This window comes from Struthio camelus, chromosome 4 (assembly GCF_040807025.1).
Source record: "Struthio camelus isolate bStrCam1 chromosome 4, bStrCam1.hap1, whole genome shotgun sequence".
Taxonomy (NCBI): Eukaryota; Metazoa; Chordata; class Aves; order Struthioniformes; family Struthionidae; genus Struthio; species Struthio camelus.
This window is the reverse complement of record NC_090945.1, coordinates 87,054,268-87,185,334: the sequence shown is the minus strand read 5'-3', so window position 1 is coordinate 87,185,334 and position 131,067 is coordinate 87,054,268. Positions and strand designations below refer to the sequence as shown.

The 131,067-nt window shown below is 68.6% G+C and overlaps 10 protein-coding genes and 2 long non-coding RNA genes across 25 annotated transcripts in view; 4 read left to right on the top strand and 8 right to left on the bottom strand.

The window, feature by feature from the left end:
* Positions 1 to 4,822: 4,822 nt before the first annotated feature.
* EBF4 (EBF family member 4) lies at positions 4,823 to 27,084 on the bottom strand. Of its 2 annotated transcripts, none has more exons than XM_068943943.1 (16): positions 26,939 to 27,084; positions 22,285 to 22,441; positions 22,066 to 22,129; positions 21,932 to 21,987; positions 20,896 to 20,969; positions 20,538 to 20,606; positions 13,172 to 13,253; positions 12,133 to 12,250; positions 11,415 to 11,548; positions 11,208 to 11,334; positions 8,192 to 8,280; positions 8,041 to 8,106; positions 7,441 to 7,618; positions 7,155 to 7,337; positions 5,944 to 6,147; positions 4,823 to 5,838 (listed from the first exon to the last, which is right to left on the bottom strand). In XM_068943943.1, the coding sequence occupies exons 1-16, from the start codon at positions 27,067 to 27,069 to the stop codon at positions 5,768 to 5,770; spliced, it is 1,803 nt and encodes a 600-aa protein (XP_068800044.1). In that variant the 5' UTR covers positions 27,070 to 27,084; the 3' UTR covers positions 4,823 to 5,767. The 2 variants fall into 2 exon arrangements, with proteins under 2 accessions (XP_068800044.1, XP_068800045.1); XM_068943944.1 differs by having other exon boundaries at positions 11,415 to 11,545.
* Positions 27,085 to 35,359: 8,275 nt separating this feature from the next.
* Positions 35,360 to 44,081, bottom strand: LOC104147507 (RING finger protein 145-like). Its single transcript, XM_068943942.1, has 10 exons — positions 43,543 to 44,081; positions 42,221 to 42,329; positions 41,746 to 41,837; positions 40,698 to 40,933; positions 39,889 to 40,064; positions 39,459 to 39,599; positions 38,514 to 38,696; positions 37,693 to 37,840; positions 36,971 to 37,327; positions 35,360 to 36,224 (listed from the first exon to the last, which is right to left on the bottom strand). The coding sequence occupies exons 1-10, from the start codon at positions 43,706 to 43,708 to the stop codon at positions 35,727 to 35,729; spliced, it is 2,106 nt and encodes a 701-aa protein (XP_068800043.1). The 5' UTR covers positions 43,709 to 44,081; the 3' UTR covers positions 35,360 to 35,726.
* A 3,281-nt stretch (positions 44,082 to 47,362) lies between these two features.
* On the bottom strand, positions 47,363 to 49,383 carry LOC138067082 (uncharacterized). Its single transcript, XR_011140739.1, has 2 exons — positions 48,834 to 49,383; positions 47,363 to 47,958 (listed from the first exon to the last, which is right to left on the bottom strand). It is a non-coding gene; the product is annotated as an uncharacterized lncRNA (long non-coding RNA).
* Positions 49,384 to 49,964: 581 nt separating this feature from the next.
* Positions 49,965 to 51,005, bottom strand: GPR151 (G protein-coupled receptor 151). Its single transcript, XM_068942928.1, has one exon. The coding sequence runs from the start codon at positions 51,003 to 51,005 to the stop codon at positions 49,965 to 49,967; it is 1,041 nt and encodes a 346-aa protein (XP_068799029.1).
* Positions 51,006 to 58,309: 7,304 nt separating this feature from the next.
* LOC138067268 (C-type lectin domain family 4 member F-like) lies at positions 58,310 to 63,162 on the top strand. 4 transcript variants are annotated; one of them, XM_068943939.1, is made up of 7 exons: positions 58,310 to 58,967; positions 59,602 to 59,717; positions 60,452 to 60,559; positions 60,669 to 60,761; positions 61,770 to 61,921; positions 62,361 to 62,473; positions 62,693 to 63,162. In XM_068943939.1, exons 2-7 carry the CDS (start codon positions 59,651 to 59,653, stop codon positions 62,853 to 62,855), a joined length of 696 nt encoding a protein of 231 aa, XP_068800040.1. In that variant the 5' UTR covers positions 58,310 to 58,967; positions 59,602 to 59,650; the 3' UTR covers positions 62,856 to 63,162. The 4 variants fall into 4 exon arrangements, with proteins under 4 accessions (XP_068800040.1, XP_068800042.1, XP_068800039.1 ...); XM_068943941.1 differs by lacking the exon at positions 58,310 to 58,967 and adding an exon at positions 59,101 to 59,488 and having other exon boundaries at positions 62,740 to 63,162; XM_068943938.1 differs by lacking the exon at positions 58,310 to 58,967 and adding an exon at positions 59,120 to 59,488.
* A 768-nt stretch (positions 63,163 to 63,930) lies between these two features.
* On the top strand, positions 63,931 to 65,048 carry LOC138067267 (uncharacterized). Of its 2 annotated transcripts, XR_011141155.1 has the most exons (3): positions 63,931 to 64,171; positions 64,274 to 64,501; positions 64,637 to 65,048. It is a non-coding gene; the product is annotated as an uncharacterized lncRNA (long non-coding RNA). The 2 variants fall into 2 exon arrangements; XR_011141154.1 differs by having other exon boundaries at positions 64,274 to 65,048.
* A 1,371-nt stretch (positions 65,049 to 66,419) lies between these two features.
* LOC138067266 (collectin-12-like) lies at positions 66,420 to 71,642 on the bottom strand. Of its 2 annotated transcripts, none has more exons than XM_068943936.1 (8): positions 70,525 to 71,642; positions 70,173 to 70,285; positions 68,960 to 69,091; positions 68,758 to 68,850; positions 68,520 to 68,576; positions 67,361 to 67,512; positions 67,115 to 67,227; positions 66,420 to 66,895 (listed from the first exon to the last, which is right to left on the bottom strand). In XM_068943936.1, the coding sequence occupies exons 1-8, from the start codon at positions 70,641 to 70,643 to the stop codon at positions 66,733 to 66,735; spliced, it is 942 nt and encodes a 313-aa protein (XP_068800037.1). In that variant the 5' UTR covers positions 70,644 to 71,642; the 3' UTR covers positions 66,420 to 66,732. The 2 variants fall into 2 exon arrangements, with proteins under 2 accessions (XP_068800037.1, XP_068800038.1); XM_068943937.1 differs by having other exon boundaries at positions 68,960 to 69,067; positions 70,525 to 71,412.
* A 149-nt stretch (positions 71,643 to 71,791) lies between these two features.
* On the bottom strand, positions 71,792 to 75,051 carry AP5S1 (adaptor related protein complex 5 subunit sigma 1). The gene is made up of 2 exons (XM_068942927.1): positions 74,819 to 75,051; positions 71,792 to 72,381 (listed from the first exon to the last, which is right to left on the bottom strand). Exons 1-2 carry the CDS (start codon positions 75,049 to 75,051, stop codon positions 71,955 to 71,957), a joined length of 660 nt encoding a protein of 219 aa, XP_068799028.1. The 3' UTR covers positions 71,792 to 71,954.
* Positions 75,052 to 77,930: 2,879 nt separating this feature from the next.
* On the bottom strand, positions 77,931 to 87,952 carry CDC25B (cell division cycle 25B). Its single transcript, XM_068943935.1, has 16 exons — positions 87,795 to 87,952; positions 87,276 to 87,403; positions 86,432 to 86,483; positions 84,820 to 84,861; positions 84,546 to 84,582; positions 83,636 to 83,743; positions 83,441 to 83,560; positions 82,914 to 83,048; positions 82,426 to 82,500; positions 81,781 to 81,957; positions 81,473 to 81,568; positions 80,940 to 81,002; positions 80,759 to 80,857; positions 80,290 to 80,423; positions 79,745 to 79,856; positions 77,931 to 79,376 (listed from the first exon to the last, which is right to left on the bottom strand). The coding sequence occupies exons 1-16, from the start codon at positions 87,935 to 87,937 to the stop codon at positions 79,236 to 79,238; spliced, it is 1,662 nt and encodes a 553-aa protein (XP_068800036.1). The 5' UTR covers positions 87,938 to 87,952; the 3' UTR covers positions 77,931 to 79,235.
* Positions 87,953 to 101,406: 13,454 nt separating this feature from the next.
* On the top strand, positions 101,407 to 109,437 carry SPEF1 (sperm flagellar 1). 6 transcript variants are annotated; one of them, XM_068943930.1, is made up of 8 exons: positions 101,430 to 101,651; positions 102,066 to 102,177; positions 102,477 to 102,633; positions 103,791 to 103,839; positions 104,089 to 104,155; positions 104,427 to 104,538; positions 106,073 to 106,183; positions 107,282 to 109,437. In XM_068943930.1, exons 1-7 carry the CDS (start codon positions 101,483 to 101,485, stop codon positions 106,178 to 106,180), a joined length of 774 nt encoding a protein of 257 aa, XP_068800031.1. In that variant the 5' UTR covers positions 101,430 to 101,482; the 3' UTR covers positions 106,181 to 106,183; positions 107,282 to 109,437. The 6 variants fall into 6 exon arrangements, with proteins under 6 accessions (XP_068800033.1, XP_068800031.1, XP_068800030.1 ...); XM_068943929.1 differs by having other exon boundaries at positions 106,707 to 109,434; XM_068943932.1 differs by lacking the exon at positions 107,282 to 109,437 and having other exon boundaries at positions 101,407 to 101,651; positions 102,477 to 102,612; positions 106,073 to 106,674.
* Positions 109,438 to 109,844: 407 nt separating this feature from the next.
* Positions 109,845 to 123,019, top strand: ADISSP (adipose secreted signaling protein). 2 transcript variants are annotated; one of them, XM_068943926.1, is made up of 8 exons: positions 109,888 to 109,903; positions 111,387 to 111,412; positions 112,650 to 112,802; positions 114,346 to 114,460; positions 115,913 to 116,055; positions 118,804 to 118,942; positions 121,263 to 121,385; positions 122,898 to 123,019. In XM_068943926.1, the coding sequence occupies exons 4-8, from the start codon at positions 114,442 to 114,444 to the stop codon at positions 122,996 to 122,998; spliced, it is 525 nt and encodes a 174-aa protein (XP_068800027.1). In that variant the 5' UTR covers positions 109,888 to 109,903; positions 111,387 to 111,412; positions 112,650 to 112,802; positions 114,346 to 114,441; the 3' UTR covers positions 122,999 to 123,019. The 2 variants fall into 2 exon arrangements, with proteins under 2 accessions (XP_068800028.1, XP_068800027.1); XM_068943927.1 differs by lacking the exons at positions 111,387 to 111,412; positions 112,650 to 112,802 and having other exon boundaries at positions 109,845 to 109,903.
* A 1,621-nt stretch (positions 123,020 to 124,640) lies between these two features.
* The window catches only part of HSPA12B (heat shock protein family A (Hsp70) member 12B), a 12,226-nt gene continuing 5,799 nt past the window's right edge, over positions 124,641 to 131,067 (bottom strand). For both annotated transcript variants that reach the window (XM_068943925.1, XM_068943924.1), the window contains 6 exons: positions 130,154 to 130,325; positions 129,097 to 129,183; positions 128,762 to 128,866; positions 126,528 to 126,786; positions 126,305 to 126,408; positions 124,641 to 126,112 (listed from right to left, as the gene is read on the bottom strand). In XM_068943925.1, the coding sequence (XP_068800026.1) occupies positions 125,469 to 126,112; positions 126,305 to 126,408; positions 126,528 to 126,786; positions 128,762 to 128,866; positions 129,097 to 129,183; positions 130,154 to 130,325 (1,371 nt within the window). In that variant the 3' untranslated portion in view covers positions 124,641 to 125,468. The remainder of the gene's footprint in view (positions 126,113 to 126,304; positions 126,409 to 126,527; positions 126,787 to 128,761; positions 128,867 to 129,096; positions 129,184 to 130,153; positions 130,326 to 131,067) is intronic.

The window sequence follows — 131,067 nt, the reverse complement described above, 5'->3', positions numbered from 1 at the left end:
TATGCTGTGTGTGCATGCTGCACCGTGTGTGCTGTGCCATGTGCGTGCATGCTGCGCCATGTGTGCTGTGCCATGTGCGTGTGTCCCGCACCATGTGTGCGTGCTGTGCCATGTGTGTGCGCTGTGCTGTGTTGCACATATGTGCTGTGCCACCTGTGCATGGCCCAGTGCATGCATGGGACCCCCGCGCCCCCCTTCGCCGGTGCCCGGGGCGGGCTGCCAGGCTCCACTGGGCGATGCCTGAGCTCTTCCCTCCCCCCGTGCGTGTTGGCAAAATCCTCCCGGCAGTTGGCAAACACAGGCGGCCCCGTTGGCCCGGCTGCCGGGGGAAGCGCGGCGGCGGCGGCGGCGCGTGAAGTGCGCAGTCACGGTGCCATCTGCTCCGCCGGAGGTGTTACTCGGGCGCGCGGCGCAGCCCATGGGGGCTTTCCCCTCCGTGGCCGGCCCGTGAGCGGGGTGCCGGCGGGGTGACGCTCGCGCCGGTGCGACCCGGCCCGGAGGGTCGCGGGCTGGAGCCGCGGGGGCCCTGCAGGCGGGAACATCTGGAATCGCTCCTGCGGGTGGGCTGCTGCCGGGGCCAGGGGGGCACCGGTCCCATGGCACACCCCAAATTTGCGCTGCTCCCCCCATCCCTGGCCAACCTCTGCCTGCCCGGGGCGACCCAGCCCGGCCCCTGCTGCGCTCGGCGGCAGTGAACCGGCACGTGCTGCCATGAACACGCGTGAGCACATGCCTGTGGGTGTGCACATGGATGTGCTGTGCAAGCAGAGCAGCGTGCACGTGTGTGCACATGCACAGCCCCCTGCATGCAGCCCAGCCGCACAGCCCCCCCTCCTTTGCACACGCATGGAGAGGCACACGTGTGTCTGTCCCTGCCCAGCTGCCTACTGCCACGTGCAAACGTGTCCGTCCCTGCTGGCTGTGCACACTCTGTGCACACGTGTGTCTCCCCAGCCAGCCGCGCACCACCCTGTGCACATGTGTATCCATCCCTGCTGGCTATGCACACGTGTGTCCATCCCAGCCAGCTGTGCACCGCCCTGTGCACACCTGTGTCCATCTGTGCCGGCTGTGCACATCCTATGCACACGTGTGTCCATCCCTGCTGTCTGTGCAGGCCTTGTGCACACGTGTGTCCATCCCAGCCAGCTGCATACCACCCCATGCACACGTGTGTCCATCCCTGCCAGCTGTGCACACGCGTGTCCGCCCCCCCCCCCCAGCCCTCGGAGGCGGCTCTGGCCGGCGGCCAGCCCCGGGGCTGGCGGGGGCCGTTGGGCTTCGCCGGAGCGGCTCGCGGCGGTGTGCACCGCGGGGAGCAGACCCGGCTGGCTCAGCACCCGCTGCCGCCGCGGGGCACCTGGGGGCTGCCCGCCACCCGCTCGCCCTGCACCGGTGGTTTCCCTTGCACACAGGGCCACGGAGCGGTGGAGCGCACGGGCCGGCGAGGCACGGCTTCCCCCGGCGCCACAGGATTTGCAGGGAAATGGCATGCAGGGTCCCTTTCCTTCCGCTGCTCTTTCGTCCCGCTTGGCACCTCTGCAAGGGTGGGCTCAGGGCTGCGCCACAGCACGTCGGCACGGCTGGGAGCCCATGGCGACCACCCGGGGCTCTGTGTGCCCAGCACCCCGCGGCCGTGCGGCTCCGGGGGCTCCCGGATGGGTGCCAGGGCAGGACGCGGGCACCTTGTGCGGTGCACGGGCGCACAGGTGTGAGCACGCCTGTGCACACTGGTGCGCGTGCCTGCACACGCGCGGGCATGGGCATGTCCGAACCTCTGCGTGTGCATGTGTGTGCATGTATGTGTGCCTGTGCCTGTGAGTGTCCATGCACGACGGTGAGTTTGCCTCTGCATGCATGTGTGTGAGTGCAGGGGGAGGCCAAGCCTGAAGAGAACATTGCTGTTTTCCCAGCTGTTACACAATAAAGCGCTGGCGGTCACGGCTATGGAGTGCTTTATTTCACATGTGTGTAAAACGCAGCCTTCCTGCCCGCTGTGACCCTGTTACGCTGCAGGGGGCCAAAAAACTGAATCTCGTACACAGCCCTGGGGGTGCTGCTGCCCCGGGGCTCTGCTCGCCCACCTGCACACTCCTGCACACTCACACTCACCCGCCTGCACCTCTCCTTGTGCACACGCCGCCCCGTGTGCACACGCTCCTCCTGCACGCTCACACCCTCTTATGTGCATCCTCGCTCTCCTGTGTGCGGGGACCTCCCCTGCGCACAGCTCCTCTCCAGGTGCGGACAGCCACCCGTGTGTGCACAGCCTCCCCCTGTGCCCCCGCTAACCTGCGCAAGCGCAGCCCCATCGTGCACGCGCCCTTCTGTGTGCACGCTTCTCCCCGGGTGCACACCTGCCAGGCCCCAGGCACACCCGTCTGAGTGTGCATCCCCCTGCGTCCCCATGTGTCCCCATGTGTCCCCGTGCCCAGCTGGCCATGCACAGCTCCCCCTCTGCCCAGCCGGCGGTTCGAGGCTGCTGCTCTCCCGGCTTGCTCCTGCGCCGGCTGTACGGGTGTGATGGGGGACAGCCGGGCAGCTGCAAAAACAGCCCCGGCGCTCCGTGACCTGCCAGCATCCCTGCTGTGGCCTTCCCCAGCACACGCACAGGCGCGTGGCAGCAGCTCCCACGCTGGCACACGTGTGCACGTGCCGGCACACGCTCCGGCTGGGCTCCCCCTCCCGCTGCACATGCTTGGGGCCGCCGCGCTGCGAGCAGCCCCTCCGCAGCTGTGGGTCTGCGGGCAGCGGGGGACCCATGCGTGTGCCCACCCCCAGAGCTGCGTGCACGAGCACTGCTGCACCGGCTGCGGGCAGGGCCCCTGGCAGCCCCCGTCCCCCTGGGAGCTGGCAGAGCCGAGGGGAGCACTGGGCAGGAACAGGGCTCTGGGGAGGGTTGGGTGGCCTGGCACAGCATGGCATAACATGGCACAGCACGGCATGGCATAATGCAGCATGGCATAGCATAGCATGGCACAGCACTGTACAGCACGGCCTGGCACAATGCAGCATGCATGGCACAGCGTGGCGTGGCTCAGTGTGGCGTGGCATGGCACAGCATAGCGTGGCATAATGCATAGCGTGGCACAGCACTGTACAGCATGGCATGGCACAGTGTGGCATAACGCCGCATGGCACGGCACGGCATAACATGGCATAGCACGGCATGGCATAATGCAGCATGGTACAGCACAGCACGGCACGGCACAGCATGGCATAAAGCAGGATGGCACGGCACAGCACGACATGGCACAGCATGGCATAACGCATGGCACGGCACAGTGTGGCATGGCATGGCATGGCATGAAACGTCACGGCACAATGCAGCACAGCATGGCACGGCACGGCACAGCGTGGCAGAGCCCGGCACGGCCGAGCACGACCCAGCGGCTCCCGCGGGCCCCGGCAGCGGCCGTGCGGGGCTGGGCCCTTGGCCGGGGGCTGCAGAGCCGTGCCGGGTGCGGGCGGCCAGGTTTGGGGGGCCGGGGACCGGAGCGGTGCACGGCGCGGAGGAGGGCGCGTTCCTCTGGGGTCCCAGGCGTCCGGCGGCGGCAGGAACGACGCTCCCGCCTTTCCGGCGCGCCGGCAATGGGAACAAGATGTGGGGCCGGAGCGGGCGCCCCGGCCAGGCGGCGAGGAGCGGAGCGTTCCCAGGCGGAGCAGGGCTGCGGGCCACAGGCAGCGCCGCGCCGGGATGAGCGCGTCCCCCCCGTGGGCACGTCCCCCTCCCCGGGACGAGCGGCGCGGGGTGTCCGTGTCCTGCGGGTCCCCCCCTTCATGGGCACGTTCCCAGTCCTGGGATGAATGGCGGGGGGGTCCGTGTCCCCCCTCTCCGTGAGCATGTCCCTGTCCCCGGGACAAGGGGTGCGGGGTGTCCGTGTCCCACCTGTCCCCCTCCATGGGCATGTCCCCAACCCTGAGACGAGCGGCATGGGGTGTCTGTGTCCTGCATGTCCCCCCCTTCAGTGGGCACATCCCTGTCCCCGGGATGAGCAGCATGGGGTGTCCGTGTCCTGCATGTCCCCCCCACCCCATGGGCACGTCCCCAGCCCTGGGATGAGCAGCGGGGGTGTCCATGTCCCCCCACCCCCGTGGGCACGTCCCTGTCCCCAGGATGAGTGGCAGGGGGTGTCCGTGTCCTGCGTGTCCCCCTCCATGGGTGCATCCCCAACCCCGAGACAAGCGGCATGGGGTGTCCGTGTCCCGCGGGTCCCCCCCGTGGGCACGTTCCTGGCCCCAGGACGAGCGGCGCGGGGTGTCCGTGTCCTGCGTGTCCCCCTCCATGAGCACATCCCCAACCCCGAGACAAGCGGCACGGGGTGTCTGTGTCCCGCGGGTCCCCCCCATGGGCACGTCCCTGTCCCCAGGACGAGGGGCGCGGGGTGTCCGTGTCCCGCGTGTCCCGCGTGTCCCGCGTGGGCTCACAGACGCCGCCGAGCCGGCCGCCTTTCTGCAAGTGCTTTTATTGCCCCGGCCCCGCTCGGGCCGCTGCAGCCGGGCCCCGCGCCGCCCCCCCCCGCGCTGCCCCCCCGCCGCCGCCGCCGCCGCCCCCCGGCCCGGCCCGGCCCGGCCCGGCCCGGCTGCCGCCCGGGGGGGTCTCGGGTGGCCGCGGCTGCTGTCGCCACCCGGCTCCTAAGCGGCGGGGAACGAGGGTGCAATGCGCGTTTACATGTGCTTACACGGGGACAGGGCATGAAGGCATCACCATCGCGGCGGCCCACGCGGTGCGCGGACACGCGGGGGGGCGGGGGGACGTGGCGGGCGGCGAGCGCGCCGCGGCCCCCCCCCCCCCCGCTCTCTCTCTTTTTTTTTTTTTTTTTCCCTTTTGCTTTATTTACAAAACTCGCGGCTGCTCCTGCCCGCCCGGAAAGAAAGGTAAAAACGCCGAAACGAGAGGGGGAGGCAGCGCCGGAGCGGGGGTCTCCCTGTCCGGTCCTGCAGAGCCCCCCGCCCTCCGGCTTGCCTCTTCCTAAAAATAATAATAATATTAATAATAATAGTAATAATAATAATAATAATAATAATAATAATAATAATAATAATAAAAGAGCTGCAGTTGGGTGTCCCAGGAGTTGCTCCAAAGGGCTCCAGGGATCCCTGGTGGGTGAAGGGCTGCATCCTGCCACGGCGCTGGGGGGGCCGGCTCGGTGGCGCTGGGCAGCCCGGAGCCCGCCGTGGACCGGGGGGAGCGGAGTGGGGCCGGGGGGGCCCCGCTGCCGGCGGCCGGTGGGCTGTGCGTTCCCACCGAGCGCCGCCGGGACCCGCGGGTGGGCGGCTCCACATCTGGAGCGAACATCTGGGAACAAAGCGCTGGCTGCGCAGCTGCTGGGAAGCGATGGGAAGTGCGAGGGAGGAGGCAGGGAGCTGGGCCATCCCGGCGCATCCCGCCCGCCGGCTTCCCGGACGCGGCCACCCCGCGCCCGGATGGACGGATGGGTGGTCCCGCGCCCGGGGAGCTGGGGTGGGGGCGCAGCCTGGACGTGTGACTTTTTGAGGTTAAGCTCGGAGGTTTCGGTCCGTTTCTGGGGGCTCCCTCCGAGGCCGAGGGGGCTGGGGGACCGGCCCTCGCGCCGTCCCCGGCCGTGCCGGCTGCTCCGGGCTCCCGTCCCGGCTCAGGCGGGCGGCGTGCCGAGGCCGGACAGGGCTGCGAGGGAAGACGAGGGGTGGGAGCGCCGGGGCAGGGCAGAGCCCCTGCTCCCCGTCCCCGTCCCCGTCCCCGTCCCTGCCGGGGGACGCTCTGGGGACACCCGAGACCTTACTGCGTTTAGGAATAGGCCAGTCCTTGGAGCGACCGCGCAGGGGTGTGAAACTTGTCCGAGTCCTCGAAAGACTGGTCTGGGCGGCGGGAGGGAAGAGAAAGAGGGAGTGAGGCGAGGCGGCAGGGAGCAGCGGCCGGTGGGGGCGGGCGCGGGGCCGGGGGCACCCGGGGACCCCGCTCACCTTGCAGGCTGCCGCCGCTGGTGCTGGAGCAGGCGGGCGGCGGCGAGGTCTGCGGCCGCACCACGGGGGCGAAGGCGCTTTTCTGCTTCACCGCCGAGATCATGTTGACGGGGGAGAAGGAGAAGACGCCGGTGGGGGTGGAGGTGTTGGTGCCGGACGGCAGGGTGATGGAGGAGGCGCCGAGCGGGGGGCTGGAAGGCATGACTGGGGGAGAGACACCCGCTGAGCCGCGGCAGAGCTGCACGGGGTGAGAGCATCCCCCGGTGCGGCCTGGGGACCCTGGCGGGAGCAGCCCCGGCACTGGAGCATCGCTGCGACCCAACACACCGGTGCACCCCGGGGTCCCCGGCAGGAGCAGCCCCGGCACCGGAGCATCGCCGTGACCCAACACACCGGTGCACCCCGGAGTCCCCGGCGGGAGCAGCCCCAGCACCGGAGCATCGCCGTGACCCAACACACCGGTGCACCCCGGGGTCCCCGGCGGGAGCAGCCCCGGCACCGGAGCATCGCTGCGACCCAACACACCGGTGCACCCCGGGGTCCCCGGCGGGAGCAGCCCCGGCACTGGAGCATCGCTGCGACCCAACACACCGGTGCACCCCGGGGTCCCCGGCGGGAGCAGCCCCAGCACCGGAGCATCGCCGTGACCCAACACACCGGTGCACCCCGGGGTCCCCGGCGGGAGCAGCCCCGGTGCCGGGGCATCGCCGTGACCCAACACACCGGTGCACCCCGGGGTCCCCGGCGGGAGCAGCCCCGGTGCCGGGGCATCGCCGTGACCCAACACACTGGTGCACCCCGGGGTCCCCGGCAGGAGCAGCCCCAGCACCGGAGCATTGCCGCGACCCAACACACCGGTGCACCCCGGGGTCCCCGGCGGGAGCAGCCCCGGTGCCGGGGCATCACCACGACCCAACACACCGGTGCACCCCGGGGACCCCGGCAGGAGCAGCCCCAGCACCGGAGCATCGCCGCGACCCAACACACCGGTGCACCCCGGGGTCCCCGGCGGGAGCAGCCCCGGTGCCAGGGCATCGCCGTCACCCAACACACTGGTGCACCCCAGGGACCCCAGCGAGAGCATCCCCCGGTGCCAGGGCATCACCACGACCCAACACACCAGTGCACCCTGGGGACCCCAGCCCCTGCTCCCCCTCCTCTCTGCAGCCGCGGTGCCAGGGGCCGGCGCGCCGCCCTGGCTGCGGACTCACTGGCGTAGGGGGAGTTGGCGGTGGAGCCGTTGAGGAAGCTGGGCGAGCCGGGCACCCCCAGGCTGGCCATGGTGCTGCCCCCGTAGCCGTTGACGCCGGCGGCGCCGCCGTAGCCGCTCTGCTGCGGCGTGGAGCTGGGCACGTAGCCCCGCGGCGAGGCGCTGCTCGTGCTTCGGGAGTAGCCTGCGGGCGGGAGCAGGCGGCGGTGGCGCGGGCCGGCGGCCCTGGCTCCCGGCCCCCCGCGCCGGACGGGGGGGTCCCCCCGCGCTCCGGGGCCCCAGCCCACCTTGCTCCGCGCCCTGCGCCCCGTCGCCGATGTTGAGGGCCAGCTGGCTGCCGAAGGAGTTCACCCCCATCACGCCGGCGGGGCCGTGGTTGCCGGCGAGCGAGGAGAGCTGCCCGGGGGCGCGGGGGACGCTGTACAGCGCCTCGGCGATGTCTGCCGCTCGCTTCAGGATGAGGTCCTGGAGGGACGGGGACGGCATCACGCCGGGGCGCGTGCAGACCCGAGCTCCCCCCCCCCGGGGAGGGGGACCGGGAGGAGAGGGGCAGGGGCAGCTGAGGCTGCTCCCACTCGTGACACCTCCCGCCACATGCACAGCCCGGAGCTCCCCCCCGGGAGCCGGGCCGGGAGGAGAGGGGCAGGGGCGGCTGAGGCTGCTCCCACTCGTGCCACGAGCCAGGAAGGACGTGGGAAAAAAGGCGGCTTCAGTGGAGACAAAGGGCGGCTGAGCGGAGCCGAGGGCGGCCGAGCTGGGCGGCTGCGCCTTCCGCCCGGGCGGGGGGCGGCCGGGGGGCCGGGGGGCCCTGACTCAGCGCCCGGGGGCTCCTAACGCGAAGCAGATGTGGGGCCGGGCGCGCGGGCCACCGGCGGCGGCGGCCGTACCTGGTTGCTGTGCGGCATCCCGTAGAGCGCTTCCACCAGGTCGGCCGCCCTCTTCAGCAGCACCTCCTGCGGGCGGCGGGTCGGGGCTCAGCGGGGCACCCCCCCCCCAACCCCGCGCCCGGCCCCCCCGCCGCCGCGGCCCCCTCCCTACCTTGGGCAAGCGCTCGGGGTCGCCGGGGTGCCGGGGAATCACCTTCTGCAGCCGCTGGAAGCCGTAGTCGATGGTGGGCTCGTTCAGCGCTGGCCGGGGGGGGCACGGCGGTGAGCAGGGGCTCCCCGCGTCCCCCCCATCCTCGGGGGAAACTGAGGCACAGGCCGTGGGGCTGAGCAAGGGGCACGGTGGTGCAGGGGGGGAAGCCGGCGGTCTGGGATGCAGCCCCAGCCCCGGCCGACCTCTGCTCCCGCGTGCCCCGGGTCCTGCAGGGCCCCCCCGCTGCCCGGGGGGAGCCGGGACGGAGACAGAGCGCCGGCGCTCGTGCACGGCACGCCAGCCCCCCCCACAGCGGCCGGTTCCCCGCGGCGCCGCGCGCGCCCGCCCGGCACAAGCGCCGTCCCGTGCGCAAGGGCAAGCGTGTGCGAGGCCCCCGCTCGCGCCGCAGCTGTGTGCGCAGCCCCCCGGCGCATCGCGCCAGTATGCACGGCCCCTGCTCCCGTCACACAAGTGTCCCCAGTCCCTGCTCACGCTGCACGCGTGTGTGTGCTGCCCTGCTCACACGGCACATGTGTGCATGCTGCCCCACTCACACTGCACGCGTGTGCATGCTGCCCTGCTCACACGGCACATGTGTGCATGCTGCCTCGCTCACACTGCACGCGTGTGCATGCTGCCCTGCTCACACGGCACACGTGTGCATGCTGCCTCGCTCACACTGCACACGTGTGCATGCTGCCCTGCTCACACGGCACACGTGTGCATGCTGCCCCGCTCACACTGCACGCGTGTGCATGCTGCCCTGCTCACACGGCACACGTGTGCATGCTGCCTCGCTCACACTGCACGCGTGTGCATGCTGCCCTGCTCACACGGCACACGTGTGCATGCTGCCTCGCTCACACTGCACGCGTGTGCATGCTGCCCTGCTCACACTGCACATGTGTGCATGCTGCCCCGCTCACACTGCACGCGTGTGCATGCTGCCCTGCTCACACGGCACATGTGCGCATGCTGCCTCGCTCACACTGCACACGTGTGCATGCTGCCCTGCTCACACGGCACATGTGTGCATGCTGCCTCGCTCACACTGCACACGTGTGCATGCTGCCCTGCTCACACGGCACATGTGTGCATGCTGCCTCGCTCACACTGCACACGTGTGCATGCTGCCCTGCTTACACGGCACATGTGCGCATGCTGCCTCGCTCACACTGCACACGTGTGCATGCTGCCCTGCTCACACGGCACATGTGCGCATGCTGCCTCGCTCACACTGCACACGTGTGCATGCTGCCCTGCTCACACGGCACATGTGTGCATGCTGCCTCGCTCACACTGCACACGTGTGCATGCTGCCCTGCTCACACGGCACATGTGTGCATGCTGCCTCGCTCACACTGCACACGTGTGCATGCTGCCCTGCTTACACGGCACATGTGTGCATGCTGCCTCGCTCACACTGCACGCGTGTGCATGCTGCCCTGCTTACACGGCACATGTGTGCATGCTGCCCTGCTCATGTGGCACATGTGTGCATGCTGCCCTGCTCACACTGCATGCATGCGCATGCTGCCCTGCTCACGTGGCACATGTATACATGCTGTCCTGCTCACACTGCACGCGTGTGCATGCTGCCCTGCTCACACGGCACACGTGTGCATGCTGCCTCGCTCACACTGCACGCGTGTGCATGCTGCCATGCTCACACTGCACATGTGTGGATGCTGATCCACTCACACTGCACGCGTGTGCATGCTGCCCCGCTCACACTGCACGCGTGTGCATGCTGCCCTGCTCACACGGCACATGTGTGCATGCTGCCCTGCTCATGTGGCACATGTGTGCATGCTGCCCTGCTCACACTGCATGCATGCGCATGCTGCCCTGCTCACATGGCACATGTATACATGCTGCCTCGCTCACACTGCACGCGTGTGCATGCTGCCCTGCTCACACGGCACATGTGCGCATGCTGCCCTGCTCACGTGGCACATGTATACATGCTGTCCTGCTCACACTGCACGCATGTGCATGCTGCCCTGCTCACACGGCACATGTGTGCATGCTGCCCCGCTCACACTGCATGTGCGCATGCTGCCCCGCTCGCACTGCACACGTGTGCATGCTGCTGTGCGTATGCCCCACACATGCATGCTGCCCAGGGGCAGGCCGGATCGCCCCGAGGAGCCAGTGGAGGGAGCCGCGGGTGGGCGCTGCGGGGCCACAGCAGCAGGAGGCTGCGGGGCCACGGGTGGGCACTGTGGGGACCCCTGGGTGCTGGGGACAGGCAGAGCCCCCCGAGAACCGGGGCATGGGGACACGGCGGCCGGAAACGTGGCTTGTCCTCTGGAGCGTGCCGTGGCTCCGGTGCGCGGCCCTGCCGGACACGGCCCCAGCACACGGCCCACGACACGGCTCCTGGCGGCACAGTCCGTACACCCGGGCTGCCTCGCACACCCAGCCAGGCCACGGCGCTGCCCTCTGCCATGCACACACGTGCACACACATGCACACACGTGCACACACATGCACACATGCACACGGGCTCCCAGCTCTGCCCTGGCACAGCTGCGTCAGGCGTGCGCGCGCTGGCTCCACGCACTGCTCCTTTGCACACGTGGGGAGGATCCTGCAGTGCCCATGCACACGTGACACGTTGCACACGCGACACATTGCACGTGAACCGTCACACACTCTCACACACATTATCACACGCGCAGAGTGTCAGTCGGTGCCTCGTGCGCGGTGTCGTGCCTGCACACACAACCTCCCCCCCGGCACAGTGACCCTCTTGCACGACTGCGTGCGCCCAGCCTCGCGCGCAGCGCCTCACCCGTGCAGCCCTCCTCCATGTCACCCGGCTCCCAAGCGCCCGGTTTGTCACCCGTTTGCTCGCCGCGCCACGCGGCTCAAGCGCTGCACACCTGCGGCGTGCAACACGCGTGCAATGCCAGCGCAGCGCGCGGGCAGCACCACCGCCGGGTCCCCGTCCCCCCGCCGCCCGCGCCCTCACCAGTGTAGACGAAGCGGCCCGGGGCGCCCTTGCAGAACTGCTTCGACTTGTAGGAGAGCGTCACCTCCACCACGCCGGGGATGTGCCGCGGCGGGGTCTGCACCCGGATGGCGTGCGGCGTGATGAGCTGCGAGGGCGCGCGGGGCTGAGGCGCGGGCGGCGGGGGGCCGGGGACGCGCCGCCCGCACCACCCGCGCCGCCCCCTACCTCGCTCCACACCAGCATGGTGCCGAAGACCACCTGGAGCCCGTCGAAGAAGTTGTCACCGATGACGATGACGGTGGCACCGCCGGTGGTCCAGCCCTCGCTGGGGCTGATGGCTTTGATGCAGGGGGTGGCTGCTGCGGGCGGCCCAGGGCAGCAGTGAGGGGGGCGCCGGGCCGGCCGGATGGGCAGAGGGCACGGCTCGCCACGCTGGCTCTGAGCTCGGGGCCGCCGCGCACTGCCGCGGGGACCCGTGCTGGGACACCGGCTCCGCGGGGTGGCCGGGGCGCACGTGGCCGCCTGGGTGTGCGCGGCCCTGCAGCGCCCTCGCTTTTGGGGACGGTGCCGGCACCCAGCGTGCGTGGGCACCAGGCAGGTGTGGGCCCACGTGTGCGTGGGCATGTGTGTGTGTGTGTGTGCATGTGCATGCACGTGTGTGTGTGTGCATGTGCATGCGTGTGTGTGCATGTGCATGTGCGTGTGCCTGTGCATGCGTGTGTGCATGTGCATGCACATGTGCGTGTGTGTGTGAGTGTGCATGTGCGTGTGTGCATGTGCGTGTGCGTGTGCACGTGCATGCGTGTGTGCATCTGCGTGTGCATGTGCGTGTGTGCATGCATGTGCGTGTGTGTGCGTGTGCGTGTGTGCGTGTGCGTGTGCGTGTGCGTGTGTGCATGCATGTGCGTGTGTGTGTGCCCCGGCCCCGCTGGCCAGGACTCACCTTCGGAGGGGTCGAGGCGCCGTGCCCGGCGGCCGTGCTTGGAGTTGTTGTGGACGAACATGTTGTCGGACACGGCCAGGACGTGGCCGTCCACATTCACCGTCGTCGACACGACCACCTGCGGGAGAGGGGCGGAGGGGAGCGCAGGGTCAGGGCTGCCCCCTGCCCGCCTGCTCCCGCAGGGTCCTTCCTCCTTCCACGGACAAGGCGGCCCCACCGGAGGGTCCTCAGCCCCTCTTTGTCCCTAGTGTCCCCCCACACCTCTGGGCATCCCGGGATCGTCACGGCCCTGCATTGCCTTCTGAACTGCTCCGTCCCTGGACGGGGCAGCCTTGCTGGTGGGGTGTGTGCAAATACACACGTGTGCAGCTGTGTAATTGTGTGTGCGTGTGGATGCACGTGGGCATACATAAGCAGCTGTGTGCACACATGCATGTGTGCATGCATGCGTGTGTGTGTGTGCGTGCCCGTGTATGTGGGGGCTTGTGTGCACGCATAAACATCTGCAGACACGTGTGCATTTGTGTGCACACGACAGAGAACAACACGGTGCTGCAAGATCCCAGCATCGGCCAGGGCACTGCCTTGGTGTCACCACGCCACCAGGCTGGAGGGCACCGGGCACGGGGTGGGGGGCACCCCACCCCGTGCCCTGCAACCGCAGCCCACGCCCCCACGCCTCCCCTCGGTCGCTCCCTCCGGCGTGGAGGTGGGTGGACTTGGCTGTTCTCCCGGAGCTGCTTGGTGCTATGCAAATTGGATAGGTCGTTAATCATGTAAAAATGTCACAATTATCATATCTTTACGAGAGGCCCTAATGAAGGCACCCGTGCTGGGTGGGAGACGGGACAGACCCCCCCCACTCCACTCTGCAAAAGGAAACTCCAGCTGCCGCGAGGAAAGCTCGGCTCTGGGAAGGGGGGACACGGAGGAAGAGTTTGCAAAGGGTCTCGGGCAGTTCGGCACTCGCTTCCCCTTTGGGTCCCCTAGATCCTTTTGGGAACAAATAAGCAGGGTTGGCTCGCGGCCCGGGGCTCACCTGGAAGCGCCGCATGTCCCGGGGGTTCCCGGCGTTCTTCAGGCAGTTCTGGTTGCATTTGAGGAAGAACTTGAGGAAAAACCTAAGGGGGAAGGAGAGACCCCAGCAGTCGGTGTCGGCCGCACCGGCGGCGTGCACGCACCCTCCCTGCCACGCGCGGTCCCCGTTCGTCCCTGCGCCCCCCGTGGCACGCACTCGGGCATGCACCGCCTGCTCTACCCTGTCGTGGGCATGGCCGGGTCCTCGGCTCAGTCGCGGGGACCTCGGGGGTCATGTGCACCGCCGCACGCCCGGAGCATGGGCATGTGGGCGCACGGCCCCTGGGGTCATGGACTGCTCCTGGGACCACAGACACGCTCCTGGGACCACAGACACGCTCCTGGGACCATGGACATGCTCCTGGAGCCATGGACACACTCCTGCGGTCATGGACACACTCCTGGGACCACGGACACGCTCCTGGGACCACAGACACGCTCCTGGGACCACAGACACGCTCCTGGAGCCATGGACACACTCCTGGGGTCATGGACACACTCCTGGGGTCATGGACATGCTCCTGGGACCATGGACACACTCCTGGAGCCATGGACACACTCCTGGGGTCATGGACACACTCCTGGGACCATGGACATGCTCCTGGGACCACAGACACGCTCCTGGAGCCATGGACACACTCCTGGGGTCATGGACACACTCCTGGGGTCATGGACATGCTCCTGGGACCATGGACACACTCCTGGGACCACGGACACGCTCCTGGACCACGGACACGCTCCTGGACCACAGACATGCTCCTAGGACCAAAGACATGCTCCTGGGATCATGGACACACTCCTGGGGCCATGGACACACTCCTGAACCACAGACATGCTCCTGGAGCACAGACATGCTCCTGGACCACAGACACACTCCTGGAACCATGGACATGCTCCTTGGACAAGGGACACACTCCTGGGACCACGGACATGTGCTGGCCAGGAGCATGGACACGATCCTGGGACCACGGACACGGGCTCGCCAGGACCACGGGCACACTCCCGGGCTCGTGGCACCGCTAGCGGGAGCGCAGGCGCCCGTGTGCTCCCCGGGGCCACCCGCACAGGCGGCACATGCACACGCACACGCGGCCCCACACACGGGCATGCACACCGGGCACAAGCACCCGGGCACGCACCCTGCATGCACCCTCCATGCACACACACGCACACACACGCACACACATGCACACATGCACACACACACGCACCCAGCTGGGAGGCCGATGGTGCCGGGCCCTCTGCCCGTTTCCTGCAGCGCCCGCACGCGGGACCTCGCCGGCGCCCGACCCCGCTGTGTGCCCAGGACCTGCCCCGAAACAGGGTGAGGCCTGCCAGCCCCGGACCCCGTCACCCCCTGGGCCAGGTCTCTGCCCTGTCCGGGTCACTGCACTGTGCCAAATCACCGTGCTGTGCCAAGCCACGGCACTGCGCCAGGTCACTGTGCCAGGTCACCATGCCATGCCAGCCCAGGTCACTGCACCTTGCCAGGCCACCATGCCATGCCAGATAACTGCGCCATGCGGGGTCACTGCACTGTGCCAAATCACCGTGCCGTGCCAAGTCACAGCACTGTGACAGGTGACCGTGCCAGGTTGCTGTCCCATGCTGTGCCAGGTCTCTGCACCAGGCCAGGTCACCATGCCATGCCAGGCCACCATGCCATGCCAGGTCACTGCACCGTGCCAAATCACTGTGCTGTGCCAAGTCACTGCACCATGCCAGGTCACTGCACTGTGCCAGGTCACCGTGCCCGGTCCCTGTGCCATGCCAGCCCAGGTCACCGCAGTGTGCCAGGTCACCTCAGTGTGCCAGGTCACTGTGCCAGGTCACCGTGCCATGCCAGCCTAGGTCACTGCACCGTGACACGTCACTGCACTGTGCCAGGTCACTGTGCCAGGTCACCGTGCCATGCCAGGCCACCACGCTGTGCCAGGTGATTGCGTCCCGCCAGGCCACTGTGCTGTGCCGAGTCGTAACAACACGCCGAGTCGCTGCTCCGTGCCAGGCCACCACGCCGTGTCAGGCCACCAGGCTGTGCCAGGTCACCATGCCATGCCAGGCTACCGCGTCTCTCCCTGCCACCTCCCCTCCTTTCGCCACCTCCCTGCCCCACGCCAGCACTTCTGGCCAGTGTCCCCCTGGACACGAAGGGGGTCTCGGGCCCCACTCGGCCGTGGGGGACTGCAGCGAGGGTGCAGGAGTGCACGCCTGGTGTCCCTCCTGCTGGGGCTGGGGGCTCCCCCTCTCCCTGCCCATCCCTCGCTGCCTCCCACAAGGGAATATTCCCGGACAGCATGGCAGTGTCCCAGACAGGGTGGCAATGTCCCCAGACAGGGTGGCAGCGCCCTGCCTCTGCCCTCTGGCAGGGCTCCAGCCGTGGGACCGCACACCGGAGAGCCTCCGCCTGCGGCCGCCCCAGCGCTGCCTGCGACCCCGTCCTGCCTGCAGAGCCCGCTTGCCCGGCACGTGCCTCGCTGTCCTGCCCCAGCCTCCTGCCTGGCATCCCGGCCCTGCATCCTGGGCTGGCATCCCGGCCCAGCCTCCCCTCCCTGCATCCTGCCCCAGCATCCCAGCCCGGCAGCCTGCCTGGCCTCCTGCTTCAGCATCCAAACCCTGCATGCCACCCGACATCGCACCTCAGCATCCTGCCTGGCACCCCAGCCTGCATCCTGGCCCAGCATCTGACCTCCGCATCCCAGCCCGCATCCTGCCCTCACATCCGGCTCCCACGTCCCACCCCAGCAGCCCTCTACAGCATCCTGATCCCGCATCCCACCCCACCAGCCCTCTACAGCATCCTGGTCCCGCGTCCCACCCCACCAGCCCTCTACAGCATCCTGCTCCCACGTCCCACCCCACCAGCTCCCTATGGCCTCCTGGTCCCGCGTCCCACCCCACCAGCCCTCCACGGCCTCCTGGTCCCGCGTCCCACCCCACCAGCCCTCCACGGCCTCCTGGTCCCGCGTCCCACCCCACCAGCCCTCCACGGCCTCCTGGTCCCGCGTCCCACCCCACCAGCCCTCCACGGCCTCCTGGTCCCGCGTCCCACCCCACCAGCCCTCCACGGCCTCCTGGTCCCGCGTCCCACCCCACCAGCCCTCCACGGCCTCCTGGTCCCGCGTCCCACCCCACCAGCCCTTCACGGCCTCCTGGTCCCGCGTCCCACCCCACCAGCCCTTCACGGTCTCCTGGTCCCGCGTCCCACCCCACCAGCCCTTCACGGTCTCCTGGTCCCGCGTCCCACCCCACCAGCCCTTCACGGTCTCCTGGTCCCGCGTCCCACCCCACCAGCCCTCCACGGCCTCCTGGTCCCGCGTCCCACCCCACCAGCCCTCCACGGCCTCCTGGTCCCGCGTCCCACCCCACCAGCCCTCCACGGCCTCCTGGTCCCGCGTCCCACCCCACCAGCCCTCTACGGCCTCCTGGTCCCGCGTCCCACCCCACCAGCCCTCCACGGCCTCCTGGTCCCGCGTCCCACCCCACCAGCCCTTCACGGCCTCCTGGTCCCGCGTCCCACCCCAGCATCCTGCTCCAGGGCCCCACACTGGCGTCCTGCCCTTCATCCCATCCCAGCATCCTACCCGACATCCCACCCTCCCCCCCATCGCAGCCCCCCCGCCCCACTCCGTGACCGCTCCGGGCAGGCGGGAGGGGGGACCCGTGGCACCGCCAGCTGCAGGTCGGGCACTGGGGGTCGCGGGGAGGCTCGGCGGGGTTTCTGGCACTGCGATGCAGGCTACCAGGGTGCGGGCAGGGTCCCGCGGCCCCCGCGAGCCCCGCAGCACCGCCGGGGCCCCGGGCACCTTGCCGAGACCCCCGGGCTCTGCAGCGGCCCTGCCGCGATGTCGGCCCCTCCGAGGGCCGGTTGCACCGGCGATGGAGGAGAAGGGAGCAAATCCCCCTTGGCGCCGCCCCCCCCCCAAAAGCCGCGGGCCGCCGGGCCGGGCCGAGGGGGCCGCGCGAAGGCTCCTGCCACGGCGCCCGCCAGCCTCCCAGGTGGTAATCAGGGGAAGGAAGGAGCGTGGAAATGGAAGGGAAAACAACCCCCTCCCCGGGCGGAGATTGACAGAGGCGGCGCGGGGCTGCGGGGCGAGCCCCCCCGGCCCTCCCCAGCCCGCGCTGCCACTTCGCGCCAAGGAGAGGGGAAATAATAATAAAAACACGTCGGACTTCTTCACCTCCTTAAGCGGCAGCCGCGCATATGGGCCCGGGAGTTAAAAATACAGACAATGTGCATACATTAGCATCCATAATGCACAACGCTCCCCATTTAATATGCAAATTCCCGGCAATGCTGCCGAACACCTTCTGTTCCGAGCGCATAAATTTGAATTTGCAATTAGAATAATCTTGTATAATTAATGAAAAGCGTCAATTTTAGCTCCTAAGTAATTTGATTAACATGTTGATAGGGCACTTATCTGGCTCTCTAAACCAGTGGGGCCGGGCGTCGGGCCGGGGAGCGGGCGCCGGGGGAGGCAGGGCGCGGGGCCGGGGGGAAGGGAGCGGGCGCCGGGCCGGGGCCGCCCGTGGCAGGCAGGGCAGAGCCTGGGGAAGCCCCCGGCGAGGGCAGAAAGGGTCGGGGTGCGGGACGGGGCTGGGATCCCCCCCAGCGGGGGGACGGGGACAGCCCGGCTGCCAGCTCGCTGGGGCGCAGCGCTCGCGCTCACCCCGAAACGCGGGCGGCTGCGGCACCCGGCGGCGTCAGGAGCATCCCGGGCGCCCCGGGACAAGGTGGGAACGGGGCTGCTCGGGGCTCCCGGACGTGGCCGCAAGGTTAGTCTTGGCCGGGACGCCGGGGTCGGCATCCCGCTGGCGACGGGGCCGGCGGCTGCGGGGAGGAAGCGCCCGCACACAGCTGGCGGCGCGGGCGGCCACACAGCTGGCCGGCGGCCCCGGGGCGGGAGCCAGCACATCTGGCTGCGCTGGCCGGAGGCGGCGGGCGAGGGGAGTGCGGGGGCTCGGGGAGCTGCCGGAATGGGGCCGGGCGCGGGGCCGGCCCAGCTGGCGGTGCAGCCCGGGGGCTGCGTTGCACGCGCCCCTCCGTGTCCCCGGGCCGGCAGGACGTGGCATGCACCAGCCTGGGCTCCTGGCAGGGGGTCGCCTCGCCCCTCGTCACGGGGCGAGAGGCCAGCAGAGCCAGGGGGACCCAGGAGCCCTGCAGAGCCCTGGGCAACTCATCCCATGGGGAGGCCAGTCGCTGGGACCGTCTTTGCGGGCGACAGAGGAAAGCAACCCTGGGAGGCACCGCACGCACCGTCCTTGGGGAGCAGAGCGGAGGGTGGACCAGGGCCAAGGCCTGGGGCCGGCGCAGGGGCCAGGCTGAATGCAAGGCGGGGGACAGGGGACAGGAGATGCCCAGTGTGCCGTGGGACACCCGGGGACGCCCCGGCGAGGCTGCATGTCCCAAGGTGGCTGGGACTCCCCATGGCTGGGTGGAGCACAGCCACCGCAGCCGCCCCGGCTCAGCCTCCCCGGCCCCTTCGTCCCGGTTGGCCGGGTCCTGCATGAGGATCAGGGAGACGGGGCAGGAAGGGATGGGGATGGGGGGGGGGTGGAGAGACAGATGGGGAGAGGAAGGGATGGAGGGAGAGAGAGAGCTCTCGATGGGGGGAATGAATGGATGGATGGATAGAGGATTGGATGGTGGGAGGGATGGAGGGATGGCGGGAGGGATGGGCAGGTGGATGGATAGAGGATTGGATGGTGGGGAGGATGGAGGGATGGCGGGAGGGATGGGCGGGTGGATGGATAGAGGATTGGATGGTGGGGAGGATGGAGGGATGGCGGGAGGGATGGGCGGGTGGATGGATAGAGGATTGGATGGTGGGGAGGATGGAGGGAGGGCTGGGTGGATAGAGGACTGGATGCAGGTGAGGATGAAGGGATGGCGGGATGGATGGAAGAGTGGATTGATGGATGGTGACAGAGAGGGAGGGATGGAGAGATAAAGGACTGCAAGGGGGAAAAATGGAGAGATGGAGAGAGGGATGGGTGGAGGGCTGGAGGGAGGGACTGGATGGGGGAAGGGACTGAGGGAAGGACAGAGGCCTGGATAGGGTGAAGGATGGAGGAAGGGATGGAGGGAAGGACGGAGAGAGGGATGGATAGATAGAGGACTGAATGGGGGAAGGATGGAGAGATGGGTAGATGGATGGACAGAGGACCAGACGGGGAAAGGATGGAGGGAGGGTTGGAGGGATGGGTGGATAAAGGTAAGGATGGAGGGATGGAGGGAGGGATGGACACAGGGCTGGATGGATGGAGGACTGGATGGTGGGAGGGATGGATGGTGGGAGGGATGGAGGGAGGGATGGATGGAGGACTGGCTGGATGGAGGACCGGATGGTGGGAGGGATGGATGGTGGGAGGGATGGAGGGAGGGATGGATGGAGGACTGGCTGGATGGAGGACTGGATGGATGGAGGACTGGATGGTGGGAGGGATGGAGGGAGGGAGGGATGAGGGAGGGATGGATGGAGGACTGGATGGTGGGAGGGATGGATGGTGGGAGGGATGGAGGGAGGGATGGATGGAGGACTGGATGGTGGGAAGGATGGCGGGACGGAGGGACAGAGGGAAGGAAGGGTGGACGGAGGGAGCTGCAGGTTGCGCAGCCGGTGCAGAGGGCGGAGGCGACAGGGATGGCAAACGGACAGACTGCCAGACGGCCAGACAGCCGGGGCGCCGGGGCCTGATGGCCTGCGAGGGGCCTCATGTTCCTGCCTCTGATGTCCCCGCGGGCAGCCAGCCGCGACGGGCGCCCGGGGACCACCAGGGCGCTGCCACTGGCTCGGGTCCCTTGCGCCCCCCCGGAGGGGGCCCAGCTCGGCTCCACGCCAGCGCCGGGAGAGGGGGGCTGATTTGCATATGCAAATAGCTAACGAGCTCCCAGCACATCTGGCTCCCCGCCTCGCGCCTCGTCGTCCCAAGGGACAGCCGGGGGCCGGCGGGAGCGACCGCCGCCTGCGCCCGCGGCACGGCAGGAGAGGGGCGCGGGGGGCCGCGACCCCCCCCCCCGCTCTTTGAAGCGGTGGCATGTCGCTTGTATTATTTATTTGCCGGACGGAAGCGCTGCGCTGGCGGCAGACGTCGCTTCCCCCCTCTGCCGGCCCTGGCCGCCGCCGCCGGGGCGCCCGTAGCCCGCGGCCAGCACCCGCTCGGCGGCGGCGGCGCGGCGCAGCCGAGCCCCAGGCTGCATGGGCCCCCCCGCCGTCCAGGCGTGCAGCGAGCGCGTGGGGCCTCAGCCCATGTCCCGTCAGCCCGAGACACCCACCGCGAGCCCCTTCCCCGGGCCGCCGGCGCAGGCGATGCCGCGCTCCTACCTGTCGATGATGACGGGGTCGGAGGGCGTCTCGTTGCGGTTCCCGCAGCTCTTCTTGTCACAGCAGCGGCTGGGCAGGGCGAGAGGGGCCGGCGTGAGCGGGGCCGCCCTGCGCCCCCTCCCCAAACGGCCCCCCGGGAGCGCCGCGGCCAGCCTGGCGGCCCCCCGGCCCCGGCATCGTTAGCGCCGCTCCCGAGATCAATTAGCGGCGCTGGCACGGAGCGCTAATTTGCACAAACACGGCGCGCGAGCGTGGTAAACAAGAGATGCTCTAATGGGGCACAGGGGACCGCGCGGCGGCACGCGCGCCCCGGGGACGGGGACGGGGGACCCCGGCCCGCAGCCGGGGCTGCCCCTACCTGCACATGATCTCGTGGGTGAGCAGGACGCGGCACATCTCGGGGTTCTTGTCCTGCCCCTCGTAGATGATGGCCTGGGGGAGAGAGCGCCCAGGTGGGGACCCCGGCGTCCCCGGGGGCTGGCGCGGGCAGGCAGAGCGCCGCGGGCCTGGGGGGCGCGTGTGCAGCCCCCGCGCCCGGCGCGCCTCCGGCCCGTGCCTGTACGCTGGGTGGCCGGGCACACCTGCGCTTGTGCCCGGGCGGAGGGGCAGTGCGCGTGTGTGTGCTCTGCACACCTGTCTGCACACGCAGACGCGCGTGTCCGACACATCTGTGTGTGCATGTACAGATGTGCGTGCCCTGCACACCTACCCGGCTGTGCACGCATGCCCTGCACATCTGTTTGTGCACATGCACATGTGTGTGCCCTGCACACCTGTGTGTGCACACGCATACGTGCGCCCTGCACACCAGTGTGTGTGTGCATGTGCAGACGTGTGCTGGGCACACCTGTGTGTGCATGCATGCGTGCCCTGCACACCTGTGTGTGTGCATGCGTGCCCTGCACACCTATGCGTGCACATACAGACATATGTGCTCTGCACACCTGTGTTTGCTTGTGCAAATGTGTGCGCCGTGCACACCTGTGTGTGTGCAGATGTTCATGCCCTGCACATCTGTGTGTGCATGTGCAGATGAGCATGCCCTGCACACTTGTGTGTGTGCGTGTGTGCACGTGCAAATGTGTGTGCCCTGCACACCTTTGTGTGTGTGTGTGCATGCATGCCCTGCACACCCGTGTGTGTGCACGTGCAGACCTGTGTGCTCTGCACATGTGTGTGCACACACATGCCCTGCACACCTGTGCGTGCACATGCAGACGTGTGTGCACGTGCAGACCTGTGTGCCCTGCACACCCCGGCACCGACGCGCACACCCAGCGGGGCAGCCTGGAGCCGTCAGTGGCCGGCGTGGGCTGGGGTGGGGGGCACCTGCCTGGGCCCCCGCCGCGGTGCTGCCCGTCGCTGCCCCGGCCCGCTGCCCGCCGCGGCCTTACCTGCTTGGACATGGAGTCGATGAGCCGCACGTAGAGGTCCTGCTCCGTCCGGATCCCTGCGGGGCGAGAGGGGACGCGTGAGGCCCGGCCGGCAGCTGCTGGCCGCCGCGGCGCGCGCCGCCCCGGGCACCTACCGTTGCTGTAGAGCAGCTGGAGGCGGTAGTGGATGCCGTTGTTGGTTTTCTCGCCGGTCTGCTCCTGGGGAGGCAGGCGGGAGGTCGGACGCGGTGCCCACCAGGCTCGGAGCTGCCATGCAACCCCCCCCACCACCACCACCCCGGCAGCAGGGTGAGCATCCAGCCCTGCCACACTTGTCACGAGTTTGTGAGAGGTCTCAGCCCGGCCGTGCTCACCCTCTCCTTCTCCACGAAGTCGATGAAGGAGGTGCGCTCGATCTCCACGGGCTGGCCCTGCCGGTCGTACATGGCCAGGACGAAGTGGAAGAAGTTGGATTTCCGCAGGTTGGAGGGCGGCTGCTTCTCAAAGTGAGCCCGGGCCAGGCCCACGCCGCTGCGGGAGGAGCAGGAGGGCGCTGAGCGGGGCCACGGCCCGGGAAGGAGCGCGGCCGCCCCACAGCATCCGCAGCCGCCCGTCCAATGCAAACACCCTGCTCCTGCCCAGGTGCAGCCCCCCCCCCAGCGCCCTCGTCCTGCTCCTGCCGGGGTGCAGCCCCCCCCGCGCCCTCGTCCTGCTTCCACTGGGTGCAGCCCCCCCGACACGGCTGCCCGAGGGCAGCAGGGGACACAGTGCCCAGCTGCGGAGCGAGACCCCCTGCAGCCGCTGTCCCTGCTCCCTAGGCCCCGGGCCGCGGCTGGCGAGTGGGACCGCTGGCACCCTTGTCCCCTGTGAGCGCTCTGGGGTGGCTGGGGATGCACACACACTTGTGCCCACATGCACTGCCCACACGCGTGTCCAGGCACACGTGTGTGCAAACACGCACACACACTTGTGCCCACATGCACTGCCCACACACGTGTCCAGGCACACGTGTGTGCAAACACGCACGCACACTTGTGCCCACATGCACTGCCCACACGCGTGTCCAGGCACACACACGTGCAAACACGCACGCACACTTGTGCCCACATGCACTGCCCACACGCGTGTCCAGGCACACACACGTGCAAACACGCACGCACACTTGTGCCCACATGCACTGCCCACACGCGTGTCCAGGCACACACACGTGCAAACGCACGTGCGCATGCGCGGTGCCCTGCGACCAGCATGTCCGGGCACACCGCCGTGCATGCACACGCAGCCTGCACGGCGTCCCCCGGCCAGGGGACCCGGCCCTGGAGCCCGGCCATGGGGCTCCCAGCTACCGCGAAGGTGGCACGGTCCCAGCGGGGGACAGGGAGCCGGGCAGCGCCGCGAGCCAGCGCTGCCCCCGGCCCTCGGCCCCCGGCGCCTCCCCAAAAGTGCAGCGGGGAGGGAGGGGGGCCGAGCCAGCGAGCCGCCGGCCGGGAATAGCTGCGGCTCTGCGCTCAGCGCTGCCGAGACCCGGGTGCTCCGAGAGCCCAGCCCGCTGCCATTAATTATTAAAGGCAATCAGAGCATTTCCTAGCAAACGAGACCAGCCAACGTCTGTTACAGGAAAGCAACATCTTCCATTCACGGATCCTCCAGGAACCAGGGGCACCGCGCAATTATGCAGCCAAGGCTCACCGCGAAACGGCGCGGGGAGGGAGGCAGCGCCCATGCCAGCCTGGAAACCCGAGAGGCCGCTTTGGCTTCCCCACCGGGACCCCGGCCCCTGTGCGTTGTACTGCTGAGACACCAGACCCTGTGCATTGCACTCCTGGGACTCTGGCCGCTGTGCATTGCACCCCTGGGACCCCAGACCCTCTGCATTGCACTCCCAGGATCCCAGACCCTGTGCATTGCACCGCTGAGACCCCGGCCCATCCGCATTGCACTGCTGGGACCTCAGCCACTGTGCATTGCACCGCTGAGACCCCAGCCCATCTGCACTGCACCCCCTGCTTGCAGGGGGCTGCAGCTCCCCACGTGGTTTGCTGGTGGCTCTGGGCAGTGTGCAGGGAGCGACCCTGTGAGGCCGGACAGGCTCTCACCGATCTGTGCTGGCAGTCGCTGCGGTGCTGCTACTTGTTGCTGCCCGAGTAGAGCACTGGCGAGACGCCCTGGGAGCACCAAGGGTCTGGAAACGGGTCCGGGACGTGAGCCACAGGCTGGCTGCCTTTGGAGACCAGGAGAGGCCTCGCGTGCCCGTTTGCCGTGTCCACACGCATGTCGCTCCTGACACATGTGCGATTTGCACCCAAGCGGTGGGTCTGGACCACGCTGGCTGCCTGGCCCCTGGCTCCCGTCCCCAAAACTGCTGGTCCAGGCCGGCGCAGCCCGGGGGGGACAACTTGGTGAGCCCCACCGTCGTGTGGCGCACAGGCCCGGATGGGTGCGCACCGTGCTGCTGCATCCCGGCACGCCGCAGGGCCTGGCCGGCCCACGCGGGATGCTGCGTGCCCAGCCGGAGACACGCACGCAGCCACGTCCCTGCCGCAGGGCTCCTCAGCCCTCGCTAGCTGCACCGACACCGCACCGGGAGCTCCGCTCGGTCCCGGCCCCCCATGGGACCGCGGCTGCCAGCACTGTGCAAAGCCCCGACGGTCCCTCCGAGCCGCCGGAGCTGGGGAGCGGGGGGCCAGGGAGGTGTTTATGTGTCTCACTCACGGCCTGCTCTGGGGCGGGGGGGGGGGTTCTGCACCCGGACGGCGAGACCAGCACCTCCGGCGCGGGTGCAGGGGCTCTCCAGGGTGTCCCAGAGACCCTGGCACCCCACGGGGATTCACACTCAAAATACCCTGTTGGGGCAGACCGGCTGCTCCTCCACACGGCACCAGCCAGACACCCCCAGCTCTGACACCCGCCAGCCCCCACCCTGCCCATTCCCGGCAATGGGGGGTTCCCGTGCATGTCCCCCATCCCAGTCCCCTTCACCCCTTGGGGGAGAAGCTGTGGGGACAAGGACCATGGTGGGGCAGGTTCGTGGGTGCACGGGGACAGCTGCCACCTCCACCGGCATCGCCCCCTCCCCTGCTCTGGGGCCCCAGGCCGGGGGCACCCTGGGCAGGGCTGGACCCTCGGCCTGGCCCCGCTCCGGGCCCCTCCTGGGGGTGCAGGCTGGGTGCAAGCTGGGGAGCCGAGGGGGACTCTCACGCCCCGGGCGCAGCGGCTGCGCTGGGACGGGGCTGTGGCGGGACGGCCGGGGCTGGCAATGTGATTCCTGCAGTTTTTAGTCCCCCTGCAGTTATTTGCAAACACGGCAGCTCAGGATGGGACTCTGGGGAGCCTCCGGGGCTTCAGCCACGAGGGGCTGCCTCCGCTGCAAACGCAGCCCCCAGGCTGAGAGCTGGCAGCAGGGCTGGCAGCGGGGCTGGGGACCCCGAGCGCGGGGACAGCGCGCACAACCAGGCTGTCTCACCCGCGCTGCAAACCGGCTTGGCAGTGCAAGGGCTGGGGATGTGCCCCCACAGCGCTGGTTGCAGAGGGGAGACCCCAGCTCTGCCCCCAGTCAGACCCCTGCGTCCCACTGTCCCTGGCCAGGGAGAGGGCACGGAGCACCCGGCCGTGTGGGGCTCGGGCGCCGGGGAGGCGCTGGATGGGGTCCCAGCGGCTGTGCCCAGGCTGGCCCGCATCCCTGCGCCTCTCCGTGCCGCGGGGCGCGAGGGCTGAGCCACCACGTCTCCATGAGCCCTGGCGGGACCCAGCTGCGGTGAGCCCCACACGCGGCCACCCCTTCCTGCCCCCGAGCCCCACGGCGCACGCGGCGTGGGACAGCGGGAGCTGGGGGACTGCGGCAGGGATGCAGGATGCCCCCAGCCACAGCCCGGGACCCCCTGGGCACAGGGATGAAGAGAGCAGGGACAGGATGGGGCACGCAGAGCCCTGAGCCCCGCGGGGATGGCAGGGACGGGATAGGACACGTGGAGTCCCGAGGCCCCCGGGGACGGCAGGGATGGGATGGGGCATGCGGAGCCCTGGCCCCCCTGGGGGTGGCAGGGATAGGATGGGGCACACGACGCCCTGAGCCCCGCAGGGACAGCAGGGACGGGATGGGGCACGCGGAGCCCTGAGCCCCCCAGGGATGGCAGGGAACGCAGCCCCACAGGGCGATGGGGCTGGGAGCCCCCCGGGGAGGCCGGGGCTGGCCAGGGCGCGCAGGGACACCATGGGGCTGTGGAGCGCGGTGAGCTCGGTGGTGCAGGCTGCATGAACGGTTGCAGCGATCATTCCCTCCCAGCCCCGATGCCTCGACTCCTGTCCGGGAGGTGGGGAGAGGACTGTGGCCAGACCCCTGCCCTCACCCTCGGTGGCTTTTCCCACCCGACGTGGAGGACAGGGTGGTGCAGGTCCTGGCCCCGGTGGACACGCAGTACGGTGCAGCACAGCACGGCGCAGCACGGCACGGCGCAACACGGCGCAGCACGGCACGGTGCAGCACAGCGCGGCACGACAACCTCTCGCAGCTCCAGCAGCAGCTCCTGCCCTGCTGCCACTGCCCTCTGGCCCACCCGACTTGTGGCTACCGGTGTGGCATGTGCAGGGTGCCAGGGATGCCCAAGGTACCTGGGTGCACAGGGTACCGAGGATGCCCAAGTGTCTGGGGTGCCCAGGGTACCTGAGGGTTCCTGGGGTGCCTGGGGTAACCCAGATGACCAGAGCGCACGGGTGTCCCCAGGATGCCCGAGGTGTGCAGGGATATAGATTGCAGGAGATGCCCAAGGAGCCCAGGGCTCACGGGGTACTTGGGCTGCCTGAAGTACCTGGGCTGCGCGAGGTAGCTGGGATGCCCGAGGAGTGCAGGTTGCCCAGGGGTCCTGGGATGCCCAGGGTGCCCGGGGTGCCCAGGGCATCTGGGATGTGCAGGATGCCCACAGTGGCCAGCATGCCTGGGATGCACGGTGTGCCCGGAGTGCTCGGGATGCCCAGGATGCGCGGTGTGCCCGGGATGCCCGGGATGCCCGGCGTGCCCACGGTGCCCCTTACCTCTGCGCGGCCGTGCTGGCGTCCAGGATGCCGGTGCTCTGCAGCCACCTCACGGAGGGCAGGCCGGCCGTCAGCGGCTCTTCCTTCATGGGCAGCCCCCCCCGGGGCAGCGCCTCCTGCACGGAGAACATGGCAAGGGGGGCTCGGGGGCGGCCCGCCGCCCCGGCCCCGGCCCCGCCGCCGCCGCCCCAAACTTTGCGCCGGGCGGCGGCCGCCGCGGCCTGGGGCGGGCCGGCCCCGGCAGCGGCGCTCAGAGCCGGGCAGGTGCCGGGCGCCGCCGTCCCGGCCGCCGGGGGAGCAGCATCTGCGGCTGCCGGCCGGCCGCGAAGGGAAGGGAAGGAGGCTCGGGGGAGGCTCGGGAGGCGGAGGCAGGCGGAGGCAGGGCCGCAGAAGTTGGCGACGGAGGCGACCAGCGGCAGCCAAGTGCCGGGGACCGGGAGGGGAAGGGGCGGGGGGCGGGGGGGGGGGAGACGGGCAGTGGAGGGAGGGATGGGGAAGGGAGAGAGGAGGAGTGGAAGGAGGGCTCGGGATGGAGGGGTGGGGGAGGCGGAGAGGAGGTCTGGAGGGAGGGATGGAGGAAGGCTCGGAGGAGGAGTGGAAGGAGGGATGGGGCAGAGAGGAGGAATGGAAGGAGGGATGGAGGAAGTCTTAGAGGAGTGGAAAGAGGGATGGAGAGAGGCAGAGGAGTGGAAGGAAGGATGGAGGAAGGCAGAGAGGAGGAGTGAAGGGAGGGAGGGATGAAGGCAGAGAGGAGGAGTGGAAGGAGGAATGGAGGAAGGCTCGAAGGAGGAGTGGAGGGAGGGATGGAGGAAGGCTCAGAGGAGGAGTGGAGGGAGGGATGGAGGAAGGCTCGGAGGAGGAGTGGAGGGAGGGAAGGAGAGAGGCAGGGAGGAGGAGTGGAGGGAGGGAGGGATGGAGGAAGGCTCGGAGGAGGAGTGGAGGGAGGGATGGAGAGAGGCAGGGAGGAGGAGTGGAGGGAGGGAGGGATGGAGGAAGGCTCGGAGGAGGAGTGGAGGGAGGGAGGGAAGGAGGGATGGGGGAGGCAGGAGGCGTGCGGGCGGCGGCGGCGGCGGGCCGGGATGGGGCGGGGGCTCGTTACCGGGCGGGCGGCGGCGGCGGCGGCGGCGGCGGCGCTGGGCGGCGGCGGCGGCGGCAGCGGCGGCAGCGGCAGCAGCAGCAGCAGCGGGCGGCCGGGGGGGCCCCGGGGTGGCGGCGGCGGCGGCGGGGGGCCCGGCGGAGGCGGGGGGCTGGAGGCGGCGGCCCCGCCGCCCCGCCGCCGCCCCGCGCCGCGGCCCCGCCGCCCCGCCGCCGCCACCAGCACCATGAGCACCAGCACCCGCCGCCGCCGCCCCGCCGCCCCGCCGGCCCGGGCCATGCCGCCGCCGCCTCCCCGGGGAGGCAGGGCCGGAGCCGCCGGGGGGAGGCGGGGGCCGCGGCCGGGCAGGCTGACATCATTCCGGGGAGGAGCGGTCCCTCCCCGCGCCGGCGGAGGGGGTCCGCGGGCAGCGCCGGCACCGGCCGCCCGGGCCCGGGACCGGCACCGCCGCGGGGAGCCCGCGGGGAGCCCGCCGACGTCCCGGCCGGGCCCCGGAGTCGCCCCGGAGGGTCCGTGCTGCATCCGCTGCCACGCGCTGGAGAGACCCTGCTGCATCCCCAGAGACATGCTGGAGAGACCCCAGACGGGCCCCAGAGGCACCCTGGAGAAACCCGGCTGCATCCCCAGAGACATCCCGGAGAGACCCCAAAAGGGCTCTGGGGACACCCTGCTGCATGCCCAGAGACATGCTGGAGAGACCCCAAAAGGGCTCTGGGGACACCCTGCTGCATGCCCAGAGACACCCCGGAGAGACCCCAAAAGGGCTGTGGGGACACCCTGCTGCATCCCCATAGACACCCTGGAAAGACCCCAAAAGGGCTCTAGGGACACCCCGCTGCATCCCCAGAGACACCCTGGAGAGACCCCAAAAGGGCTCTAGGGACACCCTGCTGCATCCCCAGAGACACCCCGGAGAGACCCCAAAAGAGCTCTGGGGACACCCTGCTGCATCCCCAGAGACACCCCGGAGAGACCCCAAAAGAGCTCTGGGGACACCCTGCTGCATCCCCAGAGACACCCCGGAGAGACCCCAAAAGAGCTCTGGGGAAACACCCTGCTGCATCCCCAGAGACACCCCGGAGAGACCCCAAAAGGGCTCTGGGGAAACACCCCGCTGCATCCCCATAGACACCCCGGAGAGACCCCAAAAGGGCTCTGGGGAAACACCCCGCTGCATCCCCATAGACACCCCGGAGAGACCCCAAAAGGGCTCTGGGGAAACACCCCGCTGCATCCCCATAGACACCCCGGGGAGACCCCAAAAGGGCTCTGGGGAAACACCCCGCTGCATCCCCATAGACACCCCGGAGAGACCCCAAAAGGGCTCTGGGGAAACACCCTGCTGCATCCCCAGAGACACCCCGGGGAGACCCCAAAAGGGCTCTAGGGACACCCCACTGCCTTCCCATAGACACCCCGGGGAGACCCCAAAAGGGCTCTGGGGAAACACCCCCCTGCATCCCCAGAGACACCCCGGAAAGACCCCAGACGGCCCGAGAGGCACCCTGGAGAAACCCTGGATATCCCTGAGGAACCCCAGATGGGCCCTGGAGACACCCCAGAGAGACCCCAAAGGGGCCCTGGAGACACTCCAGAGAGGCCCTGCTGCATTTCCTGGGACATCCCAGAGAGAACCCACTGAGACACCCCGGAGAAACCCCAATCGGGCCCCAGAGATACCCTGGAGAGACTCCTCTGCATTTGCTTGCACAGCCCAAAGAGACCCCTCTGCATCTCCTGGGACACCCTGGGGAGACCCCACATGGGCTCCTATGACACTTTGGGATGTCCCCGGATGGCCCGTCACATACCCTAGGGAGACCTCCCCTACGGTCACCCCAGAGTGACCCCGCTGGGCCTCTACCTTCCCTGAGATGCTCCATGGTGACCCTGTATGTGTCCAAGATGCCCTAGATGGACCCCAAACGAGCCCCTTGGATACCCTGGGGTTACCCCAAAGGGGCCTCCAAGCCCCCCCAAAACAATGACTACCTGAGTCCCTTGAGCTACCCCTCCCCGCAGGGAGCCCTGCACTCCTGAGACACCCCACAGTGACCCCAAAACAGGCTCCATGCCTTCTACACACCCCAGAGTTGACCCCCAAAACCACCCTCAGCACCCTGCTTGAAGAACCCTGTGGCCACCTGAACCCCTCCACGTGGGGCACCACCAGTGGCCCTGGCCCACCGCTGGCCCGACCCCGGGGCCGAGCCAGGGGGCGAGGACCCCCAGCAGCTGCAGGCCCCCTACGCCATCCAACCGAGCCTGCAGCAGACCGGGGCAGAAGGGGCCGTCCCCGTCCCTCGCCCCGGCGCAGCACCAGCCGGGGCTGGGAGGGGGCTCCTGGTCCCTGCACAGAATTGGTACGGAGGGGCTGCAAGGGGTGGGAGAGAGGATCCCGAGGGAGCAGCCTGGGCGTTTGGTGAGGAAGTAAGCGGTGAGACCGAAAGGGGGGAATCCTGGCAGAACACGCACAGCCAGCGCCGGACGCATGGGACCTCCAAGGGCTTTCCCATCGCCGGCCCGGGAAGCAGAGGTGGCACCGGGCACCGGGGCCCTCTCGGAGGATGCTGGCAGGGGCTCAGCGGCTCCCGGCTGGCAGAGCGCTGGCAGGATCTCTGCAGGAGATGGTTTAAGCAGGGGGAACCGCAGCTGCCGCGTCTCCCGGGTGTCTTTTCCTGTCGCTCAGGACCGACTCTGGGCAGGTCTTTCCAGGGCCACGAGTCCCGGGTATGTCCCGCATAGCGGGGAGATGTCCTTGGCGGCTCCTTCGCCCCGGCCCTGGCAGAGACAAGGCCTTTCCCTGGGATCCCGCAGCTCCAGAGGGAAGAGCACGGTGATTTCCAAGGAGACCCAGCCCCGGGGCTGCAAACGAGACAGCCCCCGAGCTAGGACAGAGGCCAAGGAAGAAACTTGGCGGACCGGTGGCCACACGCTGCTTTTTGGCTCGGTTTGCTGAGAGCTGCTCGGGCTCCTTGCAGCAGCCGCCCGCCGGCACCGGAAGGTCGCGGCACTGCCGGCGGGCTGGCGGCTGCTGACGCTGCACCGTGGCGGCTGTCCTTCGGGAGCGTCCTCGGGCCGGAGCAGCGAGGCTGGGAGCGGGCAGCCGCGGGAGCCCGGGGCTCGGCCAGGGGAGCTGCCGAGGGCTCCCGGCAGACACGCTGGCGAGGATCGCGTTGCTTTGCTCCAGGGACGTGGGAGGAGGTGGTGAACGTCGGCCGGCAGACGAGAGCGCCTGGTCCTGGGAGCCGGGCCAGGAAAGCGATGCCCTTGCTCCGGGTACTGAGCGCACGCGAAGCCCCGGCGTCACCGCTGGGCTGTGAGCCGGACGGACGGAGAGAGCAGCCCCAGCACCAGCAGCAGCCGAAGGGGCAGAGGACCCCCTGCCCAGGGCAGCTGGCGAAACACCAGCCCCAACACCTCCTCCCGTGTCCCCCAGCACCCACGGGTGCTGGATGGGGAAGCTGATCCTGCTAGGGGATATCCCCGGGGCAGGGGGGTTTGCATCTGTGTCGTTTCAGTCTCCAGCTGCGGCTGCTGATGGCAAACAGCAAGGAAAAGCCAAGAAAAGGAGCAGGAAAGCATGGGGCAGGGAGGGAGGGATTCCCCAGGGAGCGGGGCCCAGCGCAGCGCCGGCGAGTGCGCTCCCAGGGCTGCCTCGAGGGGACGGGGGAGGCGCAGAGCCAGCCAAGCCCCGCAGACGTACGGACACCGCTTGGCCGGACCACATCTCCTGCAGCACGAGCTCCTGCCTAGCACCGCAGCGTGGCCCTCGGGCCAGCACGCTGCCCTCTCCGGCCCTGCTCGGGCTGCTGCTGGAGCATCCTGCGCCGCCGCGGGGCTGCCCTGCCCCGCTCCCTATCGCACCCCATCCTCATGCCCCATCTGAGCCGGGGGGGCTGCTCCCGGCAGCACCCGCTGCCTTCGCCCGGAGCCTCCCGACAGCTGCCAGGGCCCGGGGTGCACCCCCCTTCCAGGAGTTTGGTCGGCTAGTTAAGGAGCTGAGCCAGCTGAGTCTGGAGGCAGCTCCTTCGCCGATAAGAGCCGTGGGGAAGAAAGCGAGAAGCGAGGGCTGCCCCTCCTTCCCCTCGGGGGCTGCTTTTCTGCAGCGGCTGCGTCGCCGGCCCCCGCCTGCGCTGCACCCGGCCGTGCAGCAGCTCCGCCTGCGCCCCGTCTCCTGCCTGCAGGCCAGACCCGGACCCAGGCCCTGGCCGGGCTTCCTGGCCTGGCCTCGGACCTGCCTCGTCCCTGTGGGCTTGCTGGGTGAGCCCTGGGCTGCGTCTGACCCGGGCACTGCCTGGCTGTGCTGCTCTGCGTCCCAGCTCCTTGTTGGGAGGTCACTGCTCACGCACGCCTTGTTATCCCGCTCCGCTCCCGGCTTGCCTTCCCATGCGGAGCAGCCGGCCCTCGCTGCGCCCTCTGCTTCCCTGCAGAGACTGGGGTGTCCATCCAGCCATGCATCCATCAGCCCAGCATCCATCCAGCCATGCATCCATCAGCCCAGCATCCATCTACCCAGGTGCCCATCCAGCCCGGCATCCATCCAGCCATGCATCCATCAGCCCAGTGTCCATCCGCCCCGTCAGCCCAGTGTCCATCCGCCCCGTCAGCCCAGCATCCATCCAGCCATGCATCCATCAGCCCAGTGTCCATCCGCCCCATCAGCCCAGTGTCCATCCACCCCGTCAGCCCAGCATCCATCCAGCCATGCATCCATCAGCCCAGTGTCCATCCGCCCCATCAGCCCAGTGTCCATCCACCCCGTCAGCCCAGCATCCATCCAGCCATGCATCCATCAGCCCAGTGTCCATCCGCCCCGTCAGCCCAGTGTCCATCCACCTCATCAGCCCAGCATCCATCCAGGCATGCATCCATCAGCCCAGTGTCCATCCGCCCCATCAGCCCAGTGTCCATCCACCTCATCAGCCCAGTATCCATCCAGCCATGCATCCATCAGCCCAGTGTCCATCCGCCCCGTCAGCCCAGTGTCCATCCACCCCGTCAGCCCAGCATCCATCCAGCCATGCATCCATCAGCCCAGTGTCCATCCGCCCCGTCAGCCCAGTGTCCATCCACCTCATCAGCCCAGCATCCATCCAGGCATGCATCCATCAGCCCAGTGTCCATCCGCCCCATCAGCCCAGTGTCCATCCACCTCATCAGCCCAGTATCCATCCAGCCATGCATCCATCAGCCCAGTGTCCATCCGCCCCGTCAGCCCAGTGTCCATCCACCCCGTCAGCCCAGCATCCATCCAGCCATGCATCCATCAGCCCAGTGTCCATCCGCCCCGTCAGCCCAGTGTCCATCCACCCAAGCACCTACCCAGCCCAGCGTCCATCCAGTGGTGCACCCGTGCAGCCCAGCATCCATCCTTCCATGCACCCACCCTTCCCGGTGTCCATCCTTCCATGCAGCCATCCAGCCCAGTGTCCGGGTGTCCCTGGTGTCACCGGCTCCTCGCCTGCCACCCAGGTGGTCACCTGGTTCCTCTGTGGCTGCAACGGGGCAGCTGTGGGCAGAGGTGACCCTGCTCCCCCCAGCCACGGGGGTCACCAGGAGGGCTCAGCCTGGCATGGGACGAAGGGAGGACCCAGCACCGGGCCTGGGTTTGCTGAGCGGGGGGATGGCACAGAGCCGTGACGCAGGGAGAGGTCTCGGGGTCCCCTGCCCCCCTGCCAACCCCAGCTGCCAGGGGCGAGGGGGCACCCTGGGGCCCTGCTCCCACCCGGGAAGCAGCAGGTCCCTGCCCCTGGCAGCGGGCGCTCTCCCACTTCCAGGCAGCATTAGCCATGCCCCCGGGGACGGCGCATTTCTCCGCCTGGGCTCGGCCCTGGTGGGGGTTTGTTCTCCAGCCCGGCTCCGCCGCTCAGCTAATGGGGCCTTAATGGAAAGCAGCGCGGAGAAGAGCCGCTGGGGAGGGCTGGGGGGCTCCGCCGGCTGCACCAGCCCCTCCTGCGCCCACTGCCCCGGGGCCCCTCGCAGCCGGGGGCTCCTGAGCCAGCCCGGACCCCTGGCGTGCCAACGACGCCTCCCCGCAGGGGCACGGTGCAAGGGAGACGTTCGCATCCGTCGTGCCCTGCCTGGCTAGCAGGGCTGCTGCCCTGGCCCCGGGGGGGCAGCGGTGGCGGGGCGGGAGGGATGCAGCAGGCTAGCGGGGGTCTCCACGCTCAGCCCTGCCTCTGCAGCAGCCAGCACCGCTGCGGCCCTCGAGGCGACGGGGTGCCAGCGGGCGGCGGAGGGGGTCCAGGCTGGCCGGCAAGCGGGGAGGGGGGCGACGGAGGCCGGGAGCAGGAGGAGGGGGGGTTTTTGCTTGCGCTCGCCTCTGCCCAGCCGGGTTTTATCGACGGGCTGCTCCCTCCCTGCCGCTAATGGGTTCGTGCAGCATCCCGCTGGGACGCTGCCGTCGCCTCCGTTCGGATAAGTGCCGGGGTGGGGCAGAGCCGGAAGGGGAGGGAGTCCATTTACGGCCTCCCCAGGGCCGGCAGGGCCCCCAGGGACCCCCCCTCCTCCCCTTCCCCGCCGATACCCGGCAGCCAAGGTGTTTCCAGAAGCCCGGAGCCTGGCCGGACGCGGGCTCAGCCCTTGCGCCCCGGGGGGATGCAGGTGGGCTCGTGCCTCGAATCCCGCCGGCCGCGAAGGCGCCGGGATGGAGGCCCAGGGGTCGGGGGATACCTGGACCCTGGGCTCTGCCCTTGCCGGTTTCAGGGCAGGCACCGCACGCGGGCCGCTAGGTGCCCGCTCGTCCCTGCTGTGGGCTCGCCCCGGTCCGAGCCCCGCATGCCGCCCGCCTGGCACGGGCTCAGCAGACGCACGGGGCAACGGGGCTGCGAGAGGCTGTGGGCAACCCGGCTCGGGGTGCCGGGGTCCTGCCGTGCCGGGCCAGCGCCGTGCCAAGCCGCTCGGCGTGCGCCATCCGTGCCATCTAGCGGGGGAAGGCCAGAAGACACCCGGGTACCCCGCTTTGCAGGCACCCCGCTTTCGGGGGCCCGTCCCGGGCGCAGCCCCAGCAGCCCCCACGCAGCAGACCCCGCGGGGGCTCGGACGCCTGGGTCCCCTGCACCTGGCCGCCCCAGGGCGGCTTGGGGCGAAGGACTGGCCAGAGGCGCCCCAATTGCGCTGCTCATCCTGCAGGGTCTCCCTGGGGTGCAAGCGAGCAGCTATCGCCCCGCGGCGGCGACGAGACGGGCACCCCACGTCCCGCCTTTGCCTGCAGGCATCCAGCGGGTGCTGCCAGGAGCCGGGGAGCTGCCGCGGCGCTTCACCCAAGGGCTTCCTGCCACCTTCGCACCACCCAAACCTCCAAAGCAAAAGGGGAGGCAGCTCGGCCGCCGCCGCTGCTTGAACTCCGCGTAGGTGCAGCCAGCGGTGACTTTTATTTCCTGCTTTATTGCAAAAAAAAAAAAAAAAAAAGAGTCCGTAGCCCAGCCTGCCTGCCCGGGCTCGAAGCGCCAGCAGCGCCTCACTTGGTCCAGGCCCCGCTCGCGGCTGGGGCTTTGCAGCAGGGCGATGCTCCTGGCGGCGCTGAGCCCGCGGCCGGTGGAGCGGGACCCCTCTCGCCGCGGGGTGCCGTGTCGGCCGGCCAGGAGGGCACAGCGGCCCCCGTGGCAGGGGGAGCAGCCTCCTGGGGCCTTGCAGCAGGGGAAGCGCCCGGCAGCGCGCGACGGCAGGGCCGGGGCGAGAGCCGGTGTGCTAGGAGGGGCCATGGCTGCTGTGGGAGCCCCCGCTGTCCCCCGCGCCCAGCTGGGTGCTGTCAAAACGGTTCAGGCTGGCAGCGGCGGGCGCCGGATGCCGCGTGTCCTGGGCGGAGGTCTCTGCCCCACAGGGCTCTGGGAAGGCACCCGCTCCTCGATCCTGCCGGGCGGAGGCGTCCGGACGAGCAGCTCCGCAGCCCGGGGAAGCCCTGCTCCCCGCCTGGCCCAAGAGCGCATCCTCCCCGCCGAGCAGCGGGTCCAGCCCTTCGTCCCGGGGACGGGCCGGCACCGGCGCGCCCGGGCTGGCAGCGGCTCCTCCATCCTCCGGCACCTCGTCCGGCTCTGCTGTGCCCCCGGCACCTGGTTCTTCCTCGGCAGCCGCCGGCTGGACCTGCTGGTGACACATGGGGCAGGTGTCCTGCACGTAGAGCCACTTGCGGAGGCAGGCGCCGTGGAAGAAGTGGTTGCAGGGGGTGATCACGGCCACCTGCATGTCCTGCGGGCAGAGAGGGGACGTCACCGCGGTGCTTGCCGAGGTGCAGCGCCGGCGGGCGGCTGGAGCGCACCCACGTGGCAATGGGTGGGGGGACCCTGGGGAGCTGCCCCAGGCCTCCCACAGCCCAGCCTGGAGAGGATGACGGTGCAGCGGGTGCTCCAGGGCTGAGAGCGGGGCACATCGCCTCTCACAGAAAAGGGACATGCTCTCCCAGCCGCAGGACGAGCTCGCCGAGCAGGCACAGCTGACGCTGCAAAGCTGAGACCGAGCGTACCGAGACCAAACCTTTCCGTTCACAGGGTGCACTCTCTTACTCTCCGGGCCAATCTCCCAGCAGGGCCAGGGAATGGTTTCCTCCTTGCCCCAGTAAACCAGGGGGTGTCTGGGGTTGGGGTACCTGCATTGCTGCCTGTCTCGCTCAGGAGGGGCTTCAGCCTTCCTCCCATCCCTCGAGAGCAGCAGAGGCTGTAAGGAGATGAGCCCATCTCATGGGCTGCAGGAGAGCTGCGCTTGGAGCTGGGCACAAGGGAGATGGGGATCGGTCCAAAGCCCTCACGGCACACCCAGGACGAAAGACTTCCCAAAAGGCAAAGAGAGACCTTGCCCCGTGCTCAGAGGGGCACAACAGGGTCTTCCAGCTCTGGTAGCCCACCTGGTGCCAGCGGACAGCAGGGAAGGGGCAGCAGCCGCTTAGGGACCCGCTGGGACCCTGCGAGGAGAGCGCAGCGGGCGCCGGAGCAGCTCACCTGGAAGCAGATGGCGCACACGTCGTTGTGGTCCCGCAGCTGCCCACGCGTGGCCCTGGGCAGCGAGTTGATCTTCTTCGCCGCCTCGCGGCGGAGCAGGAAGCTCTTCCAGCCCGACTGGGCGCGCAGCCAGACGTTGAAGTAGGAGTGGATGATGATGACGGAGGCACCCATCCAGCTCCACTCGCCAAAGAGGGACTCCCAGGTGCCGTAGCCGACCACGCACACGGCCACCAGGAACTCCAGCACCCGGCTCACCGCGTTCACGTAGTAGATGATCTCGTCCATGCGCTCCAGCGGCGTGTCCTGGAACAGCTCGACCATGAAGAGCGCGTAGATGAAGAGCGTGCCCATCACCTGGGAGACAGCGGGGACAGCCCGTTGCTGCTGGTGGCCGGCTGGCTGCCGGACCACGCACCGCGACCCAGTGCTCCGTCCCGGCGGCGGCCCCCAGCGGGCTGCGCGCACCCGCGGGAACACGGCCCCTCGCGTGCAGCAGCCAGACAGTGCCCAGGGAGGCCCCAGCTCTGCCCGCTCCCTCTCGTCGGTGCAGGGGGCTCCTGGGGCCATTGGCAGGGGACCTAATCCAACACGGGAGAAGGGACAGGCAGGTGCTGCAGGGCCAGGACAGGGCAGGGTAGGGGAGCAAAACCATTCTGGCAGGCCGAGCAAGGTGTCTCTGGGACAGCGACGGACCCCCTGGGGCTGGGGCTCCCCTGTACCTGCAGAGAGGTGAGCATGCAGCTGGAGACCAGGATCAGCAGCCAGAAATCCAGGTGGAAGAAGTGCGCGATCTTGTAGGCCATGAAGCAAGGGAAAACCAGCAAGAACAGGCACATGCTGACACCGCGGAAATGCTTCCAAGGGCTCCTAGGGAAGGTGCAGGTCAGCAACGTGGTGCTGCCCCAGGCCTGCCGGCAGGACCCACACACCCCCGGCCACTGCACAGTGGAGCATGGCACCCACCGCCCCTGGCACCATGTCCTCCGGGACCCGTCCTCCAGCACCGTTTCTGCCCAAGAGCGGGCAGAGAGGATCCGAGAGGAGCTGGAAGGCCAGGGAGCAGCTGTGCAGGGCACCAGTCCTGGCCAGGCCTCTCAGAAGCAGGACTGGATGCAGAAATTGGTACTGGGCAAAAGGAAATAAAGGGAGGCTCATGGGCCCAGCCAGCTCGGACGGGCCCGGTCCACAGCCCCGGCTCCGGGGACACCTCAGCCCCACGGTGTCCAGGACGGGTCTCGGCAGGCTGGGGGAATGGGGCAGCGCTCCCAAGCGCAGAGATCCCCTGACCAGGAGACAGGGGCATCCTGGCTGCACGCTGGGATCACGGTACCCAATTTGGGTGTTCTTTGAGGAAGAGAGGATAACCCTGAGTCTGGAAAGAAACCACAGCGCTGGTCTGCAGATCCTCCTCCCAGCTCCTATGCGGCAAACCGTGCACCCTTGGGCAGGGCTGGTCCTGGGGGCCGGGCCAGGCAGTGCGGTGCAGGCTTGGGCTGGATCCTGCTGCTCTTCCCCAAGCACTGGGAGAAGAGGCAAGTACCTGTTGCGGGAGGCCCCCAGCGCCAGCACAATGGGGTCAGCTATCTCGATCATGGACTGCAGCGTGGAGGTCACCACGATGAAGAGGATGATGCTGAGGAGGAAGGTCCGCTGGAGGATCTGCAGGTCAAGCAGCCCCGTCTGCAGCGCCAGCAGCAGCAGCGTCACACCCTCCGTCACCCCCCTGTGAGAAGTGGGGCGTGAGGCCGGGGCACGAGCACACACACGGCACCACGCACAGCCTGACCGGCACAGGGGCATGCACCATGCATCAGCCTGGGGCACAGCCAGGAAAGGGGGGACCTGGACCCACATGGGCTCTCAGGCCAGCCCTGCTGCCTTTTGCAAGGCACACGGGTCCGTTTCCGCCTTCACGGTGGCTCTTTGCTTGGCCACGGCAGCTCGTCCAGCTGGGCCGGCACCACGACCCACGCGTGGAAAGAAACAGTCACTGCTTGCCTGGAGCGGGACACGCAGCTTGGCCAGGCTGGGCCAGAGCTGGCGCCACGTGGCACAGCTCTGCTTTGTCCCAGCGCCTAGGCCACACCTCATCCCCTGCAGCCCCCACGGGATGTACCCCAACCCTGGATCTGCTCCTCACAACACCCACGTGCTTCCCACGCTCCTCTGCACGGGGCTCTGGTGCGCAACTTGTCAAGAACAAGGAACATCTCCGGCTGTTCAGCATGTGCCGAGACGTGCCAGCTACCCGCAGCTCTCCGTGCACCTCTGGCAGGGCAGGAGCGATCTCCTCGCCAGCCCAAGGGAGCTCGGTGTAGCCAGCGGGCTCAGAGCCAGACCTACCACAGGGCTCGGACGAGGGATGTCCCTGCTGCCTCCCATGCGGGGCAGGCAGTGCTGGGGTTCCCGCTCTGTCGCCCGCCCTGGCGGCTCACCACGGGGATGCGGAGCCCCAGCCCGCGGCGAGCGCCCGCGCAGGGCTCACCTGTGCATGACATTGCCGTTCTGGAAGGCACCGTAGCCCAGCAGGTAAAACTTGCAGAGGTTCAGCACGCCCAGGGCAAGGTAGGAGACAGTGAAGGTGAGGCCGACGAGGGAGTAAGGCGTGCTGCAGCACTCGGCCACGCTGCAACAGAGCCCGGGGTGAGTGCAGACACCGTCCGGCAATTCCAGGCAACTCCCCAGCGGTGCCGCAGCACAAACCCAGGCCAGGAGGGAATGCTGGGGCCTCTGGCTCCCCAAACCCCCATGGCAAGCCCTCCCTTCTCTTTATTATGTCCTTCCTCTTCCTCCTCCTGCAGCCAAGGGGGAGGAAGGCAAAGCTCACACAGCTCCTGCCAGTGGCTCTGCCCTAGCCATACCTCGAGAGAGCTTCCTCAGTATGCCCTGGCTGCAGCGCGGCCCTGCACTCCTACCTGCTGAGGAGGATGAAGAGCAGGCCCTGCTGGGCGAGGGGGCTGCTGGAGGAGGCCAGGAAGAAGGAGAGGCGCAGGGAGAAGAGCACCAGCCAGAACACGAGGAAGAGGAGCGGGATGGCCAGCTGGCTCCAGAGCGACACCCCCAGCGCGACCAGTCTGTACACCTCCAGCGCCTGCGGGGAAGGGCCATGAGCTGGGCCGTCAGCAAGGAGGCCAGAGCCGCCGCCAACCATCAGCACATCTGGCTGAGAACTGCCAGCATTCAGGACATGCTACGCGGCACCCAGACCCCGACACTCAGGGCACAGGGCTGGCACAAAAGAGAACCTCCTCTCCCTCCCCGCTCCAGCTATGAGCCCTGGGGCTGCCCACAGGAGCTGGGAACTCCTCTACCCTCCCGCTGCTCCTTCCCAGCCGTGCCAGGACTGCGGAGGTGGGCTGGGAGCCCTGCAGAGTCCTCGCTGGTCCCAGCGGAGCTCCTGGCCATCTCTGGCACTGGAGAGCCCAGGAGGAAGCAACCTGGCTCCATACCTTCCCATGTGCAATGAGAGACGGGGGCACAGAGAGTCCCGTGCCTGTGCGGGGGGACAACCTGGGGCAAACTCTGCATCAGGCTGGTTTTCCCAGGGCTCATGCGGGGCACCCTCCCCTCACCCGGAGGCTGCGCCAGGACAGGAACCGCATCCCATCTCCCACCGCCGAGCTAGCAGGCCCCTCTGCCCGCAGAAGCAGACAGTTTCGGCCAGGCCGAGGTCTCGCGCTCGCTCTAGCCCTGGCCCCTCCGATCCCGGCACAGCCCTACGCACCTGCGCTAGCTCCCTGCAGGCCACAGCAGCCAGCTGGAAGGGCACGAGGATGTGGGAGCTGACGACGTAGAGCACCTCCACCGCGGTGAGGACAGTGGCAAAGGTGTTGACCACGGGCAGCATGTGGAGGGGGAAGCCGCAGAGCCGGGCCAGCAAGGGGAGCAGCGGGGCAGAGAACAGCCACACTTGCTTGGTCCTCATCAGGAGCGAGCAGAGGGCACACACGGAGACCTGGCCTGCGGAGAAGAGAGGAGACGGTCTGGGCACACAGGCAGGACACACGCTCTCCCCACACCACCCTGGCTTTCCCTCCGGAGCCTGCTTTCACCAGCCCCCAGGCCCCCGCCACCGAGAGGTTCAGCACAGGCTCCAGGGAGCTCCAGGGAGACACCAGGCTCCTGGACACATTGGCATGAACTGCTGGCCCAGAGCAAACCTCGTCTCAGCCGTTGCTCCCCTCGCAGAGGGCACCAGGCTCTGCTGAAAGCAGAATAGGGACATCCCAGAGACTGCCCGAGCCAGGGAGTGGAGAGGCTCGGACCCTTGCCCCGCAAGCCCCCGGGCAGCAGAAAGCCGGCAGGCCCCCGCGCGGGCCTGGCCAGCCGGCGGGTTTGTGTGAGCCGTCTCTGCTCACAGCTGGGACTGTCGAGCTGGTTCACACGATCGCACTTAGCAGCGGCCACCCAGCACACAATCCCCGGGGGGCTGGGGCCAGCCCGCTCGCAGCGCTGCGCCGGGCTAGCTGGGGTGGCAAAGGAGGCTGCGCCCCTGGTGAGGGCACAACCCATCTACAGGCCACCCGACTCCAGCAGGGACCAGCTGCTGCTCTAAAGCTTTGTCTGATCTCTCCTAGCTAGGGAGAGGCACCAGCTTCACAGCCCATGGAGGGAACCTCTGCCCTGTCCCCAGCCCTGCAGCCTGCCCCCACTGCCCCAGGTCCCAGCGACCAGCCTGCCGCTCCCTATCCCCCGGGGAGGGCTGGGGGCTTTCGCCGGCAGGAGGGGCAGCTCGGGAGGGCTGGACCCACCCCAGCCCCAGCCCCGCTCACCTGCGAGAGCGGTGACGAAGCGGCCGAGCGCAACGGGGTCGTCGTACACGGCGCCCTGGAACTCGTACTCCAGCTCACGGCGGATGTAGTCCCTGCCCGGAGAGAGGCTCAGCACCCTGACCCACCTTCTCAGCACCCAAGAACAACCCCACCGTCTCCCCTGGTGCCAGGGCTGGTGTCGGGGCACCGAGACCCGCTCCGGGCAGCCCGGCGCGGGCCGCGCGTTCGCGCCCCGCCGCAGCCCTCCTCCCAGATCACGAGGGAGCCAGGGGACCCGCGGGGCTCTCCAGTCCTGCCCTGACCACACGTACCAGCAGCCCAACTCCGGGGGCAGCGGGACTGGTGTGCCAGTCTCTGCCAAACGCACGTCCCTTCTCAGGGCTGCACCCTGAGCGGACACCCCCATGCAAGCCGCCAGTCCCCTGCCCGGGGCTCAGCCCCCCGGCCCCCCGCACCGCTCGCCCGCGGGGCTCACCTGGCCGTCTGGTGCCCCACGGAGAGCAGCAGCACCGTGAGGAGGTAGAGGTAGAGCTTCACCAGGGACCGAACCGGCAGCATCAGCATCACCACACACAGCACGTGGCCTGGGGCAGGAAGGACAGCAACCAGGTGAGACGGCCCTGCTGAGCCCCCAGCCCCGTCGAGCCCCGGCCCGAGACCCTCCCTCCGGGAGGAAACCCCTTGCAGGGCGGGGGGGGCAGACAAGGGGCCTCTTTTCTCCCCGTGTGCTGCAGCAGGATGAGCAGGGAACAGCCTGCCGCTGGGCAGGACGGGCTGCGGAGGAGCTACACAGGGACGCGCGCCCCGCGCCGCACAGCCCGGGGACGTCAGGCTGCACGCCAGCGCGCGTCCCAGGCCCCCGCTTGCAAACGCAGAGCCAGAGGGACCAGCCAACAGGACAACACCGGGGACGTTTGCTCAGAAAACAGCTGCAGTTTCACCCCCAAAACCAGCATCCGTCCTGAAGCAGCCCAAGACAGACGCTCAGCGGGGCAGGAAAAAAAAAAAAACCCAGCAAACCAGATAACCACGCGGTTATCTCTCGGTGCCGCACGCGCACCCCGAGACCCGTTTTCGTCCTGCAGACGGCCCAAAACAGCGCTCAACGAGGGTTTCCTCCCGCGCGGACGGCACGCCAGAGAGCTGGCTGGCTCCAGGGCTGAACCTACGGCTTGGGTTACCTGCGCCCGGCAGCACGCCCGTTCCCAATCCCGCGGCGAAGCCGGGGCTCCGACGGAGCCGGAGGGCTCCTGCCGGCTCCGTGCCGGCGCTGCTGCGCGCTGGGACGCCGCCAGCTGCCCCGAACCGAGCCGAACGGGGCGGCGAAGCCCGGCCGCAGCAGGGTCGGCTGGAGCGGGCGATCCCGGTTGGGATGTCTCCGGAGATGCACGACGGGGTGGGCGGCCCTCGCTCCGACACCCCCCCGGCCAGCCCGTCCCCGCTGCCCCCCACCAGGCCGCGGCTCTCCCCGCGGGACCCTCCCTCCCAAACCCAACCGGACCCCCTCCGCTTTTCAAAGCCGCTGCAGCTCGGCAGCTCGGGACCGGCCAACCCCCTTGGTTGACCCGGCGCGGAGCCGCTTTTCGGAGCGCGGCCCTGCGGCCGCCTCTGGCTCCCGGATAAGCGGGACGGAGCTGCCAGGAGGCCCCGGCGGGCGCGAGGGCAGCCCGGCCCGCTCCGTCATTTATTTAGCCCCCCTCGCCGAACCGGATGCGGGCAGAAGAGGCGCAGAGGGACACAGGGACGCGAAGCCGAGCCGTGCCCCGTGCCCGGTCCCCCCGCCGGCGGCCCCCTCACCCAGGCAGTAGGCGCTCCAGAGGGCGCGGGGCCGGAGGAAGGCGTCGCCGTGCTTGGGCCGCAGCAGGTCGGCCAGGGCCGCCGCGTCCCAGCGGTACAGCAGGTCCAGCAGCGCCAGCCCCGGCACCCGCAGCGCCACGTTGGCCACCGTCTCCAGCCGCGACATGGCCCCCGGGGGCCGGCCGCCGCCTGCGCCCCCCCCGGCGCGTGGGGACGGGGGATAGGGGTCCCTGTGTCGCAGGCCCTGGGGTGGTGGGGGGGGGGGGACAAGGGGGTCCCCGTGTCCTAGGTCTCCTCTTTGAGGGGCAAGGGGGGTCCCCCTGCCCTAGGCCCCCTCTCTAGGGAGGGCGAGGGGGTCCCTTGCGCCAGGCCCCCTCCTTGGGGGGGGGAAGGAGCACGGGGGGCGGGTCCCCTGCCCTGACCCCCCTCCCTCGAGGGGGGTGCCTTGTCCCAGGCCCCCTCTTTGGGGGGGGCGGTCCCCGTGCCAGGGGTCCCGTCTATAGGGGGAGGCGGGGGGGGCCTCCCCGCGGCGCCAAGCAGGGGGCGCCAGCGCCGCCCCGCGCCCAGCAGCGGGTGGTGGCGGCGCCGCTCGGCGGTGGCGGCGCGCCGGGCCCGGCCGCCCTGCCGCCTGCCTGCCCGCCGGGGCGGGCCCCGCTCCCGTCCCGTCCCGTCCCGTCCCGTCCCGTCCCGCTCCCTCCGACACTTTCGCTTTCTCCCGCCCCGCCCTTACGCCGAGCCACGTGACCGCGCCGTAGCCGACAGGCCTTGCGGCCCTGACGCCGCCGCCGCCGCCATCTTAAGGCAGGGCAGAGCGCCCCTCCCCCTCCTTCCCCGCTTCCTCCCCGCCTCCCTCGGCTTTGTGCCGCCATCTTGATTAAGGGCAGCGCTCTGGCCGCCATTTTGGAAAGGGCGCGGCTGTCTTGGCTGACGTCGAGGCCCGCTCGCCCCGCCCAGCCGGGGGCATCAGCCATCTTGAGTGAGGGCAGGCTCTGTGGCGGGGCGGGGAGAAGAGGCTGCGGCAGCCATTTTGAGTAGGGGACGGGAGGAGGCGGGGGGCGCTGCTGCAGGGCGCTGTGGGGCCGGGGGGCGGGTTGCGGCGCTGGGGACCCTCGGTGGGGCTGGGCTGCGGTGTGCCCCCGGGACGGCAGCGATGTCCCCGGGACGGCAGGCTGGGCGGCAGGGCAGCGATGTCCCCTGGACGGCAGCGATGTCCCTGGGATAGCAGGCTGGGCGGCAGGGCAGCGATGTCCCCTGGACGGCAGCGATGTCCCCAGGTCGGCAGGCTGGGCGGCAGGGCAGCGATGTCCCCCCTGGATGGCAGTGATGTCCCCTGGGGACAGCAGCGATGTCCCCAGGACAGCAGGCTGGGCAGCAGGGCAGCGATGTCCCCCCTGGACGGCAGCGATGTCCCCTGGGGATGGCAGTGATGTCCCCAGGACGGCAGGCTGGGCGGCAGGGCAGCGATGTCCCCCCTGGACGGCAGTGATGTTCCTGGGATGGCAGGCTGCGTGATAGGACAGCAATGTCCCCCCCGGGATCGCACGCCATGCAGGAGGGCAGCGATGTCCCCCCAGGACAGCAGCGATGCCCCCAGGACAGCACACCACGCGGGAGGGGAGTGATGTCCCCTGGGGACGGCAGCGATGTCCCCTGGACAGCAGTGATGCCCCCGGCCCGGCACGCTGCACGAGACGGCAGCGATGTCCACGGGATGGCACGCCGTGCGGGAGGGGAGCGATGCCCCCTGGATGGCAGCGATGCCACCGGCACGGCATGCCGCACGGGAGGGCAGCGATGTCCCCCAGGACGGCGCACCGCGTGGGAGGGGAGCGATGTCTCCCCTGGATGGCAGCGATGTCCCCAGGATGGCACACCACACAGGAGGGGAATGATGTCCCCCCAGGACGACACGCTGGCAGGAGGGCAGCAATGTCCCCGGGACGGCACACCATGCAGGAGGGCAGCGATGCCCCCCAGGACAGCATGCCACGTGGGACGGCGGCAATGCCCCCGGGATGGCACACCACGCAGGAGGGGAGCGATGTCCCCGGGATGGCACGCTGCATGGGAGGACAGCAATGTCCCCCCGGGATGGCACGCCGTGCGGGAGGGCAGCGGACGCATGGAGGATCGCGGCGCCGTCGTGGCTCCGGCGTCCAGCCGGCAGCCCCTGGCAACGGGTGACTTTCCTCGGCGCAGCCAGACGGGGCCGAGGCCGCGCTGGCTCCTGGCAGCCGCCGTGCCGGGGCGGTCGGCACACGCGGGGGCCGAGCCGGGGGCCTTCCCCGTCCCCCCGGCTGTGTTTGGGGGGCACAGGCAGCCTGTCCTCGCCCTCCAGCCGCCTCCACCTGGGCAGGCGATTCCCTGCATCCAAGTGGGACGAATCCTGCTCTCAGAGAGGTCGTAGCCGATCCGAGAGGCACGGGCGCAGTCCGAGCTCCAGCGGGGACGTTAGAGCCAAAGGGACTCGTTTAGAAAGTGGGGAACGCAAAGCTCCCGGGGCCTGGAGCGCACGGCGTGCCCCGTGTTTATGGGGAGCAGCCGCACATCTGGAGCTATGCAAGGGCACGGGTGAGCCGAGGGGCAGCTCCTTCGCCGCCCGGGGCCGGGGGTTATTTTCCTCGCTGCAGAAGCTGAGCCGAGACTCCCCAGACCTGCTAAATACGAGAGTGGAAACGCCCCAGGACGGGGTGCTGGCTCGGGGAAGCCAGATGTGGCCGGGCCGGGCTCTCCGCTCCCTGTCGCTGGTAGCTGGTCCCAGATGTGCTGGGTCCTGTCCCAGGGAGCCGGAGGAGCGGCAGAGAGGGAAAGGGAGGCCTCGGAGCTGGACACGGCTGCGTGTCACCGCTGCTTTGGGAGGAGGGGACCGCTGCGCTCTGGCCGCTGTCCCCGCCGCTCCGCAGGCAGATCGCAGCCGAGCCGGGCTCTCTGCGCGGGGGGCTCCGAGCGGGCTGTGAAGCCCAGCCCTGCCTTGGTGGGACGGCGACCGGCTCCCCTCCGGCCGGATGGCACCAGCAGCAAGGGCCACCTGCCCTTGGCACCGCTCTGGGGCCGCAGACAGCAGCAACCCAGTGCGCAGCGCCCGCCCGGAGCCCTCTGCCCTGCGTCGTTCTCCGTAGGCGGCGTGTCTGCAGCTGTTTTCACTTCTTGGCAGCAGACACCCACAGGATTCACCCTGGTGCGTTGCTGGCAGCAATACGTAAATCAATGTTCAAAAAATAAAAAGGGACGGGGGCAGAAAGGTCCCACGCTAGCCCTGGGGAGTGCTGCCAAATCGCCCGCACAGCTGCGGGGTGCATGGGCAGGGGAAGGGGAGCTGGGCACCCGTGGGCGGCTGGGGCCAGGCAGGGCTTGGCTGTCACTCGCAGGTCAGTGTTGGGCTTGGCAGGCGGCGCCTGTGGCTTCCCTCCCACCGGTGGCCGGTGCCTGCAAGCTCCCGATGCCGGTCGGCCTGCTGAGAGCTGATGGAGGCTGGCAGTGAGAGCAGCGCTGCGGGTCGGTGACGCAGCCATCCCTGGCCAGGGAGGAGGTGTGCGGGCAAAGCCCTGAGCTCACGGCTCGGCGGATGCTGCTGCAGGCTCTCGCCGAGCGCCCGGGATGCTTCTGTGTTGCAGCAAGAGCAGAGCTGACGCAGCTGCTCAGCAGTCCCTTCCGGGCAGCTGGCTTGTCCGGAGGGGTCCCCAGCCAGCACCCGACCTAGTCCTGGCTTCAGACATCCCTGCCAGCCCCCAAGGTGTCCCAAGACAGCACCGGCCACCTTTGCCACGTGACCTGCAGAGAGGCACTGTGTTGGAGAACAACGGGAGACAAGCACATCCGATGATGATGAACAAGTCTCAGTTTATTCAGAATTATCTTATTACTTATATAACAGAGTTAATTAGCTCATACATATTGGAAAAGCCAAGCTCCTTATAGGTGGATACAGTAGAAGGCTGTAGTGGATACAGTAGAAGGCTGTGCACTTTTCCCAGGACATTGTTATCTATATTGTTTTCTGGTGTCTAAGCCAAGAGCCTGTTTCTATCTCCTGCTGCACATTTTTCTATCCTAGATTGTACGGTACCGTGCCCTGCCTACGTGTCCAGCTGCACTTAAGCAGGTCTTGTGAACTTGTTCTCATGCCCCTTGTCACATAGCCAGTATTCAATAATATCTTCCACAGCACTGGCCAAATCTCTTGCTGGAGAGAGGCTGAAGCGAGTGGGCACTTGTGGCTCTCAGCTCTGGCTGCAAAGTCCTGGTCCCAAAGGCGAGGGATCCTCCTGGCCCCAAATCGCCTGCCGTTGGCATGGCTGGCTGGGCTCACTCTCCTCTGAAATTTGCTCTGAGATGCCAAGAGGAGAGGCTCGTGCCAATTTCCAGAGCATCATTGCTCCCTGTGCACTGGAGCGCATTTAATCACTCCAACAAAGCCTGCAAAAATAGAAATGTCTTTGCACTCGTGACCAAGGGCCAAAACAGCTTAAAAGACTTGCAAAGCTTTTCTATATGTTAGTTTATTATTTAAGATGGTTTCAGGCCAAGTGCCAGGCTAGGCCATGCCCTGTTTCCCATGGCCAGTCCAGGGCCGGGAGGTTGGGGCTCCCTGGGGATGTGAGCGCGGGGTGAGCCAGGGAAGGGACGCCATGCAGCAATGCCCCAGCCCCAGCGCAGCGACAGGCTGTGATGCACCATGCAAGGGACGTGCCTACGGCAGCAAGCAGCTGGTGGCCTCACTGGGACAGCAGCATCGCCACTGCCAGACCCCGTGTGCCAGGGGTCAGCCTGGGAGAGCACAAGGAGAGCACAGGGAAAGCTCTTGGGGACCGGAGAAGTGAGTGGTATTGCACTGTGATGGATGGGACCAGCCAGAGCTGCCCTCAGTCCCTGTTGTAAGCTCCCCGCGTGATCCCCACGTGCTCAGTCCGTGCCTCAGTTTCCCCATTGGTGCAGCTCCTGCCTCTCTGGGGCTGTAAGGACTGGCTCTGCTAGTGTCTGGGCACCAGGGAGGAGCCAGGGCTGGCAGTGCCCGTGGAAAGCCTGTACCATCCGCACAGACCACGCATGCCCTGGATCTGACTCTACTGGAAACTTTTTAATAGTCACAGACACACAGAGCTGCCACCGAGGCGAGCTGTGCGAGGGAGATATGGCCAGGGTGCTGCTACTGATGGAGGGTCCTGCACCGCCAGGGACGCTCAGCTTCTCCAGGGCTCATTCGTGGCCAGGCAGCAAGCGTCCCCTGGTGCTGCTGAGCATCGCCTGGTCCGCCATGCTGCGCCCACCAGGACCGAGCCCATCCAGGCCACCTTGCTCAGTCAGAGGCACCAAGTCCCGTTGCTGCTGGAGACTCTGCACCGCGCCTCAGCACCAGGCTGGCCTGCTGCTCTCGCCTTCCCGGGGAGGCTGCTCGGTGTCTGCAGGAAACCTGGGCACCGCCGCGGGTTTCACCTGGGAACTGGCAGCTGCAGCTTGGCTTAGCAGAGCTGCACCTGTGCAGCAGCGCGCTCCTGCCCGGACCCACAGGCCCACGGACGGACGGACGGGCACACGGGTGAACTGATGGGCACGTGGACGGATTGACAGATACCTGCACGGACCGATGGGCACACGGGTGGTCCGACGGCCACATGGATGGACGGCCACACAGACTGACAGACACACGGATGGACCGCCTGATGGGCACAAGGACAGGCTGACAGATACATGGACGGACCAACAGGCGCACGGACAGTCTGATGGGCGTATGGATGGACAGGCCGACGGGCAGATCGGCGGGCGCTGCCGGTGCTGCGGCTCTGGGTGACCCCGTCCTGCGGCGCACGGCAGCCTGGCCCGGCCCGGCCCGGCCCGACGCGGCCCCGCTGGGCGCCGCCCGCCCCGCCGCCCCGTCCCGCAGCACCTCGGACAGCGGCGGCGGAGGGCGGAGAGACGGGGCGGTCCCGCTGCCCCCCCCCCCCCGTGCGCCCCCCCGGGTCCGCGCCCCCCCCCCGCCCCGTCCGCTCCCCGGTGTCCCCGCTCCGTCCATCCCGGTATCTCCGTCCCGTGCGCTCCCCGGTGTCCCCGCTCCGTCCATCCCGGTATCTCCATCCCGTCCGCTCCCCAGTGTCCCCGCTCTGTCCATCCCGGTATCTCCATCCCGTCCGCTCCCCGGTGTCCCCGCTCCGTCCATCCCGGTATCTCCATCCCGTCCGCTCCCCGGTGTCCCCGCTCTGTCCATCCCGGTGTCTCCGTCCCGTGCGCTCCCCGGTGTCCCCGCTCTGTCCATCCCGGTGTCTCCGTCCCGTGCGCTCCCCGGTGTCCCCGCTCCGTCCATCCCGGTGTCTCCGTCCCGTGCGCTCCCTCCATCCCGGTGCCGGCACCCCGTGTGCTCTCCGGTATTGCCTGCCGGGGACGGGGGCGGGGGGGTCTCTCCGTGCGCTCCGTCGGCGGGCCGCCTCTCAGGGGCCGCCCTGGTGTTCCCAGGGCACCGGGTCGCTCTCCTCGCCGTCGGCCGCCTTCCTGCGGTCCTGCCAGAAGTGCTGCACGTCGGGGAGCACCTTGTCGCCGGCCGCCGCCGCCTCCCGCGGAGCCTGCGCGCCCTCGGCGGGCCCCGCGGGGCCGCCCGCCGCCCGGCCGCGGCGCAGGGCGAGCCAGGCGCGGCGCAGCCCTCCGCGACGCTCCTCGCAGGCGGCCAGCAGCACGCCGGGGCTGAGCGAGCTGTGCGCGAAGAGCAGCGCCTGCGCCAGCACGGCCAGGCCGCCGGGGGCCGTCGGGGCCCCGCCGCGCCGCTCCCAGAGCCACAGGGCCCAGAGGGGCAGGCAGAGCGCCTGGAAGAGCAGGCTGAGCCCCAGCAGCGCCCAGAGCAGCCGCCGCCCCGACGGCGCCGCGCGGCGCCGGCGCTCGGCGCGGCCGCGCAGCGCCCGCCCGTAGGCGCCCCAGCTGAAGCAGGCGGGCAGCAGGAAGGCCAGCGCCGGGTACGCCCGGCCGAAGACCTCGGCGAAACCGGCGGGCGGCTGGAAGAGGCAGCGGGGCCGGGCGGCGCCGGGCCGCAGGCGGCTGAAGAGCAGCAGCGGCAGCGGCAGCAGCAGCGCCGGCGCCCAGAGCAGCGCCGACAGGGCGGCCGGGAGCCGCCGGCAGCCGGGCCGGCCCAGGCCCGCCAGCGCCCAGCTCTTGGCCAGCAGGCAGGCGTGCAGCCCCCAGTCGCCGGTGCGGCAGAGGAAGGCGCCGGGGGGGCGGGCGGCGGCGGCCAGGCGGGCGGGCAGGCAGCCCAGCAGCAGCAGCAGCTCGGCGGCGCACAGCGCCAGCAGCAGCGGCCGCCCGGCGCCGCCCGGGCCGGTGCCCAGCACGGCGGCCGCCAGCGCCGCGTAGCCCGCCGCCCCCGCGGCGCCCAGCGCGCCCAGTCCCACCAGCAGCCCCGGCGCGGCGCCGACGGCCGCCCAGGCCGCCAGCCCCGCCGCCAGCGCCGCGGGCTCCGAGCCGTTCCCCGCCGCCGCCTGCATGGCCGCGGAGCCCCGACGGGGCGGCCCCGCCGCTGCTGCCCGCCGCCGCCGCCGCGGGGTTTTATCGGCCGCGCCGGCTTCGGCCCCGCCTCAACGCCCGCCCCCGCCGCCCGCCGGACCCCCGCTCCGCCGCTCCCGGAGCTGGGCAACGGCTCCGCACCCTGGGGCCCGAACCCCCGCACCCCGGGGAAACCTGCTCTCCGGGTCCCCCCCACCGCCAGACCCCCCGCACCCCGGGGAAACCTGCTCTCCGGGACCCCCCCACCACCTGACCCCCGCACCCTGGGGAAACCTGCTCTCCGGGTCCCCCCCCCCACCACTAGACCCCCTGCACCCTGGGGAGCCCGGGACCCCCACTCCACCGGACCTGCAGGGAAACCCACTTCCCAGCACCCCTGCTCTCCTGCACCCTTGTGCCCCTGAGCAAACTATCACCCTGAGACCCCCTCCACCCCTGTGCCCCCCTGGAAACCCATGCTCCAGAACCATCATTGCACTTCCCCTTCCCAGGATCTCCATAACCTGGAACATCCACACACTGGGACCCCTCTGCTCCTGGACCCCCATGTCCCAGGAACCCCCTGTGTCAGGACTCCCGCACCTCAAAATCCTCATGTCCCAGGATGCCCACGCTGAGGGTCCCCCACTTCCTGGAAACCCTGCATCTCTTGACCCCACATCCCCAGGCAAACACCCTCTGGGAACGCTGCACTCCAGGAACCCCACATCCAGATACCCCCATAACTCCAGGACCCTGCACCCTGGGATCCCCTTAAGCCAGGGTCCCATGCCTCAGGAGCCCTGCAACTCAATTCCCTGCACCCCAGGATCCCCATGACTGCAGGACCCCCATGCCCAGGGACACCCACACCAGGACCCCGGCCCCTGGGACCTGGGGGCTGTGTGCATGCCAAGCTCAGAGCAAGGAGGCTACCAGCAAGGCGAGAAGGAGGAGCTGGGGCTGGGTGGAGGGAGCTGGGACCAGCAAGGATGGGGGCACCATGCCCCAATAAAGGAAGGACTCAGGCTTCTCGCGTGCCGGGCTCAGGGGCAGCTCCCACAAACTCAGGGCTTTTCAAGTCTAGCCTTGAAGTTTTGAAGGCAGAAGGAGGGAGCCAGAGCAGGACAGGGGCGCCGGGTCCCTGCGCCCCGCGTCCCAGATTGCACTGGCTTAGATTAGACCACATCAGAGCTAGAAATACATCCCACAGAAGGAAGGGTGGAGGGAGGGAGGAGCGGGTAGGGAGGCAATCATGGAAAAAGCGAGGGCAGAGAGGAGGCCCAGGGGCACGGTACGAAACCGCTGCGCTGGTGCTGCACGCGTGCCCTGGACGTGGGCATCGTCACCCGGCTGCAGCCGCTGACCTGGGCAGCAGGTAGTGGCAGGGCCTTGAGTCGCTCCGGTCTTCTGCTCCCCAGCCGGCAGGCGAACACTTCTCCAAGCAGGAGCACGCTGCAGCGAGGTACTTTTGGAAAAGCCCTGCCGAGCTGCCTTGCTCCCAGGAGCCTTCTCCTCACAGCAAATCCTCCCCGTCCCGGTGGAGAGGGGACGTTTGCACCAGCTCCCGCAGGGTGTTTGGCGGGGTGCACGCGAGCCGTGTTTGCCCGCACAGCTTGCACCCTCCGTGCCCTTGCACAAGGAAGAGAGCAGGCGACTCGGAGGGAATGGAGAGCGACAACACCCACGCTGGCGGACAAACGGAGCCACAAACGCCCTGGTTGCGGCTGCCCGGCCCCGGCACTAACACAATCGTGACGCAGTGCGGGAGCCCCCGGGCCGCCGCAGCCCTCGCTGCCGGCCCCCCCCAGCGCCGCGGCCAGCAGCTGGCGGCTTGCAGGGGGCCGGGGGCGCACGCCGGGCCGGGGGCTGCGGCGGGGGCGTTGCTGCTCGGCCCCGGGCGCGCAGCTGAGCCCACAGCTGGCCTGGCCGGGCGCGTGCCGCTCTCCTCCGCCTCGTGACGGCCGAGCGCTGTGACCGTGCCGGGGACTTCGGAGGGGGTGGCTGGTCCTCCCTTGCTGGCTGCTGCCTGGGCAGAGCCGCAGAGGGGGCTTGACACACGCTCCAGGCGGTGTGCTGCTGTCACCGCCGGGTACGGGATGGGGACAGGGGTCCGTGCTTCGGTGCAAAGCCCCTTCTATCTCTGGCAGAAATCTCTCTGAGGCTGTAGGAGGGGGCAGCACCCCCGGCCCCTGCTGCAGCATCCGTGGGGCCACGTGCACAGCCCGGCTGGGGAGGGCAGGGACCTGCCAGCATCCCGCACCTCGCGCCTGGCCGGGGGAGCAGGACAGAGCCCCGTCCCTGGGGCCTGGCACCTGGCCTGGCAGGGCAGCAGCCTGGGATCTCCTGGGCCCTCCGTCCCTTGCACGCGCCCCGGGCAGGATGAGGATGCTAGGGGCAACGGATGCTCAGGCACTCCCGGCCCCCAGGAAGGAGCTGAGATGGAGACGAGACCCCCGACGAGGGCCACGCGGTGGTGGGGGCAGTGGAAATGGCGGCGTGCTACAAATAACGCCGGTGCCTGGAGCCAGCGCAGCGATGTGCCCGCCCCGGCGTGACGGGGCACCCCCGTGGGTCGGCGAGGAGTGCACGCTGCAGTGCCCCGAGCAAGTCATCGCAGACCCGGAGCCGCTAGCCAGCGTCGCGGTCCCAGAAGAAGACTTTCTTCTTCCGTTTTGGGCATCCTTTGCGCTCTGCAAATTTGCTTCCTGTTTGCAATGATCCCTTTGGGATTTATGGCATCGCTGCTCCTCCAGGCACGCTCTTCCCCCGGGACACTGACCTTTTCCCCGCGGTGCCTCCTGAAGCGCCGCTTTGAGCCATGCTGGGGCTGCACGGCTTTGCTCTCCCTTTGAGCTTAGGCACCCCGTGGCGCAGCGAGAGCCGGCGAGGCGCCTGCTGGCTTTTGAGTTTTGGACTGCTCCTTTCAGGGCTTTGAGATGCTTAAGTAATGTCAGAAATGTCAAACTGAAAACTTTCCTCTCCAGCCGTCCTCCCAAGAGGGCCTCGAGCTGGTGCTTTGGGATGTGACCTCTCCGTTACTGCCTGCCCCAAATCTGCAGCTTCTCCAACCTCACGCAATGGCTCTCGCTTGCTCCTGCCGTGTGGCTCAGGGTCGGCAGCGCAGTCCTGCCTCCTCCAGCCTCCCCCAGCTCCCCAGGGCTCCCCTTCCCTTCCCTTTCTGCAGTTACCCGCTATGGCAGAAGCCGGCGTTGCTCCGTATTGCACGCTCCGGTTTGCCTGCCTCTCTCGTAGTCCCCTTTACCGTGTCCAAGAGAGGCGCTGAACATTAGCCGCGTCCCCCTCGCAGGGGAGCTAGTGCAAACCAGGGGCTCCCCTGCACCCGCTGCCTCCCCAGCACTGCCCCACCGCCTCTGGGGTTCGGGGTTCGGAGCTGCAGCCCGGCCTGTCTGCACAGTCCCCTCCTGCCCCGGAGGTTTCGGCGAGCTCCCACCCCGGGAAAGGGCGTCCCGCAGCCTCCGGCTGCGCTGTCCCCAGCTGTGCCAGATGTTGCCTGCACAGAGGCTGCTGGCACGGGCCAAAAACGTGGGGTGCGCTAGGCTTGTCCAGTGCCCGCACCCAGCCCTGCTCACCTTCCTGGGTAGGTGCCACCCCCAGCCCCAGCGGGTCCCCAGGGACGGGGCAGGTCTCCAAAGGGGCCGTAAAAACGCGCTGCCTGCTTAAGGGCTGGTGGCTCTCCCGGTGCAGAAACCCTGTGGGCTGCTGGCTCGGTCCCCGTCCCTTCAGTCTTGTCTTGCATCCCGGGGCTAAGCTGGATGATTTATTCATCAGAAGTGGCAGATTCGTTTCATCTGGGCCCTGCAGGCGAGCTCTGCGGCAGCACCCCGCCGGCGCGGCGGGCGGCAGTGAGCTGCCGCGGGGCTGGCGCCCGACCAGCTCGGATGCCCGGGCGCTGTGCGACTGGTGATTTCGGGAAGCACAATTTACCCCAAACACACACAACTGGGAAGGCTGGCAGCGGCGGGAGGGACTTATCCTGCTGCTTCGGAGAACCGACTCCGTCCCAGAGCAGCTGGGGCTGCACCGCGGTGCACGTGCAAGCATGCACACGTGGCCCTGGGCAAACGTGCACGGGCACATGCATGGGCCCGCACACGCGTGCACGCAGACACGTGTGCACGCACCCTGGCCTGCCTGCCCGGCAGCAGGACCCTTGCACACCTCAGCTACTGGAGAAGAGGAAAGAGAGGGCAACAGCTTCACTGACACCTTTCTGGAGCTGGCCGAGCTCTGGAGACGGCCCTCCGTTGGGGTGCTGCTGCCTCCCTTCCCGGGAAGCCGGTCCTTCCTCCTGCAAAGCCAGGACTAAAGGGAAAAGGAGCACACGCTGCAAGATGCGCAGTCCTGGACAGAGCTACCGTCCCGCGAGGACGAGCGTGGGCGAGCGCAGCAAGCGATAAAAGGGATGTGCATTTTTCTGGGGTCGGAGGAGCTCCTGGCTATCAGATAAATCCCGGATGGAAACCGGGGCCGGAGAGGGGGCCTGGAGGCAGGAGGGGGGCAGCGGAGGAGCTGCTGCGATGCCCCAGCGCCGCCGAGATGGGGCTCGTGCCCGACGCCCCGGCGAGCGGACAGGGCTTCCCTGCAGCCAGGGATGCTGCAGCCCCCACCGAGAGGAGAAATCGGGACTGAGCCAGCGTTTTTCTTCGGCGCGTGCAAGAGCGAAGCCCGGCGGGCGGGCTCGCAGGGCAGGGACTCCTTCAAGCAGCCTCACCCCCGAGCGCTCCCCTGCCCGCGGAGCCGCGGCCCTTCGCGCAGCCCGGGGGGATGCTGCCGCGGGGCCGCCGGCCGCCCTGGGCTGGCCTGCGAGCGGACGAGCAGATGCGCGGAGGCAGAGCGCGAGCCAGGTCGGGGCTGGGGAGGCGGCCGGCGGCGAGGACGCGAGCATCCCTCGCGGGGCGTTCCCGGGTGCCCCCGCTGCCCACCCCGCGGCGGCCCAGCGGGAAAGGGGCTGAATCCACGGCGAGCAGGCGGAGCCGCGGAAGCTCTTCTGGAGCCAGAGAAATGCAAACTCTGCGTGTTTGAAGCTATTTCCAGAGTCAGTGTCAAACGCAACAATGGCTTGGGCTGGAAGGAAAATGACCGGAAAAAAAAAAAAACCTCAGAAATGCTGAAATAGCTCCTCTGGGTGCTTCCAGAGTGAGGGCTCCCGCGAAGGCGGCGAGGCCACATGGCTTTGCGCTCTGGGGATGGCAACAGGGTCACGCAGGCAGGTGGGCGAGGACCCAGGCGTCCTGCCGCGCTGCCGCTGCATGTCCCTTCCCCTTGGAACGCCAGCCGGACACGCGTGTTCCCAGCCGGACACGCATGTTCCCAGCCGGACACGCGTGTTCCCAGCCAGACATGCGTGTTCCCAGCCGGACACATGTGCTCCTGGGCAGACACACACACATGTTTCCAGCTGGACATATGTGTTCCCAGCTGGACACATATGTTCCCTGCCAGACACACATGTTCCCAACAAAACACATGTGCTCCCAGCCAGATACACACATTTCCAGCTGGACATGTGTGCTCCCAGCTGGACACATGTGCTCCCAGCCAGACTTGCACATTCCCAGCCAGACACACATTTCCAGCCAGACATGTGTGTTTCCAGCCAGACATGTGTGCTCCCAGCCAGACACACGTGTTCCCAGCCAGACATGTGTGCTCCCAGCCAGACATGTGTGCTCCCAGCCAGACACACATGTTCCCAGCCAGACATGTGTTCCCAGCCAGACACGTGTTCCCAGCCAGACATGTGTGTTCCCAGCCAGACACACGTGTTCCCAGCCAGACATGTGTGTTCCCAGCTGGGCACACGTGTTCTCAACTAGACACATGTGCTCGCTGCTGTGAAATGCAGAGCAATTTGTCCAGTTGGCCTTTTCTAAGGTTCCTATACAGATTTTCAAGCCTGAGGATGAAAACAAAAAAATTTGATCTGAGATATATTTTGGAACAAAAATGAAACTGGACTCAATCTTAGACAAGAGGGTTTCTTTCCAGTTGCTAATGCTGCGGTAAAATTAATCATTTCGAGCAAAAAGCGATTTTGCTATAAAATACACTCATGGTGAGCTTCTGATTTTTTCTCCCACTAGAGAAAGCCCCCCAAATCCATGCTCCGAATTGCCAGCTGCCGCTCGCAACAGCGCAATGGGGCCGCTCGGCGCAAGGATGCAACGGCAGCGCCCGTGCCTCAGTTTCCCCAGCGGTGCCAAGCGATCCGGTTTCGGCCCCGATCGTTTCCGTGGCACGGTGAACTGAGCGCAAGCACCGTGCGCAAGCGCTCCGAGGAGGGAGCAGCGCGCGGGGCTCCGCTCGGCGCCACAACCCCTCCGAGGACGTGGGGGACAAGCACCCCGGCCAGCCCCCGTCCGCCTGCAGAGCCGCGCCGAGCCGGCGCTCTGGCAGGGCTCGACGTGCGCTGAGCTTCAGTCCTTTGCAGGGAGTCATCGGGGGGAGGCAGGTGCTTTTTTCCCTCCTGTCTTTACTTTTTTAGCGTGCTCAAGTGCCGGTGACCGGGGGCCTGAGGAGCTCTGTCCTGCTCTGCAGCTAAATCCGGGGGCTCCGGCACTTCTGCCTCACAGCTTGCAAACGGGTTCCCGCAGCAAGGGGGGAGCGCGGCCGAGGAAGCCCTGACAAGGGCTGAGCAGAGCCTGGGAAGGGCAGGATTTGGCACAGGGGAGCCTGTTCCCTCCCATGGGCTGCAATGCCCAGGCCTTATGCATCCAACAAACCCAAGGAGAGACGTTCAGGGTTTGCAAACCACCGCTTGCTGCGGGCGTGTGCCCCAGCAAGCAAGGGGAAAAGCCATTGCAAAGGCGCAGGGAGGCGAGCGAGCACGTTGCCCCAGCGGGGTTCCCTGAAGGGTGCACCCACCTTTGCCCAGGCGTACCGACTCGCTGGACCCATGTCGCCTGCAGCCCTTCCCGAAGGTGGGGCTGTGAGAAAGTCCTGCCCTGCCTGCGCTGCCCCGAAGCCCTCGCCAGGCCAGCACTGCTCCCCCGCAGCGGGCACCGGCCCCCAGCCCCGGCCCCGGGCAGTAGGATCCCCGTGTGCCGAACGAGGACAATAGACCCTCGTGTCCTGACAGGGACAGGGCAGGGGCTGTGTGGTGGCAGGACCCGTCTGACAGCGCTTGGTCAGCCATCGCACGTGCCCCACAGCCAGGGCCCGAGCAATCCTGCCCTGCACGTTCCTCCCCTCCCCTCTCTTCCTTTGCAGATATTTGCAGCAGGAACATGAAGACGGGCCTGCATGTGGCAGCATGACCAGAAACAGGCGCCTGAAAAAGTAGCCGGAGGAAGTACGTGGTGGGAGAGTTACGGGAAGGGGCTGTGGGCTAACAGCAGCCAAGCAGCTCACAGCAGGGACGGGGATCCTGCTCATCCTGGAGATGGGGATCCTGCTCACAGCAGGGACGGGGATCCTGCTCATCCTGGAGATGGGGATCCTGCTCACAGCAGGGATGGGGATCCTGCTTATCCTGGAGATGGGGATCCTGCTCACCCTGGGGACAGGGATCCTGCTCACCCTGGGGACGGGGATCCTGCTCACACTGGGGACAGGGTTCCTCCTGCTCACACCAGGTGTGTGGATCCTGCTCACATCGGGGATGTGGATGCTGCTAAGATGATGTTGGGGCTCCTGCTTGCACCAGTGACAAGGGCGCCTTTGCACCCAGCCCCAGGGGCTCTGCTCTGGCAGAGCCCTGACAGCTTGTCAGCAGACCTGTGCTTTGAAACCAGCCAGGCCAAAACAGGGCCAAAGACGTCGTCCGGCCATTATCTTCCTTGCGCTCCCAACTGGGAACCTGGTGGGATGGAGAAAGATACCCTGAATTAGGAAATACGGGCAACAGCAACAGCTTGGCTTCAGGTTTATGGCTGCTGAAGAAGACAAGAGGTGACAAAGGATCCCCCAGAGAAGCTGCTGGCTCCTGAGGGGTATGAAAGGTCTGTTTAAAACTCATTTTTCCATTGGCAGTCAGGCAGAAGTGGAGAGGCAGTGCGGACTAGGCAGCCAACCCCGTGCCCTTTGTTTCACACCAGTGGCAGGATGTGCAGAGGCTGTGGTGCTTGTGAGGATGTGGGAGCATGTGCAAGCAGAAAGGTTCATGTTTGCAGCAATTTTTTCCTGCCCAAGGCTTCACTTTGAGTTTTGTTGCAATCATTTCCTGCACCCTATGGCTGTGTCCCACAGCTGTGGCACGGGGCTCCCCACCACCCAGTGCCAGCAGCACCCAGTGGCTGTGGTTTGGCCCTTGCACATCTCACGTTGCACAACCGACTGTGAGGGAAATGATCCTGAGGAGACCGAGGAGCTCTTCTTGTCTGGAGGACAAGGGGCTGCAGCTGGGGGGAGACCCGGGGAGCGGCCAAGCACATCGGGCAGTAGAACAGGCTGCAGCCCAGAGCCAGGCAGGGGGGTTTGCTCCTGAAATAGCTCCTCCGGGGTGCGGAGAGGGGAAATATGGGTGAGTGCATCAGTGTCACTGAGGGCATGAGCTGCCACTCATGAGCCAGCAAAAGCCCCAGCTGCCAAGTTCCCTTTTGAGATATTTCAGGCGTTCTCCCTCACCACATGCAGAAAGGTCCATGACGGAAGCAGCTTGTGAGGCTCAGCTCCACGTCTAGGGATGGCAGCGGAGGGGCAAGACCTTTACGAGAGCCTGAAGATTAAATACCCTCGTAGTTTCTCTGTAGGTAAGCCCTGCTGATGGTGGGTCCCTCCGCCGGGGCCGGGTTGGGTGGGCGAGTGCCGGCAGCGGGGCTCGGCCTTCCCTGTCCTGAATCGACGGCGCTGCCGGGCGCTCGATGGCATGGCTGGGCACTCGACGGTGCTGCCGGGCGCTCGACAGCACTGCCGGGCACTCAACGGTGTGGCCAGGCGCTCGATGCCACGGCTGGGCACTTGATGGCACTGCCGGGCACTCGACGGTACAGCCAGGTGCTTGATGGCGCTGCCGGGCGCTCGACGGCACGGCCGGGCGCTCGATGCCATGGCTGGGAGCTCGATGGCACTGCCCGGCGCTCGACGGTGCTGCCGGGTGCTCGATGGCACTGCCCGGCGCTCGATGGCACTGCCGGGTGCTCGATGGCACTGCCGGGCACTCGATGGTGCGGCCGGGCGCTCGACGGTGCTGCCGGGCGCTCGATGCCACGGCCGGGCGCTCGATGCCACGGCCGGGCGCTCGACGGCACTGCCGGGCGCTCGACGGCGTGGCCGGGCGCTCGACGGCACTGCCGGGCGCTCGATGCCGTGGCCGGGCGCTCGATGGCACTGCCGGGTGCTCGACGGCACTGCCGGGCGCTCGATGGCACTGCTGGGCGCTCGATGCCGCGGCCGGGCGCTCGACGGCACTGCCGGGCGCTCGACGGCACTGCCGGGCGCTCGACGGCGCGGCCCCGCTCAGGGCGCGTGGCGCTTCTCTCCGCAGCGGCGGCTCCCGGCTCGGCGGCGGCGTGGCGCCGGGCGCTGGGCACCGCGCTGGCCCTGGCCACCGTGCTGGCTCTGGGCGCCTCGCTGGCGGCCGTCGGCGCCCTCTGTAAGTGCGGCCCGTCGGGGCGCCCGGCCGGCCGCTGGGGGCCGGGCCGCGGGCAGGAGCCCGGGCCGAGCCGGGCGCCGCTCCGAGCCGCCGCCTCTGCCGCCCCCAGACGCGCGGGCCGAGCGGGAGCTGCGGGCGGCGCGGGCCGCGGCCGCCGGAGCCTCGGCGCTGCCCGGCTGCGCCCTCGACGCCGCCTCGCACGGTGAGTGCGGCCGGGCCGGGCCGGGCCGGGGGCGGCGGGGGGCGGCGGGCGGCGGGCGGCGGGGGCGGGGGCGGGGGCGGCGGGGGGCGGCGGCTGCTGCGCGGCCTGAGCCCGGCCCGCTCTGCGCCCAGGGCCGCGGGGCGGCGGCGCCGCGCCGGGCGGAGCGCCGAGCTGCGCGGACCGGCTGGGTAAGGGCGGGCGGCCGGGCCCGTCCCGTCCCCCCGCTCCCCTCCCGCCCAGTCCCGTCCCCTCCCGTCCCCTCCCGTCCCGTCCCCCGGCTCCCCTCCCGCCCAGTCCCGTCCCCTCCCGTCCCCTCCCGTCCCGTCCCGGCAGCCGCCACGGCGCCGGCGCCCAGCGGCGGCCCCCGGGGGCCCGGGCCCGGGGCCCTCGACCGGGACGGGGCGGGACGGGGCGGGCGGGCGGGAGGGGACGGGACGGGACGGGACGGGACGGGACGGGCGGGAGGGGAGCGGGGGGTCGGGATGGGAGGGGAGGGGACGGGGGGGGCGGGAGGGGAGGGCAGCGGGGGGGTCGGGAGGAGACGGGAGGGGACTGGAGGGGAGGGGACGGGGGGGCGGGAGGGGAGGGAGGGGGGTCGGGACCGGAGGGGTCGGGTCGGGATGGGACGGGAGGGGACGGGAGCAAAGCGAGGAGGTCGGCACTGGCCCGGAGCGAGGCGGGAGGGGACGAGAGGGGCCGGGCCGGGAGGGGAGCGGGGGGGGGGGTCGAGCCGAAACGGGTGGGATGAGATGGGAAGAGATGGGAGGGGAGCGAGGGGGTCAGGATGGGACGGGAGCGGGAGGAGATGGGAGGGGAGCAGGGGGGTCGGGACGAGGCAGGTCGGGCCTGGAGGGGATGGGGCGGGAGGAGACGGGAGAGGAGGGGTCGGGAAGGGACCGTGCGGGGACCCTGCACCCTGCACCCGCCGGCGGCAGCGAGGCCCCGAGGCCCTTGCCTGCCGCGCTGCAGGATGAGCCCGCGCTTCCGACCAGAGCCTGCTCTTCCCAGGGCGATTGGTGCAGCGTCTTTCCATCGGCTGGAGGTACCACGACGGGAAGATCTACTATTTTTCCAGCGACCGCAAGTCCTGGCAAGACGCAGAGGATTTCTGTGTGTCAAAGCAATCTCACCTGACCTCCGTCACCAGTTTGGAAGAGCAGGTGGGGGCGTGGGGCAGAGGCCCTGCTGCTACCCCGGGTCGTGGCCCCGTTGGGGCTGAGGATCGGCTCTCGGGGGTGTGACCCCCAAAGCCCCGACTGGCACCTGCAGCCATTCGGCCGCCCTGGCTGTGCCCAGCTGTGGCTGGAAGAGACCCCGGATCCCCGTTTGGAGGTGGGGAAACGGGGCTGCAGGGCTCAGGCTTGTCTCGCTTCTGCTCAAGTGTTATCAGCATCCTCAGGAAAGCAGTTTGGGGGGCCTGGACTGGTGCCCAGGCCCTGCTTGGGGCTGCCCTGCCGCCTCGGGTCCCCGTGGGAGCCCTCCCCGGCCCTGCTGCTCAGCGCCACCCTCCAGCCCCGCAAACCACCCGGCCCAGCGCCGCCGGCTGCACCTGCAAATCCCTCTGCCCGCAGCGCTCCCGCTCTCCGTCGTGTCTTCTAGGAATACCTCGCCAGGGAGGCAGGGAAAACGTTTTACTGGATCGGCCTGACGGACCTGGGCACCGAAGGCACCTGGCGCTGGGTGGACGGCACGGAGTACAGGCAAAACATGAGGTGAGCGGGGGCCGGGGGGCAGCGCGGGCCCGGGCGAGCCGCGGGCCGTGCGGGGCAGCGGCCGGCTCTGCCACGGCGCCGGGGCCAGCCGAGGGCGGCGGGCGGGTGGGACGGGGCGGGCACAGCGCGGCGGCTCTCGTCCCTCGGCCGGGCCGGGGGCGACGCGGCCGAGCCGAGCCCAGCGTGCGGGCAGCCTCCTCTGAGCTCCGGCCCCGGCAGTTTCTGGGCACCACAGCAGCCGGACAACTGGGATTACGGGCCGTTAGGCAGAGAAGAGTGCGCTCAGATACACCCGGTGGGAAACGGCCTCTGGAATGACCATAACTGCAACTTCACCTTCGCGTGGATCTGCGAGAAGCGCTTGGATGTGGCCGGGCTGTGATGGGGCGACCCCGGCCCCGGCCCGGTCCCCACCGAGCGCAGCCCGGCCGCGGCCTCGGGCGCCCGCTCAGCCCAGCGCAAGGCAAAATCACCTTGGTGCGAGGCGAGAACGAGCCCGGTGGGAAGAGCCCGAGGCCAGACGGAAAGGCGGTGGCCGAAGCGCCGGCGTGTGCCAGGGCACGCAGGGCCGTGGCCCCACCGCGGTGGGACGGTTGGGCTGCTGCGCTCCGCCGGGACCGTGGCTCCCCCGTCGCCGCCCGGCAAAGCCGCGCCGACACCGCCCAGTGAAATACATAACCTGCACGCCTCGGGGCGCGTGGCTGCGTGTGCTTTCTAAGAGGGGCTTGGGGAGGCCCCCGCGGCGACGCCGCTGGGCGCAGAGATGCTGCGCGCGGTGCGTTGCCTCCTCGCAGTAGGTTGCAACCCCTCTTTGTGCAGCTTCACGCCAGCGTCGCCTCTTGCAAAGCCGCCCGCGCCGCTCGCGTCCGGTTTGACGGGGGATATTCGCAGAATCACAGAATGGTTTAGGTTGGAAGGGACCTCTGGAGATCATCTCGTCCAACCTCCCTGCTCAAGCAGGGTCACCTAGAGCATATCGCCCCGGATCACGTCCAGGCGGGTTTTGAATATCTCCAGGGAAGGAGACTCCACCACCTCTCTGGGCAACCTGGTCCAATGCTCTGACACCCTCACAGCGAAGAAGTTTTTTCTCAGCTTTAGATGGAATTTCCTGTGGTTCAGTTTCTGCCCATTGCCTCTTGTCCTGTTGCTGGGCACCACGGAGAAGAGGCTGGCCTCATCCTCTTGACACTCCCCCTTCAGATACTTGTACACGTTGATGAGATCCCCTCTCAATCTTCTCTTCTCCAGGCTGAACAGGCCCAGCTCTTGCAGTCTTTCTTCCTAGGAGAGGTGCTCCAGCCCTCTAATCATCTTGGTAGCCCTCCGCTGGACTCTCTCCAGGAGTGCCATGTCTCTCTTGCACTGGGGAGCCCAGAACTGGACCCAGTACTCCAGGTGAGGCCTCCCCAGGGCTGAGGAGAGGGGCAGGATCACCTCCCTCCACCTGCTGGCAACACTCTGCCTAATGCACCCCAGGAGACCATTGGCCTTCTTGGCCACAAGGCCACACTGCTGGCTCGTGTTTAACTTGTCCACCAGGACTCCCAGGTCCTTCTCTGCAGAGCTGCTTTCCAGCAGGTCAACCCCCAGCCTGTCCTGGTGCAGGGGGTTCTTCCTCCCCAGGTGCAGGACCCTGCACTTGCCTTGGATGAACTCCATGAGGTTCCTCTCCACCCACCTCTCCAGCCTGTCCACGTCCCTCTGAATGGCAGCACAGTCTTCTGGTGTGTCAGCCACTCCCCCCAGTTTAGTCTCATCAGCAAACTTGCTGAGGGTGCACTCTGTCCCTTCCTCCAGGTCATTGATGAATATATTGAACAAGACTGGGCCCAGGACTGACCCCTGGGGGACACCACTAGCCACAGGCCTCCAACTAGACTCTGCGCCACTGACCACAACCCTCTGAGCTCAGCCATCCAGCCAGTTCTCCATCCACCCCACTGTCCACTCATCTAACCCACACTTCCTGAGCTTACCTAGGAGGATGTGATGGGAGACAGTGTCAAAAGCCTTGCTGAAGTCCAGGTAGACAACATCCACTACTCTCCCTTCATCTCTCCAGCCTGTTGTCCCATCATAGAAGGCTATCAGCTTGGTCAAGCATGATTTCCCTTTGGTGAATCCATGCTGACTACTCCTGATCACCTTCTTGTCCTCCAGATGCTTAGTGAGGACCTTCAGGAGGAGCTGTTCCATCACCTTTCCAGGGCTGGAGGTGAGGCTGACAGGCCTGTAGTTTCCTGGCTCCTCCTTCTTGCCCTTTTGGAAGACTTTCCCTCCTGCTCATGCTGCCCAGTGAGGGAACAGGTGTGGAGACCATTCCTTGCGCTATGCCTTGCAGCAGCTATGCCTTAGGAACCTTTCGGGGAAAGCAAGTGCTGCCGATTCAAAGCAGAAGATAGCAGCAGACAGTTACGCTGTGCAATGCAGTTTAACAGGGCTTCTCCATTAAAAACAAAGAGCTCGCTGGCGGGGACACAAGTGTGGGAGCCTTAGGACACAAGCTGTCTTCACCTGCGGGGGGCTCAACACCGAGGATGTTCTGTATTAGAAACCCAGGCAGGTGCCTCGATATTCCTATGTCTGTTCTGGTGCGTGATCTCACCCCAGACCATGATTCCCTCCACCTGCCGCTGCTGAGCTACTCTCAAAGGGCTCGGCGAGGGCCGGGGCCGCCGGCGGGTCCCAGCACCCCCCAGCGCTGCCGGGAGCGCGGGGTCCGTCGTGCTTGGCGGCGCCACCTCGCACAGCACCGTCCTCCATCCCCCACGGGCGGCAGGGCAGGACCCCCACGGCGGGGCGTCCCGTGGGAAGGTCCCCGACGAGGACAGCGGCAGCTGGTGACCCAGGGCTGTGGGGGAGCTGCTCCAGCAAGGACAGCCTGGCAAGGCCCAGCTCCGGGCTTGGACTGACCCGGGTGTTGCAGAGCGGGAGCCCGGGGCACCTCGGCGCACGGGCTCTGCCCCCGTCACCTTCCCCGGATGCTGAGCGGAGCCCCGCGAGCAGCTCCCTTCTAGGAGCGTTTGCACACGGTGCTTGAGTTTAATTTAGTCCTCCAAGAGAAGGAAACTGCTCTGAAGTGATTGCGTTAACCGGATGCCCACCCGTCCCACCACCTTCGATACTGCTCCAGCCTGGCGTGTCTTTTCGCCACGTGGGCGCACGGAGCTGGCCGCGGCCGGATGCCGCCGCGGGGCCCCCGCTCGCCGGCTCGGCACCCTTTCTTGGCACCTTTGGAGCCGGCGGGTGACCGTCAGAGAAGGAAACTGCTGGCAAGGCTGCATGTTCGGCAGCCACACGGCCGTCCCCCGTGCAGGCGGGGGCTGCCTCATCCCAAGCCGAGACCGAGGAGGTGGCTGCGGCAGGACGCGGCCGGCAGCTGCCGCCTCCTCGGAGACCTCCGGCAGCCCTGGGTGCGCGGCCCCCGTCGGGTGCCCGCTGCCGCCGCAGCCCCGCAGGGGAGGGCCCAGGCGTCCGAGCACCCGCCGCGGAGGCGGGTAGGACGTCCGCGGCGCACGGCCGGCGAGCCGCGGCCCTGCACACCCTGCGACGAAGCACGGGGACGGTCCTTCGGGGCGGCTGCCCCCCCAGCGCCGCTGATGCGCAGCGATGACCCCCACGCTATTCCGCTTTGCTGCTGAGGTTGCGAGGGGCAGCAGCGGGGCGGCTCCGGCACCCGCAGCCCACACGTGTGCCAGAGCATGCCGGAGCACATCTGCCACTCCAGCTCTACTTTGCCACCCCGAAATATCCCCCATCAAACCGGACGCGAGCGGCGCGGGCAGCTTTGCAAGAGGCGACGCTGGCGTGAAGCTGCACAAAGAGGGGTTGCAACCTACTGCGAGGAGGCAACGCACCGCGCGCAGCATCTCTGCGCCCAGCGGCGTCGCCGCGGGGGCCTCCCCAAGCCCCTCTTAGAAAGCACACGCAGCCACGCGCCCCGAGGCGTGCAGGTTATGTATTTCACTGGGCGGTGTCGGCGCGGCTTTGCCGGGCGGCGACGGGGGAGCCACGGTCCCGGCGGAGCGCAGCAGCCCAACCGTCCCGCCGCGGTGGGGCCACGGCCCTGCGCGCCCTGGCACACGCCGGCGCTTCGGCCACCGCCTTTCCGTCTGGCCTCGGGCTCTTCCCACCGGGCTCGTTCTCGCCTCGCACCAAGGTGATTTTGCCTTGCGCCGGGCTGAGCGGGCGCCCGAGGCCGCGGCCGGGCTGCGCTCGGTGGGGACCGGGCCGGGGCCGGGGCCGGGGTCGCCCCATCACAGCCCGGCCACATCCAAGCGCTTCTCGCAGATCCAGTGCAGCGGCGTGCTGCAGCTCTTGTCGTTCCACAGGTTGGAGTCCTCTGGCTGCAGGTGGGCGCAGTCCTCTCCCGATCCGGATCCATCATCCCAGTTGTCCGGCTGTTGTGGTGCCCAGAAACTGCCGGGGCCGGAGCTCAGAGGAGGCTGCCCGCACGCTGGGCTCGGCTCGGCCGCGTCGCCCCCGGCCCGGCCGAGGGACGAGAGCCGCCGCGCTGTGCCCGCCCCGTCCCACCCGCCCGCCGCCCTCGGCCGGCCCCGGCACCGTGGCAGAGCCGGCCGCTGCCCCGCACGGCCCGCGGCTCGCCCGGGCCCGCGCTGCCCCCCGGCCCCCGCTCACCTCATGTTTTGCCTGTACTCCGTGCCGTCCACCCAGCGCCAGGTGCCTTCGGTGCCCAGGTCCGTCAGGCCAATCCAGTGCCCTTTATCCCCCGCGTTCCTGACGAGGTATTCCTAGAAGACACGATGGAGAGCGGGAGCGCTGCGGGCAGAGGGATTTGCAGGCGCGGCGGGGCACTGCTGGGGCTGGGCAGGCTTTGCAAGGCAGGAAAGCAGGATAACGGGCTGCATGTCCCCACGCCCCCACCTGCTGCTCCCGGCTGGTGACGGAGGTCAGGTGAGATTGCTCTGACACACAGAAATCCTCTGCGTCTTGCCAGGACTTGAGGTCGCTGGAAAAATAGTAGATCTTCCCGTCGTGGTACTTCCAGCCGTTGGAAAGACGCTGCACCAATCGCCCTGGGAAGAGCAGGCTCTGGTCGGAAGCGCGGGCTCATCCTGCAGCGCGGCAGGCAAGGGCCTCGGGGCCTCGCTGCCGCCGGCGGGTGCAGGGTGCAGGGTCCCCGCACGGTCCCTTCCCGACCCCTCCTCTCCCATCTCCTCCTGCTCCATCCCGGTCCAGCTCGACCCCCCTGCTCCCCTCCCGTCTCCTCCCGCTCCCCTCCCGTCTCGTCCCAGCACGGCCCGTCCCGACCCCCCTGCTCCCCTCCCATCTCCTCCCGTCCCATCCCGACCCGACCCCCCCCCGCTGCCCTCCCAGCCCGTCCCATCCCCTCCTGTCCCGACCCGCCTCGTCCCGACCTCTCTGTTTCCCTCCCGACCTCCCCGCTCCCCGGCCCGGCCCCTCTCGTCCCCTCCCACCTCGATCCCCTCCAGTCCCCTCCCGTCCCGCCCCGTCTCGTCCCGTCCCGACCCCCCCGCTCCCCTCCCGCCCCCTCCCGGCCGGGTCCGTCCCGGACCGTCTTCTCCCCTCCCGCCCGGCCTGTCCCGTCCCGTCCCGTCCCGTCCCCTCCCGGCCCGACGTGCCTCGTCCCGACTTTTCTGTACCCCTCCCGTCTCTTCCCGGCCCGTCCCGGCCCCCCCGCTCCCTGACCCGTCTCGGCCCGGCCCGGCCTGTCCTCTCCCGTCCCCTCCCGTCCCCTCCCGTCCCCCCTCTCCCCTCCCCTCCCCTCCCGTCCCGTCCCCTCTCGTCCCGTCCCGCCGCTCCCCTCCCGCCCGTCCCGTCCCCTCCCCTCCCGTCCCGTCCCCCCGCTGCCCTCCCGCCCCCCCCGTCCCGTCCTATCCCGACTCTCCCGCTCCCCTCCCGCCCCGTCCCGGCCGAGGGCCCCGGGCCCGGGCCCCCGGGGGCCGCCGCTGGGCGCCGGCGCCGTGGCGGCTGCCGGGACGGGACGGGAGGGGACGGGAGGGGACGGGACTGGGCGGGAGGGGAGCGGGGGGACGGGACGGGCCCGGCCGCCCGCCCTTACCCAGCCGGTCCGCGCAGCTCGGCGCTCCGCCCGGCGCGGCGCCGCCGCCCCGCGGCCCTGGGCGCAGAGCGGGCCGGGCTCAGGCCGCGCAGCAGCCGCCGCCCCCCGCCGCCCCCGCCCCCGCCCCCGCCCCCGCCGCCCCCCGCCGCCCCCCGCCGCCCCCGCCCCCGCCCCCGCCGCCCCCCGCCGCCCGCCGCCCCCCGCCGCCCCCGGCCCGGCCCGGCCCGGCCGCACTCACCGTGCGAGGCGGCGTCGAGGGCGCAGCCGGGCAGCGCCGAGGCTCCGGCGGCCGCGGCCCGCGCCGCCCGCAGCTCCCGCTCGGCCCGCGCGTCTGGGGGCGGCAGAGGCGGCGGCTCGGAGCGGCGCCCGGCTCGGCCCGGGCTCCTGCCCGCGGCCCGGCCCCCAGCGGCCGGCCGGGCGCCCCGACGGGCCGCACTTACAGAGGGCGCCGACGGCCGCCAGCGAGGCGCCCAGAGCCAGCACGGTGGCCAGGGCCAGCGCGGTGCCCAGCGCCCGGCGCCACGCCGCCGCCGAGCCGGGAGCCGCTGCTGCGGAGAGAAGCGCCACGCGCCCTGAGCGGGGCCGCGCCGTCGAGCGCCCGGCAGCACCGTCGAGCGCCCGGCAGTGCCGTCGAGCACCCGGCAGTGCCGTCGAGCGCCCGGCAGTGCCGTCGAGCGCCCGGCCACGGCATCGAGCACCCGGCAGCACCGTCGAGCGCCCGGCAGTGCCGTCGAGCGCCCGGCTGCGGCATCGAGCGCCCAGCAGTGCCATCGAGCGCCCGGCCACGGCATCGAGCGCCCGGCAGTGCCATCGAGCGCCGGGCCGCACCGTCGAGCGCCCGGCAGTGCCATCGAGCGCCCGGCCGCGGCATCGAGCGCCCAGCAGTGCCATCAAGCACCCGGCCGTGGCATCGAGCGCCCGGCAGTGCCATCGAGCACCCGGCCGTGGCATCGAGCGCCCGGCAGTGCCATCGAGCACCCGGCCGCAGCATCGAGCGCCCGGCCGCGCCGTCGAGCACCCGGCAGTGCCATCGAGCGCCTGGCAGTGCCATCGAGCGCCGGGCCGCGCCGTCGAGCGCCCGGCAGTGCCGTCGAGTGCCCGGCCGCGGCATCAAGCACCCGGCCGTGGCATCGAGCGCCCGGCAGTGCTGTCGAGCGCCCGGCAGCGCCATCGAGCGCCCAGCCGTGTTATCGAGCACCCGGCTGTGCCATCGAGCGCCCGGCAGTGCCGTCGAGCGCCCGGCCGCAGCATCGAGCGCCCGGCCGCGCCGTCGAGCGCCCGGCAGTGCCATCGAGCGCCCAGCCGCAGCATCGAGCACCCGGCAGTGCCATCGAGCGTCCAGCAGTGCCATCGAGCGCCCGGCAGTGCCATCGAGCGTCCAGCAGTGCCATCGAGCGTCCGGCAGTGCCATCGAGCTCCCGGCCGCGCCATCGAGCGCCCGGCCGCGGCATCGAGCGCCCGGCAGCACCGTCGAGCGCCGGGCAGTGCCATCGAGCGCCCGGCTGCACCGTCGAGCGCCCGGCCGCGCCGTCGAGTGCCCGGCAGCGCCGTCGAGTGCCCAGCCGTGGCATCGAGCTCCCGGCCGCACCGTCGAGTGCCCGGCAGCCCCCAGCTCCGGCCCCGGCGGAGGCACCCGCCGTCAGCGGGGCTCACCTTTACGCAGACAAAATGGTTGTTTCATTCCCACGTTCTCGTAAAGATCTGGCTCCTCCATCGCCTTCCCCGGCTGCGAAGCGGAGCCCCGTGGGTTGCTTCCTCCTAGGAGCCTTTGCATGTGTCAGGCAAATATAATTTAGTCCTCCAAGAAAATGAAACTGCCCTGAAATGATCGTGAGCGCTGACCGGATGCCCGCCCATCCCACCACCTTCGATATCACACCCCCTCCGCCGGCCTGGGGCCGCCTTATCCCAAGCGGAGCCCACAGAGCTCGCTGTGGCCGGATGCAGCCGTCGTCTGCTGCTGCTGCTGCTCGCTCGCCCGGCTCCCGCGGCCTCGGGCGCGCACCTGCGCTCGGCTGGCACGGCCCCAGCGCCCTGCTGCGCCCGCGGTGCCCCGGGAGCCACCCGCTCCGTCAGGCCCCCCGGGGCAGCAGTTACTGCTGCCTGCGGCTGGTGAACCCGCATGAACGTCTCCAGAAAGGGGAACACGCATCAGCCAGGCCCCGAAAGCAGAAACGCCAAAGGGGAAGCTCTGTTAATGACCACGAAATCAAGGGTCTGAGGAGTCCTCCGGGCTGACCCCAAGTGCATGAGCTGCTCAGCAGCTTTGGTTCAACCCGCGCCACCGCAGCAGCAGCAGGACCGAGCAGGGCCCCGCGGTCAGCACGTGGCCAGACCTGGCCGCCCCCAGCTTCACGTGGTTGCAGGTACCACGAGCATCACCCGAGCGTCAGCGCGCCGTGGCGTGAAGGCACCCAGGCACCAGCAGCGCCCCGCGCCCTGCCCCGGAGCGCGGCACGGAGCAGCGCGGGGGCAAAGGCGCGCAACCCTCCCATCTCCTCTTGGCCCACAAGCTCATAAACGCATTTGCCGTTTTTCCAGATACTCCGCTCAGGGCAGCCACCTTATTTCCCATTTTTTAGTGCTTCAGGCAACCCAGAGGTGCCCAAACCACTGAGATGCACAACACATGGTCAGGGCTCTGCTTCATCCCCTCTGCTTTACCTTCCTCCATCTCCCTGGCTGCTCCCTTTCCGCCCGTCCCCATCGGATTTACTTCGTGGTGGCCACGCAACCCACCCCAGCCTCTGACCGGCCGTCCCACAGCAAACAGGAGCCGCTGCTCACTGCCCCCTTCGCCCTCCAGGGATGCTCCATCCTTCCCTAACGTGGGACAGCCCAGGAAAACCCCAGCAAAGAAAACCAGCACCCGAGTTTCTGCCTAACGTTAAACTCAGCCAGAAGAGCTGAGCTAGGGGCGAGGGGCCAGGGACGGACGGGCAGCCGGGGAGGGAGCGGCGAAGCCCCAGCCGCTGTCTTGGGCCGCCCTGCACCCGTCGCGGCCGGACCCGGCGTCCGGGCAGGGCCAGCTCCCAAGAGGAGTCAGGATTTTGGGGTTTCCCCGAGAGGAGGCGATGGAGGTTCCCAGCAGCGGTCCTCTTCTTCAGGCTGACAGACGGGACGGTTGCAGAAGGCGCTGGGGAAGCAGCGCGTCCCGTAGAAGCGCTTACGGTCCGGAGGACGTGCTGACGGAGGGCCGGCGAGCGCAGAAGGCAGAAACGGAAGAAAGGGCGAGCGCGTGTTGGAACGTGAAACTTGCAATTTTCCCATAGTCCCCTTTCCATCCTCATTTTTTATTATTTAAGACGAGACAGCGATGCTTTACGCAGCCAGCCTGTTAGCCCCCGGGCAGCGCTTCCTCCCCTCCCGCCTCCCTAACGGCTTCGGAGAAGGCCCCAAGCACTCGGCCTCGAGCTGCCCGTCCCGCTCCGCCGCCTACCGCGGCGCCCTGGGGCCCGGCTGGCGGTCCAGCGCCTGCACGAACTGCTCGTTGAGGAAGAGCAGCTGCCCGTGGGGCAGGAAGCGGTCGAGGAGAGCGTCGGCCTTGTCGGCGCGGAGCAGGAGGTCGGCGCCGGGGCCGAGGAGGCGCAGGGAGGTCAGGAGGCGCTGGGCCAGGCGCCGCAGGGTGCTCTCGGCCAGCAGCAGGTTCTCGTGGGGGTCGCAGACCAGGGCGAAGCCCAGGGCCAGCACGGCCAGCCACACCACGGCGGCGGGCCCGGCGAAGGGGTCGCCGGCGGGCAGCCGGAACAGCCCGCCCGGGGCGGCCTGCAGCGACACCGGCTCGTCGGGCAGCTGCGGCAGCGGTGGGCCAGCCGCCCGGCCCGCCGCCGCCTGCAGCAGCCGCCACTGCGAGTCCACCTGCCTGGGAGAGCACGGCCACCGCTACCGCCACGGCCACCGTCACGGCCGCCGCCACTGCCACCACCCTGGTCACCGCCACCACCCCGGCCACGGCCACCACCCCAGCCACTGCCACCACCCCGGCCACCACCACCACCCTGGTCACCGCCACCACCCCGGCCACCGCTACCGCCACGGCCACGGCCACCGTCACGGCCACGGCCACCGTCACGGCCACCACCACCACCCTGGTCACCGCCACCACCCCGGCCACGGCCACCACCCTGGTCACCGCCACCACCCCGGCCACCACTACTGCCACGGCCACGGCCACTGTCACGGCCACCACCACCACCCTGGTCACCACCACCACCCCGGCTACCGCCATGGCCACCGCCATGGCCGCTGCCACCACCCCGGCCACAGCCACCACCCCAGCCACTGCCACCACCCCGGCCACCGCCACCACCCCGGTCACTGCCACCACCCCGGCCACCGCTACCGCCACGGCCACGGCCACCGTCACGGCCACCGCCACCACCCTGGTCACCGCCACCACCCCGGCCACCGCTACCGCCACGGCCACGGCCACCGTCACGGCCACGGCCACCACCCTGGTCACCGCCACCACCCCGGCCACCACCACCACCCTGGTCACCGCCACCACCCCGGCCACGGCCACCGTCACGGCTACCACCACCACCCTGGTCACCGCCACCACCCCGGCTACCGCCATGGCCACCGCCATGGCCGCCGCCACCACCCCGGCCACGGGCACCACCCCGGTCACCGCCACCACCCCGGTCACCGCCACCACCCCAGCTACCGCCATGGCCACCGCCATGGCCACCGCCACCACCCCGGCCACCACCCCAGCCACTGCCACCACCCCGGTCACCGCCACCACCCCGGCTACCGCCATGGCCACCACCATGGCCACCGCCACCACCCCGGCCACGGCCACCACCCCAGCCACCGCCACCACCCTGGCACCGCCACGGCCACCATCCCGGCCACTGCCACCACCCTGGCACCGCCATGGCTACCACCCCAGCCACAGCCATCACCCTGGCACCGCCACGGCCACGGCCACTGCCACCACCCCAGCCACCACCACAGCCACCGCCATGGCCACCACCCCGGCCACGGCCACGGCCACCGCCACCACCCCAGCCACTACCCCATCCACCACCACCACAGCCACCACCCCGGCCACCACCACCACCCTGGCACTGCCACGGCCACCATCCTGGCCACCACCACCACCCTGGCACCGCCACGGCCACCACCCCGGCCACTGCCACCACCCCGGCCACGGCCACCACCCTGGCACCGCCATGGCCACCACCATGGCCACCACCCCGGCCACTATCCCGGCCACCACCGCCACTGCCACCACCCCGACCACCACCACCACCACCTTGCACCCCTCCCCACTGGGGTCCTCCCGGCCCAGGGCCTGGGGTGTGGGGGGGGAGCAGGAGGGGGAATACGTCTCCGGGGGTCCCCAGGGATGGATGGGGGGGGGATAAGGCCCTGGGGATGGAGGTGTCAAGGCCCTGGTGTGCAGGGGGCTTCAGGGCCCGGGGTGGGGGGGATTAAGGACCTGGTGGGGGGGTGTGTTAAAGCTCTGGGGGGGCTGGTTAAGTCGCAGGGGTGGGGGGGTCAAGGCTAGGAGATGGGGTTCAGGCTCCAGGGGAGTGGTTAAGGCCCAGCGGAGGGGGGGGGAGCGTTCATGCCCTGGGGGGGGTGGTTAAGGCCCCGGGGGGGGTCAGGGGTTCAGGCACTGGGGGTCCCACTCAGCCCAGGACCAGAGGTGGGGGGTTCAGGCACCCGGGGGGGGCTCAGGCCCTGGGGGGGGGGGGGTCAGGCACGTGGAGGGGGTTCAGGCACCCAGGGGGAGGGGTTCAAGCCCCAGGGGGGGTCAGGGGTTCAGGCACTGGGGGTCCCACTCAGCCCAGGACCAGAGGTGGGGGGTTAAAGCACCCGGGGGGGGGGCTCAGGCCCTGGGGGGGGTTCAGGCACACGGAGGGGGGGGAAGTTCCGGGCCCCGCGGGGGGGGGGGGCAGTTCAAGCACCCGGGGGGGGGTCAGGCACCCGGAGGGGGGGGCTCAGGCCCTGTGGGGGGGTCAAGGCTCCGGGGAGGTTCAAGCACCCGCGGGGGGGGATTCAAGGCCCCGGGGAAGGGGGTTGAAGCACCCGGGGGGGGGGTCAGGCACACGGAGGGGGGGAAAGTTCCGGGCCCCGCGGGGAGGGGGGGGATTCAAGCACCCGGGGGGGGGTCAGGACCCGGGGGGGGTTCCGGGCCCCGCGGGGGGGGGGGGGTTCAGGCCCCACGGATGTCCCGCCCAGGCCAGGCCCGGCGGGGCGGGAGGTCACAGCCCCGGGGGGGGGGGGGCTGTCCTGGCCTGGCCTCCCCTCCCGCCCCGTCCCGCCGGCCGATCCCGCCGCCGCGGTACCTGGCCACGGCCAGGAGCTGCTCCTTGCGGCGGAGGCGCTGCCGGGCCGGCGCCCCCTCGGCCGGCGCCCCGAAGGCCCGCGCGTACAGCACGCGGCAGCGGGCGGGGGGCGGCGCGGCGGCGGCGGCAGGACCCGGGGCGGCGGCGGGACCCGGGGCGGCGGCGGCGGCGGGACCCGGGGCGGCGGCGGGCGCGGGGCCGCCCAGCGTGTGCAGCACGAACGCGCGCACCATAGCAACGGCGACCCCCGCCGCCCGGCCCGTCACGTGGGGGAAGGAAGGCTCCCTCCACCCTCCTCGGCTGCCATTGGGCGAGGCCTGCGGCAGGGCTCTGCTCGGATTGGCCCAGCGCTTGGATGGGCGTCTTTGGTGCGGGTGGAGTCGGCCGCGATTGGCCGGCGCAAGGGGAGCGGAAGGGGTGCGTGGTGGGGCTTGGCGCTGATCAGGTGCCAGGTCGTGATTGGTCAGCGCCACGGGAAGGGAAGGGGACGGCGCTCTGATTGGCTGAAGGGCGGGCAGGGTGGGGAGGAGCTAGGGGGTGTGTGGTCAGTGTGGCTCCGCCCCCTGCCCCGGAGCGGAGCTCCGCCTCGGTGGGGGGCAGGGGCGGGGCGGGGAAGGCTGGGGGCGGGACAGGCAGGGGCTGGGGGGGCAGCGTGGTCTGGGGGGCAATATGGGGCAGTATGGTCTGGGGGGGGACAGTATGGTCTTGGGGGGTCAGTATGGTCTGGGGGGGCAGTGTGGTCTGGGGGGACAGTATGGTCTTGGGGGGCAGTATGGTCTGGGGGGGCAGTGTGGTCTGGGGGGACAGTATGGTCTTGGGGGGTCAGTATGACCTGGGGGGGGAACAGTATGGTCTAGGGGGGCAGTATGGCCTGGAGGGGGAACAGTATGGTCTGGAGGGGGAAGTATGGTCTAGGGGGGCAGTATGGCATGGGGGGGACAGTATGGTCTGAGGTGACAGTATGGCCTGGGGGGGGGCAGTATGGTCTATGGGGGCAGTATAGCCTGAGAGGGACATTATGGTCTGGGGGAGGACAGTATTGCCTGAGGGGGGCAGTATGGCCTGGGGAGGGCAGTATGGTCTATTGGGGGGCAGTATGGCCAGGGGGGGACAGTATGGTCTATTGGGGGGCAGTATGATCTGTGGGGGCAGTATGGCCAGGGGGGGACAGTATGGCCTGAGGAGGGGGTGATCTGGGCAGGGGGACAGTGCAGCCGAGGGCAGAAACTGAGGGGCAGCATGGGGGGGGGCAGATGGCTTGGGGGGAAGCACAGCCTGGGGGGAGCGGGACAGGCTGGGGGCTGGTGCTCCCAGCCGGGGACGCTCCCGGTGCAGGATGCTCCTGGTGCAGGATGCTTCAGCACAGGATGCTCCCAGCTGCGGTGCTCCTGGTGTGGGATGCTCCCAGCTGCAGTGCTCCCGATGCCGGATGCTCCCAGTGCAGGGCGCTTCCAGTGCGGGATGCTCCCAATGCAGGATGCTCCCGATGCTGGATGCTCCCAGCTGCAGTGCTCCCGATGCCGGATGCTCCCAGTGCAGGGCACTTCCAGTGCGGGATGCTCCCAATGCAGGATGCTCCTGATGCAGGATGCTCCCAGCTGCAGTGCTCCCGATGCCGGATGCTCCCAGTGCAGGGCACTTCCAGTGCGGGATGCTCCCAATGCAGGATGCTCCTGATGCAGGATGCTCCCAGCTGCAGTGCTCCCGATGCCGGATGCTCCCAGTGCAGGGCACTTCCAGTGCGGGATGCTCCCAATGCAGGATGCTCCTGATGCAGGATGCTCCCAGCTGCAGTGCTCCCGATGCCGGATGCTCCCAGTGCAGGGCACTTCCAGTGCGGGATGCTCCCAATGCAGGATGCTCCTGATGCAGGATGCTCCCAGCCACAGTGCTCCTGATGCGGGATGCTCCCAGTGCGGGATGCTCCCAGCTGTGGTGCTCCTGGTGCGGGATGCTCCCAGTGCAGGACACTCCCAGCTGTGGTGCTCCCAGTGCAGGATGCTCCCAGCTGTGGTGCTCCTGGTGCGGGATGCTCCCAGTGCAGGACACTCCCAGCTGTGGTGCTCCCAGTGCAGGACACTCCCAGCTGTGGTGCTCCCGGTGCGGGATGCTCCCGGTGCAGGATGCTCCCAGCTGTGGTGCTCCTGATGCAGGATGCTCCCAGTGCAGGACACTCCCAGCTGTGGTGCTCCCGGTGCGGGATGCTCCCGGTGCAGGATGCTCCCAGCTGTGGTGCTCCTGATGCGGGATGGTCCTGGCACAGGATGGTCCCAGCCGTGGCGGCACCTCGCCCTTGCCTGTGCCTCACCCGTAACTGTGGCAAAAGCCTTGCGAATCCCCGAGGATGCCCTCCCTGGCACCCCCCGTGGGAGCACGCAACGAGTTGGCTGGGTCTCAGCCTCTCAGGAGCTGGCAGTGCTGCAGCTGCATTTCTGCGGTGGATTTTCTGATCCCGCCCCCCGCCCCGTTACCCAGCACTTTACCAATAAGCGCAGATTTGGATGCAACTTGGCAGAAGTTTTACAGAAACACCAGCGTGGAGGCAAAAACACCCCGGATCCGGCAGCTGCGGTGGGAGGCAGAGCTGCGCTTCTGCCAGCTCGCGGGTACGCAGGGCCGGCCGAGGGCTCTGCGGGCGGCGCAGCCGGCAGAGGGGCCCCGCGGGCTGGGAGCCGGCAGGGCACGAACCACGGCGGCGGGATTTGAACGCGAACAGCCGCCTCGGCCGCGGAGGGCCCCGGCGCGGCTCCAGGAGGGAGGCAGAGCAGCATCCCCGCCTGCAGCATCCCTATCCGCAGCATCTGGCCGCCCCCTCCCCAGCCCCAGGGAAAGCTGCCGGGGCCGCGCAGCCCCCCTTGGGGACCGCACCAGCGCCCAGGGGAAGGGCTGGAAAGGGCTACGGCACAGCTGCACGGGCCCCGTGCCTCAGTTTCCCCCTGATCTGGACAAACACAGGCGCTGCAGGGATTGGGGGGGCGGGGGGGTTGCAGCCCCCCCAGGGCGACCAGCCGCAGCCCCAGGGCTCGTTCCCCTCCCGCGTTAAGGCGGGTTTGGTTTAAAGCCAGCCGCGGGGTGCTCTCTGGCCGGCAGCTGCAGCAGGCGAACACTTGGCTCCAGGAGGACCCGGCGGCACGTTGCAGCCCTGCCGCGCGCCACCTTCGGGGCCCAGCAGTTTATTTTGCTCCTCGCGGTTACACATTGCGGCGTGGGAAAGGGGGGTGTCCTCCCCCTCCTGGGCACGTTACAGAACTGGGGAGTGTAAAAACAAAAACGAAACAGGAAAAAAAACCACCCACAGAAACAGGAACAAAACACGACTGTACAGAGAGGCGCAGCTCCCAGCGCCCCAGGGCTCGGCCGCCGCAATAAAACCTTAGGGGACTAATCACACATTGCTTCGTGGAGCTCAAAGTGGCACTAAAGTTATGAACAGCCTTAAATAAGGAAAGAAAAAAACCTGCTATCCTAACAGCCAGCACCCACGGGGGCTGCCCAGTCCCAGCAGGCCCTGACGGCCGGGTGCTCGCTCCCATTTCTGCTGCGGCAGGCGAGGAGGCACAGGGCTGCAGCTTCCTCCCCTTGCATGCCCGGTGCAAACGAGGTTAAGTGCTTTTCTGCAGCGTTTCTGCCAATTAAGTCCTGCTGGAGACCTCAGCCCATGCCTGCTCTGGCAAAGGGTTGGCCCAGCTCTGGTGCTTGCACTGGTCTCCTGGCAGGGCTCAGCGCTCCAGGCTGGATGACTCCAAAGGCTGGAAACCCCCTTCTTCCCCAGCCCACAGCAGAGGGAGGCTGGTACAAGCAGGAGCAGGGCCAGGCCCTGATCCCCAGCCCTAGAGAGCTGGAGCTGACAGGTTGAACATGGCAGTGACTTTCAGCTCGCTTCAGCAAGTCCCCGACACTCCCCCCACCCTACTGCAGGGACCCACTGCTGCTCCCAGCCCTGATTCACATGCACAGAGTGTTAAAAGGGTAAAAACATGCCCAGTGCCCCCCTGCTGCAGTGGGGTGCAAGGGGAAAGGATGCTCCAGCCGGCACCTGGCTGCTTTGCATGGCACCATGCAGCAGGCAGAGCGCGATGCTCGCAGCGTGGCACAGCTCGTCCCACCACGCAGACACGCACAAGCTGGGTTTTTCGGCTGCAAGGAGAGACCAGCATGGAGACACCACTGCAGAGGCTGGGTGGAGATGCAACACCCCTGCTGCACCGTGGGCTCTGAGCTGCCTGCAGGCTCCAGCCCAGCGGACAGTGCAACATCACTCTGCACCCCGGGGAGCATCAGGGCCAGCACCAGAGATGGGCCAAAACCACAGGAGACTTCACAGCATGGCAGAGGGAGCCCGGCCAGGAGGATGCGGAGGAGCAAGGGCAGCGCCGGGCAGGCGTCCGGCGTCTCCGCGGGGGCAGGCAGCTCCGGCTCAGAAGTTTTTGAGGCGACTGTAGAGCTCACGCTTGCTGCGCTCGCCCGCCCAGGTGCGGCTCTTGAGGCGGCACTTGCGCAGGTCCTCCTTGAAGTCCTCGTGGTGCATGGGCCGGTAGTCCTGGGGCTCGCAGTGCGCCTGCAGGAGCCACAGCCTGTCAACCTTGTGCCCAGCCCGGGGGGCTCCTGGCCAGGCACAACCCACCCTGGGGCTTGCTGCTCTCCAGCTTCCCATGTGATGGGGTTGGGGTCCCTGTGCTGGGGTGAGCCAGCCACCCCAGGGTGTTTCCAGGCCCACAGCAGCCCCATCGCCTCCATGGGTGTCCACGTGCTGCAGGGACATGGCTTCTGAGTGCTCAGCCCCAGACCCTCGTTGGAGGGGAGACACCCCCAGTTTGAGGGCGGGAAACCTGTTTTCCTGCAGGTTGCCCTTCCTATCCCCCATGCCACATCCTTCCCAGTCTGACAGGGTCAAACAGGACCTGGTGCATGCCAGGGCCAGCTCACCTGGTACTGGGGGAAGAACTCGCGGTAGCCACCTTTCAGGACGTACAGCTCAGGGTAGTGCAGGTGGGGGTACTCGTTACAGGCACGGTCCTTCTCCCGGACAAAGCGGCACCTGCAGGACACAGCAACATGATGGGAAGAGCCACAGCAGGGACGTGGCAATTGAGCCAGGACCCAGCCGTGCTCTGGCATCAAGGCTCGATGCACACTGCAGCTGCACCCATCCCTGCTCAGTCCCTCCCAGGCTCCCAAACTCAGATATTGGGCACCGCAGAGCCTGGAGCCAGAGCTGTGGGCGATGCTACCAGCACCCAGGAACTAAATGGGGGTCCAGCAGACCACAGCATCTGCTTCCACCTTCCCCCAGCCTTAGCACCTAGACATGGGGATGATCCTACCAAGAAGGGATTTCAGACAATGTTTTTTGGACAAGCCACAGCCAGTGCAGGGAAGTGGCTCCCTCCAAAGCCATCCTGTGAAATGCCAGGTCTCCCCCAGCCTGCACAACCCAGTGGGGAGGAATGTCTTGCACACGAGACACTTACATCCTGGGACCCCTCTCGGAGGAAAATTCACAGTGGAATATCACTATCACCCTCTTCGCGGCGTCAAAGGGCACGATGGGCTTTTTGAGCAGGAAATCCTCCACATCCTGCTCCATCGGCAGGTTGACAGCCCCCTGCAGAGGGACAGAGAGCACCTTTGTCACATCAGCTCCCGTCTGTCTGGGGAACCTTGCTTCTCCACAGCCCTGCGCACCCCTGGGAAGGGCCTGCTGCTCCCCGGCCCCCTCCTGCCCGCTGGGACCCTGAGCGGCACCATCATGCTGCTGGTTCAGGAGGGTGCTCAGCATCTTCCAAAGCAGCCAGATGGTTTGATTTTGGTGTTTTTAGACTATGCCACTTAGCATGAGGTGTACCCAGGTATGCAGAGACCCACCGTCCCACCCCAATCCCTGCCTGGGGCTCCCGCCACACCACAGGGCTGGGCTGAGCTGAGAGCAGCGGCTCTGACCTTGATGTGGCCTCCCTCGTACTCGTAGGGGTATCGGCAGTCCACGATCACGCAGCTCTCGATGAGGCTGCTGAACTGCCCGTTCAGCACCGCCACCATCTGTGGAGGGAAGGAGCCCGTCACCCGGCGCCGAGGCTGGACGCGGGCACAGCGGCCCCTCGTGCCGGGGCTGCACCCTTACCATCTCCGGGGAGATGTACTTCAGGTCCTGGTGCTTCCCTTCCACCGTCTGCAGGAGGTACGCCTGGAAGAGACACGTCACGGCTCCGTCTCCCGGCGGTCGGCAGGGAGCAGGGCCGGGGGGACCCCTTGAGCAAGGGCCTTTGCCGGTTCCTGCTCCCCCAGGAGCTGCCGGGTCTGCTCCAGCCGGGCTGGTTTGGCAGGGAAAGCCGTGGCTGCTGCGAAACGCTGGTGCTACGGGAGCGCTGACCGGTTACTTTATATTGAAGCAGAGCCAAGTCCAAAGCAGACCGAGGCTCTGTGCCCAGACAGCCTCCCCCGAGGCCAGGAAAGCCCTTTAAGGTGGAGGAAGGCAGCCGCCAGCCCCACAGCCCCTTGCAGAGCTGGGAGCCGATGGACAGCCCCACTTCTTGCCCCATCGCCTGCCCAGGCCAAACCCTGTCCCCCCCCGGAGCCACCAGCTCGCCTCGGCCTCCCGAGCCGGTCCCGGACATGCTCCCAGCACGGCTCTGCTCCTGTGCTCTGGGGCCCTACCTTGGAGAAGTCTCCGATGAGCTCCCGGTGGTCGTTGGCCAGCATGTTCTCGATCTCCTCGTGGCAGAAGGACCTGGAGCGCATCAGCCGCGCTTTCTGCAAAGGGCAGGCGTTAGCAGGGCTCGGCCAGGGGACGTCTCCTGCCCTGCTTCGTCCAGAGCCCGGAGCAACCCCGCCGGGGAAGGGTTCGATCACGGCGGAGCCTCAGCACCACCGGCACAGCCCTGCGTGGGGGCTCCCCACCGCGCTCGCGGGGGGCCAGGTGGAAGGGAGGAAACCTCAGCCCGAAGCATCACTGCAGCACCCACCGGCTCGGCCACCTTCTCCTCCCCGGGGGTGCCGGCCACGCTCCTCCGCCGCTTGGTCTTGACCGGGGTGTCTCTGTCCAGGGGCCTGTCTATCCGCTTCAGGATGGGCCTGATCACGCTGCTGGGCATCGAGGGCGACCGGAAGAGCTGCCGGCACTTGCTGCGCTTCACTGGCCGCTGTTCGGAGGAAAGCCTCGTGTCACCACCCGCCGGGGCGGGCCTCCTCCCTGCACCTTGGTGGAGGGCAGGGACACCAGCGGTGGCCTGGGACATGCCCAAAGCCCCACAGCTAATCCCAGCCACAGGTCAGGCAGATCCACACCATCCTTCACCTCCAGAGAGGGGACCTGGGGCTAGCTCAGGTCACCATCTTCCAGCTCACGGAGCCAATGGGGACATGGCACAGGACCTCTGTGACCCAACAGTCCCTCCTGCATCCCCATGTGGGACACGGGAGCAAGACCTGTCTGGACCAGTATCCCCAGGCCGTTGCTGCTCACTAACCACCCCCTTTGCCAGGGGAGCAGCCCGGGGGGTGGCAGGGACCTGCGCCCCCAGCTCCTCCCCCCCAGACCCCAAAGGCAGGACCTTGGGCCTCTCCTGGAGCCCACCAGGCCCTCGTGGTGCAGGGAAGCTCCCACCTACCGGCTCTGCCTCCTCCTTCTTCACCAGCGGGGCGGTGAGCAGGTTCTCCATCCCCTGCGGCACGTCCGCATCACTCTGGGAGAGCGGAGAAGGGCACAGCGGGAAGAGGCAGAGGAGCACATGAACAGGTCGAATCCCACCAGCCTCTCCCAAGCACCCCCAGAGAGGGGACGGCTGGGGCAGGCAGCCGGGGATCCCCTCCATCCGCCTGCTCCTGTCCCAGGGCGTCCCAACCCTGCCGTGCAGCCCGGGAAGGGGGAGCAAGCAGGGCAGAGGGCCTTGGTGGTGCTGCAGCAGGGGCAGGATGGCTCAAGGACACCACGGGCACCCACCGGGGCAGGGTTCACCCATAGTCAGCAGGGAGTGAGATGGGACCAACCGATGCAGACGCTGGAGCCGCATCTGGGGCCTCTCAGGGTCTCAGGTCGTGTCCTGGGGAGACTCGCGCCCAGCAGACACAGCCCCCAGGGCAGAGGAGCTCTCCATACCTTCATGTCCTCCTCATCCAGGATCTCCATGAAACCATCATCTTCCTCCTCAGTCATGGAGGAGGTCAGGGAGCAACGGCGCAGCATCACAGGGCTCTCGCCCTCGGGCATGTTTTCCTTCTCAGGGGTGTCGAACTGGGGAAGGACGGGGCACGCAGCTCAGGAGGAGCAGGCTGGCCCCACACTCAAGCCACATCATCCCCAGCAGCCCCGTTTGGTACATCCGGACACCCTCCCCTCTCCAGGCAGCAACCCCCAGTGCCAGCCCACCCCACTGGTCCCCAGCACAGGGCTGCAGGAGTCACCGCAGGACCATAGCGGTCACAGCTGCTCCTGGACCCCACTAGCTCCCCTGGCCCTACATCTCCAGGGCAAGCACAGTTGCACAGAGCTGGTGTCCGCTCAGAGCCCCTGTTATCGCGCGGTGCCAGGAAGGATGATCCAGCGCTGCCAGCAACACCCACCCCAGCCATGCCGGGCCCCCAGAAGCACCCCGCTCCCCCTGGCCAGCACACAACCCAGCTCACCAGGAGGTCGGGAGCAGAGCTGGGTCTCTGTGCGAAGGGGTCCTTCGCCGGAGCCCCGTCGAACGTGTGCACCCGGCTGCGGTAACCCGGCCTCTGCGGCTTCTTGAACACAAAACCCTCCTGCAAGGGAGGGCACGGCGTTAGCAGCCTCCTGCCCCGTCCCCACGCCACTCCCAGCCTCGCTGCCCCACTCACATCGTCCGGGGCCCCCCGCCGACCCTGCTGCTCATTGCTCCTCGGGCCGTTGAACTCCTTGGCGTTGGAGATGTTCTTCAGGGCTGGGCTGGCCCCCAGGAGCCGTGGCTGGAGTGGACAGGGAGGTGAGGGTGCTGCACAGCCCCCTGCACCCACCCTGGCACGGATGGGGTGGGCACCCTGTGCCTGGCTCCATGCTGCCCCGCTCCACCTTCCTCCTTCTCACCCACCCTGCTCCATCTTCTTCCTCGCCCTCCCCATGCTGCCCAGCTCCGCACTGCCCCGCTCCATCCTCCTCCTCGCCCTGCCCTCACTGCCCACCCTGCACCGCTCCATCCTCCTCACCCTCCCCACGCCGCCTGGCCCCGCACCACCCCGCTCCATCCTCCTCACCCTCCCTGCACTGCCTGGCCCCGCACCACCCCACTCCATCCTCCTCCTCACCCTCCCCACGCTGCCTGGCCCTGCACCACCCCGCTCCATCCTCCTCCTCACCCTCCCCACGCTGCCTGGCCCTGCACCACCCCGCTCCATCCTCCTCCTCACCCTCCCCGCTGCCTGGCCCTGCACCACCCCGCTCCATCCTCCTCCTCACCCTCCCCGCTGCCTGGCCCTGCACCACCCCGCTCCATCCTCCTCCTCACCCTCCCCGCTGCCTGGCCCTGCACCACCCCGCTCCATCCTCCTCACCCTCCCCGCACCGCCTGGCCCCGCACCACCCCACTCCATCCTCCTCCTCACCCTCCCCATGCTGCCTGGCCCTGCATCACCCCACTCCATCCTCCTCCTCACCCTCCCGAGGGCCTGGCCAGGAGGCTTTGGTGGAGCAGGATGCGGCCCTCCCCTGAGCCCCGGCTGCAGGTTGGACACAGCATCCCGCAGGCTCTGCTCTGCGGAGCCTGGGACTTACCGGCAGGGAGTGGATCCTCCGGATAAGCAGCTTATTGCTGCAGAGAAGCAAGAAAAGGCATCGGATGAGAGCCAAGACGTGCACGAGTCCTCCCTCGGGCGCTCGGCCACCATGACCCCCCTTCCTGGTCCCCTGCAGCAGGCCAAGACCCCCCCCCGAGCCGTTACAGCCTCCCCCTCCCCAAGGGTCCCCAGAGGGGACTCCGCCAGGCCTGATCCGGACACCAGGAAGGGACCGGCGAGAGCTGCAGGGACAAAGCCTGTTGTTCACTCACTCCTTGACAACTCTCCCGGACTCCAGGACCGCTTTCTCAAAGCTGCGGGGAGAGAAGAGCCGAAGGTCACAGGGAGGCTCGCGCCAGCGGCAGCCCCCACCCGGGGGGACCATGGTGGGGGCAAAGCAGAGGAGTGACAGCGAGGTGCCCTGCAGCCTCTCCCAACACCCACTGCCATGCACATGGGAGAGGGGTCTGCACCCCCAACCAGCAGGCTGGGATGGGGGGGACCCCTGAGGTCACCCCACTAGGGCCAGCACTCTGCCCTCACTCCTCTGCCCCCAGCAAACGGGGGCCCCATCAGGGTGCAGGTGGCTCAAGCCACAGCCCGGGCAGGATGCATCCGGAGGGGGCTGCACCCTGCTGGGGGGGGGGGGTCCCGCAGCCCCCCACCAACCCAGCTCTGAGCTGGAGCGCCGAGACAAAGCCGGCGCGAGAGCAGAGGGGCCGCAGCAGCCCGCCGGCCCCTGCTCTCCACCTGTATGTAAATCAGCAGCACAGGGAGGGGGAAGGACGCAGCTGCGGGGGGGGGATGCAGCCGCTCGGCAGCCATATGGTCCCGGCAGCAGCGCCGGAGCAGCGTGCCGGGGCTGGAGGAGCCGGTGCCCCACGCCGGAGCCCCCCCGGGGCCGCGGGTGCAGCCTCGGCGCCCTGGGACAGCGCTGGCCAGCTGCTGTGGGAGCACAGGAATGCCGGCTGGCCCCCCCCAAGCCACCACCGCGTCCCCGCCACGGCCATCTGCCCCCAGTTACTCATTCTCCCAGGGAACATCTGTTGGGAAAAGCCTTTGCAAACAGCCAGAGCAGGTGCAAGGGGGAAGGGGAGGTGGCGGCGGCCCCGCGGGTGCAGCGATCGCAGGGGCTGGCGGGGGGGGGGGGCAGGCAGCAGGAGCCCCCCAGCACCCCCAGACAGCACTGCTGAGCACTTGGCTCTGGGTCTGACCCCCGCGCAACCTGCCACGGCCCCGCTCTCCCGCGCCCCGGGCGCTGCTGCGTGGATGCCGCAGCAGCTCTGGGTTTGCACCAGCGCTGCCCGCACCCAGGTTTATGGTGCCAGCATTGTGCAAGGGATCGGCATGTCCCCGCTGTCCCCAGCACCGGGCGGTTTCTCAACCTGCAGGAAACGGAGCTGCAGGTGATAAGTAGGTGGGTGGGTGCGGGTGGGGGGAAGCAGGGCACAGTTTGAGACATGCTCCTGCACGAAGCTGATGAAATCTTAGACAGCGCTTGCTGGGCATCACCACTGCCTTAACCTTCCTCACTGCTCTGTGCATCCCAGCCACCCGTGTCCCCTCTGCCACGGCCCATGGCCACTGGCCCCTCATGACTCCCAGTTGCCCCCAGCAGCATCCGCAGCCGGCCCCAGCTGCAGCAAGGAAGCTGAGCCGTGCCACAACCGAAAACCTGGCCAGAGCCTGGTTCAACCTGCACCGCAGGCAGGTCGGGCTGCAGCAGGAAGCAGCCCGGCTGCGGGGACTGGCAGCCGCCTCGGGGTGGGGCGGAGGGTGCCACGGCCGGGAGGGCAGATAGCGTGAGAGGGGAGGGTGAGGCAGGAAGCCCGGGGTGGGGAGCCGCTTTCGGCCGGGTTCGCGAACAGCCCCAGAGACACTTACACGTCTTCAAGCGCCTCGGGGTCCTCCTGCGTCGGGGAATCCAACCCCACTCCTGCGGGAATAAGGGGCCGAGATGAGCGGCCGGAGGAGCGCGGGGTGCAAGGCGGGCGCCTTCCCCTCGTTCGGCGGAGAGGCAGGGCGAGAGCATCGCTCAGCCCCCGCGCGCTGCGACCTGCTGGGTGCCGTCACCGGCTCATCAGGGCGCCGGGGGCTTTGCGGGAAGCCAAGGCCCCCCCCGTACAGCAGGATGGGGCCGATCCCGGGAACGGCACCCGGCCGGGCCGCCCCAGCATCACCCCCATGCTGGGCCGCCTCCCCCACCCCAGCTGCAACCAGGGACCCCACGTTAAGCAGGATCCTGCCAGCCCAGGCAGGGCACCCCGGGGAACAGCGCAGCACCCGCATGCGAACCAGAGCCTCCCGCAGACCCAGGCCCAGAGCCAGCAGCCCAGGCACCGGGAAGGGCTTTCGCACGCTCTTCCCAGAAGGGAAGAGGACAAAACCAAAAGGAGTCTCTCAAGAGGAAGTTTCCGAAACAGGAACTGCAGAGGCCGGGCCTCCGTCAGCAGCGCGGGCCTGTTTAAAATTCAGGAGTGACTCAGAGCCGAGGCCGGAGCCAGGGAGCTGCAGGCAGCCCTTCCTCCGAGGGGCTCCCACGTGCTCCGCGGCCCCCGGGCCTCCTCGAAAGCCCCTGCCCACCCCCCCCCGAGCTAACGGGGAGCCGGGTAGAGGCAGCACCCGCATCCTGCGCCCCACGGTGCAGCATCCCCCAGGCAGCCCCAGCTTTCGGGGAGCGAGAGCCAGGGTCCCAGCCCTGCCACGGGACGGGGGGTCCGGCACTCACCCGCATCCGAGGACTCGGAGGAGACGGAGTCCTGGGACGAGTCCGAGGCCACCGAGTCCTGCGACAGCCTGGACCAGTCGCTCTGGAAGGACATGCCCAGAATCCTTCTCTTGGGGGTGTCACAGTGGCTGCGGGAAGGGGAGAGGATGTGGCAGCTCAGGGGGGGACACACACATCCCTTACGGCTCTGGAGCTCTGCCCCATTTCCCCACCGTGCTGCTTTATCCCGAGCAGACCAGAATTGCTCAAGAACCCCAGATGGAGGGCAGGAGCGAGCCCACATCCACAGGGATGCCATGGGCTTTCCTGATGGGAGCCGAGATCGTGGGTGGTGGTGGGAGCAGATGAGGGCTCAAGGGCAGAGCCGGCTCAGAAGAGCTGTGGCCCTCACCGGGGCCTCAGGGCTCAGCACCCCTCCTTCACCCAACATGGGAAAGCACCGCTGCCACTCAGCCAGGCTCAGGGGATGGGGGGGGGAACAGCCCCGACAGCCCCCCCCCCCGACGGCCACACACTCACCTGCCCAGGCCCGTGAGGTTGTCCATGTCCAGGGCCAGCGTGGTCACCGGCGACATGCCGGCCGGCTCCGGGGCCAGCAGCGCCGCCAGCCCGGGCAGCCCGCAGGGCCGGCGGGGGCTGCGCCCGGGGCCCGGCGCGGCCATGCCGGGGGGGGGGGGTGCAAAAAAAATTAAAAATTAAAAAAAAAAAATAAAAGCAGCGGGGCTTGCGGCGGAGGCCGGGCTCAGCAGCAGCGGCGGCGGCGGGGCGGCGGCATGGGGGGCGGCGGGGCGCGAACCCGCGGCCCGGCGGGCGGCAGCGGCGCGGGGCTCCCGGGCGGGGAGCAGCGGGGCCGCCGCCGCCGCCGCCCCTATTTATATTCGAAAAATAACAAGGGAGGCGGCGAGGCGGCAGCCAATGGCGCCCGGCCCCAAAGCCCGGCCCCGCGCGGGGCGGGGGCAGCCGGCTGGCCGGCGGGGGCCCGGGGCCGGGGGGGGAGGCCGGGGGGGTTGGACTGGGGGTGCACGGCTGGGGGAGCGGGGGGGCTAGGGGAGGACGGCTGGGGGTGCGCGGCTGGGGGGCATGGGGGGTTGGACTGGGGGTGCACGGCTGGAGGAGCGGGGGGGCTAGGGGTGCACGGCTGGGGGGCATCGGGGGTTGGACTGGGGGAGGACGGCTGGGGGAGCGGGGGGGCTAGGGGAGGACGGCTGGGGGGGCATGGGGGGCTGGGGGTGCACGGCTGGGGGAGCGGGGGGGCTAGGGGAGGACGGCTGGGGGGGCATGGGGCTGGGGGTGCACGGCTGGGGGGCATGGGGGGCTGGGGGTGCACGGCTGGGGGAGCGGGGGGGCTAGGGGAGGACGGCTGGGGGTGCACGGCTGGGGGGCATGGGGGGCTGGGGGTGCACGGCTGGGGGAGCGGGGGGGCTAGGGGAGGACGGCTGGGGGGGCATGGGGGGCTGGGGGTGCACGGCTGGGGGAGCGGGGGGGCTAGGGGAAGACGGCTGGGGGGGCATGGGGGGCTGGGGGTGCACGGCTGGGGGGCAGGGGGGGTTGGACTGGGGTTGCACAGCTGGGGGCCCGGGGGGGTTGGACTGGGGGTGCACGGCTGGGGGCGCGGGGGGGGCTAGGGGAGGACGGCTGGGGGGGCATGGGGCTGGGGGTGCACGGCTGCGGGGGCATGGGGGGTTGGACTGGGGGTGGACGGCTGGGGGGGCATGGGGGGCTGGAGGTGCATGGCTGGGGGGCAGGGGGGGTTGGACTGGGGTTGCACAGCTGGGGGGGCCGGGGGGGTTGGACTGGAGGTGCACGGCTGGGGGGGCATGGGGGGGCTGGCCTGGGGGTTCACGGCTGGGGGGGGCAGTGGGGGTTGGACTGGGGGTGCACGGCTGGGGGGGCATGGGGGGCCGAGGGGGCACGGCTGGGGGGACGGGGGGGGCCGAGGCTGAGGGGCACGTCCAGGGGGGCATGGGGAGGCTAGGGGAGGACAGCTGGGGGCATGGGGGGACTGGACTGGACTGGGGATGCACAGCTGGGGGGGCATGGGGGGCTGGGGGGGCATGGCTGGAGGGCTGGGGGGCTAGGGGAGGATGGCTGGGGGCATGGGGGGCCTGGACTGCAGGAGCACGGCTGGGGGTGCAGAGCTGGGGGAGCATGGGCATGGCTGGGGGTGTCCAGCTTGGGGGGCATGGGGGGCTAGGGGTGCACAGCTGGGGGCATGGGGGGACTGGACTGGACTGGGGATGCACAGCTGGGGGGGCATGGGGGGCTGGGGGGGCATGGCTGGAGGGCTGGGGGGCTAGGGGAGGATGGCTGGGGGCATGGGGGGCCTGGACTGCAGGAGCACGGCTGGGGGTGCAGAGCTGGGGGAGCATGGGCATGGCTGGGGGTGTCCAGCTTGGGGGGCATGGGGGGCTAGGGGTGCACAGCTGGGGGCATGGGGGTCTGGACTGGGGGTGCATGGCTGGGGGGGCTGGGGGTGCACGGCTGGGGGGCAAGGGGAGCACAGCTGGGAGCAAGGGGGGGCCTGGACTGGGGGTGCGGAGCTGGGGGGGCTGGGGGGCTAGGGGAGGACAGCTGGGAGCCTGGGGGGCCTGGACTGGGGGTGCACGGCTGGGGGGCTGGGGGGCTAGGGGAGGACAGCTGGGAGCCTGGGGGGCCTGGACTGGGGGTGCACGGCCGGGGGGGCTGGGGGTGCACGGCTGGGGGGGCTGCAGGGGCTCGGCCAGAGGGGAACGGCTGGGGGGGCTGGACTGGGAGCTAGGGGGGCATGGTGGCTAGAGGAGCACGGCTGGGGGCATGGGGGGGCTGGAGGGGCATGGGGGGTCGGGGGGCATGGCCGGGGACATGGGGGGCTGGGCTGGGGGGCATGGGGAGCTAGGGGTGCACAGCTGGGGGGCATGGGGGGGCTAGACTAGGGGTGCAGAGCTGAGGGGGCATGGGGAGCTGGGGGGGAAGGTCGGGGGACATAGGGGGCTGGCCTGGGGGTGCATGACTGGGGAGCATGAGGGGCTGGGGGGGAATGGGGGGGCTGGCCTGGGGGGTGCACAGCTGGGGGTGCATAGGGGGCTGGGGGGTCATGACTGGGGGGTGCATGGGGGCTGGCATGCGGGGGCATGACTGGGGGTGCATGGGGACTGGCCTGGGGGTGCACAGCTGGGGGGCATGACTGGGGTGCATAGGGGGGCTAGCCTGGGGGATGCAGAGCTGGGGGTGCATGGGGGGGCTGGGGGGGCATGACTGGGGGGGCATGGGGACTGGCCTGGGGGTGCACAGCTGGGGGGCATGACTGGGGTGCATAGGGGGGCTAGCCTGGGGGATGCAGAGCTGGGGGTGCATGAGGGGGCTGGCGGGGCATGACTGGGGGTGCATGGGGACTGGCCTGGGGGTGCACAGCTGGGGGGCATGACTGGGTGTGCATAGGGGGGCTAGCCTGGGGGATGCAGAGCTGGGGGTGCATGGGGGGGCTGGGGGGGCATGACTGGGGGTGCATGGGGACTGGCCTGGGGGTGCACAGCTGGGGGGCATGACTGGGTGTGCATAGGGGGGCTAGCCTGGGGGGTGCAGAGCTGGGGGTGCATGGGGGGGCTGGGGGGGCATGACTGGGGGTGCATGGGGACTGGCCTGGGGGTGCACAGCTGGGGGGCATGACTGGGTGTGCATAGGGGGGCTAGCCTGGGGGATGCAGAGCTGGGGGTGCATGGGGGGGCTGGCGGGGCATGACTGGGGGTGCTGGCTGGGGGTGCATGCAGCGGGGTGCAGGGCTGGGGGTGCATGGGGAGGTGGGGGGCATGACTGGGGGGGCATGGGGACTGGCCTGGGGGTGCACAGCCGGGGGGCATGACTGGGTGTGCATAGGGGGGCTAGCCTGGGGGATGCAGAGCTGGGGGTGCATGGGGGGGCTGGCGGGGCATGACTGGGGGGGCATGGGGACTGGCCTGGGGGTGCACAGCTGGGGGGCATGACTGGGGTGCATAGGGGGGCTAGCCTGGGGGATGCAGAGCTGGGGGTGCATGGAGGGGCTGGGGGGGCATGACTGGGGGTGCTGGCTGGGGGTGCATGCAGCGGGGTGCAGGGCTGGGGGTGCATGGGGAGGTGGGGGGCATGACTGGGGGGGCATGGGGACTGGCCTGGGGGTGCACAGCCGGGGGGCATGACTGGGTGTGCATAGGGGGGCTAGCCTGGGGGATGCAGAGCTGGGGGTGCATGGGGGGGCTGGGGGGGCATGACTGGGGGGGCATGGGGACTGGCCTGGGGGTGCACAGCCGGGGGGCATGACTAGGGGTGCATAGGGGGGCTAGCCTGGGGGATGCAGAGCTGGGGGTGCATGGGGGGGCTGGGGGGGCATGACTGGGGGGGCATGGGGACTGGCCTGGGGGTGCACAGCCGGGGGGCATGACTAGGGGTGCATAGGGGGACTAGCCTGGGGGGTGCAGAGCTGGGGGTGCATGGGGGGGCTGGGGGAGTATGACTGGGGGTGCATGCGGGGTGCTGGCTGGGGGTGCATGCAGCGGGGTGCAGGGCTGGGGGGGGTGCACAGCACTCTGGGTGTAGGGCCTGAGCGGGGTACGCAGCCAGGGCGGTACCCGAAGGGGGAGCGCTCAGCCGGGGGCTGCAGTGGGGAGGAGCACGTGGCTGGGGGGAGGCGTGGGGGGTGCGCAGTTAGGGGGTGCGCGGCAGGGAGCAGAGTGGGAGGGGTGCAGGGCTGGGGGGGCAAGGGGGGTGCACGGTTGGGGTCAGCCCCACAGATGCTGGAGCTGGCCCCACAGATGCTGGGGTCAGAGCTGGGGACAGCCCCACGGATGCTGGGGTCGGAGCCCCCCGGATGCTGGGATTGGCGCCAGGGTCAGCCCCCCTGCATGCTGGGGTCAGCCCCATGGATGCTGGGGTCAACCCCACGGATGCTGGGGTCGAAGCTGGGGTCAGCCCCCCTGCATGCCGGGGTCAGCCCCATGGATGCTGGGGTCAACCCCACGGATGCTGGGGTCGAAGCTGGGGTCAGCCCCACGGATGCTGGGGTCAGCCCCATGGATGCTGGGGTCAACCCCACGGATGCTGGGGTCGAAGCTGGGGTCAGCCCCCCGGATGCTGGGGTCAGCCCCATGGATGCTGGGGTCGAAGCTGGGGTCAGCCCCCCGGATGCTGGGGTCAGCCCCACGGATGCTGGGGTCGAAGCTGGGGTCAGCCCCACGGATGCTGGGGCCAGCCCCCCGGATGCTGGGGTCGAAGCTGGGGTCAGCCCCACGGATGCTGGGGCCAGCCCCCCGGATGCTGGGGTCAGCCCCATGGATGCTGGGGTCAGAGCTGGGGTCAGCCCCCCGGATGCTGGGGTCAGCCCCATGGATGCTGGGGTCAGCCCCCCGGATGCTGGGGTCGAAGCTGGGGTCAGCCCCCCGGATGCTGGGGTCAGCCCCACGGATGCTGGGGTTGGAGCTGGGGTCAGCCCCCCGGGTGTTGAGGTCAGCCCCACGGATGCTAGGGTCGGAGCTGGGGTCAGCCCCCCGGATGCTGGGGTGGGAGCCCCCCGGGTGCTGGGGTCGGAGCTGGGGTCAGCCCCCCGGATGCTGGGGTCAGCCCCATGGATGCTGGGGTTGGAGCTGGGGTCAGCCCCCCAGGTGCTGGGGTCAGCCCCATGGATGCTGGGGTTGGAGCTGGGGTCAGCCCCACAGATGCTGGGGTCAGCCCCACGGATGCTGGGGTCGGAGCTGGGGTCAGCCCCCCGGGTGCTGGGGTCAGCCCCCCGGATGCTGGAGCTGGCCCCACGGATGCTAGGGTCGGAGCTGGGGTCAGCCCCCCGGGTGCTGGGGTCGGAGCTGGGGTCAGCCCCACAGATGCTGGGGTCAGCCCCACGGATGCTGGGGTCGGAGCTGGGGTCAGCCCCCCGGGTGCTGGGGTCAGCCCCCCGGATGCTGGAGCTGGCCCCACGGATGCTAGGGTCGGAGCTGGGGTCAGCCCCCCGGGTGCTGGGGTCGGAGCTGGGGTCAGCCCCCCGGATGCTGAGGTCAGCCCCCCGGATGCTGGGGTGGGAGCCCCCCGGGTGCTGGGGTCGGAGCTGGGGGCAGCCCCCCAGATGCTGGGGTGGGAGCCCCCCGGGTGCTGAGGCCGGCCCCCCGGCACGAGGAGGAGAGGAAAGCAAAGCCGTCAGAGGAAGAGGAGTGAAAGGGGGCTGCCACCCCCCCCCCGCCCCAGTCCGACAGGGCCCAAGAAGAAGCCGGGAAGTCGCGACGCTCCCCGGCTCGCGAGGCTGCCGGTCCCGGCGGGGCGCGGGGGGCCGAGGCTGCCGGTGCCCCCCGGCCGGCTCGGCGGCAGCCCCTGCCCCTTCCAGGGGGGCGAGGGATGCTGAGCACTGGGGGATGAGGGATGCTGAGTGCCAGGGGGTGAGGGATGCTGAGTGCCAGGGGGTGAGGGATGCTGAGAGCCGGGGAGGGGTGAGGGATGCTGAGTGCCAGGGGATTGAGGGATGCTGAGTGCCAGGGGGGTTGAGGGATGCTGAGTGCCAGGGGGATGAGGGATGCTGAGTGCCAGGGGGTGAGGGATGCTGAGAGCCGGGGAGGGGTGAGGGATGCTGAGTGCCAGGGGATTGAGGGATGCTGAGTGCCAGGGGGGTGAGGGATGCTGAGTGCCAGGGGGGTGAGGGATGCTGAACACCGGGGGGATGAGGGATGCTGAGTGCCAGGGGGGCGAGGGATGCTGAGTGCCAGGGGGATGAGGGATGCTGAGTGCCAGGGGGATGAGGGATGCTGAGTGCCAGGGGGGTGAGGGATGCTGAACACCGGGGGGATGAGGGATGCTGAGTGCCAGGGGGGTGAGGGATGCTGAGTGCCAGGGGGATGAGGGATGCTGAGTGCCAGGGGGGCGAGGGATGCTGAGTGCCAGGGGGGTGAGGGATGCTGAACACCGGGGGGATGAGGGATGCTGAGTGCCAGGGGGGTGAGGGATGCTGAGTGCCAGGGGGATGAGGGATGCTGAGTGCCAGGGGGATGAGGGATGCTGAGTGCCAGGGGGGTGAGGGATGCTGAACACCGGGGGGATGAGGGATGCTGAGTGCCAGGGGGGTGAGGGATGCTGAGTGCCAGGGGGATGAGGGATGCTGAGTGCCAGGGGGGCGAGGGATGCTGAGTGCCAGGGGGTTGAGGGATGCTGAGTGCCAGGGGGGTGAGGGATGCTGAACACCGGGGGGATGAGGGATGCTGAGTGCCAGGGGGTGAGGGATGCTGAGCGCCAGGGGGCGAGGGATGCTGAGTGCCAGGGGGATGAGGGATGCTGAACACCGGGGGGATGAGGGATGCTGAGTGCCAGGGGGTGAGGGATGCTGAGTGCCGGGGGATGAGGGATGCTGAGTGCCAGGGGGGTGAGGGATGCTGAGTGCCAGGGGATTGAGGGATGCTGAGTGCCAGGGGGATGAGGGATGCTGATGAGGGCTGGGGCCCTCGGGCGTCGCTCCCCGCTGCTTCCCACAGCTCCGGGCCGGGACACCCCCCTTTCAGGGAATCCGTCCTAAAAAGTGGGAGAGCTAAAAACGCGCTGTGCTGTGCCCGTGGCCCGGCCCCGGGAGCCCTCGGCCCCCGTGCCGGGCAGCCGGACAGACCCCCGCGCCGGGCGGCCGGACAGACCCCCGCGCCGGGCAGCCGGACAGACCCCCGCGCCGGGCGGCCGGACAGACTCCCGCGCCGGGCAGCCGGACAGACCCCCGCGCCGGGCGGCCGGACAGACCCCCGTGCCGGGCGGCCGGACAGACCCCCGCGCCGGGCAGCCGGACAGACCCCCGTGCTGGGTGGCCGGACAGACCCCCGCGCCGGGCGGCCGGACAGACCCCCGTGATGGGCGGCCGGACAGACCCCCGCGTCGGGCGGCCGGACAGACCCCCGCACCGGGTGGCCGGACAGACCCCCGCGCCGGGCGGCCGGACAGAGCCCCGTGCCGGGCAGCTGGACAGACCCCCGCACCGGGCGGCCGGACAGACCCCCGCGCCGGGCGGCCGGACAGAGCCCCGCGCCGGGGTCTCTTCTCATGCAAAGCAGCCGCCGGGCAGGGTCGGGCCGGGCCGGGAGCGCTCTGTGCGGGCTGCCGGCCTGGGTGGCCTTCCTTTCGTGCGTTGTCCCCCGCCTCGCTCCTTCCTTGCAGCCAGGGCAATAAAGGAGGTGAGTTGGGGGGGGGGCTCATTGCGGCACGATGCTCCCTCCCGAGCTGCTCCGGGAGTGATGCTGCGGATGTCCCCGGTGCCGGGGGGCAAGGGATGCTGAGCGCCAGGGGGCAAGGGATGCTGAGCGCCAGGGGGTGAGGGATGCTGAGTGCCGGGGGGGGTGAGGGATGCTGAGCGCCACGGGGGTGAGGGATGCTGAGCACCAGGGGGTGAGGGATGCTGAGCGCCAGGGGGGTGAGGGATGCTGAGCACCAGGGGGTGAGGGATGCTGAGCGCCAGGGGGTGAGGGATGCTGAGTGCCGGGGGGGGTGAGGGATGCTGAGTGCCGGGGGGTGAGGGATGCTGAGTGCCAGGGGGGTGAGGGATGCTGAGTGCCGGGGGGGGTGAGGGATGCTGAGCACCGGGGGGGATGAGCGATGCTGAGTGCCAGGGGGGTGAGGGATGCTGAGCACCGGGGGGATGAGGGATGCTGAGTGCCAGGGGGGTGAGGGATGCTGAGCACCGGGGGGATGAGGGATGCTGAGTGCCAGGGGGTTGAGGGATGCTGAGTGCCAGGGGGGTGAGGGATGCTGAGCACCGGGGGGATGAGGGATGCTGAGCACCGGGGGGGTGAGGGATGCTGAGTGCCGGGGGGTGAGGGATGCTGAGTGCCAGGGGGGTGAGGGATGCTGAGTGCCGGGGGGGGGTGAGGGATGCTGAGCACCGGGGGGATGAGGGATGCTGAGTGCCAGGGGGTTGAGGGATGCTGAGTGCCAGGGGGGTGAGGGATGCCGAGCCGCCAGGACACGCTGCCCTCACCCCCAGCACCCGCAATCGCTCCCCCTTGCCCAAACCCACCGGCTGGGACGCCCCATCCATCGCTTGGCCCGGGAAACCCTATTTTCCGTGCCGCGAGGCTTTTCCCGCGGAAGTATGCTCATAAATAGCTGAGAAAGGGCCATGCAGACGCCATGGGGCTCGCCTCCGCCGCTGGCCGCCGCCGCGAGGCTGAGCACCCTGGCTCGCCCGGCCGCGCGGGGCCGGCGGTGCTGCCGCGCCGCCTTCCTGCTGCCCCGCTTCCCGCGAGCGTTTGCACGAGGGAAAGGGAGCCCGCGGTGCAGAGGGGAAGCCCGTGCAGGCGTTGGCCCCGAGCTCGAAGCGGTGCGTGCGCCCGGGGCGCCGGGACGGGACGGGATGGGCTGGCGGCGAGCGGGCTGGGAGGCGGCAGGGGCGATTTTCGGGCCGGGGCGAGGGGGATGCCCAGGAACGGTGCTCCCGGGAGCGCTCTGCCGTTGCATCCGTCCCTGCTCTTTCCCAGGAAATCTTCCCGCCCGGTTACAGCTGTGGCCGGGCAGTCGTGCGGGGCGGCCGCAGCAGGGCCCGGGCCAGCGGCTGCTTCCCGGCTGTCCCGCGGGAAGCGCCAGGCGGTTAGTGCTGGTCCCAAGGACGGGGACGCCGCAGGGCAGTGGGAAAGCAACCTCCCAGCAGAGCCGGCTCCACGGCTGCCGCCCGGCGGGGATCTGCAGGCAGCGTTGGCCACGGGCCCTGCCCCTGCTCTGGAAACCGTGCCAGCCCCGGAGAGGTGACACCCGGCGTCCTCGGTGCCCTGGAGGGAAACAGCCAAGTGGTTAATACTCATCTGCCTGGGAAAGGAAAAGGGAGGGCAAAGAGCTGCCCGTGCGGGCGGCGGGGAGCAGGAGCTGAGCGGTGCCTGGGCACGGGTGCTCCCCCGGCCCCGGCTGGGGCGAGCGATGGTGTCTCCACCGGGACCTGCGCCGGCCGGCCGTGACGGCATGGCATGGGGTGGCGTGGGGTGGCGTTGCGGTGATGTGGCATGGCGTGGCATGGCATGGCAATGCGTGGGTGGCAATGCATGGGGTGCCATGGGGTGGTGTGGCACGGCAATGTGTGGGGTGGCGTGGCATGGGGTGGTGTGGCATGGCAATGTGTGGGGTGGCATGGGATGGCATGGCATGGGGTGGCAATGCATAGGGTGGCAATGCATAGGGTGGTATGGCATGGGTTGGCATGGGGTGGCATGGGGTGGTGTGTCATGGGGTGGCAATGCATGGGGTGGCATGGCATGGGGTGGCAATGCATAGGGTGGCATGGGGTGGTGTGGCATGGGGTGGCAGTGCATGGGGTGGCAATGCATAGGGTGGTATTGCATGGCAATGCATGGGGTGGCATGGGGCGCAGGAGGAGGTGACCCCTGCGCTCTGCGGCGGCCCCGGCCACACCAAGCCTGCGGCAAAACCGGCACGCAGCCCTGGGGACGCGCCCGACCCCTCTGCGCCCCGCTCGGCGCGCAGAGCTCGCCCCGAGCTCTGGGAAAGCCGCACGGGGCACCGCGGTGCTCAGCCCTCCCTCTGCCGCCCCGCGCCGTGATTTATGCCTGGCGCCTGGCTTTTAGCCGAGGAAGGAGGGTGGGATCCCAGGCTGGCGGCTGGGAGCAGCGGCGGGCTGCCGGGGCGAGCCGGCGGACGGATGCTAAGGCTGAACCGAGCGCTGCCGGTGCTGGGTGCGAATCGCACCCACCGGCTGCGTGAACCCGCAGCCCAGCGGGTCGACGGCGCCGCTCTCCCGTCCCGGCCGCGGCGTCCCGCGGCATCGCTGCAAAACCGCTGCCAGGCGGCGCTGGGAGGAGGCGTCGGGCGCCTAACGGGGAAAGCAAAGAGGTTCCTCCACCCCCATCTCTTTCCTGTTTTGCTTCTCTGTTACATACGTGTGCAAACCCGGCCGCCCACGCGTGCACCAGCAACGCAAACCCCCGAGGAGAGGAGGACGGCGGCTCCCGAGCTGGCAGGGAACAGAGAAGTGAAACCTGCCCCGCCGCGACGCGGGAGGATTTCTGGTTAGACACGTTTGCTTGGGGGCACACGGTTCAACGCCGGGGCTCGGCAGCAGCGCGGAGAGAAGGTATCTTGTTAAAAACTCCCTGAAAACAAACTTTTTCAGGCCACTTTTTATCCGCAGCAGGGAGCAGCCCGGGAAAGCAGCTCCCAGTGGGGAGATGCCATCCCGGACGAGACCCGGCTCCCCGCGGCTCCAGGCTCCGAGGACCGCGATGGAAACGCCGCCCTGCCGGAGGGGGTCCGAGGGCAAGCGGGTCCCCGAGGCCGGCCGCGGCTCCTGTGTGCCGTCCCCTCCTGCCCGCAGCGGCGCGGCCGGCTGCAGACGCCCGCCGAGGCCGGCGTCGGGCAGGCGGCAGCTGCAGATAAACCGCTGTCCCCGTCTCACCTCGCTGCCGCGGGGCCGAGCTGCAGACGGAGCTTATCGGCATCCCCAGCGTCTCGCTTGCCGCCGGTATCGCCGCCCGCAGGACCTCGCGCCTCCGCGTCGCCTGTCCCTACCTACGTCGCCAGCCGCCGGGGCCGCGGAGCAGCCCCGCGAGGACCTAGGACGTCCCGCAAGAGCCCGGGCTGCCTTTGCCGAGCCGTGCCGGCTGGCAGCAGCCCCGCAGAGCCGCTTTCCCGGGGCACTGGCAGCTCCCCGGCTCCTGGGCAGCCCTTGGGAGCTTTGCCGGCGGCGGGGTGGCGGGACGAGTGGTGCCATCAGGAGGCTCGGGGTGTTTGTCTCGGAGGAGGTCTCATGCGGTGCGTGGGCTCGGGGCTTGCACGGATGGGCCTGGCCCGGGGGGATCGGGGACGGGATTCGCCGTATCCCCGCAGACCGTCGGGGACTCACCAGCATGGGCTACAATAGCATTCAAGAGAAGGTTTTCCCAGGCATAGCAACGATGTCTATTGCCTGAAACAGCCGGAGACCCTGGCGAGTCCTCGGGATTTTGGGATTATTTTGGCTAGGAGTGAGGGCAAGGCTGTCATGATCCTTAATGTGGCCCCAACAAAGCCGTAAAACCTTCGGGCTGCTGGAACCTGGCTGAGGTCGCTGTGGAGCATCACAGCAGGAGCCGAGACCCGCATCCCGCCCGGCCTCCCACGCTCGGCACGGCCTCAGGGCGCGTGGCTGTGGCCGGGTAACTGCGGCTCCCCGCTGCCCCAGAGCTCTCGTAGCTCAATCCACGAATGCCACCCACGTTACCAGCACGCCTGCACTGGGAAGGGACGGCTGCTCTGCTGGTGCTGGAGGGAAGGAGGCCAATCCAGGGAAGGTGGCCCCCCCAGCTAAGGTGGCTGCCCCTATAAAGTGTCCATCCCAACAAAGGTGTCCACCCCAGCTAAGGTGTCCACCCTAGTCAAGGTGTCCACTTCAGCTAAGGTGTTCACCCCAGCCAAGGCGTCCATCTCAGCTAACAGGTCCTCCCCAGCTAAGGTGTCCAACTCGCTAACATGTCCACTCTAGTCAAGGTGTCCACTTCAGCTAAGGTGTTCACCCCAGCTAAGGCGTCCATCTCAGCTAACAGGTCCTCCCCAGCTAAGGTGTCCAACTCGCTAACATGTCCACCCTAGTCAAGGTGTCCACTTCAGCTAAGGTGTTCACCCCAGCTAAGCTGTCCATCCCAGCTAAGGTGTCCATCTCAGCTAACAGGTCCACCCTAGCTAAGGTGTTCACCTCAGCAAAGGTGTCCATCACCCTAAGTGTCCATCTCAGCTAAGGTGTCCATCTCAGCCAACAGGTCCACCCTAGCTAAGGTGTCCATCTCAGCTAAGGTGTCCATCTCAGCAAAGGCGTCCATTGCAGCTGAGGTGTCCATCTCAGCAAGGTGTCCATCCCACCAAAGGTGTCCATCCCAGGGAAGGTGTCCACCGCAGTGGGCTGCCTCTTAGGATGGTATGACAGGGCTTGGCGTACACCCTTGGGGTGCAGCATTGCCAAGTGCAAAGCCATAAGCTCATCTTTAGGTAATGAGAACTTAGGAGTTGGAGCCAGCTGCTCGCATCCACACGTTTTGGTCCATCAAGAGACACCACAGCAAGGATCCTCTTCATGGGGCTGGGGGAGGTGTTGGGGGGGGTGACCCGGTGCTGGGCCTGTTCTTGCCTCCTGCAGACATTTTCCTGGGTCCTCGGTCTGTCTGCTGCGGCTGTAATCCCTGCCCTTACGGCTCCTCTTGGTTCAATCGGATGTGGGAACGCAAATATCAGCAGGAATCAGAATATCGCCAAAACGCCTGGAGGACCCAGGCCTCAGCTACCCTTTTTTAAGGGAAAAGTCATGGTTTTGTGTGGCGCTGACAGCCGGTGATTTAAGAGAGAGCAACAAAAGTCACGTGCTGCTTCAGGAGAGGTGTCGAGGCCAGGTCTCCCCCCACCCCCCAGGTCTCCCCCTACCCCCCAGGTCCCCCCCATTGCCCCAGGTCCCCCTCAGCCCAGCTCCCCACTATTGCCCCAGGACCCCCCTCATTGCCGGTCCTCCCCCATCCCAGGTCCCCCCCATTGCTGGTCCCCTCCCACTGCTGGTCCCCCCACCCCCCAGGTCCCCCCATTGCCTGTCCCTCCCATTGCTGGTCCCCCCACCCCCAGGTCCCCCCCCCCATTGCCTGTCCCCCCCACCCCCAAGGTCCCCCCATTGCCCATCCCCCTCCATTGCCTGTCCCCCCCAGGTCCCCCCCATTGCCAGTCCCCCCCACTGCCCGTCCCCTCTACCCCAGGTCCCCCCCCACTGCCAGTCTCTCCACCCCTCCAGGTCCCCCCCCACTGCCGGTCCCTCCACCCCCCCGGGTCCCCACCATTGCCGGTCCCTCCACCCCCCCGGGGCCCCCCCACTGCCTTTCCCCCCACCCCCAGGTCCCCCCCCATTGCCGGCCCCCCCACTGCCCGTCCCCTCCCCCTCAGGTCCCCCCCCCATTGCCGGCCCCCCCACTGCCGGTCCCCCCACCCCCAGGTCCCCCCCACTGCTCGCCCCCCCCACTGCCTTTCCCCCCACCCCCAGGTCCCCCCCCCATTGCCGGCCCCCCCACTGCCCGTCCCCTCCCCCTTAGGTCCCCCCCGTGGTCCGTCCCCCCCCCCGCCCCTCCCCAGGCCTCCCCAGGCCTCCCCAGGCCTCCCCCCGCCTCCAGCTCGCCCCGTTGCCCGGCAACGGCAGCGCCCTCCCAGCATGCCCCGCGGCGGCGCGGTCGCCATGGCGCCCGGAGCGGCGCGGCCTGGCCGGATCCGGCGGGGCGCTGGGGCCGGGTGCGGGCGGCCCCATGGCCGGGCCGGGGCCGGGGCCGGGGCCGGGCGAGGAGAGCCTGCAGGCGCTGTACCGCTGGGTGGACGCCATCCCGCTGTCGCGGCCCAAGAGGAACATGGCCCGTGACTTCAGCGATGCAGGTGGGCCGTGGCGGCCTGCCCCGCGCCCAGGGCCCCCCATCCCAGGTCCTCCCTCCGAATTACAGGTCCCCCCACCCCCCAGGTCCCCCCCATTGCCGGTCCTCCCCCACTGCCAGTCCCCTCACAGCCTGGGTCCCCCCCCCCACCATTGCCGGTCCCCCCCATTGCCGGTCCTCTGACCCCCCAGATCCCCCCCATTGCCGGTCCCCCCACCCCCAAGGTCCCCCCCATTGCCACCCCCCTCCATTGCCAGTCCCCCCCATTGTCTGTCCCCCCCCATTGCCTCCCCCCACACCCCAGGTCCCCCCCATTGCTGGTCCCCTGACTCCCCAGGTTCCCCCCATTGCTGTTCCCTCCCATTGCCAGTCCCCCCACCCCCCAGGTCCCCCCCACTGCCAGTCCTCTCCACCCCCCCAGGCCCCCGGCCACCCCCTGCATCCTCCTCCTCTGCCCCCTCAGTCCTGGCCGCCGAGGTGGTGAAGTTTTACTTCCCCAAGCTGGTGGACCTGCACAGCTACGTGCCCGCCAGTGCCACGCAGCAGAAGCTCTCCAACTGGGGCCACCTCAACAGGTACCAGCGGGAGCAGCGGGGCCCTGGCGGGAGCGTGCTGGGAAAACCACCTGGAAAGATCAACCGCAGCCCTTCCAGGCCAAAAGCCCCCGGGAGGCTTATCTCCGACCCCCTCCCTGGGGACGCTGCCACCCCTCTGCCTGCTGGGTCAGGGCTCAGCTGCTTTTCAAAGCAGTAGCCATGTGTCTCAGCTGAGGACCGGGCTAGCTGGGTCGCGTGTAACTGCGATATGGGCAGAGGTGGCCTGGGAGGGCCCTGGCTTGATGTCCGCCTGGAGCGATGGTTTGGCTGCTTTGCAGGAAAGTACTGAGTAAGCTGAACTTCTGCATCCCGGACGACATGATCCGGAAGATCGTTCAGTGCAGGCCCGGCCTGGTGGAGCAGGTGCTTATCCTGCTGCGGCAGAAGATAGAGGAGAAGCAGAAGCAGAGCAAGGTCACGTCTGGCCTGGACCAGGTCATAAGGGACTGGGGGAAGAGAGGCACCACATCCCACGTGTCGGTGCCAAGCGCTGCGGGTCTGAGGGAGACGATGGCATGTAGCTCCCCTGGGGCGCTGGGCAGATTCGTAAACATAAAGAAAAAAAATGAAAGGCCAGTGCGATCACAGCAGAGCCGAGAGTCCTGAGCTGTGCTCCAGGCACCGGGGCAGATGTGGCCTGTTTGCCTGTGGAAGCCACTTCCCCTCCGTGTACCTCCGTCTCCCCACCGTGAGGAGCCCGCTGAGCTCCCCCGGTGCGCGGCTCCATGTGGGAGCACAGCGAGCTGGGAGCCGAGCCAGGGTCGCTCATCTGCCACTCTGCCAGTAGCCAGCCCACCTGGCAAGAGGAAGTCTGACCGGCAACCGCGTTGGCACCGAGCAGGAAGGTGTCGGTAAAGGCAGGGCAGAAAATCCCACACCAATGGCCTCAGCCGTGGCCGGCCCCTCTGTGCGCGGCAGCCCTCCCGCTGGGGGCGCTCAGAGCAGGGGCAGAGCCGGGCTGGGAGCCGGCTCCCCCAGCATCCCTGGTGGGAGCAGCGCCGGCAACAGGGCCGGCTGGCCTCGCTCGCCGGCCGCAGATGGCAGCTGCGCGCTGCTCTGCGAAGCGCTCCAGCCTGGCTCGCTTCGCAGTGGGCACAAGGGGCCTTAAATTAGGCAGCCTGGAGGAGCCCCTGTGAGCCAGGGAGGAGAGGGGGACGCTGGCTCTGTGACGGTGGGAAGCCTTTGTGCCCCTCCGCTAGTCGCTTGGGCCTCCTTGCCGTGCTCCCTGTTTGTGTGACACCCCTAAACAGGAGCAGGGAGATGGTCCAGGATCGGGTGAGGCTTGGCAGGGTGTGCTGAGCCAGCAGCTCCAGGGGAGGCCTGGCAGCAGCAGCTGTCTGCACTCCTGCTTCAGGCAAGCCTTGAGCAGCCCACGACTGTCCTGATCCTTGCAATGTGGAAGAGAAAGATAATGAACCTGCAGGTTTTGGGGCAGGCCGGGCTGTGTCTCTGCCAGTTACCTCGGTGCTCAGATGAGAGGTGGGGTTTGCTGTGGGAAGGGGTGGGAGGCTGTGGCCATGAAATGAGCAGGAACTAAGATGGGCCCGTCCCAGCCCTGCCTTCAGACGGTAACATTGGCTGTTTCCCTGCAGGAGCTGGGCGTGCGGGCTGCGCTGGAACAGATCAGCTACCTGGAGACAGGTAGGGCTGGTGCATGGCACGATCTTGGCTCATGCCACAGACCCCTTGGGTCCATAACCCAAACCATGACCTTTTTGGCCTCTGGTCCCCAGGAAGGGGTCACAGCTGGCCCTGCTTCATGCTGAGGTGCCCAAATAATGAGCGTGGCCCAGCCCAGCCCTGGGGAGACCCTGCTGGAAGGGGTTGTCCGCAGTGGCTGGGGTGCAGGGCTGTCTGGGCAGGTCCTGTGCTAATTGCTGTGTTATGCAGGCTACTCCTCAAAGGTGAAGAGCCCCGCGGGAGGAGACTGTGCCCGGGAGTCTCTGGGGGCTGACAGGTAAGGGCTGCCGGCCGTGCTGTGCAGGTCGGCACTGCTGGCTCCTCCAGGCTGCCGTCCCCGAGCGGGGACAGACCCTGGTGTCAGGGGGAGCGCTGTGCTGCAGGGACAGTGGTGTGCGAGTCAGGACATGGAGAGGTTAAGCGTGCCCGTGAGCCCAAATGACGTGTGCAGTCTGGGAGGTGTTTGCCTTCTGGCCCTAGCTCTGTAGGCTGTGAGCAATGCTGCAGAGGGATCTTTTATTGTCCCAGCATTTCCTTTCTTGTCCCAGGCTGAAAAAGAGCCACCACGGCTACGCCCAGACATCCCCGGGGGACTCCACCTTCCGCCTGCAGCTGGCAGAGAGGGAGCAGGCCCTGCTCCTGGCACAGGAGACCATCCAGGTGAGGCCACCGCACACTGAGGCCCCCACTGCTGTGCCTCTGTGCAGCAAAGCACTATCCTCGTCCCACCCCCGGGGCCATGGCAGCACCAAGACAGAGACAGACTCCCGGGTGCCCCCTTGCCTCTCCGCCAGTCCTGCTATGTGTGGGGTATGGCACAGCTTGAACAGGCAGTTGCTCAGTGCCATCTGCTTCCTGGGCCATTCTGATCTGCAGGCCCTGTTCTCGTGGCCCCTTCGGGCATGTGCCAGTCTGGAGGTGGCAGTGACATTGTCCAGATGGCTGATATCTTGTTCAAGTGCTCCCCGGGCTGCTCCAGCGCAGTGCTGGGCTCCTACTGGCTACGGTGCTGTCCTTTAATGAAAAAAGTCTGGTCAAACCAAGCTAGAAATTCAGTGATTGTCCAGCGTGACCTGGATGCATGGTTTAAACCTTACAGCGCTGGTCTCCTTCTGTAACAGAAGGTGTTTTGATGACATTCACAGGGCAAATGCCCTTGTAAACCCTCTGCCCTGCAGATCTCTGCCTCTGGGTGAACAGGTTTCTCTGTCAGTCCTCCCCCCCGGCCATGCCCTGGATCTCTGTGACAGACACCTACCTCAGTCACATGAATCAGTGGTTCCCACATGTTCCTGATTTTCAACCTTTCTCATCAGTCTTCCAGGCAGGAGTATATAAAGGTGATGAAAAGCAGGCCTGTAACGCAGCTGCTTAGACACCGTGCAGGCCGCTCGCTGGGGCCTCTAGACTGTCACTGGGCTGCAGACCAAGTTCTGGGCTGCCTTTTTTTAATGCCCTGGCAGTGGGAGATTTTTGGAACAGCAGCTCATTTAGCAGCAAGCTGGCTCTGTGGCCTGGTGCTGGTCAGGCTGCGATACCCCTCCGGCTGCCCTGAACTGCCATGAGCTGATGGGCGTTTCCACAGGGAGGGGAGCCCCTGGGGGGCACAAAGCCCTTCTTGGCAAAAGAGGAATGGGAAGTATAGCAAAAGCCACAGTCTTGGGAATGTCCTGGAAACAGGGCTTTTCTGCTGGAAAGCGTCTCCTGAAGCCTGAGGTTTTGGTAAAGGGGAAGGAACCCTCTGGGCTATTTTGCATGTTAGTCCAACTGTTATCACCTCCTGGGAGTCCTGGGTCCTATTTTGGGAAAAGTATTTACTTGATGCGTGTTATGGGAGCGGGAATTGGGGCCCTAGTCCCAAATCTGCCACTAATGCTCACCAAGCCTCAGTTTCTCCTACAGTGAAAGACATGATGCTACTCAGTGACTTCTCAGACATGTCCAGCAGCCACCTTGGCATAGCCCTAAATACCTTGCTCAGGAAGAGCAAGAGATGGGACAGCTGTGAGCGGGTGGCAGTGCTTGGGCTCTGAGCTCTCTGCGGTCTGTCAAGGCTGGACGCATCGGTGCTATGCCCAGCCCAGGAGCTGGCTGTGATTTTCGCAGAGCTCAGAGGCTCAGTGGGTGGGTTTGGACTCATCTGTCTGTCTCCCAAAGCAAGCTGAGGGGAGGCGTGTGGGGTCTCTCTGCTCAGATCCTGCAGATGAAGGTGCGGAGGCTGGAGCAGCTGGTGCATCTCAAGAACATCCGGATAGATGACCTCAGCCAGCGCCTTCAGGAGGCCGAGCACAAGCAGAAATGAGCGGTGCCTTGCTTTCCCTGCAGCTCCTCTCCCTGCTCACTCAGGATCTCTCTGCTGGGTGCTTTTAACAGGGCTTTTCTGTGCCCCCTGCCCCACCTCTCCCATCCATCCTAGCTGCTCCTGAGCTGGAAGGCCAGGCCGCTAGAGGCATAGGTGCTCAGCCCCCAGGAAAGGCAGTAGCAGAGCAGAGATCCCAGGGTGAGGGGGCACCTCAGGTTCCTGCTGGGCTCTTAGCTTAGTTCATCCTTTCTTTGCCTTGCCTGTTCGTAATGAAAAAGCCAGGTCAATGCTCAGAAACCTTCCTCTAAGGAGAGTGTGGGCAGCAAAGATGCTGCTGCGGGGGGGTCCTGCCAGCCGCAGCCTGGGGGGCAGGTTGCAGCTGACTCGGTGTCTGTCAGCAGTTTGCAGCATGGGGACACCTCTTGGCTGCCTGGGCCTGGGAGATGTGACCTGGGGGAGGTGATGTTTCTGAAATGCTGAGATTTAATCTCTTACCCAAAGCTGTTGGTTGTGTTTGTAATCTCAGAGAAAATCTGCGCTGCAGCAAACAAACCTGCTTGCGTGGTCGGTGAACAGGAGCCCCGGAGCTCTGTCCTGTCTCTCTGGCACATACACACACGACACCCGCGTGGGCTCCTGGGCTGGCCCAGGCTCAGCTCGGGGCTGGCGGTACGCGGCTGTACTGCAGCCTGCTCCTTCCCGCCGCCGAGCCCCACGCGTGTCCTGCTGTCGCTGGGGCTCCTCTGGGGATGTCACGATAGACCTCTCCTTAGATCCCAACAATTGGAGCATTTCCCCACCGGCATTCTTATATCCATTGAACTCTGCCGGGTGGCTACAAACACCGTTCCCCAACAGAGCACGGTCTGACGGGCTCCGTGCAGGCGTCTAGGAGCAGGTCTGGGAACCCTTTTGCAGCCTTGGTGGCTCTGAGTGGTAGGAGATGCTCAGGGATTTGTGCGTTGAACTCGCTTGAGCTGTCTACCGCCCTCAACGTCAGGCCGTGGGGTGGACGGCAATGCCCCGGGGGCTGCGCTGCGCTGCAGGCTGCCTCGCTCCACGAGCCGCCTCTTGAGCCGCCTTCACCTCATCCGCCTGCAGCTCCCGTCGCCCCGCGGCCGGGCAGTTTCACAGGACACGCTGACCTCCACAAAGCCACAGCGGGAACGACCTCCCGGCCTCGCTCCGGGAGCTGAACCGGGTCCGCGCCGCGGGGCCGTCCCGGGACGCAGCCCTGCCTGTTTGCCACGTCGCCCTCCCGCTCGGGGCTGAGCGTGCCCTGACCCTGCTCCCCAATGGGACACGGTTCCTCTCTGCGCAGAGAGACCGCCGCTTTTCCCCGCTGTCTCCCAGCCGGGTGGACGTGCTCTTTGGAAGGGAACTGGCAGCGTTTTCCCACTGAGACGTGTCGCAGCTGCTATTCCCACCCCTGCCGGCCTGCTCCGTCCCTCCCTGGAGATGCATCTCAGTCGCCTCGGTGGAAAGCAACCCTTCCCCAATGCTCCGTGAGCATCTCCGTCCCGCCTGCCCCGGGCTGCGCAGGCTGGCACTGGGCTGGCATGCTCGGACGGGGACGGAGACCCTGCGAGCGTGCAGCCTCCGTGCGGGGCTGGGGCCGGCTCCGGGGTCCTTGCACGAGGACAGGGCAGCAGGACTAATCCAGTTCAGTTTAAGCCAAGGGCATGCATTAGCCACAACACGGGATTGCATTTTCCCCCGGAGCATCCCAGCTTGGCTGCAGGAGAGCCGGGACGCAGTGGGCTGCCCCCGGTGCTGGGTGCGTTCGGGGCCCCGCAGCCTGGCTCTCTGCTCCGGAGGAAACCGAGCCGACCGAAAGCATCGCGGATGCCGGTGCAGCGGGAGCGGGAGCTCCTGTCCTGCAGCCTGTGCAGGCTGGCATCGTGATAGTTTCAGTTCTCGGGAAGCTCAGACACCTGCAGCAGGAGCATCGCTCTGCTGCGCCGCTGGAATAAAGGATATGCTACCCGTGCTAAGGGTATTTTGAGTTCCCGTGGGGATTTTCCTGTCTAACTTCCATTTTGACCTTTTTTTTTTTTTTAATAACAGAACCTGAAAATAGCCGTGCTTGTCACCTGGGATTTTCCAGCCATTTTTTAATCATTTTTCTGCTTTTGAGATAAAGCCGCCAGACTCAGGAGGAGGCTCTGACCCACACGAAGATGTTTTCACGGGGATTTTCTGCGACACGAAAGCCGACCAAGGCCTGGTGCAGCTGGGAGATTGAGATGTACCAAGCAGCAAAAAAACCGACAGGAAATGAGAAGTTCCCACGGCAACCGCATCGCCGGGGATGTCGAGGGACGGGGCACAGGGATGGGTGGGGGACAGGGATGGGCGTCCTCCGGCCCCCATGTCCGCGGCGTGCTGGGCTCGCCGTTTCCCCGCGGCGCCCGCCGGACCCGTCAGAGGAGGGTCTGCGCCGCGGTGCTCGGAGGGGCAGAAACCGGCCCCAGGGCAGCAAACGCTTTCTACTTCGGCCAGTCCTGGTGCATCGGCGGGAGGCCCAGAGGCGGGCGGTCACGACTGGCAATGCCCCCTGGATCCGCTTGCTCCATCACACGGACTTGGGCTTCCTCTTGCTTGGCTGAAGCCAGCCTGAAAGCTCTGACACAAGTCTGATGACAAGAGCGAGCTCCCCAGCCCCCTCCTGCCCGCCGCAGGCTGCCCAGCATCCTTCGGAAGCAGGACGTCGGCTCCTGCCTCACCAAAAGCCGTTTCCGCGTCCTTACAAGCTCTCTCCGGTGCTAGGTGCCTGGGCCGACCGCCCGGAGCAAGAGCCCTGTGAGCTCCGCAGGGCTCGGGAAGGATCCGGGCCCGTTCGAAAGCAGCGCTGGCGAGCCGCTGCAAACCCCTCTGCAGCCCGACACCGCGAGCCGCCTGCAACGATCAGGTCACCTGCATGGAAACGCGTACCCTGACGGCCCACGAGGTGCTGCGGGGGGCCGCAGCCCCGCAGGAAGGGCGGCTAGCGGGGCTGCGGGACGGGGCAGGCAGCGCCCGTCACGGCTCCAAGAGCGCGAGCAGCAAGGGAGTTTGCAGAGCAAAACCCGGCAATCACAGAGATACGTGCAACGACAGCAAACAGCAGAGGTGCCCCCAAAAGCCAGTGACGAGGAGAGCAGGGGCTGCGCTGGGCGGGTGAACAGCCAAATCCCTGCGGGACCCCAAGGACGGCCTTGGCTGCCCTGGCTTCCCTGGGCCGGGTGCTGATGCAGCCTGCGGGGCCGGCTCGGCCCTGCTGGCACCCTGGGGCCGGGTGCTGACGGGGCCCCCACGGCACCCCGGGGCCCGGCCCGGCCGCCCGGCGCTGGGTGCTCGGCGCTGCGCATCGGGAGCGCCGCGCACGCCCCCGCCCGGGAAGCATTCTCCCCCGCCCCACGTGGCCGCCCCACGTGGCCGCCCCAAAGCGACACATTTCCTCCCACGATGGCTCCCCATTGGCTGCGAACCGCCCCTGGACCACGCCCCCTCCACGGCCCGCCCCGCGGGGACGGCGGTGGGGGTCCCGGCCCGGCAACGCCCGCAAGAGCCGGAGCCAATGGGAGCCGCGGGGAGGCGTGACCTCTGCGGAGGCGGGCCAATGGACGCTGCGGGGGCGTGTTTAAGCCAGGCGCGGGCCAATAGTAGGGTTTGGGGGCGGGGCGCGGCAGCGGGCGCTCGGGGCGCGGGCGGCGCGGCAGCGCGGAGGGCAGCGCGGAGCCGGTGAGTGCGCGGGGGCGGCCCGGGACCCCCCCCCAACCCGGGTCATGGGGTTAGTGACCCCCATTGGGGTTTTTGGTGGGGAGGAGGTGCATGCAAGGCTGCCTGCACCCGGCCTGCGTGGGATGGGGGCGTAGGTCAACCCGGGCGTAAGTCAAGTCAACCTGGGCGTAAGTCAGGTCAACCTGGGCATAAGTCAACCTGGGCGTAAGTCAACCTGGGCGTAAGTCAACCTAGGCATAAGTCAAGTCAACCTAGGCATAAGTCAACCTGGGCGTAAGTCAGGTCAACCTGGGCGTAAGTCAAGTCAACCTAGGCATAAGTCAACCTGGGCGTAAGTCAGGTCAACCTGGGCGTAAGTCAACCTGGGCGTAAGTCAACCTGGGCGTAAGTCAACCTAGGCGTAAGTCAACCTAGGCATAAGTCAGGTCAACCTGGGCGTAAGTCAACCTAGGCGTAAGTCAACCTAGGCATAAGTCAGGTCAACCTGGGCGTAAGTCAACCTGGGCGTAAGTCAACCTGGGCATAAGTCAGGTCAACCTGGGCGTAAGTCAACCTAGGCGTAAGTCAACCTGGGCATAAGTCAACCTGGGCATAAGTCAGGTCAACCTGGGCGTAAGTCAACCTAGGCGTAAGTCAACCTGGGCATAAGTCAACCTGGGCATAAGTCAGGTCAACCTGGGCGTAAGTCAACCTAGGCGTAAGTCAACCTGGGCATAAGTCAGGTCAACCTGGGCGTAAGTCTACCTAGGAGTAAGTCTCTATAATGTACCCTGAAAGGAGTAAACAAGCTGGGAAAGGAATGAGGGCGATGGGCGGGATGATGAGTGATGGGCTCCTCCTCCTCCTCCTCCTCCTCGGAGGCAGATCGGGGGCATCCGCTCGCCTCGCTGGGGAGTGAGGAGAGGAGGGACCGGCGGCGGGAGCCTGAAGCGCAGAGGAAAGAACGAGTGAGACGTCGCTCGCCGGCGGGGAAGGCGTCGCTGCGGGATGCCGGAGGCCGCGGCTCGCTCCCAGGGCCCAGGCGTCCTGGAGCCCGAATGCCGGCTCGTGCTCGCGCCTTTCCCTGAAGAGGCCTGGCACCGCGGCGCTTTGCTCCGACCCGCCGTCCTGCTCCGATGGGGACGGGTCTGCGCGATGGGGCGCCGTGGAGCGGGGCGGGGGCGTAATTCGGTGGTGCCGGGTCTCTGTGCCAGCAGCGAGAGCGGGGCGGGCTCCCCGCTTCTGGTGCCTGCTCAGCATGGCATGACGCGGGTGGAAGTCGCCTACTCCGTCTCCGAACGATGCAGGCGGTAAATAAACCTTGGGGGATGAGAACAACGTGCAGCGCTTGTCCCCGTTGCCGGGAAAGCACGCGCAAGCAATTTGATGCCATTAGAGCCGAGAAAGGGGTGGGAAAGCTCATGGAAACACGTGCCGAGATATGCAAGCGGAGTGGAAAGTGCTTTTAAGTAATTTTTTCCCCTTTTTTTTTTTTCTTTCCGAGGGAATTGTTCTGCCCTGGTATAACAGGTACCAGCCGACGCCAACAGCTCGCGGGCTTCGCCGGGGCTCCGCGGCCGCAGGTGCCCCGAATCCCTCCTCGGGTCCGTCCCACGGTGGGAGGAGGCGACGGTGGGGACGGGGTCACCTCCGAAGCTGCTGCCCTTGCTCCGGGGACGCTTTCCCAGCGCCTTCCCCACCTCTCCTTGCTGCGGTTCGAGCCGAGCCCGGTCCTTGCTGACCGGCTCGTTCCTCCCCGCTCCGCAGCACCTGCCGGAGGGTTTCTGTGCTTTGAGCTTGTCTTCTCGGGTTGTGAAACGTCCCCGGTCTCCTGCTTTTTCCTCCTGGGTTGCGTTCCCAGAGCAAGAGGTGCTGCCGCGCCGGGCTGGGGGTGTCCTGCCGCCGTGCTGGGGGCTCGGGCGACCGGCCTCGGCCCCGGCGGCTCGCAGCGGCCCCGCGGAGATGTCTGCCGAGATAAACGGGTTCATCCCTGCGTGCGCCGCCGCTCGGGCCGCGATTAAAGCCGGGCAATTATAGTTATTTACTGAGCCTGGTCCATTAGGAGCGAGCCATTAAATCAGAGCGGAGGAGATGCACTTAGCGCTCGGGCTGGTCTTCCTCGGCCCCGGCCGTGCCGTGGGTGCACAGCCGCCGCGGGGTGCAAAGGGGGGCTGTGCAGGTGGAGGATCCCCACCGCTGCCTGTGTTTGGGATCAGGGGCTTGCTCAGGAGCCTAAACCCTACCCTGCCCATTTATGAATGGGCTTAAGCGGATTAGACGGCAGCAGCGCTTGGTCGGGGGCGGCCGGGACTCCTGGGTCTGCTCCCGGTGCTGCTGCCCGGCCGTGGGTCTGCGGTGGCTCCCGTGAGCGCGGGGCAGCAATGGGGGGGAGGGGGACGACCGTGCCCCGTTTGCACCACTGGTGGGTTTTGGCTCTGTCCGGAGGGCTGAGCCGCCCTTCCTCCCTCGTGACTCCTCCTGGCCACCCGTTTCCTTCCTCCTTGCCCTAATCTGCCTCCCTCCTTCTGCAAATCCCCTAAACGCTGGGTAAATCCCCCAGGCGCGGGGGGCTCGCCCGGGCGCGCAGGCGGCTCAGCGCCGGCGCGTGTCCCGGGCTGAAACCGGGCGCTGGAGCCCGGTCCTGGCACGGGGACGGCTGCGGCCCTGCCAGGCGCCGCGGCTGGCCCTCTGCATGAATCCTCCAAGGGCAGCAGCAGGGAGGCCTCTGGGGACCGGCTGGCTCTGCCCTCGGCTTTTTATGCGTTAGCTGGATGCCTTGCTGAAAGAAGCCTTTAAAAAACGCTCTGCGGAATTTAAGAAAAGCTCAGCGAAATGGATAGGCTTTGAATGAAACGCCCGCTGCCTCTGGCAGCCAGCAGACCGTCCACAAGCTAAGGAGAAAGGACATCTCAGGGGCCAGGTGCGTCCTGGGCAAATCGTGCAGCTCCGCTCCGAGCGCCGCAGCCGCTCCGGCGAGGGGGGAATGGCTTGAACCGTGCTGGGGGATGATGCCGCGGTGCCCGGGGCTGTTGCCTGGGATGGTTTGGGGGCGGAGGGCTGCAGCGCGCCGTCCTCCGGCTGCAAAGGGGGGCGCAAAGGCGGCTGCGGGGCGGACGTGAGCGAGGGAGCCGCTGGGCGCCCCGACCTGGGGGTTGGCCCCCCGCGCGAGCCCGGCCTTTGGCTAAACCTGCACCAGTTGGGCAGGGCCCGGTTCTTGCTGCAAGGCTTTGCTTCTCTGTATCGCTGGGAAAGCTGGCAGAGGGGCAGGAACTGAAGGGCTGGCTAAGCCTCCCGTCAGCCCCCTCCCTCCTTCTGGGACCACGCTCCTCTGCTTGCCTGGGGTTTTTCTGGTTGCGTTTGGACCGGTCCGTGTTTTCCTTGGGGTCTCCCGTGCACTGGACCGACCTCGTGCACGGCTGGTCCTGCCTTGCACGAGGTCGGTCCTGCTTCCCCCAGGTCCGGAGCGGGGCGGCTCTTGGTCTGCTGACCCTGGGAGCCGGGAACCCTCCGGAGCCCGACGCTCTCGGCGGGTGGGAGATGCTGACAGCGCAGCCGCAGCGGGGCGGTGGGATTGCCTCAATGTCAATCTGGCATCGCAGGTTTTTGGGTTTTTTTTTTTTTTTCCCAATATGGTCAGAGCTGGCTTAAAGCAAGCCCCGGCCTCAGCTGCTCTTGCATCGGGCTTGCGCTGCAGCCCGGGCCTTCGGGGAGCAGCGGGGGGGCCGGCGTCCCAGCTCGGCCACGGCGGGCGCGTTGGCTCTGGCGCGTTTGCGGCTCTGGCGCCCTGGGACCGGCTGCCGCTGGGTCCGCGGGTGCAGCGGAGCAGCCGTCGTGCCCGCGCGACCCGCTGGCCCCGGCGAGCAGGATGCGCCCGCGGTCCCGCCGCAGCGCGTGCAACCCCTCGCTTCGCTGGGCTCCTAAAGCTTGGAAGACCGAGGAAGGGGGGGCGTGGGTTAGGAAAAGCCCAAATGAGTGGTGGTGGTGGCAGGGATTTGGGGAGAAAAGACAAGCGTTAGGTCAATGCTAAGTTAGAGGGAGATTTATTTCTCCTGAGGCTGCTTTGCTGTCGGGGTGTGGGGTGGGGAAACCGAGGCACGGGGCCGTGGGACGCCGCTGCAGCGTCTCCGGAGCTGCTTGGGGCTGCGCGGCCGGAGGCAGGCTGCGTCCGCCGGAGCCGCGAGCGTGGCAGGCCGGGGCCGGAGCTGGCGGGTGGCTCGGCCGGAGGCCACCTGAGCCGCGGCGCGGCGGGAAGAGGAGCCGCCTGTCCCACCGATTGCTCCCGCGCCTGTAGCAACGGCCCGAGGCCGCGGCAGCGTGCTGCCCGCCGCTTGCGGGGAAGGGGGCTTCCGAGAGCCCCCTGGGCTGCAGCGCCGTATCCCGGCCCTAGGACCCGGAGGAGGCAGCAGCAACCTGACTTTCCCTGACGACCTGCCCAAAGTCTAATCCTGTCCCTCCCTCCGCAGCTGCGGGCCGGACGGGGACGTGCCGCTGCGCCGCGGAGGATGGCCTTTCGCTGGCGGCTTTGAAGTTTGGGGCGAGGACGGCTGCTGCGGGGCTGCATGGCTGCGGCTGGCAAGGGTGAGTCCCCGGCGGCTCTCTGCTCGGCCGCTCGCGGGGGAGCCGCCTGCCCCTCTCGGAGCGTGATGCTCCTGCCGCTCCGAAGGGCCGGCGGAGCCGTGCCGGGGCGCGGGAGCCGGGCAGGGCAGCGAGACGCCCAGCTGCGGTCGGGGCGCTGCTGGGCTCCGCATCCCGGGCGGGAGCCGGCGGCGGTGCCGCCGGTGACCCGGAGAGGAGGCGGGAGCGCCCGGCTCTCCGCCTGGCTGAGCCGCCCAGACAAAAGAGCCCGAGGCTCTTTGTGCTCCTGCGGGCCGTGATTGCGGCTCCGTTTCTGCCCTATCCGCCTCTGCTTCCCCGCTGTGAGCGAGCCGGGTCGCGGGCTGGCTCCGTCGCCGGTCGCTCGTCCTCCCAAGGGCCTTTCTGAGCCCGGGAGCCTTTTTTTTCCTCCCCCCCCCCCCCCGCGTTAAAGATCGGTCCAGGTGGCTGGTTGGGCTTTTGCTGCTGCTGGACGGCAGCCAGGCGGGTCATCTGCGCGCGAGGGCCTCGAGCCAGCCCTGCCGCGGCCCAGAGAGCCCCGGCCGGGGCCGCCGGAGGTGCCCGCCTTAGTCATTCGGGCTCCGCCGAGTGCTTTCGACGGTGCTGGGACCGGCGGATGGGGAACGTCCCTCTGGGCCGCCTCTGCCCAAACAGGGCCGGGGGGCCGGCGGCGGCGGGACGCGCTCCCGGGGTCGGCGGGTGCGGACAGGGCTTGGAGCCGTCCCCGGGCGGGCGGGCGGACGGACGGATGGACGGAGGAAGCTCGGTTGTGCCCTCTGCCCATCCGTCTCTGGAGCCGGCTGCTGGGCTGCGCGCCGTCGCCTTGCCCTGCAAGCGTTTGGGTCTTTTTCTTTCCGTCGCCCCCCACCCCGTGCGGAGCGGTGGGTTTTGCCAAGCTGCTCAGGCTGAGCGACGCCGAGTTATCAATTCCCTCGCGTTTCGCTAGCGTAGGGAGCCTGCCGAGGCACAAAGAGCCGTTCCTGTAAGGACGCAGCGATCTGCTCGGCGCGCGCGCGCTGCCGGACGGACGCGCCTGCTGAGCGGGTTTCGCTCCCCGGACGTCTCTCCTCCCCGCTTGCTGGTTTTCTCCCTGCCCCGGATGCGTTTTTGAGGGCAGAGCCCCCAAACTCGTCCCCCCCCCCCCCCGGCTCCCACCGCAGCCGCGGAGCTGCTCTCGCCCTGCTGCCGCCTGCCCTCCTCTCCGCCGTCCCCCTCTCCCGCGGCAGGGTTGGGGACGTGCCGGTTTTGTCCTTGCCCGACGCCTCGGTCGGAGGGCTCAGCGAGGGCGTCCGCCGAGCCCGGGAGGGGCGACGGGTCTGTGAGCATCCTCCCTCCTCATCCTCGCCCGGGCGCGCTGCGGGCAGGGAGAGGGGCTGGGGAAGGGTTGAGCGGGCAGCGCCGTGACGGTGGCCTCTGTCCTCTCTTGTCCCCGCGCAGGCGCCAAGGCGAAGGCGGGCGGCGTGCGCTTCGCCCCCAGCCCGCCCGCCGAGGGGACGCACGGCCACGTGCGCTTCGACGACAAGCTCCACGACTCGGTGGTCATGGTCACCCAGGAGAAGGACGGCAACTTCCTCGTGAAGGTGAGAGCGTGGCACGCGGGGCGGCCGGATCCCCGCGGCCGGGGCGCTGCAATCGCCTCTCCCCGCTGCAGAGCCGCTCTGCGCGGTGGCGGCGGCGCTTGCATCAGGGAGGGCTTTTTGCAAAGGCGGCGGCTGCTGGAGCAGCCCCGCGGGTGCACGGGGCTGCTTGCGCCCCCGCCTCCCCGCGCGGCAACGCCGGGGTCTTTGCAGGTTTGCCGGCTCTGCCCGGAGGAGGCAGGCTGGGCCGCGGGCAGCGCCGTCCCCTCTCGGTGCCCAGCGCGCTCGCTCGGGCAGGACGCCTTTTCCCCCGGCGCTGTGTGCTCTCCTCTGCCCTAGTCCCCTGGCCTTTCCCCTTGTAGGGCTTTGGGGAGCCTCTCCGTGGGGCTGCATTGGGCTGGGAGCGGGCGCTGCCCACTAAGAGCAAGCGAAAATTAACCGTTGCAGTAACGGCCAGCGGCGAGGATGCTTCCTCCACCTCTGCTGCAGCCGCCTCGTCCGGGCCGTGATTCCCGCTCCAGCTCCCCTTTGCCCTCCGGAGAGCAAGCCACCGCCTTCCTTTGGCGTGTGTGCTTTTGCACACACAAACACCCGCTGCTGAGCACGTCTTTTCCCACCAGGCACTATTTAAGATTTTTTTTTTTCCTATTTTACCCCCCTTTCTCCAAGCCAAACATCTGTTCCCCTCCCCGGGAGCCAAGCTGTCCTGCCCCCAGCCCAAAGTTGGCCGCTGCTGGTCGTCTCCCAATCGCACGTAAAGGCAGGTTTGATGGAGAAGGGTGTCCCGCTGCTGAGCTGGGTGTTTGCTGCGGGAGCTTGGCTGCGTTTCATGGATAAAGGGTCAGAAATCACGGGAAGAGTTTGCCTTGGCCCTCTTGGGCGTTGCTCTTCCAGACCGTCCCCGCTGCCTGCCCCGTCGCCGTCCCGGGTGCCGTCCTGAGCGGCGGCTCGGGGGCATCGGAGCTGCTGGAGGGAAATCTGGAAGGGTCTCCGCGGCTCCCGCGCCCTCCCTCGGCCGGTGCAGGGGTGGGGAGAGAGGAGGGTCCCTGCCCCCCCAGCCGATTCCCCACGGCTTCCCGTGCTGTCCTTGCAGCCCCGGGGTGACTTGAAGCCGAAAGTTTGCAGCTTTGCTTCCTCGTGGTTTCCTGCCTGCGGGAAAAAAAGTCAGCCCAGGTCCAAAACAGTCCGTTTCCACGGGGGCAGAGGGTTTTCCTGGGCGCTCGGCCCAGCGGGCGAGGGGCACGCGGGCGGTGGTGCCCCGTGGGCTCGGGCGCCGGCGGGTCCCGCTCCGTCCCAGGGACGGTCCTCCTCCTCCGGGGTGGCCTGGGACGCCCCGGCGCTTCGGTGTCGCGCGAAGCGCAGCAGTTTGCAACTCCCTTTTGAGCTCCAAGTCGGTTATTTGTGTAGGGTGCATGATGGGTTATTGCCCTGAAAACGGCTGCGAATTGCTTAGCAATTGCTGGCTTGGTAGGTGGCGGCGGTTTGGGGTTTTCTTTTTCGGCCCAGGAAAACCAGCGTGCTGCGGGAGCTCCCCGAGACCCGGCCGGCGGGTGTCCAGCGCGGACGGGCCCCAGACGAGCCAGCGGCGCGGCCGACGCTAAAGGGCCGAGCAGGGAAAGCCTGAGGCCTGGCGGCCACCGCGCGCATAACGTGCTGCAAGCCGCGAAGTGGACGCGTCGCCTTGCGTGCAATCGCGTGGCTTTTCGATAGAGCAGGGAGCTGGCCGTAGATCTTTCCCCGGCTGAAAAAAAATCCCCAGAGCTGGGCTTTGTGGTTGCTTGGCTTTGGTTTCTGTGTTGCAGCGACGTCCTGGACCCGCTCGCGGGCAGGAACGCTGTGGTGCAAGGCGTGCGGCTTGCATTAGATAGATATACCCGCTTGTGTACGCGGGTGCACGCAGCAGCTGGTGCCGCCGAGGTGGGGCTGCGCGCGCCGGGGGCTCCGCGGTGGCGGACATCGGCCGCCCCCCTCCCTGGCAGCTCCCGGCGTCCCGCGCGCGCCGAGCAGCGGGACCGCCGGCCGCAAAGCCCTTTGGCGAGAGGGCGCGGGGAATTCGGCACGCGTTACGGTCCCCGGCGTAAATGCCCCTATCGTTTCCTTGCTGGGGATGGAAGGGATGGATTAATCGTTATCTGTTTTGCTTTGGCTCAGGTGGCAGAGCTGCTGCAGGTGCTGAAGCCCCGCGGAGGAGCCGGGGGGCCGTGGCGCTCGGTTGCAGGATGCAATCGCTCACGGCAGGTCTCGGGAGGGTTGGCCGGCGGTGTGCCGCGGCCCTGCTGCGTCTTCGGGGCCCGCAAACGCTCGCTGAGAGCTGCTGTTGGGCTGGAGAGGTGAAGAGCTGGGGCGCCGCGGGGCCGGGGGGGCTGCCCTCGCTCGCCACACCGAGCGGACGAGGCGTGAAGACCCGCCGCTCTTGCAAGCGCCTCGGTTTTTGGAGACTGGGAACGGCAGCTGAATGCTTTTCACATTAAACGGGGGGCAAATTGCTCTGCTGCCTCCAAAATACCGGAGGATTGTTATTAACAGCGCTTTGCCCAAACTCGTTATTTTTGCTGCTGGTTTGGTACAGTGAAACTAGATGTTTTCATTCTGCTTTTCTGCCTTTTTTTTTTTTTTCCTTAAGAGGAACAACCCTTCGCCGGCCTGCTGCTGCCGGCCTCGTCCCGTCGTCCCGGGGCCGCGGCGGCGCTCAGGGCGCCGCGGGGATGGCGCGGGGCCGCCTGAGCGTCTGCCCTTCCCGTCCCCTCGCAGGTGGGGTTCCTGAAGATCTCGCACAAGTACGAAATCACCTTTCTCCTGCCCCCGGTGCAGCGGCTGGGGAAGGACGTCTGCGCCGTGCCCCTTCCCAACCTCAACCTGAGAGTCATCGACGTCACGCCGGTGTCCGAAGGTAAGGTGGTGCCGCCGGCCCCGGGCCGGGGGCTGCATCCTGCCGGCGCTCCCGGACCCCCTGCCCGCTCTAGCGGAGCCCCGCGGCGGTCCCCCCCCGCCGCTCCCCAGCCGGGAGGGAAGGCGAGGATGAAATCGCCGCGCGGCAGCGATTTATCCCGCTCGGCGTCCAACCGGAGCCGGCTGCTGCAATCCACCGTCCTGCTGGCGCTGCCCCGTCCCTTCGCCGCAGGAGTGGTCCCGCCGGCTGCCCGAAACCCGCGGCGCTGCCCATCCGTGGGGCCGGGGCTCCTGGCACCCGACGGCCCTCCGCTTCCTCCGCCGGGGTCCCGGCTCCAGCCCTGCGCCGGGTTCAGCCGGGAGAGGTGGCGGCGACGCGGGGCCGTCCCCGAGCTTCACGCAGAAACGCGGGCTGTCACAGAGCGCGCGTGCTAGCAGCTCTTTTTGCATCGTCTCTGCTGGCTCGAGCCCCGGGCGCTGCTGCGGGAGTGCTGCGGCGGGCCGTGGGCATCCCTGGTTTTTGCATGCCTGCCGGGCTTTGCATGCCTGCCAGGGTTTGCGCACGCACCAGGTTTTGCACGCCCACTGTTTTTTGCATGCCTGTTGGGGTTTTTGCACGCGCACTGGTTTTTGCATGCCTGCTGGGGGTTTGCACGTGCACCGATTTTTGCACGCCCGCCGGGTTTTGCCTGCCCGCCGGGGTTTGCCCATGCTCTGGTTTTTGCGCGCGCGCTGGGCTTCGCACGCGTGCCCTTCGCCGTGATGCGACCCCGGGCCCAGGGAGGCCTCGGAGCATCGTCGCTCGCTCTTGGCATCCGGGCGCCTCCGAGCCCGGGGAGGGGGGTCGCAGCCCGCGGAGCGGCCCTTGGCCTTCGCCGGCCGCCGGGCGGGCGGCGCGTGATCCCCCGCGGAGCGCCGAAGAGCCTCTCTCCGTTTTCCTGCTCCTCCTTTCCTGCTTCGCCCTGGCACGTTAATGCTCAGCGCACGATTTGTTTTTTTTTTTCTGTTGAACACTTACATTGCTATCGAAACTCCCCACCCCGCGCACGTGTGCGAGCGCTTCTGCTCCGGCGGCCGAGCCACGTGCGGCGCTCGCTCATGGTCCCCGTGCCGCTGAGCTTTGACTAATGCCTTTCTTCAGCTGAAAGGCCCGAGTGATTTATTTTTCCGCCTCCCCTTTATTTTTTTTTATGTTGCGCTTTTTCTCTCTAGAATTGAAGGAAATTACATCCCCCGGCTCTGACGGATGTGTCTTTTTGCAGGCGCTGAACGGGCGGCCGCCCTGGGAGACGGAGCGGGGCCGGGCCCCGCCAACCCGGCCCCCGCTCACCCGCAGCCCCTCGTTTCGGGGGGGGGGGGGAGTTTCCCTGCTCTCGTTGCAACGCTGGTGCCGGCTCCTCCGGCAACGGCAGAGCTGGACCCGAGCAGCCCCTGCACCGGCTGCAGCAGCAGCCTGGGGGGCTGCGCCGGGTCCAGCACCCCGTTCTGGGCGGCTCTGCTCCAGGCTACGAGCGGGGGGGGGAAAAAAAAAAGTCGTGGGTTGGGACAGGACGTGCTTAGGGCAGGCTGCAAGGTCCGGGTGGTTTCGGCTGGCCGGAGCGGCGCAGGGCGCTCGAGGAGCCGCCAGCCGCTCTCGGACCGCGGGACGGGTACCGGGAGGCGACAGGAGCGCCCGGCTGCGGTCTGGGCGGCCGGGCAGAGCCCTGACCTGGTGCGAGCTGCTGGAAAGCATCAGCAGTTGCCCACCGTTGTCCTCAGCTTGCCGCCGGGGTGCTGCTGAGCCGACCAAGGGCGGCTGGGTAAGGCCACCTGGGTCCTTTGGGCAGCCGTGATTTATGGGGGCTGCTGCGGCGGGGATGCGTCTCCCGGGCTCTGCGCCCTTCCGCTCGGCTCCTGCGCTTGGGCCTTTCTGTTCGGTGCCGCTGGTCGGCGCCGCTTGGTATCGCTGACGGAGAGAAGCTGCGCCGTGCTTTCCTGCTGCGTCCTCCGTGTCCGGCCGCGCAACGCCGGGGACGAGCGTGTCTCGCAGGTGCCATCGGCGCGGGCTGCGCAGGGATGCTCAGCGCCGGCGCGGCGCTGCCCGGACCGGCTCTGCGCTGGGGCGAGCGGGCTCCAGCACCCTCCATCACCTTTGGCTTTACGGAGCTTTTTGCATTTCGCCGGGGCTCGGCCTCCTCCTCTGTGTATTCCAGGTGGGGAAACTGAGGCAGAGCCCGACGGCACGGCTGCCGCGCGCTGGGCTCCGCGGGGCCACCGGGGGGGTCCCAGCCCTCGGCACCCCCCGGGCCCGGCTCCCAGCGTCTCTCTCTGTCCCCGTGCAGGCTACAGCGTGAAGTGCGAGTACACGGCCCACAAGGAGGGCGTCCTGAAGGAGGAGATGCTGCTCTCCAGCGAGACCCGCGACGGCGCCTGCGTCAAAGTCGTGGTCCAGGCCCGCGTCATGGGTAGGTGCCGCCAAGGCCGGCGGTGACGGGGTGCGAGGCCGGGAGGTCCCTCCAGCCCGGCCCATGGACGTCTGTCCCGGCTGGTCTCTTTGCACCTGGATTTCTTGCCTGTGCAGCGATGTCCCTGGTGTCCCAAGGACACCGGCTGGGGACTGAATCTGGGGCGGAGAGGGGAGAAACGGGCCAGGTCCGTCTGAACGGGGCAGCCGAGGGGCTGGTGCCCATGGTGGGCGCAGGAAGCGGGTTTCGTGCCCTCCATCGCCAGCTGGGGCTGAGAGCAAGGGCAGCCGGGTGACAGCGGGGACGGCCAGCCGGCCGCTGGCAGGGGCGCCAGCCCTGGCCCGCGCTGAGCCGGGAAGCAGGTTCCCACGGCCGACGGCAGCCCGGCCGCTTCCCCGCGTCCCTGGGATCCCTTTTCCGGGGGTCTCGGCAGGTCTCGCGCCCAGGCTGCCCCTGCCAGCGCAGCCCCTTTCCGCGGCCCCGTCCCCCGCGCGTGGGGGCTGGCGCGCTGGGGCTCCGTGCCGCGGGGGCTCGGGTCTGGGCGCCGGCCCCCCGGGGCTGCCGGGGCTCGGGCTGGACTTGTGGCCCCTTTGCAGCCGACCTGGCGGCCCAGCCCGGTGTCCCCTTTGCAGCTGGCCCAGCATCCCAACCCAGCACCCCGTTTGCAGCCAGCCTGGCTTCCTGGTCTGGCGTCCCGTTTGCAGCTGGCCCAGCATCCTGGCCTGGTGTCCCGGCCCAGCATCGTGTTTACAGCTGGCCTGGCGTCCTGGCCCAGCGTCCCCTTTGCAGCTGGCCTGGTGTCCCAGCCCAGCATCCCGGCCCGGCGTCCCCTTTGCAGCCGGCCTGGCATCCCGTTTGCAGCTGGCCCGGCATCCCAACCCAGCATCCCGTTTGCAGCCAGCCTGGCATCCTGGCCTGGTGTCCCGTTTGCAGCCAGCCCGGCATCCCAGCCTGGCGTCCCGGCCCAGCATCCCCTTTGCAGCTGGCCTGGCGTCCCAGCCTGGCATCCCGTTTGCAGCTGACCCAGCGTCCTGGCCCAGCATCCCAGCCCAGCATCCCATTTGCAGCCGGCCTGGTGTCCCAGCGTGGCGTCCCGGCCCGGTGTCCCCTTTGCAGCCAGCCCGGCGTCCCAGCCCAGTGTCCTGGCCCAGCATCCCATTTGCAGCCGGCCCGGCGTCCCGATGCTGCTCCGCGCGGTGCCCCTGGCGTTGCGGCGTCCTGCGCCCCGGCACACTCGGGGCCCCTGGGCTGCACCCCTTCCCCGCGGGCCCGGCTCTCGCAGCAGCGTCGGGGAGGCCCCCAACGCCGCGCAGCAGCCCCGGGGCCGAGCTGCGGGGTCCCGGCTTCCCGCGCTCGCCCGGGCTGCAGCATCCCCTGCGCGGGGGGCTCGGGTGAGAGGGGCTCCGGGAAGGCGGCTGGCCCACGCCAGCCTGGTGCCCCAGGGCTGCGGCCGGGCCCTGGCGGCCTGGGGGGCTCCGTCCATGCCCCCACCGCCCCTCTCGCCTCCCGCAGATCGGCACCACGGCACGCCGATGCTCCTGGACGGCGTGCGCTGCATCGGCGCCGAGCTGGAGTACGACTCGGAGCAGAGCGACTGGCACGGCTTCGACTAGCCCCCGCGCCGGCCCCCGCCGCTTTCCTCGTGCCTGAGCTTGGCCCTCGAGTTTAAAAAAGAAAAAAGAAGGAAAAAAAAAAAAAGAAAAAAGAAAAACCGCCCCCCGGGTGTCGGCAGGATCCCGAGGGCTTTCGGGGCCCCCGCGGAGCTTGCAGCGAGGGCCAGGCGCCGTGCTGCTGCCGCTTGCCTCCTCTTCCTCCCCGAGAGCTGGGCCGGCTTCGTGCTCCTTCCCCAAAGCGTGGGAAGGGCTCCCGAAAGGCGGAGCGGCCCTTGCCAGGAGCCATGGGGCGGCCAGGACAGGGACAGGGTGGGAAAAGGCACCCGGTCACCCCCAGCTGCTGCTGCTGCTGCTGCTGCTATTTTCAGCTTGCTTTCCTTTCCCCATCCTCCCCGAGAGGCGTGCGGGGGCTCGGCGGCTGCTCCCGGGGCTGTGCACCCCGTGGTTCCCCCCATGCACCCCGTGGTTCCCCCGCCCTGTGCACCCTGCGGTTCCTCCCCGTGTGTCCCACAGTTCCCCGCCGTGCACCCCACGGTTCTCCCCTATGCACCCTGCAGTTCCCCCTGCGGTTCCTCCCCGTGTGTCCCACAGTTCCCCGCCGTGCACCCCACGGTTCTCCCCTATGCACCCTGCAGTTCCCCCTGCGGTTCCTACCCGTGTGACCTGCGGTTTCCCCACCCCGTGCACCCTGCGGTTCCCCCCTGTGTAGCCCATGGTTCCCCCCCCCTCCCCCGTGCACCCTACAGTTCCTCCTTGGGTGCCCTGTGATTCCTCCCTGTGCACCCTGCAGTTCCTCCCTGTGTGCTCTGTGATTCCCCCAGTGCTCCCCACAGTCCCCCCTGTGCACCCCACAGTCCCCCCCATGCACCCCGCTGTTCCTCCCCGTGCGCCCCCAGGATTCCCCCATGCACTGCGCCGTTCCCACTCCATGCACCCTGCCGTTTCCCCCTCCCATGCACCCCACGGTCCCCTCCATGCACCCCACAGTCCCCTCCATGCACCCCGCTGTTCCTCCCCGTGCGCCCCCAGGATTCCCCCATGCACTGCGCCGTTCCCACTCCATGCACCCTGCCGTTCCCCCCCTCCCATGCACCCCACGGTCCCCTCCATGCACCCTGCTATTCCCCTGCCGTGCACCCCACGGCCCCCCCCCCCCGTGCACCCTGCTGTTCCCCCCACCCATGCACCTTGCCGTTCCCCCTCTGTGCACCCTGCCATTCCCCCCACCCCGGTCCCCTCTGTGCACCCTGCCGTTTCCCCCCACCGTGCACACTGCCGTTCCCCCCATCGTGCACCCCACGGTCCCCCCTCCATGCACCCTGCCGTTCCCCCCCCGTGCACCCCACAGTCCCCGCCGCGGTCTCCCCAGAGCCGTCGGGCCGGGAGCAACGCCCGACCGGCAGGTTCAGTTTTGCCTTGTGCGCCCGGGCGCGGGGCCGCGGGCGAGGGTGGGTGCCTGTGGGTGCCGGCGGGTGCGCGGCGGCTCAGCAGACGGGGTGCCTGCGCGGCGCCGCCTCGGGACATCCCGCTCCGATCGAGGGGGTCTTAAACGTGGTCTTGAGCTATTCTGCGTTTTGCTTTTCCCATTCGTTGGGGTTTTTTGAGACGTGTGGTACAAGGACCGGGGAAAGCGGTTCAGTTTTGAAAGCAACAGGAGGTTTTATGTGCCTATATATATAAATATATAGATATATAGATATATATATATACACGTGTGTGTGTGTCTACGTGTGGGTATTTTTTTTTTTTAATTTCAAAATTCTATAAAGGAAAATAATAAACTTCAGCTGGAAACATGCCGGGGCTCCGTTTGCCTGCGTTGAACCGCCCGGCCCCCCGGCTCCCGCAGCCGTGCCGTTTTGCCTCGTCCGCAGCCGCCGCTCGGCCGGCACCCTCGCCCAAAAGCTGGGCTCCCGGGAGCACCGCACGCAGCAGCCCGCCGGCCCCCGGCCCGAGCACGCGCCGCGCTGGAGGGGCTGGTGCTCCGGGTGCTCCGGGTGCTCCAGGGGCTCCAGGGGCTCCAGGTGCTCTGGGTGCTCCAGGGGCTCTGGGTGTTCCAGGGGCTCTGGGTGCTCCGGGGGCTCCGGGTGCTTTGGGTGCTCCAAGGGCTCCAGGTGCTCTGGGTGCTCCAGGGGCTTTGGGGGCTCCCCAGGCTCTGGGGACTCCAGGGACTCCAGATGCTCCAGGGGCTCTGGGTGCTCCGGGTGCTCCAGGGGCTGCAGCAGCATCCCTGGCCTGGAGGAAACCGCCCGGCGCCTGCGCTGCACTTTGCCGCGGGGAGCATCCGGGCGCTCCGATGCAATACGGGCCAGAAAGTCCCAATTCCCTGGAAAACCCCGGTCTCCTCCAGGCCAGCGCAACGGCGGAGGTGACAAGCAGTTTCTGCCCTCGGGGCGGCTCCCTTCGCCCGAGCGCGGCGCCGGTGGAGGTCCCTGTCCCTCACTCCACGCCGCGGCGCCCCGCCGGGGACTCAGTTGGAGAGGAAATCGATGGTGGCTCGGACCGTCTTGGAGGTCCTGATGTCCATGGCGGTGACCTTGATCTCCGTGTCCCCGAACTGCATGCTGGCGCGGATCTCGCGGCGGCTCCGCTTGGCGCCGCCGGCCTCGTCGACGTCGTCCAGCTCCAGGCTGATGGTGCCGCACTTCCTCACGCCGGGGTCGGTGATGTAGACCACGTCGTCGGTGGCGCAGCAGTAGATGTTGATGATGGTCTTGCGCTGCCCCGCTCGGGCCGGGCAGTAGCTCCTCTGCACCACCTCGCCCAGCGCCACGGACTGGTCCACGGAGACGAACTTCTCGAAGATGTCCGTGCACCAGTTCTTGCCCTCCTTCACCAGCAGCTTCTCCCGGGGGTGCTTCCCTTCCACGAACTTGTTGAGCACCCCCACGCCGTAGGTCAGCGGGCAGCGCCGCACGCGGACGATGGTGGGGTCGAGGCCGAAGAGCACGGCCCCCTTGAGGATGGTCAGCCCCACGTCTTGGGGGACGATGACGCGGCAGGCGGCGCCGAAGGCGGCCTGGACGGCGTGCTGGAGCATGGCCGACTCGGCAAAGCCGCCCACCAGGAACAGGAACTTGATGCCTTTGACCTCTGGCTTGCTCATGAGCTCGCCTGCGGAAGGAGCGGGGCCGTCGACGCCGGCTCGGGCGCCGCCGCGATGCCACGGCTGATGGCACCGTCCCGGGGCCGGGAGGGTCCGGCCGGGCAGCGGCTCCCGGCACGCTCCGGGTGCGAGCCGGCATGCCGACGCAGCCAAGCCGGGCGGCGCGACCCGGCGGCGAAAGCTCGGGGAGGGACGCCTACCGATGTGCTTGATGATGTGGCTGATGGTGGGCTGGAAGAGCTCGCTCATGGCCTCCGGGGACATCCGCAGCATGCCCTGCGACGACCACTTCACCAAGTTGACGCTGCGGAGGACGGGCAGGGCTGGGGCTGGCGCTCTGCTTCCCCCCCCCCCGCCCCCTTTCCTCCTCTCCCTCCCCAAATTCAGCACCTCGCCGGGCTCCCCCTCGCCCCCGCGTCTCACTTGCTCCTCTTGAGGGCCGTCTCCACGTTCTGGCCCCGGCGCTTGCGGTAGAAGTCGACGAAGGAGAAGGGCAGGGAGATGTTGAGCGGGCTGGAGCGGGCCGGGGTGGCCGCGCGCTTGCGGGCCTCGAAGGCGATGGTCAGGTCCACCCAGGCCGCCGGGCGCTTGGCCTTGAAGGAGGCGATGAAATCCTCCCCGAAGATGCGGCCCAGCAGCCGCTCGAAGGCCAGGTCCACCCCCACGGCCCCGTAGGGACCCCCTGGGCGGCGGCGGCGGGGTCAGGCTGCGGTGCCACCGCGCGCGTCGTGGCTGGGCCCCCTGCACCCACCGGCCCCCCACCCCCGAACCCCCCCATGGTCTGTCCCCCTTGCACTCCCCCCCCTTCCCCAGCAACCTGCCCCACCTGGTGCCCCCCCAGCCCCCCTATACCCTGCAGCCCCCTGTCCCGTGTGAACGCCCTCTGCACTCCCGTCCCCCCCCATACCTCCCTGTCCCTCCATCCCACCTGCACCCCCCCCGGCACCCCCATCCCTTCTGACCCCCCCCGGCACCCGTGTCCCCCTTGTACCCCCAGCACCCCATCCCACCTGCATCCTCCAGGCTCTGTCCACCATGCCCCCCCCATGCCCCCTGAACCCCCTCTGCACCCCCATCCCAACTGCAACCCCCGTCCCCTCTGCACCCCCAGGCTCCATTCCCCCCCCCCGCATCACCCTAGCACCCCCGTCCTCCCAGCACCCCTCCTGTCCCCCCGCACCCTCCACCCCCCCTGCCCCTTGCACCCCCTCGGCAACCCCATCCCCCCTGCACCCCCCTGCCCCCCAGCACCCTATCCTCCCTGCACCCCCCAGGCACCCCCCCCGCACCCGCTACCCCCCAGCACCCTGTGCCCCTGAACCCCCCTGCACCCCCACCCCCAGCACCCCCCTGCACCCGCCGCCCCCCAGCACCCTGTTTCCCCTGCAGCCCCCCCGTCCTCCCTGCACCCCCCCGCACCCCCCGGCCCCCCCGTCCGCCTCCGCCCCCGCCGCCCCCAGCAGCCCCCCCCCAACGCGGGTCTCTGCAGCCCGTCTGCGCGGCCACCAGGGGGCGCCAGGAGACCGGAGCTGCCGCGGGGACACGGAGCGGGGACACGGAGCGGGGACACGGAGCGGGGACACGGAGCGGGGACGGGACACGGAGCGGGGACACGGAGCGGGGACACGGAGCGGGGACGGGACACGGAGCGGGGACACGGAGCGGGGACACGGAGCGGGGACGGGACACGGAGCGGGGACACGGAGCGGGGACACGGAGCGGGGACACGGAGCGGGGACACGGAGCGGGGACACGACACAGAGCAGAGACATGACATGGAGCAGGGACACAGATCAGGGACATGGAGAGGAGATACTTCCCAGAGCGGGGACATGGAGAGGGGACACGGAGCGGGGACGGGACACGGAGCGGGGACATGGAGCAGGGACACAAACAGGGGACACTTCCCAGAGCGGGGACATGGAGAGGGGACACGGAGCAGGGACACGACATGGAGTGGGGACACAGAGAGGGGATACTGCCCAGAGAGGGGACACAGAGTGGGGACATGACATGGAGTGGGGACACGGTGCGGGGACATGGAATGGGGATAAGACATTGGGGACATGGACCGGAGAGGGGACATGACACAGAGAGGGGACACAGAGCAGGGACACGGCCTAGAGCGGGGATAGGACATGGAGAGGAGACATGGGAGTGGAGCGGGGGACACGACATGGAGCAGGGACATGACATGGAGCAGGGACATGGGAGTGGAGCAGGGACACGACATGGAGAGGGGACATGACATGGAGCGGGGACACGACATGGAGCGGGGACATGGGAGTGGAGCAGGGACACGACATGGAGAGGGGACATGACATGGAGCGGGGACACGACATGGAGCGGGGACACGACATGGAGCGGGGACATGGGAGTGGAGCAGGGACATGACATGGAGAGGGGACACGACATGGAGCGGGGACATGACATGGAGCGAGGACATGGGAGTGGAGCAGGAACACGACATGGAGAGAGGACATGACATGGAGTGAGGACACAGCCTGGAGCAGGGACACTGCCCAGAGAGGGGACCCGGCCAGGAGCAGCGCCATGCCACAGGCTGTCCCCTGCCCCTTGTGCCACCCGCAGCCCCCGCTGACCCCGCCGGCATGCCGCCGCCAGCCGAGCCCCCCGGCCGAGCCCCCCCGGCCCACCTGAGGCTTTGTACAGCTCCTTGAGCGTCCCCTGCGGCTTCTCGATCTGGTGCACGGTGAGGTCCACCGTGCCGCCGCCGCAGTCGGCCACGATGTAGCGGTCACCTGGGGACGAGGGTGACAGCGGGCTCGGGGCCGCCCACGGCCACGACCCCCGCCACGGCCGGACCTGCTTGGACGCGCCACGTGCAAAAAGCAGCTGAGCCAGGACGTGGGTTCCCCCCCCCACCAACCACCCCGGAAAGGCACTTTGGAGGGCGAGAGTTGGGGACGTCCCCGAGCGAAGGTTGGGCAGCAGGCGCGTCCCCCGGCGCGGTGGCCTCGCGCGTCCTCACCTGCCTGCATCTCGGCCCAGAGCTCGCCGACTCCCGACTCCACCAGGAAAGTGCGGCTGTGGCGGGAGCGCCGGAGCTGCTCCCGGGCTGCGGGCAGAGCGCGGGGGGCCGGCGTCAGTCCGGGGGGGCCGCCCGCCGCCGGGAAAGCCACCGCGGTCTCGAACCGGCCGCTCGCCGCGGAGGGACCGCGACGCCCTTGCAAGGACGCGGGGGGGACGCCGGCTCCCCTCCAGCCGGGCCGCCTGGCACCGCCGGGGAGGAAGAGGAGCAAGGCGCCCCGCGGGGTGGCCCGGATGCGGGAGGAAGCACCCCCGGCTCCCGCCCCATCGCATCCAGCCCGCAGCGCGCCAGTGCCCAGCCCCGGCCGTGTTATTCCCAGCCGGATCCAGCCCGGGTGGAGTTTCCTCTCCTCTGCTCCCTCCCCGGGGCAGGGGACATCAAAGCAGCCCGGAAGGGCAGGCGGGTGTTTGCAGAAGGTGGCGTTCCCCCGGCCCGTTTTGGGCAACCCGAGGTGCAGGCGGCAGCCTGGTTGCATCAGGCTGCGCCCCGGGATGCAGCAGCCTCGCGGCGGCCGGGGTTGGGGGGGGGCAACACCTCAACACCCCGTTGCGAAGCGCCCGCAGCCCAGCCTGGTGGCCCCCGCCGGGACGCGCGGCGGGTCTCGAGCAGCGCTGACGTCTCCCTCGGCCCGCGGGGGCTCAGCCCGGCTTTGGGAGCGGGGCTTGGAGACGGCATCGACCGGGGCGGGGGTCTTTCTGGGGGGCTGGGAGCTCGGGGCTCGGCCCCTAGGGATGCAGCCGGGCTGGGGGGGGGGGCGGCACGGCTGGGGATGCTCCGAAATCTGCCGAGGGGAATGGAAGGCCGGTTCAGGAAAAAGCGAGGCGGGCGGGCTGGGGAGCTGCGAGGAGGTCAAGGGCTGTTCGCGCGGGTGGCGATCTGCTCGGGCGCTGCCTGGGGAAACCGCCGTGGCTGGCCCGGGTCGGGAGGGGAAGGGGGGACCAGGAGTCCGGGCAGCGGAGGGAGGGCGGAGGGGCACGGCCTCGCCGCGGCCGCTCACCCTGCCTGAAGCTGGAGTCGATGGGGAGCTCCGGCGCCAGCCCGTTGGCCTGTGGCTGGCAGCTCAGCTCCACCAGCTGGTGCAGGCGCAGCTTCCGGCAGTAAATGGACGCCGCTTCGGGCTCCAGCGCGATCAGCAGCTGCTCCGGGCTCTCCGGGGACACCAGACCGGCCTGCAAAGACATCGGGGCGGAGAAGTCGCCTCTTGCGCCCCAGAGAGTCCCGGGACGTTTTGGCCCGCTGGCTGCGCGCAGGAAGGGCTTTCCCTCTCTCCAGCCTTTGTGCATCGCTCCTGCCTATCTACATTTCCCTAGATCTTTTTTTTTAGGTTAATCTTATAGAATTGATTTTATTTTTTTATGCCGCGCAGCAGTCCTATGTGCCGTAAGGCTGGAGCCGCCAGTCCGGGGCTGCTTCCTCCCGCCTCGGCCTCGCACAGCCACGTGCAAGCTGCTGCCCTGCCAACTGCGCTTCCCAGGGGCCTGGCGGCCGCAGAGAGCACCCGAGGGAGCACATCCTGCCCGGGGGCTGCCACGACACCTCAAGCATCCGCCGGCAGGTTCCCCTCCGGCATCCTGTCCTGGTGCTGCCGGGGCTGGGGGGAGCCGGGACCCTGAACGGGCCGCGTGGCTGAACCCCCTGCCAGGGTGCCAAGGCTTCGCAGGGAGGACGCCGAGGGTGTTTCCCAGGCGCCTGATGTTGCACCCGGCTGGACCGCGGGGAGAGGGGACTTTGGCGAAAAGCAAGAAACCCCCCTGCCCCGGTGCCTGCAGGGTGGGCATTCAGGAGATGCAGGGCGCGATGCAGCGGGGGGACCGCCAGCCCGGCCGGGGTGACCTCGCCGAGCGCCTCCGAGCCGCCCCGAGGCCGGATGCGGCCGGCTCCCGCGCCGAGCTGCTCAGCCCTTGGATGCAG

Coding starts and splice junctions, on each gene's coding strand:
- EBF4 (XM_068943943.1), bottom strand. CDS start 27,069: ATGTTCTCCGTGCAGGAGGCGCTGCCCCGGGGGGGGCTGCCCATGAAG. Junction 20,970..21,931: donor TCGACTCCATGTCCAAGCAG/GTAAGGCCGCGG, acceptor TCTCTCCCCCAG/GCCATCATCTACGAGGGGCA. Junction 7,338..7,440: donor GGCGCAGGGCGCGGAGCAAG/GTGGGCTGGGGC, acceptor TCCCGCCCGCAG/GCTACTCCCGAAGCACGAGC.
- LOC104147507 (XM_068943942.1), bottom strand. CDS start 43,708: ATGTCGCGGCTGGAGACGGTGGCCAACGTGGCGCTGCGGGTGCCGGGG. Junction 40,934..41,745: donor CTTCGTCACCGCTCTCGCAG/GTGAGCGGGGCT, acceptor TCTTCTCCGCAG/GCCAGGTCTCCGTGTGTGCC. Junction 37,841..38,513: donor CTGGGGGCCTCCCGCAACAG/GTACTTGCCTCT, acceptor CACCTTCCCTAG/GAGCCCTTGGAAGCATTTCC.
- SPEF1 (XM_068943930.1), top strand. CDS start 101,483: ATGGCCGGGCCGGGGCCGGGGCCGGGGCCGGGCGAGGAGAGCCTGCAG. Junction 103,840..104,088: donor GATCAGCTACCTGGAGACAG/GTAGGGCTGGTG, acceptor TGTGTTATGCAG/GCTACTCCTCAAAGGTGAAG. Junction 104,156..104,426: donor GAGTCTCTGGGGGCTGACAG/GTAAGGGCTGCC, acceptor TTCTTGTCCCAG/GCTGAAAAAGAGCCACCACG.
- CDC25B (XM_068943935.1), bottom strand. CDS start 87,937: ATGGCCGCGCCGGGCCCCGGGCGCAGCCCCCGCCGGCCCTGCGGGCTG. Junction 84,583..84,819: donor TCCGGGAGAGTTGTCAAGGA/GTGAGTGAACAA, acceptor GCTTCTCTGCAG/CAATAAGCTGCTTATCCGGA. Junction 82,501..82,913: donor TGGATGAGGAGGACATGAAG/GTATGGAGAGCT, acceptor CCGCTCTCCCAG/AGTGATGCGGACGTGCCGCA.
- ADISSP (XM_068943927.1), top strand. Junction 118,943..121,262: donor CGTCACGCCGGTGTCCGAAG/GTAAGGTGGTGC, acceptor GTCCCCGTGCAG/GCTACAGCGTGAAGTGCGAG. Junction 121,386..122,897: donor GGTCCAGGCCCGCGTCATGG/GTAGGTGCCGCC, acceptor CGCCTCCCGCAG/ATCGGCACCACGGCACGCCG.
- AP5S1 (XM_068942927.1), bottom strand. CDS start 75,051: ATGGTGCGCGCGTTCGTGCTGCACACGCTGGGCGGCCCCGCGCCCGCC. Junction 72,382..74,818: donor CAGCTCCTGGCCGTGGCCAG/GTACCGCGGCGG, acceptor GTGCTCTCCCAG/GCAGGTGGACTCGCAGTGGC.
- LOC138067268 (XM_068943939.1), top strand. CDS start 59,651: ATGGCAGCGGAGGGGCAAGACCTTTACGAGAGCCTGAAGATTAAATAC. Junction 59,718..60,451: donor CCCTCGTAGTTTCTCTGTAG/GTAAGCCCTGCT, acceptor TTCTCTCCGCAG/CGGCGGCTCCCGGCTCGGCG. Junction 62,474..62,692: donor GAGTACAGGCAAAACATGAG/GTGAGCGGGGGC, acceptor CGGCCCCGGCAG/TTTCTGGGCACCACAGCAGC.
- GPR151 (XM_068942928.1), bottom strand. CDS start 51,005: ATGCAGGCGGCGGCGGGGAACGGCTCGGAGCCCGCGGCGCTGGCGGCG.
- LOC138067266 (XM_068943936.1), bottom strand. CDS start 70,643: ATGCGGGTTCACCAGCCGCAGGCAGCAGTAACTGCTGCCCCGGGGGGC. Junction 70,286..70,524: donor GCCGTGCCAGCCGAGCGCAG/GTGCGCGCCCGA, acceptor ACACATGCAAAG/GCTCCTAGGAGGAAGCAACC. Junction 68,577..68,757: donor CCTCGACGCCGCCTCGCACG/GTGAGTGCGGCC, acceptor CTCTGCGCCCAG/GGCCGCGGGGCGGCGGCGCC.